The following is a 135541-nucleotide window of genomic DNA, read 5'->3' on the forward strand; positions in this document are numbered from 1 at the left end:
TGTCCTAATTTTTCTATAATAAACACAAGTATTGCTTTTTTAATAAAAAATAATAAAAGTATCATTTAACTTTTTTTTTTTTTTTGAGACAGAGTCTCACTTTGTTGCCCGGGCTAGAGTGAGTGCCGTGGTGTCAGCCTAACTCACAGCAACCTCAACCTCCTGGGCTTAAGGGATCCTACTGCCTCAGCCTCCCTAGTAGCTGGGACTACAGGCATGAGCCACCATGCCCGGCTAATTTTTTCTATATATATTTTTAGTTGGCCAGATAATTTATTTCTATTTTTAGTAGAGACGGGGTCTCGCTCAGGCTGGTCTCGAACTCCTGACCTTGAGCGATCCACCCGCCTCGGCCTCCCAGAGGGCTAGGATTACAGGCGTGAGCCACCGCGCCTGGCCTCATTTAACTTTTTGACAGGTCATCTGGGAGTGGAGAGGTGAGCCAGTTGTTGAAATCAACTTATTTTTTTTTAATTTTAAGAATAAACTAGAACTTTTTTGATATGCCTAGAATGAATATGTAATTAGAGAATGACTCATGAGATATTATTTTTACAAATCAGCAATGCAAAAGTGCAATATTACGTTCCTGAAAAAAGGTGAGGCAATAATTTCTTGTAATTTTAAGAAAAGAATCTCCACACTTATTGAAGTGAATTGCTAAATTGCCTTCTAAAATGGTTATTCTAGTAGTGAATGGAGAGTGCCTTTTTTCCACACCCTTCCCAGCACTGAATGTATCATTATTTTTTCTCTTTGGCAATTTACATAGAATCTCATTTTAATTTTTATCTCTGATTGCTAGTGAAACTGAACATTTTCTAAGGTTTTACTTATTGGCTATTTGTATTTCTTCTTTTGTGAGTTGTCTGTTTCCATGTTATATCTGTTTTTAAATTATCTTTTTTCTTGTTGATTTGTTATAACACTTTATGGGTAAGGATCTTAACCCTTTATCTGTCATATATATTGCAAATATTTCCCCCAGTTTGCCATTTGCTTTAATGGTGTCTTATGATGTCTAAAAATGTTTAATCTTTATGAAATCAAATCTATCAATCTTTTCCTTTATCATTTTTCCTTTGCTTTTATTATTAGACAGTCCTTATTCACTCCAGGAGAAGACACTATCCACCTGTATTTTCTTCTAGTTCTTTTATGGGGTCACTTTTTAATTTAATTCTTAAAGCCATCTGGAACTTATTCAGGAGTAAGATGTGAGAGCGGTAACTAACTTTTAATAACATATTTTCAAAACATTATGCATTACCACAGATTCTGTGTAAAGAAATATTTGCAATATTAAATGTGTCCAAGGAACCATCACTTAATACAATGAAATTTCCTATGGTGTAAGCATTTAAACAGTTCTTCAGAGTTCATTGAAAAAAGGAGTGGGCTATATGAAAACTTATTTTAACAGTTTTCTCTTAGAAAAAGTGTCTTTTTACTAATAAACTTCCATATTATTTGGATGTCTTACAACGGGTATGGATTGCTTTGCTATTAAAAAACTGGGATTTTTGCAGTGATCTATGATGATGCCACTGTACTCTAGCTCAGGAGACAGAGCAAGACCCTGTCTCAAAAAACAAATTGGAATTTTATTTTTAAAAAAGAAAGAAAAGCTATGCCTTTCCTTGCATGAGAAGATGATTCCACATGTCAGAGTCAGATCTTGAATTTCACCTTTTGATGACTAAAAGTGAACAACAGAATATAGTCATAAGTCGTAGGGAATGAATCATAAGTGCAATTACTGAATGATTAAGTAGAATTCAAATGCCAGGGGTGAAATGGAAATCCTACTGGGTAGAAACCAGAAACCCTAGTTTCAATGCTCCCTCTGATTCACCTACTAACCTTCCTTAGACTAATCTCTTAAAATTTCTGCACCTGTTTGTCAATGCATTAAAGATCTTATTCGATTGTTAGAAATGATGGGCTTGTGAGTTAACATATTTAAATATTAAAAGCATTTTGAACTAAAAATCTCCATGGACAGGATCAGCAATTGCCATTATCAAGCAATTCAGAAAACTTAAAATGTTTCCTCAATTAATAAGTGTCCTCTCCAAGGTGCATGCAGCTATTATTTCAGTGTGCATAAAATCTCAAAGGCCCATTGAAGGAAGTGGATTACCAGAGGTAAATGGTTTGGGAATAACAGATATGTCATTTTACTGCTAATGAGACTGAAATAATAATGTATTTTAAGAAACCTAAGTTTTTTACAATCTCTGCCATGTCTGAACAAGCTTTTTCTCTTTTAACATATTTCAGCTTTTTGTACATATATAAGCACAAAACAAAAAGATTCATAATTTACAAATTGATGTTTACTAATATTCATTCAAATATGTATAGAATAACATTAGTGTAGGTAACCATATGTTTGCTCACAAGCTCATCCTCAGGTTTATCTATAGCATATTGATGACCTGGATTAAGAGAATCAGGTAATTAGCAAATCTGGGAAGATCATTTATGACTAAGGACTTCTAAGTCCATAATGGGAAAAGAGCTCTCTCCCTAATGTAATCTAGACCCTCAGTCTCTAGAATATAAATTTCCTAGAATAGTTTGACCAAAAGAGATGAAAAGGAGCATTTATTTATTAATTCATTCAACAAGCATTAATTGAACATCTGCCAGGCCCTGTGCTAGGCAGTGAGGAAAATGATTATGTTGAACCATATGAAGTTGCTGATATTTGGCTATTTTTAACTTATAAAAGTGGAAATTTCAAATGGTTCAACCTAAGAAAATTACAGAAATTCCTTAGAGAGGGAAAGAATATAAGAAAGAGTTGAGAAGCATAAGAAAAAATTTTCAACGTAACAACTTAGGAGAAATAAGGAAGAGTGAAAAGAGGAAGAACAAGATAAAATTAGGAAATGGTAAAAAGGGAACATACAAGCAAAAATAGAACAGAATAATAAAAACATAGAATAATAAAAACTGAAAAATTCTTAATAATTTAATTCATCCAGTATTTATTGAGTGTCCAACACTATATAAACAATGTCATAGTAGATTCAATACATGCCTCAAAAGAAAGAAAAGACATCGTTCTCCCTAAAGATGAAAGAGAGACCAATAAGCCCTGTATTTTAAAATTCTAAATTCTGAGGATTAAAGAGAAAATGAAAAAAATATTGGAGCGGTGGCAGAGCTAAAACAGGGGAAAAAAGTAATAGAAATACAAGAGAGATATATAAATTCAATATTAATACAAGAAAAAGAAAGCAAATTTGGAAAAAAATAAAAAATAGAAGTTCTGATAATAAAAAGATTCTGCAGTCACATAGAGATTTCCCATCAATTTCCCACTTTATATAATTGTGGGTGAACAATTTATAAAACATACAATTTGTGTGTGTGAATTCTAAAATTTATATTTTTCTGTTATGGATTTCCTCTTTATATAATATATAAATTATATAAAAGCAAGTAATTCAAGACTATCCAGAACAGGAAAGAATAAATAGAAAATTACTTAAATAGAGCCCTCCTTACACTTCTGTTATCAAGGAAGATCAAAGAACCATAGAGTTTTAGCACAGGAAGGAATCTCAGAGTTCATTCAGACCAAAACCTCAATGTCTCAGAAGAGGCAGAGAAAGTTTAGAGAAGTGATTTGTTCAAAGTCATCTACCTAGAGAGAAGCAGACTTAGGACTAGAATTTATTTAATACTTATTCTTTCATTCACTTAACAGTTAGGAAATCCTGCCCTGTGCCAGGTGAGGTGCTAAAGCAGCAAAAATACAAAGAGGGGTGAATTTTGTTCCTGGGCTTTCAAGGAGCTGTCAGGGTGGGAATATTGAGGATGGGTAGGGACACACATAAACTTTACTAAAGCCATTAGAGAATGTCAGTAAAAGAAACAATACTTAAAAATCTACATTTTGTATTTCAAAACTACATTAACACTTCATGTGAGAGCTCCAAGCCAAGGTGGTACCTAAAATAACAAAGGAGAATCTTTCACCATAGGAGGATAAACAGGATTCTAGTTTAAAGATTTCTAACAGAACTTCCATGTAATATGTGTCTTTTATATTATAATCAGTACCAGTGACATTAAAACAGCGTTATTGTCCTTCTTAGATGCAGAATTAACAAATGATTCTCAAACACTGCTGATTGTATAGCCAGAAATACATAATTTGTTTAAACTCCCTTTTCATATGTTGTGTATGGAAACTATGGTTTTGCAGTTGATGTCAAATAAACTTGTGTATAAAAATATTTGTTTACTTAGAACGTCATGATTACCTGAATATGAGTTTACAAAAAAGAGGCCAAGAAATTGTGTGGCAATCAGAAAGTAAGACTATAATAATAAAATTAATCTGATCAGTGAATTAATTATAGTTGTAAAAATGCCAAAACCTATACACAAAGTGGCAGTTCTGTGGCCAGCTGTGACATACATCCCTGTAACGGGCCCCTTGGGGCAGCTCAGAGGCACACTGATCCAAGTTTCTATGTGCTCTGTAAGGACTATAAGGATTACTATTTTTGTAAGCATGACATGTAATTCTATTACTACCCAAAGCATGACAGGAAACCAGACGACCTCTCATACTGTTCTACTTTATTTAATTGTTTTGTTATTAACAATCATTGTTCTTAAATAATAGAATTAAATATAAGCTCTCTCAAAAACTTTCCTTAGATGGCTTTAAAAAATGTTTAATACAAAATCTTTACCTATTTGTTGAATCTGAAAATACCTGCATACAGATACATAATCAACCTTGAACAGTGGGAATCTTTTCTCCTTTTTAAGAGACAGGACAATGGGTAGGGGGGCATTTTCCCTATGTTGTCCAGGCTGGCCTAGAATTCCTGGGCTCAGGGGATCCTCCTGCCTGAGCCTCCTGAGTAACTGGGATTACAGGCGTGCACCACTGCGCCCAGCTAACAGTAGGAGTCTTTCACTTCCCACTTGCTGACTTCACTGGGATAAATGAAAACAGCAAACAATTGATATTGAAATGTGAAGGCTAAATGTCACAGAAACATCAAGTTCAGTAAAGTTATGTTTCCTGTTCCGAGTAGTCTAATGATATAATCATCAATGTGTCTTTAAGGATGTGGCTGTGACCTTACATTGCAGAGCTTCATGGCTGCAACCTTAACATTTCCTGTCACAGTCCTTGAGTCAATCCTCATGCCCACACAGTAAAGTGAGTTTTCATTTCATTCTTGAATTCACTCAGGTAAGTGGGTGGGTATGTGCTCAAACTCAGAGACGAATTATCACATTAATCTGAGTCCATTAATCTCATTGCTCTGATTTTTTTTTTATTTCCTTTGAAACCAAATAATTCTTTACCTACTGCCCTTCATTGCTTGACAATAACTCAAGAAAAAAAAAGTATTAGAAAGAGTCAAGAACCAGGGTACTACTTGGCCAATGACTATTCATTTACATCTTCATGCTTTAGTGTCCCTCTTTTTAAAATGAGAATCATAGTATCTGGCCCAACTCTATAGATAACCAGAATAAGAGAAATACTACCTGTGAGAACACTTAAAATGCTTTGGAAGAAAGGCATAAGAATATTGTCACTGTAAAAAGAAAATGGTACAAAATAAGCAAAGGAATACAGCAAGTAAATAACAGAAGAAATCAGCAATCCCGGACACTGTTGTTACTGGCTATTCTCTTTTCTCTCTTAGCCATCTAACCTCAAAACATCTTCTGCAGTGATTGAAGTTTGTGTGCATGCTGCCAAATGCTCTAACATTCTTTAGGACCCAATACTGTAGGGAAACACACAGGGATGTAATTCACCCCTGAGAAACAGACTTTCGTTTCTCTATCCACCTCTCCTCTCAGTCTGTAAACTGATATTTGATGTAAGCACAAAGCCTCACTTGTTTTGGTCCAAATATCCAGATACATGGGTGGACTCCTTCTACCAAGGAATGTCATCAAAGTTCACATCTGCTGATTCCATAGCATGAGAGACCATTTGCCTCTAACCAAAACAGGGTAAAGCAGTTTTCCCATCTGAAAATAAATTGCTTTCACCCACTGAAAACGTATTGAGCATGAACAACATAGAAGGCACACTGCTGGATACTGTGAAGGATGTAAAGATAAATAAGTTAGACCTTGCCCTTGATAAGATCTTTTATAGGCCCACATTCTCAGATATAGATTTTACCCAGATTCAGTTCTCCTCCAGAACAGAGGCTGTGGTATTTTCTCCCTGTCCCCAGGGCTTAGTGCTATAGGTTGACTGAATGAATAAACAAAAGTATGGGTGTTCTAGTGAAGATGGTTCTTGTTCTTGTGCTCAGTTACAAGAAATTACATTTCTAGCCTCTTCACAGTCTGATTCCAAATGCTTAATTAAGAGGGAGAAAGAAACAGGTTAGAGACCACAAGGTAGACAAATGGAAAGCGAAGAGGAAAAGAATGGAAGATGGGAAAAGAAAAAGTACTGTGTAGGAGTCAGTGAAAAAAAATTCTGCAGAAAACTTAGGAAGAATTCAGTTGATTCTCAATAATCAGAATAAAATAGACAATAGCCTTGATGGGAAGAAAAAAAGAATTAGTGAAAATTTAATTAATCAAAGATTAAAAAGGGGGAAAAATGTTTCCTTTGGCCTCCAGCAAATGCCAGGCCACTTTGGCCAAAGCATGGAACCTTAAATAATGTTCCAAAGAATTTTATTTGGACAAGGAAGAATGTGAACCTCACCTAGCATAGGTCTCTGTCCACCTGCTGCTTTCATTACTTGAGGAATCAGTTCTCAAACTCATTGATCTCAAGACCTCTATACATGCTTTAACATTATTGAGAGTCCTAAAGAGCTTTTACTTATGTGAATTATATCTAATGATATATACCATATAGCATATCAAAACTCAGAAATTTTCAAAATATTATTTCAAATCAAGACAACAAACTGTACTTACTTTTTGTTGTGTTTACGCATAGACTTGAGGAAAAGTTCAGGATTCCAAGTAATAATTTATTTGAGAATAATGAGGTTACAGCTATCCTGGTAGATATGAACAAAGCTAATAAAAGTACAGAAGTTTTGAGAACAAATGAATTTTATTAATCTCTATAAATTCAAATAAATCTCTCTAAAATGTACATACTGATACTTTATACCTACTACCATAGAACATACAGGCAAGTACACACAGGTATTCTTTTAATTAGCAAAGTGATGATGTCATTCATGTCAAATAGCCCCCGGAAATTTCCACTGTACACTCTTGAGAGAATGAAAGTGAAAAAAGGAAATCATTTGTTGTTATCATAATGGAAATAGTTTCGACCTCATGGACCTCTTGAAAGGATCTTGAAGACATCCCTTGGCAGACCACCATTGGAGAACCAATGTAATCGATTAAGTTTAAGGTCATTTTGCATTTCCTATTACTAATAGAAGTGCATTTTCTCTGACAAATATTTTGTTCTCGTCCCCAGACCACCCTCTGAGAACAGTTGGCCGAGGGGACCCCGAGCCTAGTGGAACCCAAAGCGAAAAGTCCCAGACGCGTCGAGGTGAGCTGAGCTCCGAGAACTGAAATGCTCCCCTGGATTCGCCGAGAACGCCGGGTCTAGCAGCAAGTCGCGAACCAGCCACCCGCGCCGCCAAGGCGGGGCCGGAACTCGCGGAAGGCGGCCGCGTTCGCCCGGGCCCGGGGCAGAGGCCGCGGCGGCCGAGAGCGCGCAGCGCGGACTCCCCGGGACGCCGGCCCACCGCCCTCCCGCCGCAGGTAGGCCGGCCCCGCGGGGAGGAGCGCGGCCAGGCGCTCCCCAGGTGGCCGCCTCCGCCCTTTCGCACAGCTCTGTCGGCGCCTTCCCGGGAGCGAAGCAGGAGCTCGCGCCCTGCGTGTCCCCCGGATTCCCGTCTGCGGACCCCTGGCTCTTCCTCGGTGTGGGCGCGGGGGCCACCCCGACCCCGAGGAGAGCCAGGCCCAGAGCGTCGCCGAGATTTGGGGGACCCCGGAGATCGAGGGCCTGGCGCCCGCAGGAACCGCTCCAAAACGGGACCCCGGCCCGGGGGCGGCTGGAACATGTGCCGGGGTATACAGGTGCAGGGCCCGGCGGCGGGGCCGTGGCGGGGAAGGGGTTACGCCGAGGGGGCCACCTGGGCGGAGGTCACCTAGGCGGACGGGGTCGCGTTAGAACGCGAAGCTGAGAGTTGACCGCGGCGACAGGTGCTCGGTCAGCCCTCGGCCGAGTCCTGCGGCGCGGCTTCTGTCCCAGGCGTTCCCAGGGGCCGCTTTCCGGGCGCGCGTCGGGCTCGGGCGACCGAAACCGCGCGCGGGGCGCTTTCGCGCGAGGCTTTGGGTACAACAGGTCGGTGATTCAGTTCCCACAGCGACTCAAGTGCCGGGCCAGGGGCTCTTCTGATTTTTTCTTTTCTTTTTTTGTTCGTTTGTTTGTTTTAGTTTGTTTGACAGTTGCCAGACTATGTTTGCACTTCTGGTTCTACTCAGCCCTCTGCCCATGGTTACGTTCGCGTTTCCTGATTGCACAAGAACTCCGGAGGATTCTAAGCATGCGGGAGAAGAAGGTAAGCAAGGCTTCAGTTTCGAAGAAAACCCTTCTGGAAACTGGAGCCACACGTTATAGATCTCAAGCGGGAAAGTGTAATATTTGAAATTGCATGCCCCCATCAATCGTAGAAGCACTAAAATATCCTTTAGTTTAATTTGTGGTTTATTTGGCAAGGTTGTGGTTTTTTATGTTCTTTTCAATTTATGCAACTTTATTTATGTGTTTCGTTTGATAAATATAAGACCTGGTTTGTGGTTAACTGGAAAAGCTATTTTGACTTCTGAAAATCAGTGAGTGACGCTTTTCTAGATCGAGCTGTGTGGTAATTATAATGGGTATAATTGTTCTTCCTGGAAAGATGGACAGGAAGTCCACGTTCTAGTCTGGACTTGCCACATAACTCTGGGCAGGGTACTTAATCCCTTTGGTCTTGAATGTCTTCGGCTGTACAGTGATGGAGGTGGGATGTAAAATGATCTCTGAGGTCCTTTTTGACTTTCACATGTCTGGTTGTCTAGATTGAGGCAGATGGTTGAGAGATTAGGTTTGGGGCTTGCTAATTTAGAATTCCACAGCTATTAAGTTCCAGGTCATAAACAGATTGGTTCCTGCCTATATTTTAAAAGCCTAACCTAGCAAAACCAGAAAAGAAAAAAAATTGCCTGTTGTTCTCAGTATCCTTCTATCTGTCTAGTCACTGTGTTTCCCCACCCTCTGCCAGCACTTTGGATCTACTTCCCCACACATTCCCATCCCTTATCTCTTCTCATCGGATGCTACCTCAGCTCATTTTCATTTGGGAAGGATCTGTTACACTAATACTCCTAGCTGACTTATTAATGATTAATACAGCTTACTCTGTGTGTATGCAGTGTGTGTGTGTTTTAAGACAGGACAGTCCTTTAACCCAAAGGAATCAAATTCTGATAACAGAATTCTAGGCAACTGTAGGCTAGCTGGTGGGATAAGGAGAGATTATGGAAGGGGATCTTGGTACCTCCCAAATTGTACCATATATATAAGTCCACCCATATATAAGATTGTACTTAAAAGGTTCATACTCAGTAGAACCAGATGCTCCTCCCCAGAATGAATATACAGTGAGTATATTCTTTCATTTACATGATAGAGGCCTAAAAGACACTCTCAAGGATATCACAAACAATGGAAGGAATTTAGAGATCATTCTTGAGTGCAGAGGGCTGGAGATGTCTGTGGGAAATGTAGATGAGGGATCCTACCCATTTGAAAAGCCAACATATTCAGTCAGTAGCCACTTTATGAACACATGCTATATGTTAGGCCCTATGCTAGGTGCTGGAGACTCAGAAATGAAAGACTGTAATCCCTGCCCTGGAGGACCTCTTCATCTGGTGGGAGAGGCAGGGTGTAAACAGATAACCTCCATAAGCTCTGTAACAGAAGTAGGTACAGGGAACTGTGAGAGCAAAGAGCGAGTACCAGTAACTGTGCCTCGGGAGAGTTGTATGGCACAGAAGGCAGCTGTTTTCCAGCTGCAAATGGAATATAATAAATGGAAATATGAAAAATAACTGGAAAAAAGGGATTTTCAGCTAAATTCTGATAAAGCCTGAGAGCGGAGTTGAAATGACTTAAAAGGAGCTTATTTAGAAAATATGGGGAGAGAGAGGAGAGGAAGAGAATGGAATATTGTGTTTGGAATATTGTATTATGAGGGAAAACCTCTCATAATAGTCTAAGGAAAAACAGAGAAGGGAAGAGAATCTAAGGAAGCAGATGCAAAGTCCAGTGCATCCTCCAGCAATGATCAAGGGGAAAATACAAGCTCTTGCTGAGAGCCAAGGGTGCTCCGCGGTCAGGGAAGTTTGCTTCTTTTCAGGATTACTTAGAATCCAGATAACGAAGGAAAATATTTCTCCTGAGATTCATAAGGGATGCAGAGAAAAATTTGATCTGGCATTGAAGGTTAAGTCTAAGGTCAGCCACTAACAGAACCAGAACTTTCATATTCAGGAAAAGGGTAAACAGCAGCCCCTGGAAGGCATGTTTAATATAGTACTAATTATACTATCATGATCAGTTATAAATATATTTATGATATCAGCATAAATATTATTTTGGGAAAAACAAAAATGTGTCTTTTAAAAAATTTCCCTGCAAGTTAAAAGTGGCTTTTTTGAATCTCATTGTGTGGGGGGATATTTTTTATAACTCAACCTATTTGAACCGAAGACTGTCAATGGGAAATTTGGCATTGTTTTTTTAGCCAATAAAATGTAAAAATCCTGAGCATATCTGAGAAGTAGCAATGCAGAGGCAGATTTCTAATTCTCCATTCTGAAATTAGATTTCATGCAGAGTTAGGCAGGCTATGGGTTGCTTCACCACTGGTTTAGTACTTTAAACCTATGCCAAGGTGAGAAACACCAGACTATATCTATGAGTTGCCTCAACTGGTAGACTTTAGGTCAACAGTTTCTTCCTAATGTTGGAAAGCTGAGTTTGTTCATTCATTCAGTAATTTTTTGAACATGTCCTATGAGCCAGGCACCAACATCCCTGATTTAATGGAGCTTCCCTTCTATTAATGGTGAGGACAACAGAGTAGTATCAAATAAATAAGTAAAGCATATAGAACACCAGATGGTGACGAGTGCTATGGAGAAAAGCAGAGTGTGGACAGGTCATGCCAGAGGTGAGTGGGTAGCGATGGGTGTTCAAGGTAACATTGAATCAAATCCTGAAGGAGGTGAGGGAGACAAACTGAAAGAAGAAGGTTTCATTGAGAGGAAATAGCAAATATAAAAGCAGGCGAGAACCGGGTGTGTTGGAAGTCAGTGTAGCTACAACAGAATATAACAGAATATAGGAGGGAAAGTGCTAGAAAATGAAGTCAGAGGGATAAGGGCTTTGGACCAGATCACCAGATCATATATGGCCTTGTAGGCCATTGTAAGGACTTTGATTTTTACTCTGCAGGAGGTGGAATTTCTATCAGGAGGTTTTAACAAAGCAAAGTAGGAAAAAGTAGGAACAAAGTCTGACTTACCTTTTTAAAAGGATCTCTTTGGCTGTTATATTAAAAGCAGATTGTAGAGGAACAAGGGAACCACTTAGAAGGCCACTACAGGAACCCCAGTGAGGGGGTGGTGGAGGCTTGGAAAATCTTTCCATCTCCATTTGGTAGTAGCATAAAATCTACAAGAAGACAAGGAGGAAAAAGAATAGAAATATTTCACCACACTGGCCCCTCTCTGCCCGCCTTTTAGAATACCTCTTAAAACAACTGTCCCATTCTAGCTTCCCCCTTGGTTTAAACAGTCTGAATCTGCTATTTATAACATAGACATCATAGAGTAGTGCTGGCCAAAAGAAATATAATGTGAACCACATAAATAATTAAAATTTGTCTAATAGCCACATTTTTAAAAGTAAAAGATGAAATTAATTTTAATGTTTTTAATCCAATATTCAAAAATCATCATTTTAAAATATAAACAGTATACATTATTGAGCTATTTCACATTGTTTTCTTTTCCCCTACTAAATCTTTGAAATCCTGTGTGTGTTTTACACTTACAGTACATCTCAATTTGGACTAGCCACATTTCAAGTTCTCAATAGCCATAGGTGGCTAGTGGCTACTGTACTGGACAAAACAGTTCTAGAAAATTCAGACCTGGCCGAGTGCAGTGGCTCACACCTGTAATCCTAGCACTCTGAGAGGCCGAGGTGGGTGGATCATTTGAGCTCAGGAGTTCGAGACCAGCCTGAGCAAGAGCGAGACCCCGTCTCTACTGAAAATAGAAAGAAATTAGCTGGACAACTAAAAATATATATGGAAAAAATTAGCCGGGCATGGTAGCGCATGCCTATAGTCCCAGCTACTCGGGAGGCTGAGGCAGTTGGATTGCTTGAGCCCAGGAGTTTGAGGTTGCTGTGAGTAAGGCCGATGCCACGGCACTCTAGCCTGGGCAACAGAGTGAGACTCTGTCTCAAAAAAAAGAAAAAAAAAGAAAGGAAAAGAAAATTCAGACTTATTTGGAAAGATAATTAATTCATAGAAAAAATATCTTGGACGAAATGTGACTTCTCAAGGGGCTAAGAATAAATGCCCAACCTAAGGTCACTTACAAATTGGTATGTATTAGCTTTCCAGACCATGGTCTCTCATAAACAGTCTTTGCATTGCCCACTTTAATATATTTTTCCTTTAGTAATGGTTAGCAGTGAGAAGTAACAAAACTTTTAAATTCTTTCAGGCATTTCAATGTAGTTCTCGGAGAATTTCTGAATTCTAGTCTTGGCAATATGATCTGGCACAAAATCACTTAAGTATTGTTTGTGTGACACCAGAGCAAGTTTAAAGTTTGTGAGTTTTGAAAATACTACCATGGTGCACTGTTTTGGATTTATATCAACCTGTGCTTAACCTTATTAAGTTTACTATTTACCTTCCCAGCAAATACAGAGGGAGTCTCACAAAACATCATGGATATATATTTGGGGTATAGGGTGGAGGGAGCTGCTCCTTTGGGAGAAGAGGCTGAATGTCTTTTAATTAATCTTATAATTAATTTATAATTTCATTAACTTAAAAGTTTAGGATTTTATAAGTTTTAGTGTAAACTTGAATACAGCAATTTTACTATAAAAGTATTAATTTATAATTTTAGAACTTAAAGAGATCTTAGTGATTATTTAGTTCAATTCCCAATTTTACAAATGAAGAAATGGCAGCTCAGAGATTATAAGCGATTTATCCCATGATACACAGCTGATAGCTTAAGCCAAATCAAACCAAAAATCTCTGTCTTCTGTGTCCAAAACTCTGTCCATTATGCCCCACTAATTTGTCTCAGTAGAGATAATAGGGAACCAATCCTGTAGAAAGAGAATAGTCTGACCTGTCATTTATTGGAAAAACAATTGGAAGGAAAAGTGATAGTCAAATAATTTTCATTTATGCTACTAATTTTGGACATAATCAACTCAAGTATTTTCTAGAATTATGCTAATATTTGTACTTCATGTTTATCAGAAATTATCTTTACTGATACTGTTTTCTTGATCAGATTTTAAAGCCGTATAAGACAGTTTGGTATAATTTAACCACATCAAGAAGACTATTCACTTTTTCCATAATTAAAATAGGAATTTTGTACCTTATTTTTATCAATGGTTGAAATCTTTTTTATTTCTTTATTAGTCTTTACATCAAAAGAAGAAGCAAACTTTTTCATACATAGACACCTCCTATATAATAGATTTGATTTGGAGCTCTTCACTCCTGGTGACCTAGAAAGAGAATGCATTGAAGAACTTTGTAATTATGAAGAAGCCAGAGAGATTTTTGTGGATGAAGATAAAACGGTAATTTGGTTGTTCATGTTGATTTCCTGGAAACTTACTAAATTGTACTTAAGAAAGTAGAACTTTCAGTTATTAGAGATTTTATGGTTTAAACAAAATCAAGGGTGTGCATCTGTTTCTACTTCCTTAAAATGCTAATTAACCTATTAGACTTGGCTTTATACTTAATTCACTGGATTTATAGTAATTAGCAAATTGTTGACTATGTTGTGATTTTGTGTGTTTAATGTTTATTATATTCAAAATAATCATGGGGCAGAGTGAATTAAACTTTAAGATATTATTTGAGTTAGTACTCTAACTCAGGCTTCAATCATTTATGACTCTGAGCAATTTCTCCTATGGGACTTTACCCTTTTTCAATTACCCATATTTATAGTTCAAGAATTGACTTACAATCTACTATGTGCCAAGTGCTCTGCTACACTGAGGATACAAAATACATAGTCCCTGTATTCAGGAGTTTATTGTTTGGTCTATTAGTGTAATATAAGGGAAACATTTTTAGAAGTTCTCCCTGAAAAGAAAATTAAATACTATCTATTAATCTTAATCTCGATAAGGTACAAAACAGAAAGCACTGTGCCTGTTATAGACTGGCGTAATCTTAAAGAATGTTAAGTGACCCAAATTCTTTACTTTAGTATTAATAGGTTAAATAACCCCAGCTCCTTTTTCCATTTTTTAAGAGTCCCATTTTACTCTTTGGTCAATAAGAACCTCTCCAGGTGTCCTTCGAATGCAGGTGTTAATGGAACCTATTTCTTGATTCTTCTGTAATTATGTCCAGCCTCCCATTCTATACAAGTATTTGCCACATCTATTAAAGAGGGAAAACAAAGTATATACTTTGTATTTGTGCCTGTTCGGATTTTATTCTATTTTTCACAAACCCATTTTCTCATTTTGTCATGGTTCCTTAAAATCACTTCTGTTCTCTCAAGTAACATTGAACTTAAATTGTCTCAGGGATGTCTTCCCAAATCAATAAATACCTTTCAATAAAATCTCCTAAGACAAACTGAGGGCTCACCTAGCATAGAATTCAGACTCCTTTCCAAATATAGCAATGGCTCCACAGCCTCAACTTCTACCTTTGGTATTTTCACCTACTCTCTAATGCAGTAATTTTCCTTTATGCCTGAGAAGGGGCTCCAGTCAGGTGAAGAAAGAATAGCAGGACACAGTAGTAGAAAGCTGGGACTCACCGTAATCCCTTGACCGGTTAGAGAGATGGCAGAGACAGTGGTGGGGGTTAGTACTTTTATTTTTTTAATTTCCTCTACAATAATTTATCTTAAGTAGTGCTTTAATTAGAGTGAGTCATGCCCTCCAGCTTGAATGAACTGCGTGTGGCACATGCCAAGAGTTTACCACCCCTAGTCTAGGTCATTGGAACCAAATGAAATGATAAAAATGGATTAATTGTGGAAATTTTACCTTCTTCTTAGACCGCATTTTGGCAGGACTATTCAATAAAAGGACCAACTACAAAATCAGGTAAAGCAAGAATTGATCAAATGTAATGTTTTTCTTGACTCCTATTGTGATACATTTTAGTTTTATTGTTTGAGTTTGGTTGTTGCCCAACATACATACCTTATAAATCCAAGAAAGATTTCTCAATTATACACTGGGCTATCTAAGACAGAGAAGGCTACGTTCATCTATTTATACACTGAAAATCAAGTTTGGTGAGATACTACAGAAATGAGATAATAGGCTTAAATCTGTTTCAAACAACTCAGCTAAGTCAAGACTTGCACAGAATAAAAGTAGTATCCTTTTACCGTTACAAGTGAATGGAATACCTACACTAGGTAAATTAAGATTGTTGAATAGAATTAAGTAACTTCTTAATTAATTAAGAGATCCTTTATCCTATCTCTATTGATCATCTCTAACTGCTTTTTAGTCAGGTGTTTATTTTTTGCCAGCTGTTCTTTCATTTCTCATAGGCAGGGCTCCCTATTGGAGACTATATTGCAGAGTTACCCCAAGTTGCTTAATAAATATATCTTTGCGGTTAATAACAGAATGTGTCTAGTTGAGCAAAGAATATATTTATCCCGCTTAGTTTTGAATATTATCCGTTTAATATGACTTATTTAAAATAAATAAAAGAATGAATAACTAATAACTAGGGCTTTTAAAAGTGTCATTTAAATTTTTTTTCAGGTAGATTCACTAGCACAGACTTTTAAAGAAATCAGTATCAATGATTAGATACTTAATAATGTGTTTAGAACCTGTTTAGACGCCATGTTAACTTTGTTGAAATCATAAATGATACTGTACAGTTATATTTATGTTATTTGTATTATGTTATATTTATGTTATTTTAATGATTTCTCCTAAGATGGTAACAGAGAGAAAATTGACGTTATGGGCCTTCTTACTGGATTAATTGCTGCTGGAGTATTTTTGGTTATTTTTGGATTACTTGGTTACTATCTTTGTATCACTAAGTGTAATAGGCAACGACATCCAGGGTAAGTACCAAGTAAAAATATTTAATTCATTATTATACATTCTATATTGTTATTTTTAAATGGATCAAGGAAATGGCTGCCTATTTTTTTAAATAAATTTTTTATTTTAGATATATATGGAAGCTGGAAAAGTGGTATAGAGAGTTCCTGTATATTCACACAGTTTCCCACATTGTTAACGTCTCACATTACCATGGAAGATTTGTTAAAACTAAGAAAATGACATGGCACATAACTGTAATGTTCACTAAACTCCAGACCTTGCTTAGATTTCATCTGTTTTCTCATTAGTGTCCTCTTTCGAGGATCCAGTCAAGACCACGTTGCATTTAGTTGTCATGTCGTCCCAGGCTCCTCTAGTCTGTGACGATTGTTTGGTTGTCTAATTTGACACTTACATAAACAACCTAATGATGCTATTTCTAAGGTTCTTCAAAAGAATACAAGAAGTTTCACATACGTCAGCTCAATTTTTCAATATTTCCTTCTTAAGCCAGAAGCAGATACCAGTGTCTGCACATTATTTCCAGAGGCAAGAAGCCCTGTAGTTTTTACTCTGAGTCACAGAGCTAGCGGATCTATGCGGCTACCCAAACAGAAACAGTGCGTCTGGCTTTTTAATTAAACTATTTTTATTGACACTTTAAATAGAAAATAATAAAATGGTTATAAAATGAGGATAATAGCACATTAATAAAGCTTCATAAAGATTGATAAAGGCCATAATTGTTTGTATAATAAAAGTTCAGTATCCTTATTGAAATAAAAGTGTTAATTATCTGCCCAGTAAGTGTGGATGAATAGGTACAGAAATAACCTTGTTCCAAAAAAAGCACCATGGGGGGGCATGGGCAATATATATAACCTGAACTTTTGTACCCCCGTAATAAGCTGAAATTAAAAAAAAAAAGCACCAGATGCTAAACAGGCTGTTAGAAATCGATGCTTGTATATTCCTAATCACACTTTCAAATTCTGTGAACTAGCTCATGATGGTGACCAAGTGTACTTTGTTGTAACTGGTCTTTTGATTTATCGTTTCAGCAAAATGGGCAGTGTTTTGGTATCCTTCCAATAGAATAGAAAGTATTGTTTATCATATATATTAAAAGATTCTTTTTTTTCTAAGTTAGGAATGGCTTTCAACTCATATCAAGTAAAATTTAAATTCCACAAAATGACTGGCTTGTACTCTTCAAAAAATGTCTGTGTCATGAACTTCAAAGGAAGAGCTAAGGAACTAACTGTTCCAAATTAAAATGGATGACATGACAGTTAATGCAGTGTGTGATCCTGGACTATATCATGGACCAGAAAAATAAATTGCTACAAAGGAAAGTTTGGGGGAAAATTTAAATATGGACTAGATGTTAAATAATATTGAACCAGTGTTAAGTTTCCGGGATTTGAAAACTATCTGAAGACCTTTCCTTTTTTTTTTTTTTTTTGAGACAGAGTCTCGCTTTGTTGCCTGGGCTAGAGTGAGTGCCGTGGCATCAGCCTAGCTCACAGCAACCTCAAACTCCTGGGCTTAAGCGATCCTCCTGCCTCAGCCTCCCGAGTAGCTGGGACTACAGGCATGCGCCACCATGCCTGGTTAATTTTTTTTTGTATATATATATTTTAGTTGGCCAGATAATTTCTTTGTATTTTTAGTAGAGACGGGGTCTTGCTCTTGCTCAGGCTGGTCTCGAACTCCTGAGCTCAGAAGATCCACCCGCCTCGGCCTCCCAGAGTGCTAGGATTACAGGTGTGAGCCACCATACCTAGCCAATTCTACTTTTCTTTTGTTTTTTTTTGTTTTTTTTTTTTGAGAAAGAGCCTTGCTCTGTCACCCAGCCTAGAGTGCAGTGGCATCATCATAGCTCACTGGAACCTCAAACTTCTGGGCTCAAGGGATCCTCCTGCCTCAGCTCTCCCGAGTAGCTGGGACTACAGACATACATGCCACCACCCTGGGCTAATTTTTCTATTTTTGTTAGAGATGGGGTCTCACGGTTGCTCAGGCTGGTCTTGAACTCCTGACCTCAAGCGATCCTCCCACCTCAGGCTCCCAGAGTGCTAGGGTTATAGGCAGTGAGCCTCCGTGTCGACACATAATCCTATTTTTCAGAAATTGCTACTATTATGAGTTTGATGTGTATAACTCCAGATTTTTTTCTATATGTAAACTAATATATTTTATGTTTTAAAAAGATGTTTGTTATATGTTCCCTTTTGCAACTTGCCTTTGGCACTGGACAATATAATTTAAATACATTTCCAGTGCAGTACTTTTTTTAAAAAATGGTAAAATATACATAAAATTTACTATCTTAACCATTTTTAAGTGTACAGTTCAGTAGTGTTAAGTACATTCACCTTGTTGTGCAACCAATCTCCAGTTTTTCCACCTTTTCATTTTGTAACAGTGAAGCTGTGTACCCATTGAACAAAGTACACTCCTCCCCTGAGGCCCTGACAATCACCATTCTATTATCTGTATCTGATTTTTTCTACTTTGGGACTTTATATAAGTGGAATCATACAGTATTAGTCTCTATTTCTAACTGGCTTATCTAATGCAATACTTTTAAATCATTAAGAGTCCTCAAAATTTTATTTATATATTCTTAGACATTTATTTATTCAATTATTATATTTGGTATAAAGTAGTTTTTTATTCTGCAATGTAGTAAGATGTGATTCCTTCCTAAAATACATTAGTCTTAGCCCAGTACTGTTTCTGGAAGAGAACAGGGTGTATTCTCTCCATCCCAGAAATACATATAGTATAAGTGGTTAACTGTGTGAGCTCTGGAGTCACACTGCCTAGGTTCAAATCCTTGGTATACAACTAACTAGCCTGACTTTAGACATGTTACTTAAATGTACACCCTGCCTCAGTTTCCCCATAAGTAAATTGAGGATAATAATTGGAACCATCACATTACATAGTTCCAGAGGGGTACCATTTACATGGACCACAGTATATTTTGTGCAATATGGTAGCCCAGATAATAATAATATGTATCTCATAGGGGAATTACGAGAACTAAATAATTTGATATAGAAAAAGTATTTAAAATAGTGCTTGGCATGTAGCAAGTACTCAGTAAATATTAGCCATTATTATTAATTTGCAAACCAAGATTCTTCTAAAAGCTTGTGTAAGAATTTTACGTCTTCCTGTCTGGTATTCATTGTTTCTTTAAAAAGAGATCAGGACTTGGAATGAGCTACAGGTTATCCAGCATTCATATAGAATTAAAAGGTATTATCAAAAGGTAATATAGGTAATCAGAGATATTATATTGCAAATAAGCTTTTTTCAAACTTAGCAGATCTATAAAAATTTTATTTGGCCTCTGAAATCTCCCTTAGCCCCATTTATAACTGTCTTCCACATCACCTGTTGTTGCTAACCATACACTGTTCACCACTTCCACACCACCTTCTCTTTTAGTGCTGTCTGTATTTTGTAGAAAGTGTATTATGGCACATGAAGGAGAAGACATGGAGTGATGACCAGTTGATTGAGGCCACTAGATAACAAAAAAGCAACTTGAATATAAACATGTAAAATGTAGAACACTCCCCCTCCTCATAAATGGCTCGGAATGTCAAGCAGGCATATGATCAGTGTGGGATACAACTAGTCACTTTGGAGGACATGAGTTCCAGAGGTAATCACTGGAAAAGGGTGTTCCAAGGAGATAGAACTGTGGGAGCAAAGATGGCTGCTACCAAGGCTCATGTAGGAGATGTTAAGCAAAATAATCTTGACTGCAGATTTAAGAGCTTTGATAAAGAGTAGTGAGTGATTGGGGAAATTGTTGGATAATTGGAATGGCAGCCACAAGTTTACATCTGAGTTGCTAGACAAGGAGGGGTGGACCACTTATGCAGAGGATTAAAAGGAAAAATGGCCTTTGAGAAAGGTTTTTGAGAATATGGATGGTAATATGCTAGGTTTTAGGAACACAGTGGAGAGTAAAACAGAGATAGTGCCTGCCCCCATGGATCTCACACTCTGGTTTCTTAATTAATTTGTACTAGAACAGGGAGAAACTGGATGCTAGCACTGTAATTCAGGTGTGAGGTCATGAGTCTAGATTTGTCTTCGGGGGAAAAAGAAGCTGTAGGACTTGATGCCTGATTAGAAAGCACTAGGGGATGTTGGAAGAATGTGACTTGAATCTAAACTTCTATCCTGAAGATATTATATATACATGGAAACTGGGAGGAAGAAAATAAAATTTGGATTTGACAGAACAAAATAGCACATATTTTAAAGATAGCTCAAGAAAGGACAACACAACAAAAAGACAACCCGATTTTTAAAACCACAAAGGACTCAAATTGACATTTCATCAAAGAAGATATACATATACATACATATACATTGCATGAAATATGATATACTCATTCAATGGAATATTATTCAACCATAAAAAGAAATAAAGTTCTGATGCATACTACAACATGGATGAACCTTGAAAACATTATATCATGTAAAAGAAGCTAGATACAGAAGAACAACTATTGTATGATTCTACTTATGTGAAATATCTAGAATAGGCAAATCCATAGGGACAGAAAGTAGATTAGAGGTTGCCTTGGCCTGGGAGGAAGGAGGTTTCTCAATCTATTTGTGCTGCTATAGCAGAATACCTGAGACTGGGTAATTTATAAAGAACAGAAATTTATTTCTCACAGTTCTGGAAGCTGGGAAGTCCAAGATCAAGGTGCCAGCACATTTGGTGTCTGGTGAGGGCTTGGTCTCTGTCTCCAAGATGGCGATTTGAATGCTGCATCCCCCAGAGGAGAGGAAAGCTGTTTCCTACATGGCAGAAGAGCAGAAGAAAGGGAACCCCTCCTGCAAGGCTTTTTTATAGTGGCATTAATCCATTCACGAGGGCAAGGTCTTCGTGACCTAAATACCTCCTAGAAGGCCCCACCTCCCAACACTGTTGCATTGAAGATTAAGTTTCAACGTGAGTTTGGGAGGGGACAAAAACATTCACACCATCCCAGGGGGAATGGAGAGTTATTGCTTCATATGTAGAGTTTCTGTTTGGGGTGATGAAAGAGTTATGGACATAGATAGTGGAGAGGGTTGTACAACATTGTCAGTGTCATTAATACCACCAAATTGTACACTTAAAAATGGTTAAAATGGCAAACTTTATGTTATATTTATATTTTTTGGTCACCAAAAAGTTTTTTTAATTGGAAAAAAGAAAAGAAAGGATAAGAGTTTAAGACAGCAGATGTGGAATTAGGATTCCCCTAGTGGAGGACAAAGTTGAAGACATGAGAGTAGGCAAGTTCTCTAAGTGTAATGAAAGCACAGAAGGGAAAGGACAGAGCCTTAAAGGATACCCACAGTCTGGGTGCAGAAAGAAGAAGAGGTGCCAACAAAGAGGGCAGAGGAAGAGGGAACATAAACAGTAATTCTAGCCGCACGACAGAATGCTTGAAAAGCTCCCTGGGGCCGTATGTCACTGATGGGCATGGACTAAAAAGTTTGTCTCTGAATCCTGTAAAAATTTGAGAAGTGAGAGAAAGTAAGGAAAAATTTGTTTAATTTTTCTTAAACCACTGTCTTTATGCTGACAGACCTCTATTAATTTCCCATATTTCAGAGAGAGGAAATGAGCAAGGCCTTTCCATTTTCTAGGACTTTTCACTAAGACATTATTCAATATGGCTCTCTCCACAAGCTGGGGGACTCCACAAGGTTAATAAAGATAGGCAAAATTTGTCTTTGGAGATTCTTCTTGCTTTTTATCTTTCCTTCTCTTCCACCTGATTCACAATGTTTTTTTGGAAAAGATAATGTATGTCCTCATGTTTAATAATTTCTCTCAAGGTCTGGGATAGCCTAGCTATTATTCAGTGCCCTCGTGCTTGACATTTCCTTCTCTCTTCTCTGCTTTTCTTCATTTTTCTACTTTCCTGCACCACTGTGTCCTTTCACCTTATGCTTTCTTATCTGTGAAACATTCCTGTCTTCTTCCCTGCACGAAGACAAAAGCAGAGTTCAAAGACACAGGAAGGGGCTGGACGCAATGGCTCATGCCTGTAATCCTGGCACTTTGGGAGGCCAAAGTGGGAGGATCACTTGAGGCCAGGAGTTTGAGGCCAGCCTGGGCAACATAATGAGACCCCATCTCCACAAAAAATTTAAAAAATTAGCCAGTCATGGTAATGCATGCCTGTAGTCCGAGATACTTGGGAGCCCAGCCTGGGTGACAGAGCGAGACCTTGTCTTTTTTTAAAAAAAAGAGAGTATAAATTGGTGCCATGATTGTGGCATGTCTTCTTGTATATTATTGTAAAATTTAAAACCTTATGATATCTCTTATTTTAAAAGTAAAATTAGTTATACTCAATGTTAGTACAATGTAATGCTGTGTAGTTCACAGATCATTTTTTACATCAGTAGTCTCACTCTGATTCTCACAGCAACTCTTTGACTTTTAGGGGAAATTTCAAACTAAGTTTACTAGACATTCTCTTAGGTTGGTGTTAACTTTTAACACTTACTAAAGTACCTTTCATTTATTATCTCAAGAAATCCTTTCAGCAGAGTTATTTGTTCTCTTTTTATATTTTGTAAGTCTGAAAGTAAGAGGAGGGGAGGGAATATTTGAGAAAGAAAAGAATAAAAAATAAGATCATTGTCAGAAAAGCTTGCCTCATTCCTCTGTAAAAACATGCCAAGAAATGGAAAACAAGATCTTTTCATTTCTTCATTTCTATATTTGTGGAGGAAAGCAGGCATAATATGATGTTGCCAGTTCTAGATGTTACTAGTACATGCGTTCTGATTTCAATGTAGGGGGTATGATGTATAAGAGAACACTGTGTGGATATTTAATAGCTGATATAATTATTACATCATTTCTATATATTAAATTTTGAAAGTCAGCATGGAAAAATATATTTGTTCAAATAAAATATCTGTCTCTACCGTTTCCTATAAGCAAATAAATAGAACTTTTGGTCGCGAGCTATTGACTGTGGGAATTGGCTGCTTACCATGAATACATTCCAGATTTCTGACAGAGGAGGAATTGTGTTGAGCCCTCTAAGTAAACTTGTGATCCTCTCAGTCACCTCTCAATGATTGACAGATTATCCAGTTCCCAGATTTACACAGACCTTTTGCTTTTCTTCTCTCTCTCTCATTTTTTCTCTGCTTGCCTCTAATTTCAAATCTCCTTATTACCTCCAAAAGAAAAAGGTGTTCTAAGGGACAAATTGGCTGATTTAGTTTGGAAAAGTTTGCAGTATTTTGGGTCTGTTAAACTGTTTTTTGATGGGGAGAATATTGTAAATATTGATTAGAGGTTGGGGATTACCTGTGAATGTTAATGATCTCGTTAGCCCTAACTATAGGAGGTTAATTTGTGTATAGATTCTTTATAGACAGCCAACTTCACAGTCTAAACACTTCGATTTCCTAATCTTTAAATTATAATTTGTAATTCACAAGTGAGAAGGAAAAACCATAGGTTTAAAACACCACACTTGTGTTGCATTTCAACTTTCATTGGCTGACAAGCTTTTGTGAAAATGGTGGGACTTGAACTAAGCCATATTTTAAAAAAAATTGTTGGTTTTAGATCAGTGCGGGCTGGCGGGCAGAGATAATATTTCAAGAAAGGGAACAATACCAGTGAAAGCACAGAGAAAGCCTAAGAATTCACTACACATACAGGGGAGTGTAAAGAAGCCGCCTTGGCAAGAGCAGAGAGCTATAAAAAATAAGGCGAGGCCAGGATAACGGAGGCTTTGAACAGAAGAAGGCATAGGAGTTAGAATTTGATTCAGTGGAAAGTAGGCTGCAGCTAGGCTTTTGAGGAGAAGAGTGACGTGAAGGAAGTACTGTTTAGGAAGGCTTGACCAGGCAGCAGGACTACAGGAGGGTACAGAGGAGGCCAGGCATCAGCTGTTGTGATTATCTCTGTGGCGTCTGTTTCCTTGGCTTGGAGTTGTGCCACCTTTCAACAAGGCTAAGATTTGGTTTCGCATCATACGTTGAGAAAGTTCTAATTCAGGAGTGGGAGAAGAGAATGCATGTGTTTTGAGTCCCTGTTGTAGCGTGCCAGACACTGCTAGAAGCTTTCCATAGAACATCTTACTCAAGCTGCACAAAACAACTCCGTTGAGGTAGTTACTGTTAACCCCATTTTAGAGAGGAGGCAACTGAGTTAGGTAACTTGCCTTTGGTCATATAGCTATGAAATGACAGGATCAGGTTTCAAACTCACGTCTGACTCCAAAGCTCTTGGTCTTTCCCCTATACCTAGACACTTTCAGAGTGTGGATAAAATAAAACTATTGTATTCATAAATTGTGTTCAAAATAGTCAGCTGGATTTTTAAATACTGCCATCTCACCCAAAAAAGGCTGCCTTTCCTAGACCTGAATGCTGTCTCTCTGTTTAGCTCTTCAGCCGTCTACGTAAGAAGGGGTAGGCACACTCCCTCCATCATTTTTAGAAGACCTGAGGAGGCTGTCTTGTCTCCATCGTCACCTTCTGTGGAAGACACAGGATTACCTTCTTATGAACAAGCAGTGGCACTGACAAGAAAACACAATGTTTCCCCACCACCACCATATCCTGGGCCAGCAAAAGGATTTCGGGTATTTAAAAAATCTATGTCTCTCCCATCTCACTAAGTCCACCTTGCCATCTTGGTATAAGAAATGCATGTTATTTAAATGGTTTGTTCTCCCTGAATGAAAAAAGACATATGTATTCAGCTCTTTGTGATAAACTACAAGGAATAAAGGAGGAATGAGCACATTCCTGGTGCTCATTCTGTGGTGTACTGCACCACAGATGTTATGTCTGCAACTTGGACCTGAACTTGATCATTATCAGCTTGATAAGAGACTTTGACTCCATATTCTTGCAGATAAGAAGAAAGCACTTTTTTATGTTTTCATGGTTCAAAAAAAAAAAAAATCTTTGTTATAGATAGCACAGTTAAAACTAGGGAACTGTTTGTATCCTTTGTACAAATAAAGGTTCTGGATTTCTTGTGTTGAATATTTTAAAAGTAAGAATTTCTAATCATTAAGATTATCCAAAATCATGGTATTAGATGTACTCTTTATTAGGATTTCTTTTTGGTTGGAAATACTTCACAGAATTCTACATTTCAATATAAATCTGTGACCTTAATATAATCATGTGGTTTTATATTTTAAATTATTGTATAGCAATCACCATATTTTACAGGTTTTGGTTCTTAACTCTTACTATCAGTCATGTTTTGTTATGGGTAGTGGGGTCAGTACTTTTCCTTTTTTTGGCGGGGGGTGGACAGAGTCTCGCTTTGTCGCCCCAAGGTAGAGTGCAGATGTGTCATCATAGCTCACTGCAACCTCAAACTCCTGGCCTCAAGTGATCCTCCTGCCTTAGCATCCTTAGTAGCTGGGACTACAGATGCACATCACTACGCCTGGCTAATTTTTTCTATTTTTGGTAGAGATGGGGGGTCTCATTCTTGCTCAGGCTGGAACTCCTAACCTTAAGCAGTCCTCCAGCCTCAGCCTCCCAGAGTGCTAGGATTACGGGTGTGAACCACTGTGCCCAGCCCAGTAGTTTTCTTTTTCTAAAAAGTACTGCTTGCTATGAAGTTAGTTCTTCAGAAGGTACAGGGTTACAATGGAAAGGATTTATAAGGGTTGTTATGCTATCAAATAAATAAATAGGCCTCAAATCTAGGAGTGACTAGAACTTGATAAAGGTGCCCGTGTTACTGATGAGTAGATATTCCCATCTTCAGTGCTAAATTTTCTACATATATATAATGTATATCTATAACTACATATGGTTATCTTGAAAATTTGTTGAACTTCATAAATAATGGTTTGAGAATCTGGAAAAAGTAATTTGCTTTTCTGCTATTAAAATAATATTGATTAAAGTTACCAGAAGCCCTTTCCATCTCTTAATATATCTAAACACCAAGGAAAAACACTGTAAGTAATCATTTTAACCCATTCTTTATCTAGTCTTATAATCATATAGAACCAGTTTTTCCTTAAGAATGTAGCAGAGTATAAGCTATAAACTTCTGGAGTATGTGTGTACAAATTTATGTGGGTGGGTATGTATATATATTTGTTTCCATATGTATATATGAATTTGTTTCCTCTTTTCAGGAGCTCAAGAAATAACATATTTCTGAAAAACAGAATAGAAAATTCTGTTCTTTATGTTTTTGCTAGGCATTTTCTTATTATTTGGGATCATTTACAAAATGATGTTTTGTTTTATAATTTTTACAGGGATAAGACTGCAAACCCACATGCATTTGATAATTCCTTCCAAATTAAATGTTAGAAAGTATAAGTTGTATCATAGCGCATGTGTGAGTGTGTGTGTCTCCATTTTAAGACAGCATGATCTTAAGGCAAATAAAAGTAAGACCTTCGTCATTACAGACTGCCAAACACCTTTCAGATTCTCTGAGTCTCTTTGGTTGCTTGTCACAAATAAATCATCTAGCAACATTGAGATTTAATTAGAAAGTCTAACTTTTCTTTTAAAAGTTACCTATATTACTATAAAAATTCTGTTAGTCCTATCTTGCTTTAAATAAGCACTTTTTCTCATGTAACTTCTCACTTTGCACTTTCTTTTAATCCTCTTTAAAAATTTATAGGCAAATTCTACTTTGCTCACTTTGTAATAATCATTCTAAGACATAGGAAAGATAACTTGCCCCCAGTCTAACAGATTGAGGACAGCTGGGTTTAGAATAAGTGAGCAGCCTGGCTAGTTCAGTTGGTAGAGCATGAGACTCTTAATCTCAGGGTCGTGGGTTTGAGCCCCACGTTGGGCACCAAAAATTAAAAAAAAAAAAAAAATAAGTGAGCATACTTTTCTAGACCCATTTTGTGCCTATAAAATTACAGTGCCTCAAATTATGAAATCCAGGGAATGGTCTAAATCGATGAGAGAAATGTATAAGAATTTCTCATATATACATACATTATTTTATATGTATACATATGTTATATATATGTTTATACATTCTCACACACATGAGAAATACTTATGCCAAATAGAAATATAAGATATGTATCTTTCGGTGAATCTTAATGTGAAATGTTCCATGAACTCGTTTATTTCTGTCGACTCCCAAAAGTCTAACTACAATGTTAGCTTCAGAACCTGTGACAACCCCACTCTGCCCCAGCAACAGCCTAGATTTGTCATCTGCCCTCATTTTGTGTAAAACAGTTCTAGCTTGAATGAATCTAGAATTCATCATTAAGATTGTGAAGTCACTGGTACTTACAGAACATCCAATGTCAAGATCATAATACTTTAAATATAAAAAGGAAAATGTGACAGAACCATTATTGGCAAATGCTTATAAAGACTGAAAGGAAAATATCTCAATATAAAATCACTGACATATATTTCTGTCTTTTTCACCTTTTTTTATTCCTGTTGTACATTTGGTGATGGATTTGTTGCTTTGTTTGATTGATTCATTTTGTTCATGTTTCTTCCTGAGGCAATTGATAAGTGTTAACCATTAAATCTATCTTTTTTTAAGGGACAGGGTCTTGCTCTGTCACCCAGGCTTGAAGAGTACAGTGGTGCAGTCATAACTCACTGTAACCTGAAACTCCTGGCCTCAAGTGATCCTCCCACCTCGGCATCACGAGTAGCTAGGAATACAGGTGCACGCCACCACGCCCACCTAATTGTTAAAAATTTTTTTTCTAGAGACAGGTCTCACTTATGTTGCCCACGTTGGTCTTGAACTCCCGTCCCCAAGCAATCCTCCTGTCTCTCCCTCCCAAAGTGCTGGGATCACAGGCATGAGCCACTGGGCCAGGCCCATTAAGTCTATTTTGACACAAGGTTTTATATATAATTAGATCAGTTTTCTACTCTGTTCCAATCAGGAAATAAATGAATATGGAAAGGAGAATTGGATCGAATATAAAAGGAGAATTGGAGCTGGGCACAGTGGTATGGATAGTCCCAGCTACTTGGGAGGCTGGGGCAGGAGGATCACTTGAGTCCATGAGTCCTGGGCTGTAGTCTCCACTATGCCAATAGGGTGTCTGCACTAAGTTCAGCATCAATATGGTGACCTCCTGGGAGGGGGGGACCACCAGATTGCCTAAGGAGAGGCAAACTGGCACAAGTCAGAAACAGAGCAGGTGAAAACTCCTGTGCTGATCAGTAGTGGGATTATGCCTGTCAGTAACCACTGCACTCCAGCCTGGGCAACACAGCAAGACCCCGTCTCTTTAAAAGAAAGGAAAATTGAAAGAGACAAATACACATTTATAAGGTTATACCTTCAGAAGGATAGAAAATTATGCATAGAATATTCTCTTTTGAAAATGAAAAAACATTAAAGAGAGCACAAATTCTGACTGTGTCAGAGTTTTGCATCTGTTAACAATGTGCCCTCTGAGTGAATACACAGAGAAGGGGGCAAACTCGGAACAATTAAAAACTGCAGAGCAACAGTGTCCTCCATGTCTTTGGTTTCCTGTTTGCCTCTACAATTCTAATCAATTTTTTTCTAGTTCTCAGATAATTTATGTGTGTGTATACTCTTCCTATATATACAAGAGAATTTTTAATGCTAAAAGATTTGTTAGAGCTTAACAAAAGCTCAATTTTAATATTATTCATATTGTTTTTGTTTTAATTAAATGTGAATTAAATCTTTATTACTTATCAGTTTGATTTGAAATGTTATATATGACACTTATTACTATTAGGGGAATGTCTAGCATTTCTAATTTTTTAAAAAATTAGATTCTTTTGTAGATACTGCCTATGTGGCCATTTTAGAACATGTATGACATATATTGATGCCTTAATTCTTTTGTATTGTGTTTCTTGCAAGTTTTTTTGCTGTTTAAAAATGTTTCCCTAACAGTTTAACAGTTTAAGGTAATCCAGTACAAATATATCAGTATTTTCATTATCTGGAAAAAGCAGCTCCCTTTTTTGAATACATATTTTTTCCTAAAACCTTATTGTGTTTTTCTTTTAATGAGTTTCCTGTTACATATACTTTTTCTACATGTAAATAAACTTTGTACTAAGTAAATATTTATTGCTTGTTCTATTTAAACACTCCTCTTTGTCATATAATGGCATATAATGACATATACCATTACATGAATTAAATCTGAAAACACATTGCATGTTTTCAAAACAATGTTTATAGCATGGTGTTACTGTATATATCTTTTACTAAGTATAGCTAGCATTCTATTTAAACAGTTTCGTTGCAGTTGAGAACTGTTATTTCGTTTAACAAGTTTTTCATATCTAATGTATTATTTGAGGCAATGATAATATATTACTCCTTAAAACTAAATTTATTTCTGTGACCTATATCTACACATAATTGAAAAACAGAAGAAAACATAGTAATGTTATACTAAATGATAAGAGTAACATAGTACTTCCAGCTTTAGAGAAACACATTAAATAATCCTAAGTATCATACACATAAATGAACATTGATTATTACTAAATATTACTTAATTCATGTTAAACATTTAAATCACCTTAAAATTTTATTGGATCAAGTGAGTTATACACGAATGTTAACATTTATACTCTTTAAAATTACTTTTATTGGCCGGGCGTGGTAGCTCATACCTGTAATCCTAGCACTCTGGGAGGCTGAGGCTGAAGGATTCCTCAAGCTCAGGAGTTCGAGACCAGCCTGAGCAAGAGTGAGACCCTGTTGCTACTAAAAAATAGAAAGAAATTTGGCTGGGCAACTAAAAAATATAAAAAAAATTAGCCAGGTATAGTGGCACACACCTGTAATCCCAGCTGCTTGGGAGGCTGAGGCAGGAGGATCTCTTGAGCCCAGGAGTTTGAGGTTGCTGTGAGCTAAGCTGACACCACGGCACTCTACGGGGCAACAGAGCAAGACTCTGTCTCAAAAAAAAAAAAAAATTAAAATTAATTAAGATTACTTTTATCAAGAGAGTAAGACACGACACAGACTGGGAAAAAATATTTGCAAAAGACACATCTGATAAAATGTGTTCAAAAACATACAAAGAGGCCGGGCCCAGTGGCTCATGCCTGTAATCCTAGCACTCTGGGAGGCTGAGGTGGGAGGATCGCTTGAGGTCAGGAGTTCGAGACCAGCCTGAGCAAGAGCGAGACCCCATCTCTACTAAAAATAGAAAGAAATGATTTGGACAGCTAAAAAATAGAGCGAGAGAAAAAATTAGCTGGGCATGGTGGCGCATGCCTGTAGTCCCAGCTACTCAGGAGGCTGAGGCAGGAGGATCACTTGAGCCCAGGAGTTTGAGGTTGCTGTGAGCTAGGGTGACACTACGGCACTCTAGCCTGGGCAACAGAGTGAGACTCTGTCTCAAAAAAAAAACCAAAAAAAAACCATACAAAGAACTCTTAAAAGTCAGCAATAAGAAAACAACCAAGCCAATTAAAAAATGGTCAAAAGATCTGAATGGACACTTGAACAAAGCAAAGACACAGGCTGGGCATGGTGGCTCACGCCTGTAATCCAAGCACCCTGGGAGACCAAGGTGGGAGAATTGTTTGAGGTCAGGAGTTCGAGACCAGCCTGAGCAGGAGTGAGACTGGGTCTCTACTAAAAAAATAGAAAGAAATGATTTGGACAGCTAAGAAATATAGAGAGAGAAAAAATTAGGCTGGGCGGGGTGGCTCACGCCTGTAATCCTAGCACTCTGGGAGGCTGAGGCGGGTGGATCACTCGAGGTCAGGAGTTCGATACCAGCCTGAGCAGGAGCAAGACCCCGTCTCTACTAAAAATAGAAAGAAATTATCTGGCCAACTAAAATATATATAAAAAAAAATTAGCCGGGCATGGTGGCGCATGCCTGTAGTCCCAGCTACTCGGGAGGCTGAGGCAGTAGGATCGCTTAAGCCCAGGAGTTTGAGGTTGCTGTGAGCTAGGCTGACACCACGGCACTCACTCTAGCCCGGGCAACAAAGCAAGACTCTGTCTCAAAAAAAAAAAAAACAAAATTAGCTGGGCATGGTGGTTGCATGCCTGTAGTCCCAGCTACTCGAGAGGCTGAGGCAGGAGGATCGCTTGAGCCCAGGAGTTTGAGGTTGCTGTGAGCTAGGCTGACACCATGGCACTCTAGCCTGGGCAACAGAGTAAGGCTCTGTTTCAAAAAAAACAAACAAAAAAACTAAGCCTACTCTTATCATATCCAACAGTCGTGCTGTTTGATATTTACAAAGGAGTTGAAAACTGTTGTCCATATAAAAACCTGCACCTGGATGTTTACAGTGGCTTTATTCATAATTGTCAAAACTTAAAAGTGGCCAAGATGTCCTTCAGTAGGTGAATGGATAAACTGTGGTGCCTCTAGACAATGGTATATTTATTATTCAGTGCTAAAAAAAACTGAGCTATCAAGCCATAAAAACACATAGAGGAACTTAAATGCATATTATAATATTAAGTGAAAGAAACCAATCTGAAAAGGCTACATATTGTGTGATTCCAACTATATTCTGGAAAAGGCAAAACTATAGAGACAGTAAGAAGATATGTGGTTGCCTGGGACTAGGGGGTAGGGAAGGGTGAATAGGCAGAACACAGAAGTTTTTAGGGCAGTGAAAGTATTCTGTATGAGCCAGGTGTGGTGGCCTGCACCTGTAAGCCCAGGCAAGAGAATTGCCTGAGCCCAGGAGTTCGAGGCTGAGCTAGGATCATGCCACTGCACTCCAGCTGGGGCTACAGAGCAAGACCCTGTCTCTAAAAAAAAAAAAACAAAAACAAAAAAACCAAAATCCAACTATTCTGTATGATACTATAATGGTAGATATGTATAATTATACATCTGTTAAAAACAACTCATAGAATGTAAAGCACTAAAAGTTAGCCCTGATATAAACTATGGACTTGTGGTGACAATGATGTGTTGATGCAGGTTTATCAGTTATAACAAATGTGCCACTCTGGTGGAGGAGGTTGATGGTGGGGAGGTTGTGGGTGTGTGGGAACAGGGGGTATATGGGAACTCTTTGTACTTTGTGCTTAATTTTGCTGTGAACCCAAAACTGCTCTAAAAATAAAATTTATTAAGAAAAAATTGCTTTTAAGACAAAAAGTTTTGTTGGGCTCAATTGAAAGGATTTTTTAATCCTTCCTTAGTTGCTGTTGAGGAGTAGGGAAAAAAGAATGGATTCTTTTAGTAATGATTTTTATGTATTATTTAACTGGGTGAAGTCTATAAAGTAAAATTTCAAGGGATTAAAAAAAATCTATCCTAGATTTTGGTTACTGTGGCAAGATAGTGAAAGAAACACACATACCAACTTTAAAAAACTAAGTGGAGTAGCCACATTTCATCTAAAGGTAGAACCTGTCCTAACAATAATTTAGTAAATATGTTCCCAACAAAGATGTCAATTTGGAGAAGAAAAAGTTTGGAGACTAGGACGGAGGTGTGGATGGTTAGAAAGGCCTTCACAAAGTTAATGCAGTACTTACTGTCTTACGTCCACTTCTGACTTTAGGCACAGGGACCAGAAGAAACGATTTAAGGACCACTGGCAAATAGGTTAGGAAACGGGGTCTAAAAGATATATATTAATATATATCTAAACTCCAGTTGAAAGTCACAAACTGGCCTAAAGAACTGGGGTTGGAACAATCCCCAAGCACTTAATATCTCAAGTTCTTCCAAACTCTGCTTCTTTGTGTTACCCACTTTCTTTCCTACGACACATAGGCTTTCTCCGTGTCCAGAGAAGGGCACAGTCACAGGCTTGCATCACACCTGCTCCAGACTGCAGAGGAAAGACATTTTCTCTCACCCAGTGCCCACATAGTACAACCCAAATAAAAAGATTCTAATTGGCCAGGCTTGGGTCACAAGACATTATATAACAAGACCAATTAGTGGGCAAGTTTGGTTCTTGTGCCTACCCTGTGGCCAGACTGCAGCATAGGATTGGAAGTTGGGGAGAAACAGTTCCCCAAAAGAAGCTGATTATGTTACTAAAGAAGGGGCAAATGGATGATTCCATGACTTTGCATATGACCTTTTATTTCCCTCTGGGAACTTTTCAAATCTTTTTATCCCTGGTGATCTCAAATGGACGATTCTGAGTCTTAATGCAAGTTTTCATTTATTGTTCGTGGTATCCAATGCCTCCTTTCGCTCTAGAGATCTGTGTCCCCCTATTCTAGGAAATTTTCTTTTAAAATGTTTTGCTACTTTCCTCGTCTCTGTTTTCTCTGCTTTTTCTGTTTCCTAACGGTCAACTATTGTGCTTCCTGGATTGATCCACTTTTCCAGTTCCTTCTCTAATCTACTTTCTGTGTAAGTTATTATACTCCAACTCTGTTAAATTTTAATTTTTTGTTATTATGTTTTTAATTTCTAAGAGCACTTTCTCTTTTCTTTAATTTTTTGGAGACAGAGTCTTGCTCTATCGCCCAGGTTAGAGTGCAGTGGGTCATCATAGCTCACCACAATCTCGAACTCCTATGCTCAAGCAACCTTCCTGCCTCAGCCTCCTGAGTAGCTGGGACTGCAGACACAGAGCACCATACCCAGTTACCTCCCAGAGTGCTGGGATTACAGGTGTGAGCCACCATTCCTGGTCCAAGAGCACTTTTATATTCTCTCACTGTTCCTTTCATAATGTGGAGGTGAGGGGAAAACTTCCTCTTTCCCCCAAAAGTTTGCTGAAAGATCAACTCACAGTTAAGATTAATAAGAGGAAGAGGTTTATTTACCCTGCTTATGGGGAGAACCACAGAGTGATGATAACCCAATATCCCAGTGAAGTCCAGACATTTTTATATCCTCCTTTTAGAGGGGAGGGGGAGATGGAGAATATAGGTAATTCTGTTTAGGGGCACTAAATGGTTGCTAGGGAGCATGAATGGATGGGTGAAACAGATTGACTTATAAATTAATGATCTGGGCCAGGTCTGGTTGCTATTCTTGAACTTCTTTCCTGCAATATATTGAGATAAGTGGGGGGAAGGGAAGTTAATTGTTCTTTTGATGTATCTGTCTGATTTATGCAGATAGAGGGAAAGCCCCTTCCAAAGCCTGTTGATTTCTAAGGTCCTTTAATTCAAAATGCTCTTTATACCAAGGAGTCATATTCTGGGGTGAAGTTTCTTGAGCTCCTTCAATACTGTTCAATACCTGTTCATTTTTTAATATTTACATTCAACTTTATTGGTGTATAATATACATGTTATAAAATGAGGCCATCTTCAATGAACAATTCCATGAGTTTTAACAAATGTAGACATCCATGTGACAATCATTCAACTGCAAGAAGTTCCATTCTGTCCTTTTATTATCAATTTCCCGACCCCCCAGCCTCAGGCTACTGATCAGCTCTCTGTCACTATAGATTAGTTTTGCCTATAGTAGAATTTTATATAAATCAAATCATATAACATGTACTCTTTAGTTTCTGGCCTCTTTTATTCAGCAGAATATTGTTGCATGTATCAGTAGTTTGTTCCTTGTTACTGTTGAATAGCATTTCATTGTATTGATATACCACAATTTGTCCATTCACCTATTGGTGAGCATTTGTGAATAAAACTACTAAAGATATTTATTAATGTATACAAGTCTTTCTGTAGACATATGTTTTTAGTTCTCTTGGGTAAATATCTAGGAGTGGAATTTCTGGTAATAGGTATGTTTAAAAGAAACTACCAAATTATTTTCCAAAGTTGTTGAACTATTTTACACTCCAAAAGGAATGTGTGTGGGTTCCAGTGGTTCTACATCCATGCCAACACTTGCTATATGCTGGCCTTTTAATGTTATCCACTCCAGTCGTTGTGTAGTGGTATCTCATTGTGGTTTTAATTTCCATGTCCCTGATGACTGATGATGTTGAGTATCTTTTTTATATGCTTATTAGCCATTAATGTGTCTTCTTTTGTCAAGTGTTTATTCAAATCCGTGACCCATTTTTTTCTTGGGTGGTTTATCTTCTAACTTTTGAGTTACAAGTGTTCTTTGTATACTCAGGATATAAGTCCTTTGTCAGGTATGAGTTTGGCATATATTTTCTCCTCGGTAATGGCTTGCTTGCCTTTTCATTTTCTTAACAGTGTCTTTCAAAGAACAGAAGTTTAACATTTTAATGGAATCCAGTTTATCAACTTTTCTTTTTATGTTCATTGTTCTCTGGGCCTTAGAAAGAAATAACTGTTTGCTCAAGGTTGTGAATTTTTTAATGTTTTCTTCTAGTCATTTCATAGTTTCAGCTTTTACATGCAAGTCTAATTTTTGTGTATATGAGGTAAAGATTGAAGTTCATTTTCTTCCATGTAACTGTGCAGTTACTTTAGCAACATTTATTTAAAAGGCTGTTCTTTTCCCACTGAACTATCTTGGCACCTTTGTTGAAAATCAATTGATCATATATATGGGGCTTTCTCTTCTGTTCCATTGATCTCTATTTATCCTTATGCCAATATCATAGGATCTTGCTGACTGTAGCTTTGTAATAAGTCTTAAAAACAAGTAGTGTGAGCCCTCAAACTTTGTTTTTTCCCAAAATTATTTTGGCCATTCAAGGCTATTTACATTTCCTTAGAAATTTTGGAATTAGCTTGTCAATTTCTAAATCAAAGACTGCTGGAAATTTGACTAGTATTGCATTTAATTTATAGAAAAATTTAGACATGTTAAATAATCCATAATATGTTTTTTTCATGTATTGAGATCTTTTAAATTTTAAATTTCTCTTAACAATGTCTATAGGTTTCAGTGTACAGGTATTGCATATATTTTGTTAAATTCCTCCTTAAATAGTTCATGTCTTCTTATTTTTTAAAATTAAAATTGAAAAATTTAATTTTCCAATTCCTAGGTATAAACCCAAGAGAATTAAAAACATATGTTCACATAAAAACTTGTACAGGAATGTTCACAGCAGCATTATTCGTAAGAGCCAAAAAGTAGAAACACCCAACTGTGCATCAATCTTTGAATAAACAAAATGTAGTATATCCATACAAGAGAATATTATTAATATTAAACTATAAAGGAATGAAATACTGATACATACTATAAGATTGGTGAACTTCTAAAACATTCCAATAAGTAAAAGAGGCCAGACAAAAAAGCCCACAAATATTGTATGATTCCATTTATATGAAATGTCCAGAATAGGAAAATCCATAAAAACAGAAAGTAAATAGTGGTTGTCGGGGATTTTAGGGAGGGGAGAATGAGGGATGACTGCCAGTAGATAAGAGGTTTCTTTTCAGGGTGATGTAAATGTTCTAGAATTAGATACTGGTGATGGTTGTACAATCTTATGAATACATTAAGAACCACAGAATTGTACATTTTAAAATGGTGAATTTTATGTTATGTTATTATACCTCAATTTTCTTAAATTTTATTTTCCAATCGTTTATTGTTAGTATATAGAAATGCAATTAATTTTGGTTATTGACCTTGTATCCTATGATCTTTCTAAATTCAATTAGTAATGTTATTGATCTCTAAGGGCCATGATTCAAAATACCAAGGAGTCATATTTTGGGGTGGAATTTCCTGAGCTCCTTCAAGAGGACCAACTGAAAAGTCCAAAGTCCAGAGTCTCATCTAAATCAGATGTGGGTGAGGCTCAAGGCACAATTCATTCGGAAGCAAATTTCCTCCAGCCATTAGCCTGTGAAAGTAAGTAAGTTCCCCTAGGTGTTGCCCTAAGGGGGACTCTCTGTGGTAGCCTTCCTCTTGAGGTTCCACTAGGCATTACCCTCATGGGGACTCTTTGCAGTGGCTCCACCCTTGTGACAAGTTTCTGCCTGGGAGGCAGGCTGTCTGCACCATCTTTGAAATGTAGGTGAAGGTTGCCATGGCTCCACAGCTTGTGTACCGTGCACATCCTCAGCACCACATCCATGGACACTGCCAAGATTTACAGCTTTTGCCTTCAGTGTGTCCCCCAAAAAGCAAAGTCATAAGGGCAAGGTATCCAGAGTGGCACCAGTGGGATATCAGTATTTGCTGACTCACCTCACATCTCTACTCCCTGAATTCCAGCACGGCACTCCTTGGCCTCCCCAGCCATGGCTCAAATGGGCCCAGGTGTGGCATGTGCCACCACTCCAGAAGGCGAAAGCAAAGAATGAAATGGACGTGTTTATTTAAAACAACAGCAATACTCATTCTAGACTTTTGACACTGCCTAGATCCAACTTGAAGCAGCTTGACTGGGAATTATTTCAAAGAGATCATGAAAAATTAGCAGACTTGGAAGCATATTTTCAGTAGTGAAGAAGACATTCTTCAGATAGTATCACCAATTGTATGAAACTTTAAAAAAATTTATTTACATATGTCAAACCATCACACTATACCCCATAAATGTATGCATTATTTGTAAATTAAAATAACAATAATAAAAGATTTAATGATGCTATTAGTAGACATGTAACATTTGGAAATACATGTACTTGTATTGATTTAGGGGAAACTAAGGAAATTTCATTTAACAAAAAAGGAACATATAGTGACACAGTAATATTATTTAAAAATACTAAAATTTTCCTTTAATATCTTTTCTGATTTCTGTGACATAAAGAAACTACATAATGGTGTGAGGGATTATAAAGGTTTTATTGCCACTTGTTTGGTATTGCCTGCACAAGTCACTCTGAGTACCAGTTGTGGGTATCTCAAACCAAGTGTCATAAAATATTTATAGCATGCCAATCCATTTCCTACACTTTTCATAGAGATAAAACTGTAGTGCTCACAAAAGTGCTTATAAATATAATAGCTGGTTGTGAAAACTTATTTAGATTCCAGATTTCCAGTCTGCAGGAAGAAAAATAAATGTTGTAATGAAGATTTATGTTACTTCTCTGCAGGATCTCAGATTATTTGGCGAATTCCTTCTCCAAAGAAAACCACTTTTCAAAGATATCCTCAGTAAATGCATTCTGTAATTAACATAAAATTGGCAAGGTCACTAGTGCCTTCACGTTTGAATTCATTTGTAAATAAGTACTACTCACTTCCTTTGCTTCCCCACCCGGGGACCAGGCTCCAAGCATCACAGGTGCAGAAAGACTTACAAAAAGGAATGAATAGGAACAAAAGGATGTAGGCGCCTGGAGAAAAACAGGATCTCCCAGAACAAAATTAATCTCGGAAGGAATAGCAGATCCAACACCAGGTATTATCGAAGTTTAAACTTTTTAAATGGTCATTGGAGATAGTGTATCAAGTTTATTAGGTCTTCCACTACGCCTGATTTGTTAAACCTTTATATTTGGCTTATCTTGAGGGATAGATTTCTGTGCTAAGCATATAAAAGATGTTAAACCAATATTGATTTTTAAAGGGAGGTGGTCATTAAGTATAAACTTTACTGTTATTTTAACTTTTAATTTATGGCTTAAGGACCAAACGATTTCTATGACCCCCTAGTTTCACAACTCATGCGTTATTAGAAGATACACAACTCTGATACGCAACAGAAGAACCTCAAATAGTCATTAAATTATTCCACACCAAACAGATTGGAGATCAGATAGGAAATGTTTGGGTAGACAGTCCTGCTGAAGTTCCAAGTCTCAATAGCGTGCATAGTGAGTTTAAACTTAAACTCATTGTAATTAAAGTCATCCAGATGGCAGTTGGATTAATCAATGGAGAGGCTGTATTTATTTTGGGATAGAAGATCCTGAAGTCTAGAGTGAGAAAATCCCCAAGGTGGGGGTGGGGACAGTTAATAAGAGCCCCTGGGAAAGGCTTTTTCAGCGAGAATTGGAAAATAATACGTTTGAATTTGAATCTCTTTGAATATGGATCTCCTCTAACAGCAGAAAAAGGGTCCTCTAGCCCAGCAAGCTTTCGGCAGGAAGGGAGTAAACGGAACTGTAAAACAGTCTGCTCAGCTTTTCTGGTTTGGAGCACAGAGAAAGAAAGCGCGATCAGGGAACTGATGGGAGTCCCTCAAAATAACCCGAAGAGTCAAATAACGAACTCCAGGCAAAGCGTTGACAAGCCTACCCTTTGCAGCACCCTACGCTGGGTTTCCGCTCAATTTCCCCTCCCCAGCGCGGGGGGGATCGGCAGGCGCGGCCCCTTCCCACCCGGCGCGCGGCGAGCGCGGACAGCTCCCCTCGGAGCTTCGGAGGGCGGGAAGTCCGCGGTCCGCGGGCTCTGGCTGGCGGGCGCCCCTCCAGGTCCCCGGAGCCAGCTAGGTTGGGCAAGCTTCGCGCCTCCTCTGCGCTGGCTGTCCCTCGTGAGGCAGCCGGCAGCGGCGGAAGCCGGGTGGCCGCCTGCCGAACCCGCGAGCGGGGAGCGCGGGGCGCCGGGGGGAGGCGGGGCGGAGGGGGCGGGAGGTGCATCCTGGGAAATCCACCAACATGGGGCGAAGCGGCGGCTGCCGCCGCCGCAAGTCCCAGCAGCGGGTGCCGCCGCTTCCCTGACGTGCAACTGGGGCCTTGCCGCCCGCCGCGGCCCGGGCTTCCGCGGCAAAGAGTCGCCAGCGCGCCCTTCTCCCGCCAGCCCGCCGGGGCCATGTGAGGGGGAAGCTCCCTCCGCCGTCGCCGCCGCCGCCGCCTCCTCCTCCTCTTCCTCCCCCCGCCCTCCCTACCCGCCCCCCTTACACAGGGCCCTAGAGGAGCCCCCACTGCTGCCCGCCCTCCCTACGCAACCCCCACGATGGACAGGAACTACGCGACCTCGGGCTTCACCGACCCGCCGCCGCCGCCCGTGCCCCCCGCGGCCCCCGCCGCCGCCAGCGCCGCCACACAGCCCCCTGCCCCCGCCTGGGCCTACGAACCCCGAGCCTCAGCCGCAGCCGCCAGTAACAGCTGCAGCAGCGGCAGCAGCCCCAGCCTCAAGGCCAGGTAGGGAGGGTGGGCGGCGGGGTCGCGACGGACCAGGAAAGGCCGGGGATGCGTTTGGGGCCTTCGCTTGGGTGCAGCGCCGCCCAGGGGTCTGGGCCAGGCGGGTAGCCCTCCGTTCGCCGTCGCCCCCCTTGGGAGAGGCGTCTGATGACTCGTGTGGGATGGGTGGGGGCGCCCAGTGCAGGATTGTGCCTGGGGCTGGCCGGGCTCGGTGGGTGAAGGGATAACTGGGCGGGAGTCGTGGGGCTCCGTCACCTCCCGGGTCCTGGGCTCTCACATGGTGAAGTTTGGGCTGTTGGCTGAACTCGGGATCAGGAAGACCCAGGACTGGCTCCGGGGGGCCGAGGAGAGCGCCGGAGAGTTTGGGGCAGTGACAATCTATTGTATTGGAACCTGGTGGCCGGCAATGCGGTCTTCGGGGCCCCCGCGCTTTGAGGGTTAGGGAGGCGGGAGAGGAAGAAACGCGGAGCCGCGTCCCTGACACTGGGGGAGCGGGAGGCTAGCTACAGAACCCCCGGGGCGTGGGGCCGGAGAGGGGGCCCTGTGGGGCGCGAACGCTGCGCGGGGGCTGGGTGACATATGTTTGCAGAGGTGGCCAAGATTAAGCTGTTTCTCTTCCACGCGTTCAAAGTTGCTCTTGGGTTTCCTCGCCTTTTAACAACAGCAGGAAGTAAGGAATCTCTCTTTCTTCTGGTGCCTTGAGGTGACTGAGAGTTGGGAAGAAATGGGGGTTGGGGGGAATCAGCGAAGGCCGTAAAGGTTGAAAGAACCGAAGCATGCCCATCTCGGCTCTCCCGGGTTCATTATGTAGCGCGGGGTTCAAGAGTTCATCTTTCCTGCAGCATGACCCAGGGAATCTAAAATGTTGACTCCTACTTGATATTTAAGCTCGCGGGAAATGTGTAGTTGTGCCACCCTGTGAAACGGTCCCATTTGAATGATAACTGGAAGGCGTGGTCTGGTTTGGAGGCTTGGTGAGCGGGGTGTTTTAAAGCCACCTCTCCTGAACAATACGGAATCTGGTAGGTGCAGCTTCTGATCACAAGGACCAGGGAATCCTGGGTTGCTAATGACTTCATCCTCGGCTTCCAACAGGAAGCTTCGTGGCTTTATGATCTCATCAGCTTTCTTCATTATTTTCACGACAGAAGTGAACTTTTTTTTACTTTGTATGTTAGTGTTCTAGGTTATCTTCTTTGTTTTTGTGAAAGTTCCACGTTCATGATTTGGAAAATATGTGCAAAGAGTAGCTGGTCTTTGTCTTAGATTGTACCTTGGGGTGATTGTGAAAGAATGAGAAAAATTTGCTTCAAAAAGGGAAATAAGCTTTCTTAGAAAATTGTAGGCCCTTTGTTTACAAGACCTGGGAATTAAAATAATGTGATCTGCCAATTTGCTGCTAAATAATTAAATGCTGAAACCTTTTAGAAATAGCCGTAATTTTGTATTATATACAAGTAAGCCATTTTAAGGAGTTTTATGAAAGATATTTGGCACTTCTCCCATTATTTCTTTTTGGTGGTAATTTGACTATCATTTTTCAAGTAGCTTTTGCATTGACTAGGATAATTTACAAATTAAAATTACTTTCTCTTCAGTGAACAGCAGTGATAGGTATTTGTGCAGCATTTTTTATGTTTTAAATGAAAGATGTTTTATGAGGTAAATGAAACTGAAATGCTACCTAGTTATTTGTTATTTCTTTTAGCAGAATACTTCTGAGGCAAGAAACTAAAATCTACTTGTCATATTTTCCAAATGTAATTGATTAAAGTAACACAGAATGACTTCCCAAACACATTTGAAAACAGTAAGTAGATTTACTTGGAGCACATAATCTAAAGGAGATTTATTTCTGTTTATTGGAAATTATTGATTCTTAAATGCTATGCCCCCCTCCAACGGCTTTTAAATTTTTTTTTTTTTAAATAGAAAATGCAGGTCTGGCCCCCCTCCCCCACCAACCTGCTTTGTTAACATCTTGTGTTAGGATCAGGCCATCTGTACAGGGCTGCACACACTTAATTGTACCTCATTTTATTCCTCAAACTGTGCAAATGTTCTCTTTGATTTCAGTTATATCAAAAATACTGAATCTGAAATAATGCCCTGTAAGTCTTTAAATATTCTCTATTTCAGAAGCTTATTCACATTTTTAAATGCTTTTTCATAATTCATTTTTCAGTTGGATGTTTTTATTCCCTTTTGTGGCAGTTTCTTCTGAAGGTGCAAATGAGTACTAGTTGTGATGATGTAGTATAGATACTTATTCATGAAGAATTAGCTTGTCTGTCACCTTGTTTCCTGTAACCTATTCAGAAGCTGACAGATGGTAATGACATTTAGTTGTTACTGACATGGGCACTAACATCCCACCTTATGCCTTTGCTTGGTCCTAAAATGCAGCATTTTCATCAGTTGATGGGAAAGTGCATGCTAAACAAATTTTCATGAGTTTGAAATGGTATTTTTTTGAATACAACAGCTCCATCAGTTATTAGGTAGTTCTGTTGTTTTAAGAGTTGAAAAATAAAGAGTGGGAAACCCCGGCATTTTTCATTAAATAGGGCTTATAGAAAGATTTCTGAATATTTCTAAAATAGTACTTTCTGGGTACTTAGAAAGTTCAGGGATAAGAACTGGTCATATAAATAAATCTGCATTGATTTAGTTTTAGGAACCAAATGAGTACATCCTTTGCTGATCACCATGCAGTTAGAAATACTTCTTGGGGGTGCAGTTTTAGATGCTGTAAATACCTTTGCATGCTTTTGGAAATAAGATGGTCATCAGAAATCTGCATACCTGCTGCCTAGTTCTCTACCTGATGTTAATATCTTGTGCAGAACAGGAAGAGGCAGGCTGTTTCATCACAGTGATGATAGATGTTGTGTTTGTATTTGAATATACACCAGAAAGTGACCAAGTGGAGATATTTTGTATTTAAATAGATTTATATTTGTTTCTTGACTTTCTTTCTTTCTTTTCTTTTTTTTTTTTGAGACAGAGTCTCGCTTTGTTGCCCGGGCTAGAGTGAGTGCCGTGGCATCAGCCTAGCTCACAGCAACCTCAAACTCCTGGGCTTCAGGGATCCTACTGCCTCAGCCTCCCGAGTAGCTGGGACTACAGGCATGTGCCACCATGCCCGGCTAATTTTATATATATATTTTTTAGTTGGCCAGATAATTTTTCTATTTTTAGTAGAGACGGGGTCTCGCTCTTGCTCAGAGCTGGTCTCGAACTCCTGAGCTCAAGCAATCCACCCGCCTCAGCCTCCCAGAGTGCTAGGATTACGGGCGTGAGCCACTGCGCCTGGCCTGTTTCTTGCCTTTCTAACTTGAAAGCCTGGGTTGTGTGTGGTGGGGTTGTTTGTTTTTGTTTTTTTTTTGCCACTAGTTTTTAGAATTCCTAATGCATAAATTTTTTTCTGATTACGGTATTAATGTGTAATGAGTGTGATAGGTACTCCAAAAAGACCAAAATAATGGTTAGCTTCTTTAAAATTGGTCAGCTTCTTGATGAAGGACATTCGTTTGAATACATTTTGGATAAATTTTAAATCTAGAGTTTCCATAAAGGTTTTTGGGAAAAGACCTTGTAGATTATAATTTATAAGGAGGGAAAGTTATTTCAAACAAACTTATGTTGTTAGAGTTCAGAAGGTTTTTTCCTATAGAAACAATGTTGTAAGTAATAGTAGCTATCATTTGCCTCATGAGCAACTCATTTGTTCTAGCTACTATTGTAAGGCACATACCCACATATTAATTAATCCTTACAACTACCCTTTGAGGTAGATATTCTTTTTATCATCCTTTTATGGATGAGGAAACTGAGACATAGAGACATTAAGTAATAAACTTACAGCCACATAGCTAGTAAGTAATGGAGCTGGGATTTAAAGCTGGACATTGTGGGTCGGAGACTACTTGTTCAAACACTGTACTGCACTGCTTCATGGTAAGATAGTGTAATGCTGAATCTGTCTACGTTATCATTAAATGAGTTTTTGTGAGCTTGCCTGGAAACCCAAGCATCATTATTATCCTTATTGCAGTGTTCTTTGTCACTGTTGACCATTTCCTAATTGAAATATAATTCCTTTTACTTCCATAGCACTGCCCTTTCCTGGTTTTCCTCCTGCCTCTCTGGCCCACTGCTTTTCCCTGTTCTTCACTAGTTTTTACTCTTCTTGTGTCTGTCTAATCTCTAATACATGTTATTATTTCCTTAAGGCTTGGGATTGATGATTTCTTGTCTGATCTGTGCTCTCTCCTGAGGACTTGCATCCAAGCCCATGTTTTTAAATACTGCCTTGATGGAGATGCCCATATATGTGTGTGCATCTCCTTGAGGAACCTTATCTGTTTTGCTAAGTGTTGTATTCGTAGTACTTAGTACTTACTCTAGTGCCTGGCATATAGTTGGTGCTTAATACATATTTATAACATGAAAGCCAGACCTCTGCTTCAGCATGGGAATTAGAAGCCCCCCTTTCTTCCTTTTGTGGCCTCTAGTGCAAATCCCTCTGCACCCTATAGTAGAGACCAAAAGGCTTTAGGGTGTTTGTGATTGTCATGGGTTAGAAGCATGTAGATAAAGGCCACTGCTTGCTTTCTACCTTTCCTTGCTATGTTCTCTGGAACAATAAGTACTAAAATATGTCTGCCAACACAGTCCAAGTTTTTTTTTTCATTCATTCATTAAACTAGTGTTTGAGTGCCTACCATATATGAGGCATTGTTGTCTTTCTGCTCAAGTATTATATTTCTACATGAAAGCTTGAGAAATCAAATAGCAAACAATGTCCTGAGCATCTGTTGAGTTTTGGTTCCTTAGGTAAGTTCTACAGGGTGCCACAAAAATGAAAAACACTGTCTTGCCTCTTGTGATCCAGAAAGGTAATGAAGTAATACATTTGCTGCTTCTCTTCTTAGCTTCTAAATATTGAAGTGCCCAGGAACTTGGAGTTCTATCCTTTTTTGCTTCTCTTTCCATTTACCCTAGGTGAAGTTGCCATATTTATGAGATGACTTTCAAATTTATTCATATCTTTGGATTCATATCTAGCATCTGACATCTCCATTTGGATATTGAATAGGTATTTCAAACATATTATGTTGAAAACATGATTATTATCTTAACCCTCAACCTGGTCCTTCTTTAATCTTCCCTACCTCAATAAATCATAGCACCATTTACTTTGTTGTTTGGGTCCAAAAGGTTGGAGCCATCTGTGATTCATTTTTGTCCTTCTTACATCTGTTCCTTCAGCACATCCTGTTGGTTTGATCTCCATATCCATAATTTCCTACATGGACTATTGTGGTTGTCTCCTGTTGCTTTCTTTGCTTCCACTTTAGGCCTTCTAAATTTTATTAAGTATGCAACAGCCAGAATTAACTTTTCAAAATATAAATCAGATGATGTCATTACCCTGCTTAAAACCTTCCAGTGTTATTTAGAGTGAAACCCAATGGCCTTATCATGGCCTACAAAGCCCTGAAGATCTGAGCCTCAGCCGGGCGTGGTGGCTCATGCCTGTAATCCTAGCACTCTGAGAGGCCGAGGTGGGCAGATCACTTGAGGTCAGGAGTTTGAGACCAGCCTGAACAAGAGCGAGAACCCATCTCTACTAAAATAGAAAAAATTAGCTGAGCGTGGTGGTGCGTGCCTGTAGTCCCAGCTACTCAGGAGGCTGAGGCAGGAGGATTGCTTGAGCCCAGGAGTTTGAGGTTGCTGTGAGCTAGGCTGATGCCATGGCATTCTAGCCTGGGCAACAGAGTGTGACTCTGTCTCAAAAAAAAAAATAAAAGATCTGAGTCTCAGCTAATTCTCCAACCTCATCTCATTCCACTCCCACCACCATCTTTCAGCCACACTGGGTTTATTTCTGTTCTGGAAACATGCTAAGATTATTTGTGTCTTAGAACTTTCATGTTGGCTAGTCTTTTTACCTGGAGTTCTCTTTTCAGGTCTTTGCTTTGTTGCTTCTGGATGTTCAGGTCTTTTCCCAGATGTTACCTCTTCAGAAAGGCCTTCTCTGATAGCCTGTCTGTAAAGTAACTTCTCATCACTATCTTATCATCGAGGTTTCTTCCCATCATAGCATTATCACTCTCTGGGAGTAATTTTGTTGTTTTACGTGCATGATTTTTTATATACCACCCTTTTCCCATGCCACTAACCACCATTAATAGAATGAATGTTCTGTGAGAGCAGGATTCTTGTCTGTCTTGTTCACAGACTGAAGATTATGTAACTAACTGCCTATAGAGGGCAGTTTAGTATAAACTCTGGAGTCAGAATGTTTGGGTTTGTATTTTGACTTCACTACTTAAAGTATGATCTTAGATAAGTTTCTTAATCTCTCTATGCCTCAGTTTCCTTATGAAAAATGAGGATACTTTTTAGAAGTCTTGAGGATTAAATGAGATAACTTAGAAAAGTGTATAGAATGATGTCCAGCATATAGGCTAGGATGTACCACAGCATGTAGAATGTTAGCTTTATTGTCGGCACTTAGAACAATATATGACACGTTGTGTTATTAAACATTCAGTGAATGAATTAATTAACTATGCTACTATTCTCTTCTGAGAGGTACAAAAATACTATGGGGACTTAGAGGAAAAAATGACATTAATATCTAGTTCAGGGGATCATGGAAGCGTTTGTCAGATGCATATAAACTGATTTGAATTATTGTTAATGTTGCATAGTGGAATAAGGGATTAGCACAAAGAAGGACCTTCCAAGGACAAGTGTTCCAAGAGGGAAGAAGTGGAATCTGCTAGGCCAGCCAGTTAAGGACTGGGACTTGAACAGGCAAAGTATCTCTTCTGCCAGTCTGTTGGTCAAAGCAGCCCTAGTCTAGTGCAGAGTCATTATGGGAGGGAAACTATACAAAGGTGTGGTTCATTGGGGAGCTCACCAGAGTATATTTGTACTAGATTTTAGAGGGCTTTTGATGTCTGGTCATGGAGTTTAGTGTCTACACTCTATAAAGGATAGGGAGCTTTGAAAGGTTTTTGAATGTAGTATGAAGCCGTGAGCAAAAGAGTGTTTTAATAAGATTAATTTGGCAGTCAAGTAGAGTGGATTAGAAATGGCAGAGGTAGAAAACAGGATACCAAATGGAAGGCAGTTTACCACACCAGACAGGAGGTGGGTGACAGGAGATTGGTAGTAATATTGATATAGAAAAGAAGGATGGATATGAGAGACATTAAAGATCAAATTACTTGGGATTTGTTGGGATTGCTTGGGATTCGTAGGGTACATGTTAAACAGTAAGAAAAAGGTAAATTTTGAGCTGGGTAACTAGAAGAATGATGCTATGAACAAAAATGGAAATTTTAAAAACATTTTTTAATTGATAAAAATAATATGTATTAATTGTGTACAACATGTTGTTTTGAAATATGTATACATTTCAAAAATAGAAATGCTAATTCATTTTGGTCAACTCAAATGCCATGCAACTCTCTAGGCACTGGAGATTCAGTGGCAATTTAAGACACCAAATCCCGGTCTTGGCCATGTGTGGTGGCTCGTACCTATAGTCTTAGTGCTTTTGGGAGGCCAAGGCAGGAAGATCGCTTGAGGCCAGGAGTTTGAGACCAGCCTGGGCAACATAGGGAGACCCTGCCTCTGAAAACAAACAAACAAACAAACAAACAAAAATTAGCCTGTAGTTCTAGCTTCTTGGGAGGCTGAGGCAGGAAGATCGCTTGAGCCCAGGAGTTCAAGGCTGCAGTGAGCTATGATCACACCACTGCACTCCAGCTTCGGTGACCGAGTGAGACCCTGTCTCTATAAAACAAAACAAAACATAAAAACAACTCTATTCTTAGGGTACTTACCTTGTTGGGCAGAGGAGTCAGGCAGGCAAATAAACAAGAAAGTTTTCTCCTTGAGGAAGTAGCATTTCCCTGAGATCTGAGGAAACAGCTTGGTTGGTTGCTGGGCCCAATTCCAGAGTTTCTGGGACCAATAGTTCTGGGGTGGAGCCTAAGAATTTGCATTTTTATAATAACAAGATCCTAGGTGATGCTAATGCTGCTTGACCAGGGACCACATTTTGAGAACCACTAACCTGGATCTTATCATTGTTGGCTTCTTGACATTCTTCTCTCTGTTTAAATATCATCTCTTCACAGAGGCCTTGCCTAGTGTAGTGGTTATCACGTTCATCTGACACAAAGGCCCTCTGTGACCACCAAATCCATCAGGTTTTCTTTATTCTAATACTTTTATTTTCTTCAAAGTATTTGTCCTTAGCTGACCAGACCAGGGAGGTGAGTTTAGGAGCCCAACTAGACATTGGCATAGAGATAATAGTGAAATTTCAGAGGTTAAGGGCTGAGAACTGAGCCTTAGCTGTTGATAGTGGTAGCACTTGTTAGATACCTACCATGTGCCAGATACTGGTCTAATAATTTTATATGTGTTATCTCGTTTAACTCCTCACAAGAACTCTAGGGAGTCTAGGAGATAGGTACGATTGTTAGCCCGTTTTACAGACAAGGAAACTCAGGCACAGTAAAGTTAATTAACTTGTCCAACATCATACTGCTAGTAAGTGGCAGAGGCAGGATTTGAACTCAGAAAGTGTGACTTCAGAGACTGCTGTTAATCACAAGCTATTCTGGGTTTCAGGGGAAAATCTTTTGGAGTTGAGGGTGTAGGATAAAGTAGAATTGGGAAATGAAAGGAAGTCAGAGGAGTTAGTGATGGAAGACTTTAAAGAAGGATGTTGGGTCTTTTGGGACTCGGCATTTATGCTGGGAGGTTATACTTTCAATTATTTTAAAAATTAGAATCATTTTTCCCAGAGCATATTTTTGCTGAAAGTTTTTGGAGAAAACTTGGGGATATGGGCTCACACCAGATTGAATGGTTGCCATAAGTAAGGTAAGGGAAATTCAGAGAGGTTTACTGAGCACCTTAGATATTCTAGACACTGTTCTGGGAGTTTGGGATACATCAGTGAGGAAAAGCAAGATCCTTGCTTTGGTGAAACTTACACTGGGGTGTATGGGGTGAGACAGATGATAAACAAATGTAACTGTACATTATCTAATATGTCGGGAGGTGATAAAAGTAGGGTAAGGAAGAATGGAATGTGAATTGGGGGAGACACTGCAGATTTACAAACAAGGTGGACTGGGCAGGCTTATTGAAATGACACGAGCAAGGGACTTGGAGGTGGTAACTTGAAATGAGAAGAGAAAAATTTACATCAAGAAACAGGGTGTTTCAATAAGTTTCTTTTGGGCTTGGCATGGTAACTAACATGGTAATCCTAGTGCTTTGGGAGGCCGAGGTGGGAGGATTGCTTGAGGCCAGTAGTTCAAGACTAGCCTGGGCAAATAGTGATACCCTGTTTCTACAAAAAATTTTAAAAATTAGCCAGGTGTGGTGTGGTGATTTGCACATATGGTCCCAGTTACTTGGGAGGCTGAAGTGGGAGGATCTCTTGAGCCCAGGAGTTTGAGGCTGCAAACTCATGCCATTGCACTCTTAACTGGGTGACAGAGTAAGACCCTGTCTCTTTAAAAAAATAAAAAAGTTTCTTTTGCCACCAATTCAAATGAAACTACAAGTTTTGTAAAAAAACAAATTGCCTGCTCCTTTGCTTAACTTGCTTACCAAAAAATCTTATTTCTTTGCTGTTGGTACTGCTAGGTGTTTTTAGCTAGGTGATTTATTTGTTACTGGGCTGTTACTAAACAGTTTACTAATTTTCACTCAGGCCAGTCTAGCTAGGGCTTTCCTTTCTAGGCCTTTCTGCACTCAATAGTAAGCACTTATTAATCGGTGTGCTGGCAGTGAATGTGAATATATATGGAGGTATTGTATAATATGAAAAGGTAAATAGGAGGATGTGGGCCTGGTTTCAGCATATCCACTCATTTTTGTTTGGGTTGTTTGGTTTTTTGCAGGAACCATGATCACAGATTTTTGCCTTTTCTTCTCTTTTGTCTTTGAATGAAACATACCATTTTTTCTCTGTGCCTTGAATGGTGGCAGGACTGCTCTTATCTCAGGATCTTTGGGTTGTTTCCTCTGCCAGGACTATACTTCCTTCAAATAATCCGCATGGCTTTCTCCCTTATGTCATTTAGTGGCCTCTCCTCAGTACCTTCAATGGAATGGTTCCTCTCCCACTATCACTATCAAGCCCTGCTTAAAGTTTCTTCGTGGTACTTATCAATTGTTGTTATTAAAATATTTCTGTTTTCTTGTTTATTGTTAGTCTCTGTCCTTTAGCTTAGGTGTTTCTTGACAGTAGAACTTCAGCTGTTCCCGCCCCCACCAACCTGGCATATAAGTGCTCAATAAATATTGATTTAATAAAGAATATACTTAATGTGCACATATTCTGCTTTGACTTGTCTAATATTTCATAGTTTGAATTTGGCTTCCATAACTTAAAGGTTCTTTAGGGATCCTTACCATGTATTATTAATAGCTTGTCCTGTGTTGCTAGGCTTATAGGCATTTATGGGGTGTAAATAAACATAAAATAATGAAATTTTCATATGACCTAATGCCATCATTCTCATTACTGTGTGATCACTGATCCTATTGAAGTAACTTGAGACCAGATTTGTCTGACCCAGTGAAGCAAACACAAAAATGTGGATAAGCTAAATAGTTTTGCTTGAATCTGCTTAAATTAGATGGCTTAACGTTTTAAAACATTTCTCATATTAAGCAAAACTGCAAGGTGAATGTTATTCTGATAAAGCAGCTGATACTATCCTCACTTAAGCAGATATTAAACTTTTTAAAGACAGAGTTTGATTTGGCCAGAGCCTCAAAAGGACTAGAAGAATGATGCCAAAATAAAAGTGCGAACGATTTGGAAGAATGGGAACTAAGTGGAATTGTGCCTGTGCAAACCACCCCTCCCCCAAAAAACCCCAAAACCTACACATGGTCTTTTGTTATTGGTTAATACCTTTGTATTACTTTTTTTTTTAACATCAAGTTTTTGGCTCAAATCTGATCCTCTTTAACATGGTAATGATTAGAATTGCTTGTAAGACCATAAGTTGTGTTTTAATATAGCATAGGAGTTGATGGTTCTAGAGTTGTTATCAAAAGCTAATCTAGTATACCAGCTAATTAACCTTGATCTACTTTGCTTCCTATTAAGAAAGTCATGTTAGCATCAGCCTCATAGATATAAAGCATACTTTTGAGTGAATATGTCTATTTGTACTTAACAGACATGTTTATTAGAGAAAATTTAAAAGATAGTAAGCTTGTGTATAATGACATTTGAGTACTATTAGGAAATCTTTTTTAGTGGATAACTCCTGTTTCAAAATATATACCCCTTCTGTAAAATTCAGTCTAATTTCTTCTGTGTTAACCTTTGTTGTGAATTAGTAATCCAGAACAAGAATTAGCCACCTAAAAGTTGATTTTCTTTACTATAAAAACAACACTTTGGGTATATTTCAAATCAAACAACTTTAGAGAGAAAGGTATTATGAACTCCTATGTATCCATTATCCAGCTTCAACAATTTTAACACATGGTCAGTCTTCTTTCCTATGTATCACTACTTACTTTCTCTCCCTATCCCCCATGTATTATTTTAAAGCAAATTTCAGGCCATATATGTATCTCTTTCAGCCATAGTATGAAACATAGCTCTAAAAGATAAAGACTTAAAACTTTTTTTAATATAACCACAATATGTAGAATATGTTAAGGCAATCCATAAATATTCTATTGTCTTTAGTACCCAAAATCAATCTTTTTATTTTTTATTATTATGGGTACATAATAGTTATGTATTTTTATAGGGTACATGTGATATTTTGATATAGGTTTGCAGTGTGAATTAAATCAATTACCCTCAAATCGGGATAATTGAGGTGTCCATCAACTCAAGCATTTATCATTTCTTTCTGTTAGGAACACTTCAATTCCACTGTTTTAGTTATTTTAAAGTGTACTCTAACTTGTTGTTATAGTCACTTTGTTGTGTTATCTAATATTACTCATTCAATCTAACTACATTTTTGTACCCATTAACCATCTCAACTTTATCACCCCCTCTCCCCTACCCTTCCCATTTTACTCTCTGTCTCTATGAGATCAATTGTTTTAATTTTTATCTCCCACATGTGAATGAGAACATGTAAGATTTTTCTGTGCTTGGCTTATTTCACTTAACATAATATTCTTCAATTCCATCGTTGTTGCAAATGGCAGGATTTCATTCTTTTTATGGTTATATAATATTCCATTGTATATATGTACCCCAGTTTCTTTATCTGTTCATCTGTTGATGGACACTTAGGTTGATTCCAAATCTTGGCTATTGTGAATAGTACTACAATAAAGATGGGACTAGAGATATCTTTTCAATATACTGATTTCTCCTCCTTGGGATATATTCCCAGGAGTGGGATTGCTGGGTCATATGGTAGCTCTATTTTCAGCTTTTTGGGGAACCTCCATGCTGTTCTCTATGGTGATTACACTAATTTACATTCCCACCAACGGTGTATTAGGGTTCCCCTTTCTCCACATCCTTGCCAGCATTTACTATTGCCTGGTTGTTTTTTTTTTTTTTTTTTTTGATAAAAGCCATTTTAACTGGGGTGAGATGATATCTCCTTGTAGTTTTGGTTTGCATTTTTATGATGACTAATGATGTTGAACATTTTTTCATATACCTGTTGGCCATATGTATGTCTTCTTTAGAGAAATGTCTACTCAGATTCTTAGCCCATTTTTTAATTGGATTATTTGATTGTTTTTCCTGTTGAATTGTTGGAGTTCTTTATATATTCTAGTTATTAGTCCTTTGTTAGATGGGTAGTTTGCAAATATTTTCTCCCATTCTGTGGGTTGTCTCTTCACTTTGTTGATTGTTTCCTTTGCTGTGCAGCAGCTTTTTAGCTTGATATGATCCCATTTGTCCAATTTTGGTTTGGTTGCCTGTGCCTTGGGGCTATTGCTCAAAAACTCCTTGCCCAGACCAATGTCCTAAAGTGTTTCTCCAATATTTTCTCTTAGTAGTTTCTTAATTTCAGGTCTTAGATTTAAGTGTTTAATCCATTTTGATTTGATTTTTTATGTATGGTGAGAGACAAGTGTCTAGTTTCAATCTTCTGCATATGGATATCTGGTTTTCCCAGCACCATTTATTGAAGAGTCTGTCCTTTCCCCACTATATGTCCTTGGCACCTTTGTTGAAGATAAGTTCACTATTGATGTACGGATTTATTTCTGGATTCTCTATTCTGTTCCATTGGTCTGTGTGTCTGTTTTTATGCCAGTACCATGCTGTACCATGTTTGGTTACTACAGCTCTGAAGTATAATTTGAAGTCAAGTAATGTGATTCCTCCAGTGAGGCCAATCTTACAACTGTATATTACAACTAAAATAGTACGAATAGTATAGTACAATTATAATTATATAAAATACTAGTGGTTTTATTTATTATCAGTCTTTGTCTAATGAACTTATAAATTTCTGGAAATTTCCTTAGGAAAACAGAAGTATCAAACCTTGGAGCTTCTAGATCAGTGGTCCCCAATCTTTTTGGCACCAGAGACCAGTTTTATGGAAGATAATTTTTTCACGGGAAGGGGGCTCTGCGGCCCTGTCCCTAACAGGCCGTGGAATCGGGGATTGGGGACTATAGTTCTAGATAATTTCAGATTACTTTTCTAAAAATTTGTAGGGAAAGAACAGTACATTGAGTATTACAATGAATAGTATAACTTTGGATTTTGACTTACCTGGAAATCTTTTTTTCTACCCTAAAAAGTCATTGAGGTTTTTTTTGTTTTGTTTTGTTTTTTGTTTGGGACAGAGTCTTGCTGTGCTGCCCTGGCTAGAGTATAGTGGCATCATCATAGCTCACCCCAACCTCAAATTTTTGGGCTCAAGCGATCCTCCTACCTCTGCCTCCTGAGTAGCTGGGACTATAGGTGAATGCCACCACACCTGGCTAATTTTTTCTTTTTCTTTTTTTTTAAAGTAGAGACAAGGTCTCACTCTTTCTCAAGCTGGTCTTGATCTCCTGACCTCAAGCGATCCCGCTTTTTGTCTTTCCAGTGTGCAAAGTGGTAGGATTATAGGCATAAGCCACTGCACCCAGTCTAAATTCTTATATTAAACCAAAGGTGTATAAATGTTTGTATATAAATCTAGTACCTATGGAAATGTGAATTATTGTGATTAATGTGTATTTTTATTTATTATTAATTTTTTTAGAAACAGGTCTTGCTGTGTTCCCCAGGCTGGCCTTGAACTCCTGGGTTCAAGCGATCCTCCTGCCTCAGCCTCCCAAGTAGCTAAGACTATAGACATGTACCACCATGCCCAGCTAATATGTATTTTTAGACAGACTTTCCTTATGTAATGCCAGAAATCTTAAACCTTGCTAATAAAAATAAATAGAATTGGCCGGGCACAGTGGCTCATGCCTCTAATCCTACCACTCTGGGAGGCCAAGGCGAAGGATCACTCGAGGTCAGGAGTTCGAGACCAGCCTGAGCAAGAGTGAGACCCCCGTCTCTACTGAAAATAGAAAGAAATTAGCTGAACAACTAAAAATATATAGAAAAAATTAGCCAGACGTGGTGGCGCAGGTCTGTAGTCCTAGCTACTCGGGAGGCTGAGGCAGAAGGATTGCTTGAGCCCAGGAGTATGAGGTTGCTGTGGGCTGGGCTGACGCCACGGCACTCTAGCCAGGACAAAAGAGTGACACTGTGTCTCCAAAAAAAATAAAATAAAATAAAATTTTGATGATGTAAAAAATGTGGCTCTACTAGTTTTCCAAAAAGGAAGAAAATTTAATTTGGTAAAAGAAAGACTAGGCCACAAACAAAATGATACATTGAAGATGCTAAAATAATATATTTCATAGCACCCATACATTTTCATCATGGAAATATTAAATCTGTTATGTGTTGGGAGAAGTGACTAGCTATATATTAGTTCATTTTTAATAATTCCTTCATATCCCAAAACAAGAGATAATCATCCAGGACCTATATGACCACTTTTGTCTATCTCTTAAATACACATGTCTGGACATTACAGGAAGTTAATACATGTAACAATTTGAGCCACAAAATATTTTGCTTTTTGACAGATATATTTCTTATAAAAGAAAAGCATTACAGAAAAATACCAATAGGGAAAGTAGGACCTGAAAATTTTGTCTTTATTCAGAGGAAAGATTGGTAATACAGGTGGTGACAGAAATAGAAAAGGAAGATGATGAAATGGAATTTTGGAATTGTGTCCAATCCAGGCCTTGGTGACTGTTATTGTGGATATAGCCAAGCATATGCCATATCCCCATCACATTTCATTATTTCCCGGTGAAACAACAGACGGACACTCTTCGCTGCCTTGACTTTGGCAGTGTTTTTCTTGGACATCTGTTGCAAATGCCAAAATCTGTCTCTTTTTATTGTGAATACTGTTTGGAACTAAGTGGTTTTTGAGTATATTCTACTGCTCCACTAGACAGGAAATTCTACACTATTCTCTACATTTCACCTTGCTTAGTGAAAACAGAAACATCTGTTTAACCAACTTTAAGTGTATAATATATGTCAATATATATACCAGATAAAATAGGATTTGGGGGGCAAAGATTATTAATGTGTATTTAACAGTTAAAAAAAATTTATATCTCTCAAGACATTATACTTGATTTAACAATAACTGGTACAAAGTACCCAGTTGTATCTCCTTTACACCAGTTATCAGTTGGGGCCCCTGCATAGGAAACATTATTTTACTCAGATGATTCCTCTGAGGCCACTTAAATGAAGGGCCCATTTTGATAGCTGCAGGCAAGGTTAAGGGAACCCAAAAGGGATATAGAGGCACTGAGAGTGTCTGCAGTAGGAAGCCTCTACTGGGCCCATGAAAGGGCAGTAGTTATTGGAGCCCAGCAAGAGCTATAGTTGTGGACATAAGCAGCATGGCCAGAACCTTGGTTGTGATGCAAGGAGGGAATGAACAAATGATACCCAGACCCCTTTCCTTCTGATCTTTTGCAGAACCCACATCTGATGGCCGGCCCCAAGAGAGACTTAGTGATGCAGTCTGTAGTAGTTCCTCTTTTCTGCCTTGGGGCAGTCTTACCGCCAAGCAAGTTAAGGCCCAAACAAGTATAAATTGTAGTGAATTCAGTGGGATTCAAATCCAGGCCTTTTTGACTCTACTGTCACTTTTTTTTTTTTTTTAACCTCCTCCTCCTGTACTTTTTTTTTTTTTTTGAGACAGAGTCTCGCTCTGTTGCCCAGGCTAGAGTGAGTGCCCTGGCGTCAGCCTAGCTCACAGCAACCTCAAACTCCTGGGCTTAAGCGATCCTACTGCCTCAGCCTCCCGGGTAGCTGGGACTACAGGCATGCGCCACCATGCCCGGCTAATTTTTTTCTATATAAATTTTTAGTTGGCCAGATAATTTCTATTTTTTAGTACAGACGGGGTCTCACTATTGCTCAGGCTGGTCTCGAACTCCTGACCTCGAGCGATCCACCCGCCTCGGGCTCCCAGAGTGCTAGGATTACAGGCGTGAGCCACCGCGCCTGGCCAGTCCTCCTGTACTTTTTAAAAATAAGAGTTTTGGCCGGGCACAGTGGATTACGCCTGTAATCCTGGCACTCTGGGAGGCCAAGGTGGGAGGATCGCTTGAGCTCTGGAGTTTGAGACCAGTCTCAGTGAGAGCGAGACCCTGTCTCTACTAAAATTATAAAAATTAGCTGGATGTCGTATGTATCTGTAATCTCAGCTACTTGGGAGGCTGAGGCAGGAGGATTGCTTAAGCCCAGGAGTTTGAGGTTGCTGTGAACTAGGCTGACGCCACAGCACTCTACTCAGGACAACAGAGTGAGACTCTGTCTCAAAAAAAAAAAAAAAAAAAAATTAAGGGTTTTAGTGAGATTTAATTTACATACCATAAAATTTTCTCATTTTAAGTATACAATTTCAATGATTTTTAGTACATTTATTTATATCAACACAGTGTCACCATTAAGAAACCTGATGCCCATTTACAGTCACTCATTCTCACCCCCAGCCCTAGGTAACCATTAATTCATTTTCTGTCTCTATAGATTTGCCTTTTCTGGACATTCTTTTAAGTGAAATTATAAAATGTGTGTTCATTTGTGTCTGGCTTTGAACATGATGTTTTTGAGATTCATCCAGCTTGTAGCATGTGTCAGTATTTTATTCTAAATACTTGTAAGTACTTATAGCCAAGTAGTATTCCATTATATGGATATAACACATTTTGTTTATCCAAGTGGTTTTGATGGACATTTGAGTTATTTTCAGTTTTTGGCAATTGTGAATAATGCTGCTATGGACATTTGCATGTAAGTCTTTATATGAACACATGTTTCATTTTTTCTGGGTGTATACCTAAGAGTGGAGTTGTTGGGTAATATGGCAATTTTATAACATTTTGAGGAATTGCCAAATTCCTCTTTTCTAAAGTAGCTGTACTGGCTGGGTGTAGTGGCTCATGCCTGTAATCCCAACACTGGGAGGCTGAGACTGGAGGATTGCTTGAGGCCAGGAGTTTGAGACCAGCCTGGGCAACATAGCAAGACCCTGTCTCTACAAAAAATAAGAAAAATTAGCTGGGTGTGGTGGCACATGCCTGTAGTCCTACCTACTCTGGAGGCTGAGGCAGGATCACTTGAGCTCAGGAGTTCCAGCCTGAGCAACAGAGCAAGACTGTCTCTTTTTAAAAAATTAAATTAAATAAAAAATAAGGTGTCTGTACCATTTTACATCCCCACCAGAAATATACGAGGGTTCTAATTTCTCCAGGCCACAATTGTGGTTGTCTTTTTTTTTTTTTTTTAACTATGCCTGTTAATTTCCTGAAAAATTTACTATGTTTGACTCATAGATCTGTCTCTTCTGTCGTGATTTTCTACAAAGTTGGGTTCAAGGGAAGGGAAGTATCTTCTATCATTAACACCTTTATTGATTTGGTATTTTCACTTTTTTTAATCTAAAAGACATTGATGTGAAATTACTCAGCAGTTGATAGCCAAGTTCATTAATCTCTAGATCCTTTAACAGACATACCTACATACCTTTATTTATTTCAGAGACGGGATATCGCTCTGTTGCCCAGTGGCACAATCATAGTTCACTGCAGCCTCAAACTCCTAGGCTCAAGCAATCCTCCTGCCTCAGACTCCCAAGTAGCTGGGGCTTACAGGTACGCACCCCATGTCTGCCTAATTTTAAAAAAAAGTATTTTTAGAGACATGGCCTCGGTGTGTTGCCCAGACTAGTCTCAAACTCCTGATCACACCTCAGCTTCCTCAGTAGCTGGGATTACAGGTCCAAGTCGACCCAGCTCTTAATGTTTATTTGAAAAGCAATTTTTAGTGAAATTTGGAGCTACTTGGAGTGTATATGGGGATGTGTGGTCAGGACATTGAAAGGTGTATTTGATTTTGTAATTCCCTTTGTATCAGTTAAGTTTGGGAACTAAGTTAAATTTTGTGACAGGTATGTTCAAAAAATGTAATTTAGTTACTCTCATGCTCAAAAATCTTTTGGTTGTTTTCCATTGCACTTGGGATGAAATCTAGATTCCTTTTGCCCACCAGGCTTTTCATGTCTGACCCCTTTTTACTGCCTCTCTGTGGGTCTTCTACCACTCACCTTTCCCTCAGTATATGCTAAGCGTGTTAGGCTTTTAGCTTCTCTATGTTTAGTGCAGGCTTTTGCTGATCATTGTGTCCTCTTTCCCCATATTCTTTTGTATTTCTTTTTTTCTTCATTCATTTGATAGAGTTTGTAATTATTAATATTTTATTACTTTGTTTCCTTTTATTTGTAACCCTACCTCATAACTAAACTCTGAGCTCTTTGAAGGCACTCATCTGCCTTTTTTTTTTTTTTTAAAAAAACTGTTGTATCCCCAGTACCTTGTTTATTTCCTCACATATAATGTTTAATATTTGTTGAATAAAGACATGAATTTGGATGGGCATGGTGGCTCACACCTGTAATCCCAGCATTTTGGGAGGCCAAGGCAGGAGGATCGCTTGAGACCAGGAGTTCGAGACCAGTCTGGGCAACATTAGCAAGGCATGTTGGCATGTGCCTGTAGTCTCAACTACTCAGAAGGCTGAGGTGGGAGGATCACTTGAGCCCAGGAGTTCAAGGCTGCATTGAGCTAAGATCATACCACTGTACACCAGCCTGGGCAACAGAGTGAGACTCTGCCTCTGAAAAGAAAAAAAAAAAAAGAAATGAATTTACCCTCTTCTGCCTATAGATTTGTTTTATTTTATTTTATAAACTAGACACTTGTATGTTTTATATGTTGTTTAATCCCCCACTGTTACATAGGTCATGATGGCAGGAACTTTATCATGTATCATGTGTTTGTCTTACACTAGTACCTTTTATGTGTATACACTCAATAAATATATACAGACTGGAGTTCACGTTTTCCCTTGAAAAAAATGTTGAGCGTGCTGAAATGGGCACATTATAATAAGAGATTTTAAACAAAAATTTTAAGATCAAAGCTAGAGTAAAAGTCAAAAAGGGCATTTTAAATACAGATCTAAATTATGATTTACATACAGTTTCTTCCCTTGTTTCCCACCCCTCCCTCATGCCATTATTATAACTGCTTTCTTCGTCCAGTTGGCCTTTTCTATTTTGATCCTAGCCTTCTGCTCTACAGAACTTCCTAGCCCTAGTGGGTGGGGCAGAAGATATTATAACGTAGTAATTATATAGGTAACATATATATAATATGTGCATTACATTCTTGATTTATGATTACTGTTTCCTCAAACAATTTCTCTTCATGTCTGATCTCACTGTAGTATTTTAGTGCTCCTTTCCTGAAACTTAGAATCCTTTGATTTTTGGAGATACCACTGTGGATTTTCCTCTCATGCTTTTAATTAAGCTTTCTAATTCTCTTTTTTGGTTTCCTCTTCCTCCATCTGTCCCTTAAATCTGCATTTCAGGTAATTGACTCTAAAAGTACCAAGTTATGGGCTGGATGTGGTAGTTTACTCCTGTAATCCCAGTGCTTTTGGAGGCTGAGGCTGGAGGATCACTTGAGACCAGGAGTTTGAGGCAACATAGTGAGACCTCATCTATACAAAAATAAAAAATAAATTATCTAGGCATGGTGGCATTCATCTACAGTCCCAGCTACTGTGGAGGCTGAGACCAGTTAGTTGATTGTTTTAGCCCAGGAGTTCGAGGTTACAGTGAGCTATGATTGTGCCACTATGTGGCAGCCTGGGTGACAAAGCAAGACCCTGTCTCCAAAAAAAAAAAAAAAAGGTACCAAGTTATAAATGATACTTCATTTTGTTAAGATAGTAGAGTTGATACCTGCAATAGTTTTACTCATGTACTTTCTTTCGTGATATCTTAAGCGAAAGCGGGAAATGTCACACTTTAGTTCAGTTTCAAGGAATTTTAAACTCTAGACAACATCTTTGAGAGGGGGAAGTTAATATCATAAGTCATATGTGCAAAGTGGTGTCCCCATAATTTCTTTCTTCAACCCACTTTTCACGTAACACACCTCTTGGGCATTTTCACCCACTTCAGTGACTTCAAAGAACACCCAATATGTAATGGTTCCCAGTTTTTTACTTCCAGCTTGGATTTCTCTTCTTAGTCTTACATAGAAATGTTCGTTAGCTCTCTTTTGATATTTCTCACAGTATCACTTAGTAACATCTTAAACTCAATGCATCCAAAATTAAACCCTTCCAGATTTGTTCAGCTTTTGTGAGTAGTTCACCATTCATGATTCCTCCATCTTCCCCCGCAATCATTGTTGGCCAAGTCTTCTCAATTGTATTTTTTCAGAGTTCTCAAACATGTAACTATTGCCACTGTTTTGCCCTTATAATTTCTTTTTTTTTTTTTTTCCCTTGAGACAGGGTCTTGCTCTGTTGCCTGGGCTAAAAGCAAAATGGCATCATCATAGCTCAAACTGGTGGGCTTAAGTGATCCTCCTGCCTTAGCTTCCCAAGTAGCTAGGGCTGTGGGTGTGTACCACCATGCCCGGCTAATTTTTAAAATTTTTATGTTGCCCAGGCTGGTCTTGAACTTCTGGCATCAAGCAATCCTCCTGCCTAGGCCTCCCACAGTGCTGGGATTACAGGAGTGAGCCACTGCACCTGGCCTAATGTGCTGTTGTATTTTTATTTCTAGATCTTTGTATATGCCATTTTATCTTCTTGGAACCTTCTTTTCTTTTTCTTTCCTTGGATAATTTCTCCTGTTCCTTTGGAAACTCAGCTGTCATTTCCTAGAGAAAGTCTTCCCATACTGTGTTGTGTTTATTTATTTTTGCCTTTTTATTTCTGCCTGGCATAACACTGGGCAGTCAGTAAATGTCAATTGTATAAATGCAGACCTCACCTTTAGGTGTAATAATAATAGCATTGACTGAGCATTCTTTGTGTGCCAAATGCAGTACTGTTCTAGATGTTGTCTACCACATATGCTTTATCATTCACTCTCAACAACCTGATGAAGGTAGGTGTTACTATTACCCATGTTTTACTGATGCAGAAACTGAGACTTAGACTATGTAGTTAGCCTCAAGTCACAGACTTTGTACAGAACTAGATTTGAGTCCTGTAGCCTATTTTGTAGAGTCTGTGCTTTTACACAGCTTACTGTATGATAGATGAAGTAAAAATATTTATCTTAACTCTGAATATTAGAACCACAAAGAACATTAAGCTTTATAAATAGGACAGCTAGTCCTGTACAAGATTACGTGCTTTGCTCAAAGTCTTGTAGCATTTATTTACAGAATTGAGACTGGAATTTGAGGCTCCCAAATTCCAATCCAGGGTTTTTGTCTTTCTCAACTTTGAAAAGTTGATATATCTAAAACAATATTTTCAAAGCTTAAAGAGAATACTGTTTTTATTCTAGTTTTTAGTGGCCAAATTCTTTAACACCAAGAAAAGAAAGTGATATGACGACTTGAGGCAAAATCATTCGTTCAGTGCTTAATTACTTATTACTTGTGTGCAAGTACTGGCTTGTTTACCTGGGACTTAACATATTTCATGGAACTTTTGCTAATTGATTTTTAAACTTGGAATGTGTTTTATTTCTTAAGCATTAGAGACATAGGCTACCCCAAGGAATAGGTTTATATGTTATTAATATTTGGATATAAACAAGATAGCATATTCTTAATGTATTGAAAAGCATTTTTCTTATGATCATATACCACATTTACTGTATGAATTGCCATTTTAGATGAGGTTTTTTTGCTTGTTTTTTTGTTTTGTTTTGTTTTGTTTTGTTTGGAGACGGAGTCTTGCTCTGTAGTCTGGGCTAGAGTGTAGTGGCTTCATTGTGGTTCACTGCAACTCAGCTAGGCTCAAGTGATCTGCCTGCCCTAGCCTCCCAAGTAGCTGGGACTACAGGCGCACACCACCATGCCTGGCTATTTTTATTATTATTATTATTACTTTTTGTAGAGGTGGAATCTGGCTATGTTGCTGGCTGGTTTTGAACTCCTAGATTCAAGTGATCCTCCTGCCTCAGCCTTCCAGAGTGCTAGGATTACAGTCTTGAGCCATTGTGCCTGGCCTTGATGAGATTTTTGCCTCGGCATTCTAATGTACCTAAAACTTAATCTTCTTTGTTATAGTGAAATTGACTAAAAAAATGTTCATACTTAAAGTAACAAGGTAGAGAGTGGTAACTGAGTAATCTTTTTTAGTTTGCTTTGATTTTTGAGGAAAAGTTCATTTTGTTTTTATTTAAGTGACAACTGAAGGAAGATGATACTTACCGTTGCAAAATTCTGACCTTCCTTATCCTCAAGATTGAGTCCATCCTCCACTCATGAGTGTGTGGGGAAAAAATGGAAGATTTAAGTTTTATGCTGGGTTGAGAATAAGAAGATTGAGATGAATCCCCTGGCTCATTCATCTTTTCTAGGACATCTTTTCTAGCTTGGGTAATATTTAGAGTATGTAGAAGGATGGTAAAAGCCCACTGTTTCTCTCCCTACCACCCCTCCAGGGTTTGGGAGCTAGGAAGGGCTATGGTGGGCCACAGTAGATCCTTAGCCTCAACAAACCAGTGGCCATCAGGTTATTACAAGAGAAGAAGGTTATTACCTTCTGAAATTAGTTTTAAAGCCATAAAGATACTACATATGTATTTAAAAAAATCATTATATGGTATGTAGAGATGAGCCAACCATAAGAGATTAAATGCGTGCACGACAGCAAGGCTTATCTATAAACCACCTGCTTGTTTGATAATGTTGCACAGTTCATAAAAATTACCAATGATCACTAAGGTTGGATGACTAAAATTTTTATTGATATAATTCATATACCATATAATTGAAGCATACAATTCAGTAGTTTTTAGAATATTCACAAAGTTGTGCAGCCATCCCCATTATCTAATTTTAAAGCATTTTCATCACTCCATAAAGAAACACATACCCATTAGCAGTCTCTTTCATTTTCCCCTGTCCCCAGTCCCTGGCAAGCACAATAATCTTTCTGTCTCTGTCGATTTGCTTATTCAGAATATTTTATATACAGTCATGCATTACTTAACGAAGGAGAAATATTCTGAGAAAGGCATCATTAGGTGATTTCTTTGAACATACTTACACAAACCTAGGTGGTATAGCCTACTACACACCTAGGCTAAATGGTACAGCATGTTACTGTACCGAATACTGTAGGTAATTATAGCACTATGGTAAGTATTTGTTTATTTAAACATATCTAAACATAGCAAAGGTACAGTAAAAGTATGGTATTATGAGTCCCCTGTGTGGGGCAAGGGCAATATACATAATCTAAACATTTGTACCCCTATAATATGCTGAAATTAAAAAAATTAAAAAAATAAGTCCCTTGTATATGTGGTCTGTCATTGACTGAAACATTGGTATGTAGGGCATGACTTTAAATGGAATTATTTGTGTATTTTTGTGTTTGACCTCTTTCACTTAGCATATTTTCTGAGTTCATCCATGTTGTAGAATGTATCAGTATTTCATGCCTCTTAATGGCTGGATAACATTCCATTGTATGACTATATCACATTTTATTTATCCGTTATCAGTTGTTGCACATTTGGATTATTTCCACCTTTGACAGTTATGAATACTGCTGCTGGGAACATTCATGTACAAGTTTTTACGTGGACACAGGTTTCCATTCCCTTGGATATATACCTAGGAATGGAATTGCTGGACCATATCATAACTATGTTTAACTTTTTAAGGAAGTTATGAGATTTTAATTGGTTTTGTTAATTCAGGGAACTGCTATTGCTTCATTCAAAGCTAATTTTATATCACATGTAATCTTCATCCCATTGTACTTATATTAAGTTGCCAAAACCCCTGTATTTTATATAATTGTGGAGAGGATATCGCTTGCTTTGTGACTAATGGTGTGAAACTCTCTTAATTTGGGCTTCAGTAATTAAAGCCATTGGATGATGGCTCATGTAGGTCTCAGCTTATATTGAAAATCCTCATATAATGTCTAACAATAAAAACCTCGGATTATTCAGTTTTGGTTTTTTTGTTTGTTTGTTTGTTTTGAGACAGAGTCTGGTTCTGTTGCCCACGCTAGAGTGCCGTGGCATCAGCCTAGCTCACAGCAACCTCAAACTTCTGGGCTCAAGCAGTCCTCCTGCCTCAGCCTCCCGAGTAGCTGGGACTACAGGTGTATGCCACCATGCCTGGCTATTTTTTTCTATGTATATTTTTAGTTGTCCAGATAATTTCTTTCTATTTTTAGTAGAAACAGGGTCTCGCTCTTGCTCAGGCTGGTCTCGAACTCCTGACCTCAAGCCATCCTCCTGCCTCAGCCTCCCAGAGTGCTAGGATTACAGGCGCAAGCCACTGCACCCTGCCTGGATTATTCAATTTTTAATTAGCATACACTGAACTGCTGGCTTAATCTTTCATTTTTGAATCTCCAGTACTTAGCATGATGCATGCCAATCAAGTACGCACTCAGTATGGTGTTTGAGAGATAACTGAGCTCAAGTTTTCTCTTCTGAAAGTGAAAATGAGTTTTAGTTATTTATGAGTACATACTGTGTGCCACATACTATTCTGGGTGCTGGGGATGTAACAGTGAATAAAGCGAAGACCCTGTCCTCATGGAGTTTGCATTTTAGTGGATAATAAGCAAGCTAGCATACCATATATAGTAAATATATAATATGTTGTGTGTTTATTAATTCGTGGAGAAAAATAAAGAAGAGGGTTAGGGAAAGTGGAGAGAGAGAGGATAGAGTAAGGCTGTTATTCTTTTTGGGCTAGTCAGGGAAGTCTTCTCTGAGGCGAAGTTTAAGCAGAGACCTAAAGGGAAATGAAGTGAACCAGCTTTGTGAATTTGAGGGATGAGCCAGGAGACCTGTGTGGCTAGAGTAAAAAATAGGAGATAAAATCAGAAGCATAAGAGGGCAGCAACTGGATTACTTAGTGTATTGAGGATCATTGTAAGAACTTTGGCTTTTACTTGTGAGATGGGAAGCCATTGGAAAGGCCTGAGCAGAGGGGTTTCATGATTTGACTTTAGTTTTTAAGAGAATGACTCAGGCTGAGGATGAAGGGCAGGAGGGGCAAGAGCAGAAGCTAGGAGTCCAGTTAAGAGATATGATAATTTCTTGCCTATTAAATGATTGGAGTTAGCATAGATTTATAAGGAACACCACCCACCCACCCCCAAAACTCCCCTGATATTGATAAATTAGATTGATCATTATTCTCACTCTTTGGAAGTTTTGTTTAGCATGGCTTACATTGTGAGTTTTTTAAAGTAGACTTTATTTTTGAGAACTGTTGTAGATTTATACAAAAATCGAGAAGATAGTTCCTGTATACCCTCTTCCCAGTTTTCTCTACATTTCTTACAATTAATAAACCAATATTGACACATTATTATTAACTAAAGTTGATAGTTTATTCAGATTTCCATAGTTCTTACTTAACATCTTTTTCTGTCTCTCCAGGGAAACCACATTACATTTATTTATCTTGTTTCCTCTTATCTGTGACAGTTTCTCAGGCTTACTTTGTCTTTGATGACCTTTACAGATTTGAGGAGTAATGGTTAGGTATTTTGTAGGATGCCCTTCTTTTGGAATTTGCTTGATGTTTTTCCTCATGATTAGACTGGTATTATGGGTTTTTGGGAGGGAGACCATAGAAGCAAAGTGTCATTTTCATCACATCATATTAAGGGTACATACTGTCAACATGATTTATCATCGTTAATAATGACCTTTATCCCCTGGTTGAGGTATTATTTGTCAGGTTTCTACACTGTAAAGTTACTCTTTTTTACCCCTTTCAATATTATACTCTTTGGAAGGACGTCACTCTGTACAGGCCAAATGTAAGGAGTGGGGAGTTATGGTTCCCCCTCCTCGAGGGTAGAGAATTGACATCTAAGTTACTTGGAATTCTTTAAGGGAGATTTGTCTCTTTCCTTCTATTTATTTATTTGTTCAGTCATTTAATTAATATCAGTACAGACTCATGGATATTTATACTTTAGGTTATAATCCAGTACTACTGTTCTGTTGCTTAAAATGTTCCAGCTGTGGTCCTTAGGACCTTTTTCAATTAGCTTGTGTTCCTTTAACATAAATAGAGAATATTTTTCCCTCTTTCTTTCTCTCTCCTCCTTCCTTTCTTTCTTCTACCACTATCTTACTTTATGGCACTGTAAGATACTTCAGGCTCATCTTGTATATTTTCTGCCCCAGTATTATAATCAGCCATTTCTCCAAGGAGCCTTTGTTCCTTTGTCTTAGAGAATAGTATTAGAAACCAAGATCTGGGCACTAGATATACTTTTTGCTGCTAGGGTATCTATCATTGTTTCTAGGCTCTGTCAGCCAGAGTAAGGACATATATTTGTGTAGATTATTTTAATATAGAGAGTGATTGCTATGATATTTGAAAAGCAGATAAAATGGTATGAGTATTTTGAAAATAACAGTTGGGCATTTCAAATTATACTTAAATGAGTGGCAAAAGAATGAATTTGGATTCCTACCTCACAGTCAAGTTAACTCAAAATGGATCAGTGGGCCTAAATGTAAAAGCTAAAGCTAAAAAAGCTCTTAGAGAAAACTTAGGCTTAAATCTTCATGACTTTGCATTAGGTAGTGATTTTCTGTTTTTTTTCTTTTCTTTTCTTTCTTTCTTTCTTTTTTTTTTTTCTTTTTTGAGACAGGATCTCACTCTGTTGTCTGGGCTGGAGTGCAGTGATATCATCATAGCTCACTGCAACCTCAATCTCCTGGGCTCAAGTGATCTTCCTGCCTCAGCCTCCTAAGTAGTACAGGTGTATGCTACCATGCCTGGTTAATTTTTCTTTTTTTTTTTTTTTTTTTTTTTTTTTTTGAGACAGAGTCTCACTTTGTTGCCCGGGCTAGAGTGAGTGCCGTGGCGTCAGCCTAGCTCACAGCAACCTCAAACTCCTGGGCTTAAGCGATCCTACTGCCTCAGCCTCCCGAGTAGCTGGGACTACAGGCATGAGCCACCATGCCCGGCTAATTTTTTCTATATATATTTTTAGTTGGCCAGATAATTTATTTCTATTTTTAGTAGAGACGGGGTCTCACTCAGGCTGGTCTCGAACTCCTGACCTGGAGCGATCCACCCGCCTCGGCCTCCCAGAGGGCTAGGATTACAGGCGTGAGCCACCGCGCCCGGCCTATCTGGTTAATTTTTCTATTTTTTGTAGAAACAGTGTCTCACTATGTTATTCAGGCTTGTTTTGAACTCCTGGCTTCAAACAGTCCTCCTCCCTTTGCCTCCCCAAGTGCTAAGAGTACAGGCATGAGCCACTGCACCTGGCCTACATAGTGATTTCTTAGATGTGCCATTAAAAGCATGAATGACAAAGGAAAAAAATAAGTTGGACTTCATCAAAATTAAAAACTTTTATTCTGCAAATGATACCATCAAGAAACTGAAAAGATGACCCACAGAATGGAAAACAATGTTTAAAAATCATATTTATCAGGGACTTGTATCTAGCATATTTAAAGAACTCTCACACTTCAATAGTAAAAAGGCAACCCAATTAAAACATGGGCAAAATGTCTGAATAGATATTTGACCATTGACAAGTGGTCTATAAGCACATGCAAAGATGTTCAACATTATTAGTCATCATTGGTTAAGTGCAAATCAAAAACCACAGTGAGATACCACTTTACCTACGAGGATATCTGTTATGTACAATAAAAAATACTAACAATAAGAAGTATTGGTGAAAATATTGAGAAATTTTAACACTTAAACTTTGCTGGTGGGAATGTAAAGTAGTACAGCCATTTTGGAAAACTGGCCATTCCTCAAAATATTAAATAAGGGGTTATCATATGACCCAGCAATTCCATTCCTGGGTATATATATACCCAGAACAAATAAAAACACCACAATTACTTGTACATGAATGTTCATAGCATCATTAGTCATAATACCCAAAAAGTAGAAATAACCCAAATGTCCATCAACTGATGAACAAACAAAATGTGGTATTTCCATACAGTAAAATATATTCAGCTCTACAAGGGAATGAGGTACAGATATGTTCATGTTGTAATATGGATGAACCTTGAAAACACATTAAGTTAAAGAAGCCAGTCACAAAAGGCCACATGTAATATGATTCATGTTTATGAAATATTTTGAATGGATAAATCCAGAGAGACAGAAAATAGATTAGTGATTGCCAGTGGCTGGGTGGGGGGTAATAAGAACTTACTTCTCATGGGTACATGTTTATTTTGGGGATGATAAAATATTCTAAAATTAAATTGTGGTAATAGTTGCACAACTCAGAATATTCTAAAAATCACCGATTAGCACACTTTAAAAGGGTAACCTTTATGGTATATGAATTGTATTTCAAAGCTGTTATTTTTACAAAAACATTTAGAACAAAATAAAAGTGAGATACTTAGGGATAAGTTTAACAAAATATATGTAAGAATTGTATACTAAACACTGTAAAAGATTGCTGAGAGCAATTAAAAACCTGAAACAAATAAATATACCATACTCACGGATTAGAAGATTCAATATTTTTTAAATGTTAGTTTTCCCCAAATTGATGTATAGATTAAATGCAATTTTTGTGTAGAAATTGACAAACTGACTCTAAAATGTATGTAGAAACCTACCATAGCCAAAACAATTTTAAAAAAGAACAAAGTTGGAAGATTTGCATTACTAAATTCAAGACTTAATATGAAGCTACAGTTACCAAGATTGTGTGTTATGAACAGACATATTGGTTAATGTAACAGAATAGTCATAAAATAGAACCCCAATTATATGGTTAGTTGATTTTTGACAGAGGTACCAAAGCAATTCAACAGGTAAAGAATAGTCTTTTCAGCTGGGCATGTGGCACACACCTGTAGTCCCAGCTACTCAAGTGGCTGAGGCAGGAGGATCGCTTGAGCCTAAGTGCCACTGGACTCTAGCCTGGGCAACGGAGCGAGGCCTTGTCCCGATTTATTTTTAAAAATTTTAAAAAATTGGAAAAAAAGAATAATCTTTTCACCATATAGTGCTGAGACAATTGCATATTCAAATGTTTTGAAAAATGAATTCAAACCCTTACTTCACACTATGTATAAAAAATTAACTCCAAATGGATCAAAGACCTAAATGGAAAAGTCAGCAGTATAAAACTTACAAGAAAAACACAAGAGAAGATCTCTGAGATCTTGCATTAGGCAAAGATATCTTAGCTACAACACTGAAAGTACAATTAATAAATGAAAAATTGATCAAAATTAAGAACTTTTCTTCTAAAGATAATATTATAAGAATGAAAGCCACGAGCTGGAAGAAAATATTTGCAAAATATATCTGGCCAAGAACTTGATTCCAGAATATAAAAGCAACTCCCAAAACTCAGTAATGGAAAACAAACAGTCCAATGAAAATGGGCAAAAGAAGACTTCTGCATGGCAGATGAGCAGTGATCCTCGGCATTGTTATTAAGAAATGCAAATTATCCCTGGTGTGGTCTAGTGGTTAGGAAAAAGAAAAAAAATGCAAATTAAAACCACAGTGAATCCTAGCACTCTGGGAGGCCAAAGTGAGAGCATTGCTTGAGCGCAGGAGTTCAAGACCAGCCTGGGCAACAGCGAGACCCAGTCTCTACTAAAAATAGAAAAATAAGCTGGGCGTGGTGGTGCATACCTGTAGTCCCAGGTACTTGGGAGGGTGAGGCAGGAGAATCCCTTGAGTTTGAGGTTGCAGTGAGCTGTGATGACGCCACTGCACTCTAGCCTGGGCAACTAAGTGAGACTCTGTCTCCAAAAAAGGGGGCGGGGGCGGGGGCAGGGGCAGGAAATACTTGTTCTGGGCTACTCTACAAATGTTTGAGCTTGAAATTTCTGGGTGAGTTATTAGGAATTAGTTTTAATTATTAATTTATTTGAATTAGCTGATATTCCACAGAATGTTAGAGAGGCTTTAGAAATTATTTTGTCTGGTTCCCTTTTCATACAGATGAGAAAATTAGTCCAACAGTAACTGAGTCATTTATTTTAAATTTTACTGTAAGCCAGAAGTAAAGCTTGGGTGATGAATTCAGCTCGCCTGTTTTACAGGATAATACTGTTTCCACTGTACCATGTTACCTCTGCTAGTAAAAAGATTCTGTTGGAGGTAAAGTTAAATTAAGGGAAATAAAATATGTATCATTTTTTTCCTAGTATATCTTCAGTGTATTTTCCCCATTGTGACAGTATCATCAGATTGTGTTTGATCTACTGATCTACTGAGGTCAGGAATTTGGCCAAAGGTTGCTACTACTTTTGATAGTTGTTCTTTGATCATGTAGTTTGAGTTGCATATTTTTAGTCATTGATTTTTAATATCCTCTAGTTTAAGCTATGAAGAAGGACATCCCTCACACTCTGAAACAGATCTTCTTCAGAGACAGACTTTTGCAGCCTCTCATCAGCTTCCTGGATATGCTCCCACACCTCAACCTACTGGTAACAATTCTCTTGTGTATATACTACAAGTCTGGGTACATTTAGTGAATGAGAAGAAAAATTAATTTTCACATGTTGGGTTATGAATGTGTAGGACATAATTATGCTGTGGGAAATGTTAAAATGAAAATGAGATTAAAAGCCTTGATGTTTACTAATAGGGAATATCTATATAATTAATAAGTAAGAGAGCTTCATAATTCTTTGGAGGTTTTAAATTATAAATACGTTTGGTGAAATTGATATTTATTTGCTATTTCAAAATAAAACCATTTAAGGCTGTAGAATTTTTTGGCCTCGTTTTTCAGAAATTCCTTTATAAAATAGAGTCAAGAATATAATTTTATATAAGTATATATTTTTACTTTGGGGTATATTTTATCTTCAAATGTAGGTCTTTCTGGAATATTTGATACTAGTGTGAACAGCGCCAGCGCTAACACTAAAGAATCTTCAGTGATGAATTTTCTCTCTGCTGTTGAATCCCGAACTGCCCAGGCTGCTTCTTCAGGAACTATTTTTTTACCACAATTCAGGGCTCCATCCTGGCAGACAGGTGATTCTTTGTTTTCAGAATTTTTAAGTCCTATAAAAATACTGATCAAAAATATACTTTTTATGGCCTTGTTATTATGGTAATATGGCTGAGTGATTGTTAATTATTGATTTTCCAGGAACTTTAAAACCTAGAATTTTTTTAACAGCTTTAAGGTGTATAAAATTTAAGAAATTGTTATTGGCAGGAATTCAGTTTTAGCACTCTGATGAAAACTAATAAGTTGGCATTGGGAGGGTAGATAATTATTAAAGATAAACCCTAATGTAAAATTTATACTGACATTTTAAGTAGTTTTTTGTCTACCTGAGAAAAGCAAAGATTAAATTTCATTTATTTTAGTGACTTTAGGCTGGGTAGTTGGTATAGTAAAAAATAATCTTGGGACTCATTTTATCATTAGTGTTACATAAAGTTATCCTTAACTGAATAGATTAAATGAGTAATAAAAGCCATTACAGCTTGCTATTATTATATTGTACCCATTTTCCAGAAATAATTACAATGTCTATAATGTGCTTTTCCATTATTTCACTTTTCTTTTTCTTTTTCTTTTCTTTTTTTTTTTTAAGACAGGGTCTATTGCTGGTGCTAGAGTGCAGTGGCATCATCATAGGTCACTGCAACCTCAAACTCCTGGGCTCAAGTGATCCTCCTGCCTCAGCCTCCTGAATAGCTGGGACTATAGGCCTGTACCACCACCCCCAGCTAATTCTTTACTTTTTAATTTTTTTGTAGAGATGGAGCCTCAGGGTTTTGCTTTTGCCCAGTCTGGTCTTGAACCCCTGGGCTCAAGCAATCCTCCCACCTTGGTCTCCTAAAATGCTGAGATTTCAGGTGTGAGCCACTATGCCCAACCTATTTCATTTTTCTTATTTCACCTTTCAACAGTTTCTCCTCAAAAATTATTTGCATATATTTCTGGGTTTTTTTGCAATACAAAGGTTTTTTTTTTTTTTTTTTTTTAGTTTTGTCTTAAAGAAGAAATGTAGCATACTTAAGAAGATATTTGAAAGAATTAGCTATAGGAAATAGTATTTTACCATTTTGACCTAAATTCTGTTAATAGAGCTTCTCGATATGCCTTAGCAACATTTTTTTCTGCTTCTAAGGGAATAATTAATGCTTTAGTGTGAAATAAAATAATATTAAAAACATAGCTTCCTTTTTTACTTCCTGAAACAATTTTATCTTTCATATATTTAGTTAGACTTTCTATCAGTTTATTAGTCCTGAAACTTAATATTAAGAATTGAAGACCGGGCGCGGTGGCTCACACCTGTAATCCTAGCACTCTGGGAGGCCAAAGCAGGAGAATTGCTTGAGCTCAGGAGTTCGAGACCAGCCTGAGCAAGAGTGAGACCCCGTCTCTACTAAAAACAGAAAGAAATTAGCCAAACAACTGAAAACAGAAAAAATTAGCCGGGCATGGTGGTGCGTGCCTGTAGTCTCAGCTGCTGGGGAGGCTAAGGCAGGAGGATTGCTTGAGCCCAGGAGTTTGAGGTTGCTGTGAGCTAGGCTGATGCCACGGCACTCTAGCCTAGGCAACAGAGTGAGACTCTGTCTCAAAAAAAAAAAAAAAAAAAATTTTTGTTCTTTAGATATGATTTGATACATGTGACATAAAACATGTTCTTGCTTCAGAATAATCATTATAATAGAATTAATTATTCATTTGTAACTTTACATTTAGTTAAATTCTTTATTGCTGTCTACTTTTTATGTTTTAACCCCCACTTCCCGCAACACACACAAGTGGAACAAGAAGAGATACCTGGTAAGGAGCAGTAGAGTAAGTTGATTGGAGTTTCATGAGTGCTACCTGACACTGAGCAAGTCACGTTACCTCCTTGGACCCCAGTTTCCCGATTGCTAGCGTGAGGGGTTAAACTAGATTTTCCCAAAAGTCCATTCTAGTTTCTGTGACTGTATTATTTTAAACATTTCCAAGTGCTATTTATTCTTTCCAGTGCCACTAGATGTTTTTTATTTTTATAGTATTATATAAAGCATTTAAACAGTAAAAAGGTGTATATAGTGGAAAATGGTAGTTCCTAACTATAGTCCTATTTTTTAGAGAAGAGTTAACAGTTTGGTATGTATTCTTCTTAGACATCTATGTATCCACTTAATGTTTATAGCAACATTATTATTAGGGTATGTCATAATTATTTGTTTGATCCTTGTTGATGGACATCTTGGTTGTTTCTGCTTGTTATAAATAATAACTATAATGAATATCTTGTACAAATATGTTTGTGTCCACTTATTTCTATAGAATAAATTTCTAAAAATAGAACTTTTTGGATCACAAGGATATACACATTTTTACTTTTGCTATATGTGTCTAGAGTGCTGTCCTGAATGGTACTTTATTAATTTCTGATCAACTTTTCATGATAAGCATGCATCTGTTCTTACTGGGAATTTGTTCATAGGAAGTCAAAACTTGAAATGCAAGAGATTTTTTAAATGAATATATTTTGGTGAAAGAAACTGTACAGCTTGGAGTTAACTCACTGGTATTTTTAGATTTATTTATCATGTTAGATGTAGGCAATTTAGTGTTGATGTTTCAATTTAAATGTTATATATTTTAGGTTGTCCATTAGTATTTTGCTTTGGGATTTCAGGGTAAATTAATCATTAGAGATTATATACATTTTTATTGGCTTCTTAATTTTCATATGGCCTTATCCAACTAATTATAAGCTCATTTATATATCAGTTATAGATGTGAATTGTAACTTTGTTTTTACTTTAAGAAAGCTAGCTATTCTGAGGCCATAATCATACCTGTAATCCTAGCAATTTGGGAAACCAAGGCGAGAGGATTGCTTGAGCCCAAGGGTTCAAGATAAGTCCAGGAAACATAGTGAGACCTCGTCTCTACAAAACATAAAAGTAAAATTAGCTGGTGTTGGTGGTGTGTGCCTGTAGTCCCAGCTATTCAGGAGGTTGAAGCAAGAGGATCTCTCTTGAGCCCAGGAGTTTGAGGTTACAGTGAGCTATGATGATGCCACTGCACTTTAGCCTTGGCAACAGAGGAAGACCCTGTCTCAAAAACACAAAATCAAAAGAAAAAAGAAAGCTAACTATTTTGAAATGCAATTTTCAAAATTTACTTGCAGAACTAATTTGTCAGGCTTTTAAGTCTTATAAACATTTTGACACGTTAGATAAGGGTTAGATAAGTCACTGCTATGGAAACATATATTTAAGTGTTTGTTCTGTGATTGCATAAAAATCTTTGTGCCTTCTCTTCATAGGCATGCATTCCTCAGCAGCAACTGAGCTGTTTGTTACTGGACCTTTGCCAAGCACTGGAACACTTCCACCATCTGCCCTCCCTGCATATCAGCATCCCACCACCTTCAGCAATAGAAACTTTGCTACCACCTCACCTTTGGTGCTTCAGGACTCAACTTTTAACACTACATCAAATGGAATTTTAAATCCTCATGACCCTTTGCTACAAATCAAGACTTCCCAGGGAACTGTTCCAACTGCGTTAGCATTCGAGCGTCTGGGCAGTTCTGCGTTAAGTAACAGCATACCACCTCAGTCTTCAACATATCGCTCAGCTCAAGAATCTGCTCCCCATCTTTTACAACCTCAGTTTAGTTTGTTGCCTTCAGCACTTGGGGGAGCCCAGCAAACTCCTCAAGCCTACAGTTCAACTCTCTTTACTAGTTCTACTGCTTCCATTGAAAGAGCTCTTCTTCGAGAATGTAGTGTTATTAAACACCATCAGCGGCCTTCAGGTACCCAGTCTATTCAGGCACAACTGACTGGTTCACATCACTCCTTACATAGTTATCTATCAAATGCAAGTGTAGTTAATTTTCAGGAAACAACCAGGCAGTCATCTTTATCCTGTAGCGCAATTGGAGATTCCACTCAGGTGAGCAATGGAGGATTGCAACAGAAGACCTCCCAGGTCTCAGTTGAGCTTGCTCAGTCTTATTCATCTGTAATTCCATCATCAGGGTATCTTCCTTCTAGTACAAAAGTAAAAAGCTGTTCTATAGAACAACCACTAACATCAACTAAGAACCCCAAACCTCAAAGTATAATTCCTCCTGTGCAAACACTAAGTTATTCAACACCTTTACATAACCAGAGTTCTGTAGTATCGGGCCAAGCACAAATTTATTCTACAGCGCAGCTACCAAGCCTTTTATCAGTTAGTCAGTCCCAAAATTATGGTTTAGTACAGCCACATAATGTGCCATCTATTGTTCATTCACAGGTTTATAGGTCCAGCAAGGTTGAGAAATTGCCATCCATATATAAAACATTGACTTTTTCTGGGTCATCTCAGACTATAACTTCTGAAAATCAGACACTTAATTATTCATCTAATCAGCAAGAAGTATTATCTTCAGTCACAAATGAGAATTTTCCTGCTCAAACAAGAGAGCTGTCTTCAGTCAGTCAGTCTCAAAGTTACTCATCAGGTCACTCTCAGGGTTTATCACCAGTTAGCCAGACACAGGTTAGTTATTCATCTCAATCACAAGTTTTGTCAGTTGTTAGTCCTTCAGAAAACTATGCTTCTGGGCAGTCCCTGACATTAACAGCCCCTTCTCTTTCTTATTCTTCTGCCTCTCGGGCTCAGAATTTGCCAGATTCTAGCCCAACCCAAAATTATATTTCTATGCATTCTTCCCAAAATGTTCAGACTCAAGAGTCATCATCTCCCCAGTCCCAGAAGTTTTTGCCTACTGTCCAGTCACCTTTTGCATCCTCTACTCATTGTCAGACGTTGCAGAGTAACATACCTTCCCCTGATCCAAAGTCTTACGCTGACAGAAAACTTGATTCAGATGTGTATACATCTTCAAAGGAAGAAGATGATTTTCCAATGCAAGAGTTACAAGTATTGCAGCCACAAGCATCTCTTGAGTCATCAACCCAGAGGCTGTCTGATGGGGAAATTAATGCTCAAGAATCAACTTACAAGGTGTCAAAAGCAGATGACAGATATTCTCAGAGTGTAATCAGAAGTAATTCCCATCTTGAAGATCAAGTTGTTGGGATTGCTCTACAAGGGTCAAAAAAAGAAGAAAGCATGGTTGGTTCAGTGACACAACTTAACCAACAAATTGGCCAAGTCAATAACGCAGCTACTGTTGATCTTAAGAAAGCAACTAATTTAATACAAACGCCACAAGTAAGGTTGAATGCTAAAGACCTAAACCAACAGCATTCTCTTATACATAAGGTGCATGAAACCAAGGTCCAGGAACAACATGATCAAATTATTAATGCCTCATCTCAAATTCAAATCCCAAATCATGCTTTAGGACACGGCCATCAAGCATCTCTTTCTAATACACAGGTCCTTTTAGATTCTGCCTGTGATTTACAAATTCTTCAGCAGTCAATATTGCAGGCAGGTTTAGGACAAGTAAAGGCATCTTTACAAGCACAGCGTGTTCAAAGTCCTCAACAAATAGCACATCCTTTCCTTCAGATGGATGGTCATATTATTCAGAGCAATGGTGATCATTCTCAGCAGCAGCTCCATCCTCAAACTCCTGAAATTATGAAAATGGACCTCTCTGAGTCTTCAAAACAATTACAACAACATCTAACAACAAAGGGCCATTTTAGTGAAACAAATCAACATGATTCAAAAAATCAGTTTGTTTCTCTTGGATCAATATGTTTCCCAGAGGCAATGCTTCTCAGTGATGAAAGAAATATTTTGTCAAACGTAGATGATATTTTAGCAGCTACAGCAGCAGCTTGTGGGGTTACGCCTTCTGATTTTTCCAAGTCAACTTCAAATGAAACTATGCAGGCTGTTGAAGATGGTGACTCTAAATCTCATTTTCAGCAGTCATTAGATGTCAGTCATGTGACTTCCGATTTTAACTCTATAACAGCTACAGTTGGAAAGTCACAGAATATAAATGATATTTCCTTAAATGGAAATCAGGTTACTGTAAACCTTTCACCAGTCCCCACCCTTCAGTCAGAAATGACTCTTGAACAACAGCACATTGAAACACCTGGTCAAAATCTACCAACTAAAGTAACTTCAGCAGTGGTTGGACCAAGTCATGAAGTCCAGGAGCAAAGTTCTGGCCCATTCAAGAAACAGTCTGCTACCAATCATGAATCTGAAGAAGACAGCGAAGTTCCTGTTGATAGTACATTAAATAATAACAGAAACCAAGAGTTTGTTTCTAGTAGTCAAAGTATAAGTGGAGAGAGTGCTACATCAGAGAATGAATTTACCTTAGGGGGTGATGACAGTGGTGTGTCAATGAACCCAGTTAGGAGCACACTTGCACTGCTGGCCATGGCCCAACCTGGGGATGCAATCAGTGTCAAGATTGAAGAAGAAAACCAAGATTTAATCCATTTTAACCTTCAAAAGAAAACAGCTAAAGGTAAAGGGCAAGTTAAAGAGGAAGACAACAGTAATCAGAAACAGCTAAAAAGACCTGTCCAAGGCAAACGCCAGAATCCAAGGGGAACAGATATATATTTACCATATACTCCTCCTTCCTCAGAAAGCTGCCATGATGGTTATCAGCATCAAGAAAAAATGAGGCAAAAGATCAAAGAAGTGGAGGAAAAACAGCCAGAAGTCAAAACAGGATTTATTGCTTCTTTCTTAGATTTTCTGAAATCTGGGCCCAAGCAGCAGTTTTCCACTCTTGCTGTACGAATGCCTAACAGGACTAGACGGCCAGGGACCCAGATGGTTCGTACATTTTGTCCCCCACCACTTCCAAAGACTTTATCTACAACACCCACACTTTTAGTGTCTGAAAGTGGGGGTAACGGTCCATCAGAAAAAGTTGATAATGAACTTAAAAATTTGGAACATTTATCTTCATTTTCTTCTGATGAAGATGATCCTGGAGTGTGCAGTCATGATATTTATAAAAGCATCTCTACTCCTTTAACTGCTTTGGATGCTACTTCTGATAAAAAGAAGAAAACAGGTAAAGTTTTAAATTTGTGATGCCCAATTATGACTTTCTACTGTTATCTTTCTAACTATAGTCTGCATTTGAAGCTTTTTTAGCTTAAAGCAGGTCTACAAATAAATCTTCAGGACAAAATACATAGGTAGGTATCTTAGGGACTTATTTTATTTTTTAATTTTCCTTGCCCGTAGGATAGGTCTGGGTTTTAGGTTGAGTAGTTCTGGTTTCTCTTGGCTTTTTGACACAGGCAGCATAATTTATGCAGTATGCTATCCAGACTTCTATAATCTAAGACATCTTGAAATAGTTTATGGATATGAGGCACTGTATTGGGGGTCCTGTTATGGTACAAACCTGGCATATTTTCTTGGTATGCCAATTTTACCTGAAGATGAACATTTTAGTGTTAAATATGGTTATGTCATATGCAATATGCATATTTTATAATTAAGATAAAATTTTAAAATTTTGTGCTGGCATCAAATTATATACCCAAATCTTTGGGTATCTGTTTCACTTTACTCTATGGTTAAGGGAACTTGAGAGGAAATGTTTAAGAAGCAGTATCTTATGTAAAATAATTGACAGGTAAGTATAAAAGTTACTTTTTTAAGAAACATGCCAAAGAGAAATTTATAACAATAATATAGCTACCAGGAACTAGTAACAGTGTTGTGAGATATGCATTGTTTCCTCTAGTACACAGATGATACAAACTGAGAGTAAATCAATTGTGTAGGTTGATACAGCTACTAAATCACAGAGCTGGAATCTGAACCCAGATTTGTCTGGTTCTAGAGCCTGTCTTCCTGCTGAGCTATTAAGTACAAATAGGGTGGTGCTTTAAGAGTTAAACTTTGTTTAGTAATGTACTTCTCATCTTCTCTCTGGATTTGAAACTACCTTTTATCTACTATGATGATATGAAACAACTGGTGTCTGATAATTTCTAAAGAATTCTCATTTTGTTACACAGGGAAATTAGCATAATGGAAAGTCAGTCTTAGATTCAAAGATATTACTATGGATGCGGCTAATCCTAGCTCCCCCCCTTTCCCCAATTCAGAGTGCTTTGCAATTTTTATTCTTTTTTTTTTTTTTTTTTTTTTTTTTTTGAGACAGAGTCTCACTCTGTTGCCTGGGCTAGAGTGAGTGCCGTGGCATCATCCTAGCTCACAGCAACCTCAAACTGGACTCAAGCAATCCTTCTGCCTCAGCCTCCCGAGTAGCTGGGACTACAGGCACGTGTCACCATGCCCGGCTAATTTTTTCTATATATTTTTTTTTTAGCTGTCCATATAATTTCTTTCTATTTTTAGTAGAGACGGGGTCTCGCTCTTGCTCAGGCTGGTCTCGAACTCCTGAGCTCAAACAATCCGCCCACCTCGGCCTCCCAGAGTGCTAGGATTCCAGGCGTGAGCCACCGCGCCTGGCCTGCAATTATTATTCTTATATTGCCTCTTACATTCCTAGAGCAAACCTTTTGTAATCTCTGTTCTAAAACATGAGTCTAAAACTACTTTCTTCTAGACATCCATTATCTCATTTTAGTTAAAATTATCACTATCAACCCAGTCCTTAACTCTTAGGTCTTTGAAGTTCTTTTTTTTACCATCCTTGTTGCCTAATCTGCAAGAACCCATCATCTCTTACTTGAACTATTGCAACAGACTACAACATTCTACTTTCATTAGAATCTTCCTCCTCATTCCATCGTCCGCATTGTCATCAGATTTATCTTTGTATAAAAGGAAAGCTGATTGTTACTTCTGCTTTGAAACACCTCTTTATGCTTCATGGGAAAAAATAAAGATAATATGTAAAAGTTTTCCTTTTTCCGTGTTTTTACTCTTTCCACTTTCCTTCTTCTGTAACTACTGATTTTCTCATTGTTTCTTGGACGTCTAACCGCCTTTCACGATTATGAGCCTTTGAACAGATTTTTCTCTACCTAGGCTGCTCTCTTCCCCATTTTTTAGTCCAGTAGATACTTAGTTATCTTTCAAAAATATTTTCAATGTCATTTTGTGGAAGCCACTCCAGGCAGAATTAGTGTTCTTATCCTTTGAATTCCCACAGCCCTTACTTGTCTATGAAAGCATTTACTTTTGTGTTTTAATTTATTCTTTTACACTTCTATATATTTCAGTAGTGTGAGTTCCTTTAGGCCAGTGAATGGTTATAGTTAAGAACTTAGGCTTTGTAGTTAAATCACGTTAGGTACAAATCCTAGCTTAATAGTGGTGTGACTTTAGGGTGTGTTCCTCATCTGTAAAATGGGACTATGACATAGTATATTGTATCCTCCTCCTAGGGTTTTTGAAAGGATTCAGAGACATGAGATTTATAAATATGGAAAGGGGAACTTTATTTCTTATGATGGGTTACAGCCTGCATGCTGAGAAGCAGAACCTCCAGTTGACACTGAAAACAAGCAGGAAGGAAGGGTGAGACAGGAGTTTTATGCTAAACAGGTTGGCTAAACATACACATTTAACAGGTTATGGGAGAAGCTGTGAAATTCATGAAAGGGGGTTGCACCCATGTGTGATAGGTAAACATATCTTACATATATCCTATGTTCACCTTGGGGGACAAGGTTAACATTAAAACTTAGGACACAAGGCACTTTGTGTGCAGCCTCCATAATCCAGCCAGAACCAGTCTAGGGTTAGTGGTCATTTATTAGGGAGGAATGCTTTGTAAGCTGGTCTGCTGTCCTGTTGAAATTGTAATAAGAGAGGGGACTCTGGCTAAGGCACTAACCTGGTTGAATTTTAAGTCAGTGGAGGAGTCTTCTGTTCTTTTTATTTTTTCAGGGATAGTTTCTGTTTAACTCTTAGGAGGAAGCATGATTGACCTCTCATCACCTCATGGCTGGGAAACTTCGTTTTTAAAGTTTTTCTGGAGTCTCCTTGGCCAAGGGAATCTGTTCAGTCAGGGGAGTTCAGGGTTTTATTTTTATTCCACAGTAGATACCCAATAAATGTTAGTTGAATATATCCTCATTCGAGGATATATAAAAGAAAAGTAGAACATTAAGGTAACCATGAGTTAAATAGTTGGGATTTGCTTTTAATTTTATGACTAGAATTCTGAGTTTTGCACATATGTTGAACAATATCAGTTTAAATGAAGTCATAGGATATGATGGGCCTGTGGTACCCCACATTTCATAATTCCATGGTAATTAAGTTAAAAGTAGGGAAGCCAATTTCTAAATACTTGAAATATTTTCTGGAACATATGGCTTGTTGCCAGTTTCTGTAGACTGCTGTAGCCATTCTGAGCATATGAAAATGTCGTTAGTTACAGCTGTTTTCTCCTGTTTGGGACTTTAAATTATTTATATGCCTAACAGGCATGTTCCTTGCTCTAAAATAATAGTGTTTTCTAGTAAAGTTTGTGATGAAATAATTGTCTATAAAATAAAAATTACTGGATTAAGAAGAAAACACAATGAAACTTTATCTGGGATGAATGTACACTAAGTGCTAGGCTTTTTTAGGAAAGATGGTGCACAGTTGTCTGACTGATTTCTGTATTTGCACTGAAAAGACCAATGGGATATAAAAAGATAACCTGTTTGAATCCCAAAACTAGAGATGGGTGCTCTTTTCACTGGTCCCTACTCCCTTCAAATTGTATTCAAGTGCAGTAAAAAACTAGTTTTTGCACTACTAAAATGTTTCTGAATCTATATCAAGTAACTTTATTATTATCAAGCCAATGGAAGCATTGGCTTAGTTATAATTTAATTTCATTGAAGGTGAGTGGCATATTTGCCTATGGATTTGCACAACTTATTCTAGGATTTTTTTTTGTAGATTTCATAGGATTTTCTGTGTAGAAATTTATGACACTTATGTCATCTGCATATAAGGACAGTTGTATTGCATCCTTTCTAATCATAAGCCTTTTTCATTCTTGTTTTAATTCACAGGTTAGGACTTCAAGTATATTTAATAAGAGTCTTGAGTATGGACATCCTAGTTATGTTCTCAATCTTTGGGGGATAGAATAAGTCTTTTACCATTAAGTATGATTTTAACTGTCACTTTTTTGTAGATACCTTTTGTCAGGATGTTCCCTGGTTTGCCTTGTTTGCTGACAGTTTTTATAATGAATACAGGTTGAATTTTGTCAATGCTTTTTCTTTGTTTAGATGATCGTGCAGTTTCCTTATTTAGTCTGTCAATATGGCAAATTGCATTGATTGATTTTCTGATTTATTTTCAGGCTTGCATTCTCTGGATAAACTCTATTGATTGTGATATATTATCTTTTTTATACATTGATGGATTCAATTGTCTAATATTTGGTGAGGATTTTTGCATCTATGTTCACAATGGTTGTTGTTCTGCAGTTTTCTTTTTGTAGTCCACTTTTCTGGTTTTGGTAAGAGGTAATTACTAACCTTATAAATGAGTTGGATAGTGTTCCCTTCTTTTCTGTGTTCTGCAAGCGATTGGGTAGTCCTATTTCTTCCAAAAGTGTTTGGTCAGATTTGCCAATGAAACCATCTGGACCTGGAGTTTTCTTTGTCAAAAAATTTTTCAATAGGAATTCAATTCCTTTGATACAGAACTATTCAATTTGTCTATTTCTTCTTGGCTGTGTTTTTTTTTGTTGTTGTTGTTGTTGTTTTTTCTGAGACACAGTCTCACTCTGTTGCCCAGGATAGAGTGCCGTGGCATCAGCCTAGCTCACAGCAACCTCAAACTCCTGGGCTCAAGCGATCCTCCTGCTTCAGCTTTCCAAGTAGCTGGGACTACAGGCATGCGCCACCATGCCCGGCTAATTTTTTCTATATATTTTTAGTTGTCCATATAATTTCTTTCTATTTTTAGTAGAGACGGGGGTCTCACCCTTGCTCAGGCTGGTCTCGAACTCCTGAGCTCAAACGATCCACCCGCCTCGGCCTCCCAGAGTGCTAGGATTACAGGCGTGAGCCACCGTGCCCAGCTCTTGGCTATGTTTTGTTAGTATCTTTGAAGGAATTTGCCCATTTCATCTAAGTTGTCAAATATATGGGTATAGAATTGCTATTAATAGTAGCATTCTCTCATTATCTTTTTAATGTCTGTAGCATCTATACTGATTTCTCCTCTTTCATTTCTGATGTCAGGAATTTGTATTTTCTCTCTGTTCATCTTGGTCAGTTTGGATAGAAGTTAATCAATTTTATTGATCTCTTTAAAAGATCAGCTTTTAGTTTCACTGCCCTTTCTCCTTTGTTGATAATTTCATTGATTTCTACTGTTCTCATTATTTAATTTTTTTTGCTTTGTTAAGGTTTATTTTGCTTTTCTTTTCCTAGTTTTTTTCTGGTAGAAACCTCTATTATTGATTTGAGACCTTTCTTTTCTACTATAAGCATTTAATATTGTAAACTTCTAAGCACTGCTTTAGGTACATGCTGCAAATTTGGATGTGATTTACTTATTTTTTTTGAGTTCCAAAATTTGAGAAATTTCCTTTGATGCTGCCTTTTTAGTCCATGAGTTATTTGGAATTACCTTGTTTAATTTTCAAGTATGTGGGGATTTTCCTGTATTGATTTCTAGTTGAAATCCACTGAGGACAGAGAATATACTTTGTGTGATAGTAATTCTTTTAAATTTATTAAAGATATGCTTTATGGCCCAGAATATGGTTGATCTTGGTGAGTATTCCATGTGCACTTTAAAAGAATGTGTATTCTGCTTTTGTTGTGTAGGTTGTCCTGTAAATGTCAGTTAAATCAAGTTGGTTTCAGTATTGTTCACCTTGCTGATTGTCTGTCTTCTTGTTCTATTAATAACTGAGAAAGGAGTGTTGAAGTATCCAAGTATACTTATGGAATTGTCCATTTCTCCTTTCAGTCCAATCAATTATTGCATCATGTATTTTGAGCTCTGTTTTCAGATTTGTACACAGTTAGGATTGTTAAGTCTTGGTGAATTGACCCTTTTGTTAGAATGCAATCTCTCTCTTTATCCCTGGTAATAATCCTCATTCTGAAGTCTACTTTGTCTGATGTCAGTGTGGCCACTCCAGGTTTCTTTTGATTAGTGTTTGCATGTTTTATCTTTTTCCATCTTTTTACTTTTAACCTTTCTGTGATGTTATATTTAACATGGACATTTTGTAGACAATATATATTTCATTTTTGTCCTTTTTAAAAAATATGATCTGAAAATTTGTGTTTCAATTGGTATGTTTAGATCATTTACATCTAATGTAATTATATGATTGGATTTAGAACGTCCATTTTACTGCTTTCAGTTTTTCACCTCTGATTTTTGTTCCTGTTTCCCTGTTTGTATCTTTTAAAAACTTCTTTGAATAACTTTTAGTTTTTCGTTTTAATTTATCTCTTTTTTTTTGGCAATATCTCTTTGTATTATTATATTTTTAGTGGTTAATCTAGGGATTACAATGTACATATCTAACTTTTCACAATCTACTTAGAGTTAATATTTTTACCATTTCAGGTAAAATGTAGAAGCCTAAAAACCACACAGTTCCCTTTATCCTCCCCTGCGTATGTGTGAGTGTGTGTGTGTGTGTGTGTGTGTATCCTATATATTAAATCTACCTATATTGAAAACCCTGATAGTTAGAATAGTAATATTTGTTGTCAACAGGTATATGTATGTGTATAAATAACAAGAGGAGAAAAATTGTCTGCTATTCTTACCAAAATATATATCATTTCTGTTCTATTATTTTTACTCCTGATGTTGCAAGTTTCCCTCTGGTATTTCCCTTCGGCTCCAAGAACTTTTCTTTTTTAAAGACTTTTTCTTTTTCTTTGTCTTTCAACAATGTAATTATGATTTCTCTGGGTATGGTTTATGCTGTTTGGACTTACTGAGCTTTCTTTATTTTGATCTTTTTTTTTTTTTTTTTTTTTTTGAGACAGAGTCTCGCTCTGTTGCCCGGGCTAGAGTGAGTGCCGTGGCATCAGCCTAGCTCACAGCAACCTCAAACTCCTGGGTTAAGCGATCTTACTGCTTCAGCCTCCTGAGTAGCTGGGACTACAGGCATGTGCCACCATGCCCGGCTAATTTTTTCTATATATATTTTTAGTTAGCCAGATAATTTCTTTCTATTTTTTAGTAGAGACAGGGTCTCACTCTTGCTCAGGCTGGTCTCGAACTCCTGATCTTGAGCGATCCACCTGCCTCAGGCTCCCTGAGTGCTAAGATTACAGGCATGAGCCACCGCGCCCGGCCGATTTACTGAGCTTTCAAATCTGTAAATGTATGTTTTTCACCAAATTTGGGAAGTTTGGCAGGGTAGGGGGGTCAAAATTTTTTAAAATATTTTTTCTGCAGCAGTCTCTTTCTCTCCTTATGCAACTCCAGTGACATGATAGTGTTCCATAGATTCTTGAATCCTGTTCATTTTTTCAATCTTTTTTAAAAGTTCTTCAGATTACATAATTTCTATGGATCTATCTTCAAGTTCACCAACTCTACAGCCTTCCCATTTTGCTGTTGAGGCTATACATTGAATTTTATACTTGATATTGTCATTTTCAATTCAAAAATTTCTATTTTGTTCTTTTTCTAGTTTTTATTTCTCTTGAGAACTTACGTATTTCCATTAATTTCAAAAACATATTCATTTTACCTCATGGAGCTTGGTTATAAGAGCTGCTTTCAAGTCTTTGATAATTCCAACCTCTGAATGATCTTGTGGATGGGACATGTTGATTATCTTTTCCCTTTGAGAATTGGTCACATTTTCCTGATCTTTGTATATTGAGTGCTTTTGAATTACATCCTGAACATTTTTAGTACTATATTGTAACACTCTGGGTTCTATTAAAATTCTCTGGAAAATGTTAATTTGTTTTGTTTTAGCAAGTAGTCAGACCATGAGTTCTGTCTCACCTGTGAATGGTGGTTCCAGTGTCAGTTCTGTTTTCAAAGCCTTTGCTTTGCTGCTTTGAATATCTTTTAGCAGCTAGTCTGGAACTTGGGTGGGTGGTAGACTATGTTGTACTTCAGATTTTAAAGACTTTCTTATGCTAGTTTGGGTTTATCCCACACGTGCATTTTAGGCATGAAAAATGGGATTTGTGTGGGATCAAACGTATTAATAGAATGAGAGGATCCTGTTATCCAGCTCTTTTTTTCCTGGATTTTCCCCATACTACCCAGATCTCCCGGTCCTCTTTCCTAATCATTTGGCTAGAAAGCAGAGATTTTTCTTAGAGATTTAGCTGCCAGTGCTTTGACACCATTCAATGCAACTGGGACTGCCCTTGGGGCAATGCCATGAGAGGAAAGAAAGAACTGGGATTTCCCTTATACCTTTACCCTAGGGGCCTTGTTTCTAGGTTCCTCTGGCCAAAAAGCCCTTGGTTCTGTTAGGGTTTTAGATGCCTCACTGCATTGCAGCTCTGTGATAGGCTTTTTCTTGGAGTTTTATTGCTTGCACACTGTATAATTCTGCTTAGGGACTATCCTGGGGTTAATGCCAGGCCATAAGAGAGGAAAGAAATCCAGGAAACATCTCCATGTAAGGATTGTTATTAATATTTAAGTTTGGGTTTTCCTCCCAACCTGCAGGCTATTACTAACTTTTCAGAGTCTTCAGGCAGTTACATTTTATATTTTATCTGGAGTTTTTATTTGTAATCATTGGGTGATAATAGACTCTAGTGGACTCTCCATTTTGGTTGGCAGCAGAAACCTTTCATGAATTTCTAAAAATTGATTGGCTTATCAATTATAGTCATTTCTGATGCTCAGATTCTGTAATGGGCCAGTTGGGGCCCCTTCAGCATTTTAGGATTTTGATTGTGATTGCATTGGATTCCTAAATTATTAAGGGAAAATTGATATCTTTATAATATTATCTTCTCCATAATTCATCCTCTTATGGAATATAATGTTTTTCTCCTTATCCAGATCTTATTTTATGTCTGTTAGTATTATACCATTGTTTCCCACATAGATATATATTTTAGTTTTAGTGGTTCTTAAAATATAATTTCCCTACACTACTTTCTAATTGGTGACTGATTATATATGGCAATTATTGATTTTCCTATCTCCATCTTACGTTTGGGATTTTTGTTGAATTCTCATTTTAATAGTTTTTCCAACTGATTCTCTTGCATTTTTAGGTAGACAATTACATCTTATAAAAACAAAGGTAGGGCTGGGGGCGGTGGCTCATGCCTATAATCCTAGCACTCTGGAAGGCCGAGGCAGGAGGATCGCTCGAGGTCAAGAGTTCGAGACCAGCCTGAGCAAGAGCGAGACCCCGTCTCTACTAAAAAATAGAAAGAAATTATCTGGCCAACTAAAATATATATACAGAAAAAGTTAGCCGGGCATGGTGGTGCATGCCTGTAGTCCCAGCTATTCGGGAGGCTGAGGCAGTAGGATCGCTTAAGCCCAGGAGTTTGAGGTTGCTGTGAGCTAGGCTGACACCATGGCACTCACTCTAGCCCGGGCAACACAGCGAGACTCTGTCTCAAAAAAAAAAAAAAAAAAAAAAAGGTAGTTTTATTGCTCTTTTTTTTTTTTTAACTTACTCGTTCTGGCCTCTACTGGGTAATAGTAGCAGAGATAGCAAGCATCCTGGTTTCCTTTTTGATATTAAGTAAAATACATAATGTTTCACTATGAAATATATTTTTTATTGGTTCCTGTTATACTATATTCCTTAAATTCAGAAAATTTCCTTCTAATTTGAGGTTCTTCTTTTTTGTATTTTCTTTTTTTTTTTTTTTGAGACAGAGTCTCGCTGTGTTGCCTGGGCTAGAGTGCCATGGCGTCAGCCTAGCTCACAGCAACTTCAAACTCCTGGGCTTAAGCGATCCTCCTGCCTCAGCCTCCCGAGTAGCTGGGACTACAGGCATGCGCCACCATGCCCGGCTAAGTTTTTCTATATATATTTTAGTTGTCCAGATAATTTCTTTCTATTTTTTAGTAGAGACGAGGTCTCGCTCTTGCTCAGGCTGGTCTCGAACTCCTGACCTCAAGCGATCCACCCTCCTTGGCCTCCCAGAGTGCTAGGATTACAGGCGTGAGCCACCGTGCCCGGCTGAGGTTCTTAAGTTTTTAAAAAATCAGTAATGGGTATTGAATTCTGTCACATGTCATTTTTGAGCTTTTCTAATAAATGCTTTTTTCGCCATATTAATGTGTTACTGTAATAAGTTATTGCTTGATTTCTTAATGCCAAACATTTTTTGAAAAAATTTCTGCCATGAACGATTTGGTCATGGGTAATTATTTTAATCCGTTTCAGGATTTAACTTGCTAGTATTTTACTTGGTATTTTTACACTTAGGTTCATAAATAAGATTAGCTTATATTTTTTGTTGTAATCTTGTTCACTTTTGTATTCAGGATTATATTGGTCTTGCAAATTAACTGGAAAAGTTATGTTTGTCTAAGCTTTGAAAGTTTGCCATGTAAAATAGGGATTTGATAGAACTTTCTAAGAATAGATCTGACTGACCATCTTTCCAAGTTTTTCCTGAGGTAGCTTGGTCTATCTAGGTCAATTTAAGAAAGTTATATTTTCTAGGAAAATTCTTCCTTTTGTTTAGATTTTTAAATTTGTTGTTATAAAGTTGTACATAGTATTACCTCATAAGTTTTTAGTTTCTGGTGCATCTGTAGTTATGGCCTCTGTCTTGCTCCAAATGATTATTTGCATCTTTTTCCTTATCAATCTATGAAAGGTTTTGCCTATTAAATGGTTCTTTTTGAAGAACCAGACTTCTTTTTTTTGGCTCTTGTTGTTTTTTACTCACTTTTTCTTAATGTCTACTTTTATCTCAATGCTTTTCCCCTGTCTTCCTTGGGTTTAATTTAATACTCTCTTTCTTCTGGCTTCTTGAGTTTAATACTTAGTTTATTTTTGTATTTTCTATCTAATGAATAGCATTTAAGCTGTAAGATTTTTTCTTTGTTCCACACTCTGGCCATATTCCACTAGTTTTAGTTTATAATGCTCTGTCTTTTCCAAATGGTTTATCATTTCAGTTTTGATTTCGTTTTTAGCCCATGGTATGAAGATTGATCAGGGGTTCTTTTTCTGTTTCCTAGTAGTGTTTTTTTTTAATTATTAATTCAGGACCCTGATTATGTTCACATTTTGAAATTTATGGATATTTTGTTAGTAAATGGTAAACTTTTATCAATATTCCATGAATGCTAAGTGCTAATAGATTTTGTTTGGTAATATTATTCAGATCCTTTATATCTTTTAATTTTTGTTTAACATAATAGATGACATTAGGCTATGTAAGGAAAATGTATGTGTATATTTTGAAGGTAAATGACATGTCTGGAATTTGCCTTAAAATACCCTAGTAAATACAAAAGGGATGAGGAATAGATGAAACAAGTATACCAAAATGTTTGTGGTAATTATGGCTGGGTTATGGTACAGGAGGGTTTATATTCTCCACTTTGGTGTATTCTTAAAATTTTATAATAATAAAAAGTTTTAAAAAATCCTCTCTGTCCTTATTTGTTTTTAGATTGCTTGATCTGTTGATTCCTGCGAAAGGTGTGTTAAAGTGTCCCAGTATGTTGTATTGTTTTTCTAATACTGTTTACTTGATGTTTTGAATCCATGTAATTAGGTGCATAAAATTTTACTACAGTTAAATTTCCTTTTACCATAATAAAATCTCTTTTTCCCATTTAATGATTTCTGGTTTTAATATTGCCATACTAATTTTGTTATTGTTAGTATTATTTTAGTATATTTCCCATATCTGTGTTTTCTTTTGGAACATTTTTTCTTAATGAAATATAACCCACATATATGGAAATGTAATGTGCATAAAGAAGAATATGTAACAAAATTTCCATAAATTTGCAAATGCAGACATCATTCAAGCCATATTCCATGGGCATAATGCAAGAATTTTATAAAATAGCAGAAAAAAAAAAAAGAAAGGAACAAAGAGTGAAAAACAACTCTGCTTAAAAAGGAAACCAAAACTGAAATGAAAAACTAATTGGAATGGACAGTGGAGCATTATATTTTGAAACTAAATGTGGCCAGAGTGTGGTGCAAAGAAGAAAATTTATGGTGTTAAATGCCATTCATTGGAAAGCAAGAAAGTATAAAAATAGAGTATTAAACCCAACCAATAACTCCTAGAGCAAACCGCTAACTGATTTGGGTGGTAATCACTTCCTTGCTTTTCTTCTATAATTTTAATACCTGTATATGCATCTCTAAAGACTATACTTTTGTTTAGCTTATTTTAAAATTTCATATAAAGAGCATGTACATACAGTATTGATATACTTTCCTTCTGTTAATTTAGAAGCTATACATTCTTTTTTAATAAAAATATTTGCTTATCTTTTGTCATGGAAATTTCCAAATATATTAAAAAGTACAGAGATTGGCCTAATGAAACCCAATTCATGCATCATCAATTTCAATAATCATTAATACTATGGTCAGTCTTGTTTCATTAGTATCTTTGTCTACCTGCCCATCCCCTGATTATTTTGATGAAATATTTCTGTTCCTTTATTGGTTATAATAGAAATTGCAACATGTATTTTCAGCTTCTTGAAATCTGTCAGTACAGATTTTTGAACACTGGAACTGTGTTTAACCTCCTCCTAACTTAAATATTATCGTTACCATGTATTTTAATTCTACATATTTTTTTAATAATCAATAAGACATCATTAATAGTGTTTTAAATAGTCAGCGTTTCTTTAGATTTACTTATATATTTACTACTTTAACCTTCATTCTTATACCTCATTTCTTCTGGGGATTATTTTGCATCTGACTAAAGCATGTCCTTTACAATTTCATTTTCTGAGGGTCTGCTGGTAGGAGTATTTCTGTTTTTGTTCACAGATGGCCATGTGATTTCTTTTGCCATATAACTTAGGAAGTATTTGCAAAATTCAGTGACATTACTATAACAAAATCCCTTTTATTCCTTCATTTTTCCATTATTTATATGAACATGGTTTCTCAGTTCTTATGTCAATAAAAATAAAAAGCAGAAATAAAATTGATTGTAAAATCTATCTCAATAAGTAATATTCACCCATGGATCCACTTACAAATAATTTTTATATGCCACATCCAACAGAAGTGTTCTTTTTACATTTAATACTTACTAAAATTTGAAAAGTTATTAATTTGGATCAACTGCAATTATTAGAATGTTAGAAATGTTTAATATTTGGAGACTTCTGGTCACGAGACAAATCAGTTTCCATTTATGTACATATTTTTATGACAGAAAAGTATGACAATATAGCTATAATATTATAGAAATATATTACTTTAGGATAAAATTCTATACTATGGGCTCCTAACATGATTAGGTTATTCATCTGTATTTCCTCAGCAGCCCTTTTCCCTTGATTGGGAAGAATCATATAAATATATGAGGGTAGCTTTAATTTGGTACAAGAACAGGCAGGCTAGCTGGTAACAATAAGGAGTGTTTTACTCCAGTTGTCAAGCACTTAGTTCACTTATTCCATTGCCAATCTTCATTGCCATTTCTTCTATGTGTCAGAGGTCTGGGTTTGCCTCAGGCTCTGCTTTGATTCTGTCTGGGCTTCACCACTATGCACAGGTAGAATTCACTTTCCTCAGGGTGCAGATTTTGCATGTTAGCCTATGGTCAAACACTCCTGCTTACAGCTGAGTATAAGCAAGGGGATCACTGGCCTTCCTGTTTTTATTTACTTATTATTATTGTATCTATGATTACTTAGTTCACCAAAATTTATTCAGAATTACCACTGGAATGCTACATGTTCATTTTATTTGTTCCTCAACCCAGAGATCCTCTGTCAGCTCTAGCCTTCATTATTTTTTTATATGTATAATCAATAAACACTTTTATTTACTCAGACCTAAATTTATATAATTAAAAATTTAGGAGAATTTGATCACAGTGAAAAATCGTCTTTTGGCCGGGCACTGTGGCTCACGGCTGTAATCCTAGCACTCTGGGAGGACGAGGCAGGTGGATCGCTCGAGGTCAGGAGTTCGAGACCAGCAAGAGCGAGACCCTGTCTCTACTAAAAATAGAAAGAAATTATCTGGCCAACTAAAATATATATATATATATATATATATATATATATATATATATATATATATATATATATATATATATATATATATATATATATATATATAAAAACTTAGCCGGGCATGGTGGCGCATGCCTGTAGTCCCAGCTATTCAGGAGGCTGAGGCAGTAGGATTGCTTAAGCCCAGGAGTGTGAGGTTGCTGTGAGCTAGGCTGACGCCACAGCACTCATTGTAGCCAGGGCAACAAAGCGACACTCTGTCTGAAAAAAGAAAAAAAAAGAAAAGAAAAATCGTCTTTTGTAATCTCATGGTTGGTCACATATTTGTAGTTTATAAAACCTCCCCCAGGTAATGCTAATAACACAGTGAGGTGGGAGATCAGTGCTCTCAAGCATATTAGTCAATGATTCTCTAATGGCAGCATTTCTCTAGTCTTTAAAGTATTTGTTTTTAAAAGCTTTATTCAATTATAATTCATATACGATGACATCCATCCATTTAAAGTGTACAATTCAGTGGTTTCATAGAGTTGTGCATCCATCACCATGGTCTAATTTTAGAACATTTTCATCATTCAGAAAGAATCCCTGTACCCATTAGCAGTCAGTCTACACACTCACACCCAGCTATAGGCAACTACTAACCTACTTTTTTTCTCTATATATTTGCCTATTTTGGATGTTTCATGTAAAAGGAGTCCTATAATATGTGACCTTTTGTGACTGGCTTCTTTCATTTAGCATGTTTTCAGGGTTTGTCCATGTTGTAGCATGTATCAGTACCAAATTCCTGTTTTTTCCACTTTTTGGCTATCTGCTGTGAACATTGACGTACAAGTTTTTGTTTTTTTTTTTTTTTTGAGACAGAGTCTCGCTCTGTTGCCTGGGCTAGAGTGCCATGGCGTCAGCCTAGCTCACAGCAACCTCAAACTCCTGGGCTTAAGCAATCCTTCTGCCTCGGCCTCCCCAGTAGCTGGGACTACAGGCATGCGCCACCATATTCGGCTAATTTTTTTTCTATATATGTTTTTAGCTGTCCAGATCATTTTTTTTCTATTTTTAGTAGAGACAGGGTCTCACTCTTGCTCAGGCTGGTCTTGAACTCCTGACCTTGAGCAATCCTCCTGTCTCGGCCTCCCAGAGTGCTAGGATTACAGGCGTGAGCCACTGCACCCAGCCATCACGTACAAGTTTTTATGTGGATGTTTTCTCTAGGGTACACATCTAGAAGTGGAATTCCTCAGTCATATAATATCTCCATGCTTAATAGAGGAATAGCCAAACTGTTTTCCAATGTCACTGTACCATTTTACCTTATACATGTGCAATGTATAAGGGTTCCATTTACTCCACATTCTTGTCAACACTTGTTACTGTCTGTGTTTTCAATTGTAGCCATTGTAGTAGGTGTAAAGTTGTCTCTCATTTTGATTTGCATTTATCTAATGACTAATGATGTTCAGCAGCCTTTATGTGCTTTCTGATCATTTTTATGTCATCTTTGGACAAATGTCTATTCAGGTCCTTTGCCCATTTTTGAAATTGGGTTATTATTGAGCTGTAAGAATTTTTAAATATATTCTGGATATAAGTCTGTGACATATATATGATTTTTTTAAACATAATTTCCCATTCTGTGGGTTATCTTTTTTTTTTTTTTTTTGAGACAGAGTGTCACTCTGTTGCCCGGGCTAGAGTGAGTGTCGTGGCGTCAGCCTAGCTCACAGCAACCTCAAACTCCTGGGCTTAAGCGATCCTACTGCCTCAGCCTCCCGAGTAGCTGGGACTACAGGCATGCGCCACCATGCCCGGCTAATTTTTTTCTATATATATTTTTAGTTGTCCAGATAATTTTTATTTCTATTTTTAGTAGAGATGGGGTCTTGCTCAGGCTGGTCTTGAACTCCTGACCTCGAGCAATCCACCCGCCTCGGGCTCCCAGAGTGCTAGGATTACAGGTGTGAGCCACCACGCCCAGCCTCTGTGGGTTATCTTTTCACTGAGTTCATGGTATCAGATGCAGCATAATATTTTTACATTTTAATGAGGTTTAATTTATTTTTTCTTTTGCCACCTATGCTTTAAGTGGCTTATCTAAAGCCATACTCTAAGAGTATTATAGTTTCAGCTTTTACATTTAGGTCTATAATGCATTTTTGATTAATTTTTGTATAAGGTGTGAGGCAGAGGGCCAGTTTCATTCCTTTGTATGCAGCTATGTGCTAGCACCATTTGCTGAAGAGACCATTCTTTCCCTATTGAATGGTTTGGGCACCTTTTTTGAAAATCATTTGGTCATAAATATAAAGTTTATTTCTGAACTTTCATTCTGCTTCACTATGTGTATATATGTCTGTGTAATTTTTCATTTCTTCTTGAGTCCTTTCTAGGAATTTGTCCATTTCATCTACGTTATTTAATTTGTTGGCATATAGTTTTTTGTAGCATTCTTTATAATCCTTTTTATTTCAGTAGCTTCTAGTGCTGTTTCAAAGTGTTTTGGGGTGTTTTCCTTTCCCATATACAATTGGATTTTTATCTTGTAGGAATTTTCACAGCTTTAGTTGGCTGACCCTTATCTTTGATCACTTTCACATCTCTATTCTCTAAAAATATCTTTGCTCTACTTTAGTAGAATTGAGGAAAATGTAGGTAGATAGATGTAGGTTGGCAATCTGCTTGTCATCCAGATTCAATTCTCACATCTTTGATTCTTGGAAATTAACAATCATTTTTTAACTTCCTGTGGTTTTGTTTCAGCCAATTTGATTGCAAAAATAATCAAGTCTTTCTTTTTAAACTGTTCAGATTTTACAGAAAACATGTAAATGTTTAAATATTTGTTGTACTAATTGGCATTTGTTTGATTTAGTTTCAGAAGCCCTACAGATGGCAACTACTAGCCCAACTGCCAATACTACTGGTACTGCTACTACTTCTTCCACCACTGTGGGTGCAGTTAATCAAGAAACTCTCCACTGTACATCATCTGCAGTAAATATCCCGGAAAATGTAAACTCTACAGAACCCCCAAAGCCCATTGAACTTGATGGTCTTCCTTCAGACCAGTTTGCAAAAGGACAAGACACTGTTGCCATAGAAGGTCATACAGATGAGGAGAACACAGAAAGTGGAGGAGAAGGCCAATACAGAGAACGTGATGAATTTGTGGTAAAGATAGAAGACATAGAGACTTTTAAGGTGATGTGAACGTTTTCTGGTGTAACAGTGATAGTTTAATTGGAGTGCCTATGATAGCCTTCATAATGACTTCAATAACATGCATCTATCTTGAATAACAAAAAAATTATATTTCTATAATTATCTTATAAGTGTTTGATAAAGTCAAATTAGTATATGTCAGATATTTTGAAAAAGAAAATCATTGAAAATAATTATAACTTTAACTTAGTTTCATATATTAATATATTTCTGACTAGTCAGTTACATTTCAGTACTGGTAATTATAGCAGTTTTGAAGTGTTAATTTTTTCCAAGGCTCCCAACTCATTATTTTATAGTAGTTTGGAGAAAATAATATTTATATGTTAATTTAAAAGTTTAAAGAAAAATAACAGGACTGTCTGGGTGCGGTGGCTCACGCCTATAATCCTAGCACTCTGGGAGGCTGAGGCAGGAGGATTGCTTGAGGTCAGTACTTCAAGACCAGCCTAAGCTAGAGCGACACCCTGCCTCTACTAAAAATAGAAAAATTACCTGGGTGTCACAATGTGTACCTGTAGTCCCACCTACTTGGGAGGCTGAGGCAGGAAGATTGCTTAAGCTCAGGAGTTTGAAGTTATAGTGAGCTATGGTAATGCCACTGCACTTTAGCCCAGGCCATAGAGCAAGACTCTGTCATAAAAAAAAAAGAAAATAACACGACTATCATGTGAAAGTGGAACTAGACTGAATTTCATAATTTCAAGTTATAGAACCATGAGTAGAATGTTACAATTTTACATAAGAATATTATAACTGTGTAAGATAACATATTTTCAGGTTTTTGTTTCCTTGCTTTTGTCTTTTTTTAAAAGATGGAGGTGGACAGGAATGGCATTAACAAGTATAATGAAAAATAACATTCAACTCATCTGTATTCCTTTCATTCACAATTAACTATCATTAATATTTTAGCATATTTGTTTCTGTTCTTTTTATTTTTATTTATTTATTTATTTATTTATTTATTTATTTATTTTGAGACAGAGTCTCACTTTGTTGCCTGGGCTAGAGTGAGTGCCGTGGCGTCAGCCTAGCTCATAGCAACCTCAAACTCCTGGGCTTAAGCGATCCCACTGCCTCAGCCTCCCTAGTAGCTGGGACTACAGGCATGCGCCACCATGCCCGGCTAATTTTTTCTATATATATTTTTAGTTGTCTAGATAATTTTTATTTCTATTTTTAGTAGAGATGGGGTCTTGCTCAGGCTGGTCTCCAACTCCTGACCTCGAGCGATCCACCCACCTCGGCCTCCCAGACTGCTAGGATTACAGGCGTGAGCCACTGCGCCCGGCCTGTTTCTGTTCTTTTTAAAAATGCACATAGTGTTATAAAATTGCATAAATAATACATGATAATGTCATTAGCAGAAAACTTTCCAATAGCTTTAGCTATACAAAAGAGTAATAGGTTACATTGTACGTTAGTGAGCTCCCTATTTCTGGGAGAATTTAAGCAGAGACTGAATAACCAAACCAGCTTATAATTTATTGCATAAATTTATGCATAAATTTATTGCATAAATTCAGGTAGAGGTAAGAAATAAAAAGTTGAGCTAGGTAAGTCTTTAAGATTCCTTTCAGCTCTAACATTCTATAAATCTAAATTATGTTGCTATTTTTTATAAGTATAATCAATTGTGCTTAATACAGGAGGCATTAAAAACAGGAAAAGAACCCCCAGCTATTTGGAAAGTACAAAAAGCTTTATTACAGAAATTTGTTCCTGAAATTCGAGATGGGCAAAGAGAATTTGCAGCTACAAATAGTGTAAGTAAAATGTGTGTTTACATTAGCCTTCCTATGTTTTGTCAGTGATCCTGGGGAAAATATAGAATAACTTAAATTTAGATATATTTTATATTGAATATTTCTGATATAAAATAGCATATTCACTTGCATATGAATATAGTGAAAAAAGACAAACAATTAAAATAGCATAAATTTTGAGCTACATGATACTCTGATTCTCTGATTTAAAAATCAAACCAATGGGTAAATACCAGCAATTTAAAATTAAATGACTTTATACTGTTGCTTAACTTTTTTGTTTTATAAAGGAAAAGAATTAGTGTTAGTATATAAAGCATTCAGATGGACTCAGGCTCTTACATTGATTATTCTATCAGTCAAATATCCTGATTTGCCAGAAGACTGGCAAAAGTTATTTTTTTGTACTTAAGTAGCTGTTCAGTAGCTTTGCATAAGTAAGCATCTGCCAAATTTGATTGTTTTTCTATATATGGGCTTGTAGTCATGAATGAGCCTAGAATCATGTTTATAGAGGGTGAAATTAGCCTGGCCAAAGGTGCATTTGGAATACTTCAAGGATGGCTATGTGATAGTCAATAAAACCAACAAATAATATTTATGTATAGATTACAATTATGTAACTCATAGTGTTTTTTTTCTTAGTACCTTGGTTATTTTGGAGATGCAAAGAGTAAATACAAAAGGATATATGTGAAGTTCATTGAAAATGCAAACAAAAAGGAGTATGTCAGAGTGTGTTCTAAAAAGCCAAGAAATAAGCCTTCACAAACTATCAGGTATTTATTTGTTTTCTTATGTAATATATTTGTGTGTGTGTGTGTGTGTGTATACACATATATAGGCTTATTATGGACGCTATCATTGTACAAAGGAGTGTAACGATCAAAGAGACTGATTTTTTTTTTCATTATATACTAGTCTGATGAAATAAGTGATTGCTTTGAAGAAATGAAAGAGGCACTGTAAAGCTCATAGCTACCTATGGTAGGTTGGGTGTCCCTGACCCTGTGGTTTGTATGAGAATATATGACCCTAGATATTCTCAATCTAGTACGAAGCAGGTCTAGTTTAATTAAGATTCCCACCTCTTGGAATCAGCTAACCTTATTTTTATGATGAAATTTTATCCACTCAAATCGCCAGACCCAGCATAGAGCAGATCTTGGGCCCCTCCAGGACAGATGCATTTGAGTTTCTATGTCAACACCTGGCACCAGCAGAGCCTATGAGTTTCTGAGGGCCAGTGCTAGATGTGGCTGTCAATGGTTTATCACTCATTACTTCCCCAAGGCCATTGATCATCTGTTGTACAGCCTCATACTCTCTGGAAAATGAGTCCATAAAAGAAGGAGAGGAATGAAGAGAGAGAGATTGGGGTTAAATTAATAGTCCCTTAATAACTGAATATTGAATGCCAGTAGTTGAATGTATTTAAAGAAAATTGTATAGAAATCACCACTGACATGTATAGGACTTGGATTTTATTTTGGAGATCTTGGGAGGGTAATTAGATAACCTTTTCCTCTCCTGTGATTTCTCTTTTTTTCTTATTTGATTTTAATTTGACAAGATTTCTGTGTTAATAAAGTTTATTTGTAATATTGCAGAACTGTTCAAGCTAAGCCAAGTAATAGCAATAAAACTTCTGATACTCCAACATCAAAATCTACAACTACAAAAGCCCCTTCCGTGAAACCCAAAGTTAAACAACTAAAAGTAAAGGCTGAGCCACCACCAAAGAAACGGAAGAAGTGGAAAGAAGAATTTTCATCATCCCAATCTGACTCATCTCCTGAAATCCATTCTAGTAGTAGTGATGAGGGTGAGTTCTCCATGAAGTGGACACTTTAATAATTTTAGATTATCAGCATGAATGGAGAGGAGCAGTGATGCTAACAATGCAGAATTCATTTTTCAGGGGATTTGTCTACCTACTAAGTTCTGGTTAGATTTGTCTTTTTTGTTTTTTTGAAACAGGGTCTCGCTTTGTTGCCCAGGCTAGAGTGCAGTGGCACGATCATAGCTCACTGCTGTCTCCAACTCCTGGGCTCAAGAAATCCTCTGGCCTCAGCCTCTCAAATAGCTGGGACTACAGGTGTGGGCCACAATGCCTGGCTAATTTTATAAATTTTTTTGTAGAGATAGGGTCTCAATATGTTGCTCAGGCTGGTCTCAAACTCCTGGCCTTAAGCAATCCTCCTGCCTTGGCCTCTCAAAGTGCTGGGATTACAGGCATGACCCACTGTACTCAGCCCTGCTTAGGCTTTTATGAAATAAGTTCACATTCCCCAAACACACCAACTGACGCACAGTTGGCCCACACATGCAGCCTTGTAAAACAGAAAAAGCAAAACTCGCCTTAATAATGCCAGTATCTCCCCTTTTTGGATAGGATGGAGGATAGATCAGGTGCCTAAGTTTAGTAAGAATCCTCTGCTTCTAAACTTCTGGGTCTATGTTTATGCTGTAAAAAAAAAAAAAAAAAAAAGAATTAAACAAGCCTAGAAAGGAGGAACTCAAACTATAATTAATACAATATAATAATGTACGTAATAATGTATAGTACTAATGTATATATTTTATATATGCATAGTACCATATACCTGCCAATAGCCAACCATGTGCCCATGACTAAGGAAGGTTATTCTCTCTGTGCCTTAGTTTTTCTTTTTTGTAAAATGAAAAAATTGAAATAGGTGAGTTATCAAACTTCCTGACCTTAGAATTATTTTACATTTTTTTTATGTGTGTGATTTGCTTTGTTTTATTAGAAAAAATACTCAAGCAAGGTCTACAGTCATTGGTCAATTAAGAATGACTTACAAGAACATGAGGCAATAAAATAAAAATACAGGTACAAACTATATATCCGAAACCCTTATATTTGGTAATTTTATAACAAATTAAATTTTACAAAGAAGAAAGGAGATTGCAGATTACTTCAAAGATACAGAATTAAGCAGTTAATAAAGTATTTAAGCAAAAGAAAACAAAAGATAGTAAGAAAACACACTACTTTTCTTTTCTTCTTAAAAATAAATTACATTTGCTACAGATCACATGGATAATACAACCATTCCAGAATGTCTGGAATTAAATGGTTGTTTAACTTATTAAACAACCATTCCAGAATGTATTATAGTAGCAGTGCTTTTATTTGCAGTTCATTTTTTTATAAGACTCATTTCAAGTATATAGCTCTTTACTCCATTGTTAATGAATAAAGCTTCTCATTATTTTTATTATTTTTTAATTTTTTAAGGCAAATGAAAAATGATTTATGCATCATGGAACCTTTCCCATTTTCAAATCAAAAGTTTAATTCTCTATGCTTGTCTAGTCTTTGTTTAAAAATTTTGGTGCAAAAACTGCTTTTTATAGCACTATTGTAAAGTGACAACTCCTCAATTAGGAGTATTTTCTGCAGTCTGACTGCATGTAACCACATACTTTACAATATGACCCTCCAACAGTAAGGAAATAATTGATTTTACAATCACTATCAAAAATGAGTACCATCATTCTACTATGGGTATAGGCCCTCCCTCAAAGACTTCCTGAAAGGATGTTTAATGTGTTTTGTTCTTACAAGTATTAACAGTAGTATGTAATCCCTTAAGTCTATAAAAGATATTTATTGTTAAAGAAGGTGTTGTATTAACAGTTCTTCTGGCAGCACTGAATTATAATATTCTTCAATATTCCACCATAATGTATACATTTAACTTCCATGCCTCTAGAAAAACACCTGTAATACATTTTCAAAATATAAAAATATATTACAAATCTGAAGCAATGTCCTATTATCTCTGTGCAACATTTGTTTGACACAATACTAACAAGTTACACATACTTCCATTTCTGTAAGTTTAAAAAAATCCATATGATTTCTTGCTTACCAAGCAAGAAAGTGATTTTAATTTCCACTTCAAAATCAACTGTGGTGTATAAAGGTTTTAGTTCAAAGACACTTTTAAAAGAATAGAATTTTTCTTAAATTAAAAAAAAACTCAAAAGGCAAATGCTTTCCTCAGGAAAAAAATTAGTCATGCTGGTTAAAAGAAAATAGGAAGATTATTCAAATAATTTGAAAGAAAGATTTTTCAAAAGCCATTAACAGATTAGCTATATAGGTAAATATTAACATACTGTACTCCATGAGAAAGCCCTAGTCCAGAAAAGGGAGCCACTGGGCAGACTGCAGCACTCTTTAACAGTAAGTTTCAGCCCTAATTCAAGTAGCTTTGATAAGTAAACTACTTTAGTTTTTAATTGGTGTCACTTTTCATTCACCAACACATCAGGCAGAATGTCTTCAGGCATCCAACAAAGCAAAAGTTTTATTTTTCTAGAATCTTCTTTTCTCTTTGCTATTACATTACTATGAAAAACTATTGAGGATCCTAAAGAGCTTGTATTTAGATAGTACCTGTTGCTATTTACCATATTAGCAGTCAAAACTGAAATAGTTATATAACACAAGAATACACCAGCACACATTCCATTAGCCATCAAAGCTTGGTATGTGATATACGCAAGAAATATCAAGCAGTTCAGTACGTTATTGCAGAGGTTGCCAAATTATGGTCTGCGTACCAAATCTTACCCTCAGCCTGTTCTTGTAAATAAAGTTTTATATTGGAACACTGCTGCACAGATTCATTTCTATATGTATACAGTTGCTTTCCCACTATGGTGACAGATTTGAGTAGTTGCTACAAGACTATATGAGAAATTCAGAGACTATTTGAGAAATTCAGAATATAATCTTGGCAGAACTTAAATGATGAATTACTTGTGGGTATGGTTGAGGTTGCTGATCAGTATCATTTCTGACTTTACAAATATCATTGCTTGAGAGATGGTCTTGGAGATTATTTGATTAGAAATAAAATCATAATAAAAATTCTTCAGTCCTGAAGTCTAAGTCTACTGTTTTTTGTTTTTATTTGTTTGTTTTGTTTTGTTTTTGAGACAGACTCACTCTATCACCCTGGCCACAGTGCAATGGTATCATCGTAGTTTACTGCAACCTCAAACTCCTGGGCTCAAGTGATCCTCCTACCTCAGCCTCCCAAGTAGCTGGGACTACAGTTCCTTGTCACCACATTTGGCTAATTCTATTTTTTTTTTTGTAGAGACATGGTCTTGCTCTTGCTTATGCTCATCTTGAATTCCTGGCCTCAAGCAGGCCTCCCAGGGCGCATTAGCCACCACACCCAGCCCCTGAAGTCTACTTTAAATGTTCTATTTTTTGACAGCTGTTTGTGGGCTAGGCATAGTGTGTGTGCTTGTAGTCCCAGCTACTTAGGAGGCTGAGGCGGGAGGACTGCTTGATGAAGAGCCCAGGAGTTTGAGACTAGTCCGGGCAACATCGTAAGACCTTCCCTCTGAAATATAAAAAAAATTCTTAAAAGGCAATTTGTGAATGGTTGTGTAGAAGTGTATACATAAGAATCTATAAGGAAGTTCAGTGCTTTGAGTATGTATTGAAGGCATTAATACGTAACTTTTACAGTTAGCAGTCCTGTCTACTAGAATAGAGAAGTTGGGGTTCTGAATTTGCACTCACTATAGTTTCCTCAAATGACAATAAAGATAAATTTTTTTTCATTGATAACTTGAGTGACCACTAGGTGTCACTAATAAGTAAGCAAACATTTTTAGTGCTTTTAAGTAGGAAATATTGATAAACAGATTGGCAGGCTGGCGATTTTCAAACTCTTGTTTCAGGAGCCCCTTTTAATCCTCAAATATATTGAGGATTCCAAATACTTTTGTTTATGTGGGCTAAAGCTATTGATGTTTACTAAATACCAATTAAAGCAGAAATTCAAAATATTTATTTAAAATGAATCCATTACTTATTAACGCAAGTTTTTTTTAACAAGTATATTTTCCAAAACAGTATTTATTAAGATGAGAGCATTTTCATATCTGTTCCTACATTGTTTGTTGTTATATGTTATTTTGGTTAAAGTATATTAGGAAAATCCGCATAGGTATAGTTAAGAAAGAGGAGAATTTAGATTGCCTTTTCATATAATTATGGTTTTTTTGTTTGTTTGTTTTTTTGAGACAGAATCTCACTCTGTTACCCTGAGTAGAGTGCCTTGGCGTTAGCCTAGCTCACAGCAACCTTAAACTTCTGGGTTCAAACAATCCTCCTGCCTCAGCCTCCCGAGTAGCTGGGACTACAGGCGTGCAACACGTTGCCCAGCTAATTTTCCTATTTTTTTTAGTAGAGACGGGGTCTCGCTCTTGCTCAGGCTGGTCTTGAACTCCTGAGTTCAAGCAACCCTCCCACCTTCGCCTCCCAAAGTACTAGGATTACAGTCGTGAGCCACCATACCTAGCCTGATATTCTTGATACTCAAAACTTGACAAGTAGTTGCTTCTTGAATTTTCATGGTCTGCTACATTAAAATCTATTGGTTTTGCTCTTTGAATATCTCTCATCCATGCATGGTTTTATAATATCATTCATTGGTCATGTGAAAACATTAGCTCAATGATACAGATTTTCCAAAATTTTATACTTTTTTCCATATTTTAATAAATTTTGGCTAAATATATGTAACAAAATTTGACATTTTAACCATTTTTAAGTGTACAATTCAGTAGCATTAATTATATTAACATTATTATACAACCCTCAACACTACTTCTAACTTTATCATGCCAAACAGAAACTTTAAGAATCATTAAGCAATAAACTCCCATTCTTCTCTTCTTCTGGCTGCTGGTAATCTCTAATCTATTCTCAGTCTATGAATTTGCCTGCTGTAAATATCTCATGTAAGTGGAATCATATTTGTCCTTTTATGTCTGGCTTCTTTCACTTAGCAAAATGTTTTCAGGGTTCATCCATGTTGTGGCATGTATCAGAACTTCCTTCCTTTTATGGCTGAATAATATTCCATTGTATGTTAATACCACATTTTATTTATCTTTTCGTCTATCGATGGACGCTTAGGTCGTTTGCATCTTTGGCTAGTTGTGAGTAATTGCTGTAATGAACATTGGCATCAAGTATCTGAGTTCCTGGTTTTCAGTTATTTGGGTAGTTGCACTATATTACTTTCTCACCAGGAAAGCATGAGGGTTCTAATTTCTCCACATCCTTGCTAACACTTGTTATTTTCTGGTTTCTTTTTGTTTTTGTTCATTAAATCCATCCTAGAAAGTTTGAAGTAGTATCTCATAATGACTAATGATGTTGAGCATTTTTTCATGTGCTTATTAGCCATTTGTATATCTTCATTGGAGAAATTTCTATTCAGATCCATTGCCTGTTTTCTAACTGGGTTGTTTGGAGGTTTTTTTGTTACATTGTGAGTTCTTTATACATTTTGGATACTAAATTCCTATCAGAGATATGAGATGAAAATCTTTCTTCTTGTTCTGTAGATTTTCTTTTTCAGTTTTTTTTTTCTTTCTTTTTTAAGGCAGAGTCTTACTCTGTTGCCCTGGCTGGAGTATAATGGCATCATTGTAGCTCACAGCAACCTCAAACTCCTGGGCTCAAATGATCCTCCTGCCTCAGCCTCCTGAGTAGCTGGGACTACAGGCATGCCATCATGCCCAGATAATTTTTCTACTTTTTTAGAGATAGGGTTTTACTCAGACTGGTCTCAAATTCCTGACCTCCATTGATCCTCCCACCTCAGCCTCCCAAAGTGCTAGGATTACAGTCGTGAGCCACTTCAACAGGCCTAATTTTTTCTGTTTTTAATAGAGATGGGGTCTCGCTCTTGCTCAGGCTGGTCTTGAATTCCTGGCCTCAAAGAGGCCTCAAGCAGGCCTCTGCCTTGGCCTCCCAGAGTACTAGGATTACAGGTATGAGCCACCTTGCCCGGCCCCCACTTAATTTTTAATAACCAAGTCTGAATGGGCATAATGTGTCTATCAGTCATTCTTTCAAATAAAAGTGGTATTCCATGGGGGGAAAAGTATCTATTAATAGTTTATCTTATAAGTAAAACAACTGTGTGGATGCTCTTCCTAGCAATAACCATCATGTAAGTGCTTTATGTGTACCTCCTATTTCATTACACAGAATATTAACAAGACATTTACTGAAGAGTAGAGATTTAATTAATAATTTTTACCGCTACATCAAGGACTATTCTTAAGTAAGACGTGTTTTATTTTTCCCTGTAAATGCATGGCAGTGATATGACAAAGTCATGGTTGAAAAGGTACATAATCTCTTCATATTATTATGAAAATAGTTTTGATATCAGAGACCACTGAAAGGGTCTTGGGAGCCTGCCAGGGGTCCATAGACCATATTCTAAGAACTATTAAAGGGTGTGATTTGGTTATATATTTGAATGCAAAAAATCAACATTGAGACAAATTTTTATTTTATTATTTATTTATTTTTTTCTTTTTTGAGACAGAGTCTTACTCTGTCACCTGGGCTGGAGTGCCGTGGTATCAGCCTAGCTGACAGCAACCTCAAACTCCTGGGCTCAAGTGATTCTCCTGCCTCAACCTCCCAAGTAGCTGTAATTACAGGCACATGGCTAATTTTTTTCTATTTTTATTAGAGATGGGGTATTGCTTTTGCTTGGGCTGGTCTCGAACTCCTGAGCTCAAGCAATCTTCCTGCCTCGGCTTCCTAGAGTGCTAGGATAACAGGCATGAGCCACCGCACCCGGCTGAGATAAACCTTTAATCTTGCTTTTCTTGCCATTGAATTCGAGCGAAATTTCCTCTGTGCACAGCTACATTTACATTAAAGTTTTTAAAAATATGCCATAGACAAGAATTTTATGGTAATTTAAGTGTAGAAATGAGAAAGAAATCTATATGTTAGTTTGTATATTAAGTGTATTCTGGTTTCTTTACTACCTAACCATAGGGAAACAATCAAGATTAGAATAGAATTACCTGGCAGCAGATGTCTGTGGTAGAGCCCAGGCAAAGAGAAATATTAATAGGTTTCTACCCAGCCTACATTTCCACATGCTGGGCTGGTATTGTGTTTTGGAATCACCCAGGAAGCTTTTTTTTAAGTATAATGTTTAAGCTTCATCTACACTACCAAAGATTCTGTTTTAGTAATTCTGGCAATCTGGTTTCTTATTTTGTTTTTTAAAAAGCTCTCCAGTGGTTGTGATGGTGCAAACCAGCTTTGACAATCTCTTACCTGGGATATTTTTACAGGTATAGTGAGAAAGCTTTGAATTTGAAGAAATTGTATCTACAGTCTTTCATCTGCTTATAGGCTCTTGTTAAAGTTGTCAGGAAGGAAAATTTAATATTTCATCTTTTCTCCTTCCCAGAATTTGATCCTCCAGCTCCCTTTGTCACTCGCTTTTTGAACACAAGAGCAATGAAGGAAACCTTTAAGAGCTACATGGAATTGCTTGTTAGCATTGCCTTGGACCCTGACACAATGCAAGCCTTAGAGAAGAGCAATGGTACAGTTTGCTAAGTAGTACTTTTTGGTAGTGCTTTCTGGATGTTTTTTAAAAAATTCTTATCTGTTATATGTTTATGTATTGCTGCTGTAATATATACTTATAAATTGTCAGGTAAATACATAATATCTTAATTCTAAAAGATGGTCATATCTTTTCATGCATTATCTGAATATTTGAATAACTTTATATTGAAAGTATTTTTATTGCTTTCTACTCATAGAAAAATTATATGGCTGCTCATCAGTTTCTTTCTGTTCTAGAATATATGTCATCCTCATAGTATTACACTAACTATCTGTATTATATGGAAGATCTGTATGTCAATATATTCTGTTTTCCAGTAATTAGAAAGATGAGTCAGATGATAATGGTGTAAAAATTAAAATTGTATATTTGTATCTTTAGTAAAGGATAAATCACAGAGAAATTATTTTTTAATCCATTAGTATTAAAATAATGTATGTATTGAATTAGAGCAATTAATATTCCTTTTACTCTTTTATTAATTTTTTCTTATTGTAACATAGGGATGAAATCAAATGAAATAAACTGGCACAATTCATAGATCTAACATTGCTCAGTAATATTTACCCTTCAGTTATAATATTATTCACCAAAGCCAAGTAAAAGAAGGAAAGGATTAATGAGCCAGTTTCCTTTAGTGTTTTTCTATCAAAATGAATTGTACAGGTATAAGATCAAAAGATAGTAACAAAGAGTAGTCAGTAACAATATACTTCAACAGTAATGCCTGATAATATAGTTATTCATCACTTAATGATGGGGATACATTCTGAGAAATGTGTCATGAGGTGATTTTTTTTGTTGTGCTAATATCATAGAATATACTTACACAAATCTAAATGGTATAGCCTACTCTGCTCCTAGGCTACAAACCTATACAGCATGTTACTGTACTAAATACTCCAGACAACTTTAACACATAGTAAATATTTATCTAACCATGTTTAAACATACAAAGGTCATAGCATTCTGGGAGGCGAAGGTGAGAGGATCGCTTGATGTCAGGAGTTCGAGACCAGCCTGAGCAAGAGTGAGACCCCTAAAAATGGAAAAAATTAGCTGGGCGTGGTGTATGCCTGTAGTCCTAGCTACTCGGGAGACTGAGACAGAAGGATCGCTTGAGCCTTGGCGTTTGAGATTGCTGTGAGCTAGGCTGACACCACGGGGCACTCTAGCCCAGGCAACAGAGCGAGACTCTGTCTCAAAAAAAAAAAAAATTGGAAAAGGTACAGGACTAATGTGGTATTACAATCTTATGGGAGCACTCATACTCGGGATCAGTTGTTGCCTGAAATGAAATGTCATTATGCAGCACATGACTATATACTGTTTTGTTATTTCCACATATTTATATACATATTATTCTATTTTAGCTTCAAATCAACGTGGCCATTTTATGGATAAAGACTGGCTCAGAGAGGCTAAGAGACTTGCTTAAGGGCTTGCAACTTGTAATTAGCAGAGGTCTGGATTAAAATCCAAAGTCTTCTAATTTCTGATCTGGTGCTTTTCTTACCATATAATCAGAGACAGTAATCTGTATCTCAATCATTTTAGAGTCATGTGGAGCTGGAAGGGACATTAGAGATTACCCAGTCGAAAACATGTATTTTGTGGACTAAAGTTCAAAAGAGATTAAGATTAGATGTATTTCTTAAAGTTAGAGAACAAGTTAAAAGTTGAAGAACCATGATTAAAACCCAGTTATCCCAGGAGCTGGGGACCACCAGGTTGCCTAAGGAGCTATGAACCAGCCCATTTTGTTTTTCTTTTTTTTCTTTTTTTTTTCCCTCCTCTCCCTTCCCTTCTCAACCAGCCCATTTTGGAAATGGAGCAGGTCAAAACTCCCATGCTGATCAGTGGTGGGATCACACCTGTGATAGCCACTGCACTACAGCTTGGGCAACATAGCGAGACCCCATCTTTTAAAAAAAAAAAAAAAAAGTTAATCCCCCAGGTCAGCGGTTTTGCTATTAAGTGTTTTCTCTCTCACTCAGAACTCCTTGCATCATAAAATATATACCTCTTTGTAATTGTCATTTCTAGGTAGTTATATTTTGAAAATTTTTGTATTGCTTATCAGTATTTTCTGATTTTTCTCCATTGAGTATAAGGGGAGGAAAGAAATTTAAAAGGTTATATTTAAATATAATTCACAAATATTTAAGACTTGTTTTTGTGACATGTAGATGTAGTGTTTGAATAGATTTAATCACTACTAGACAGATAAAATTAAACTCAGGTGTGTTGCAGCAACCTTAGAAAGTGTTCTTTTTCACTAAGGACTTTTTCTTCCATTAGAAGCATTCTTTCCCAGGTTACTGTGCTTGTATTTGTATTGCAACAGTCATTTTATTCGGCTATGAAATTTGTACCCTAGATTCTGAGGATTATATGTATTTTTTTCAGAAAAGTCATTAAAGTCAATTAGCATTATAAAATGTAAAAATTATTCTGATAAATTGAGAAATAGTCTAATAATCTAAAATATATAATGCAGCACCAAAATTTATACTCTGAAAGTGTTTTCTTAAAAGAGCTTAAATTTCAGACAGGTGAAGTAGGAAGTAAAAAGCTTCAAGTTAGGAATCTTTGTTATAATTTTACTCTCCCCTCTTCTAAGATAACTGTTTTCACTCTTACTTTTTTTTTTTTTTTTTTTGAGACAGAGTCTCGCTTTGTTGCCCGGGCTAGAGTGAGTGCCGTGGCGTCAGCCTAGCTCACAGCAACCTCAAACTCCTGGGCTTAAAGGATCCTACTGCCTCAGCCTCCCGAGTAGCTGGGACTACAGGCATGCGCCACCATGCCTGGCTAATTTTTTCTATATATATATATTTTAGTTGGCCAGATAATTTCTTTCTATTTTTAGTAGAGACGTGGTCTCGCTCTTGCTCAGGCTAGTTTCGAACTCCTGAGCTCAAACAATCTACCCGCCTCGGCCTCCCAGAGTGCTAAGATTACAGGTGTGAGCCACCACGCCCGGCCACACTCTTACATTTTTAACACTGGGTTTTGATCATTTTTCTTCCCCTACTTTTTCTTTGCTTCAAATTATAGTGAATTAAGAATATCCTTTGGTCATCATACTCAGTGTTTTATAAAATTTGATATTGGATCAGTTTGTATTTTGTAATACTCTGAGTATTCAGTTTGTTCAGATGGTAAATGAGGTCTGGACAAATTAGGCTGTTTGCCCATTGATCACATAGCTGCCATCCATCAATTCTAGTTCAGGTGAAATCCTAGTTCTAGTTCATCCGTCAGTTTCTAGTTCAGCTAAAACCCAGGACTTTTGACCCTACTACAGAGCACATTCTATCATAATACCAAGCTGTCTTTTTCTCACTTGCTATTATAAACATACTTTTCAAGTTAGCCTTTGTTCAGAAAGCTTCATGTCCAATTTTTTTGCAAGTAATACTTTACATAAGCCAATGAATTTAATGTTTTTTAATGTATATTTTGAGAAAAGTTGGATTTTTACAAGTTTTTCTGTTGACAGTTTATCTTATTAAATTATAATATTGTTTCAGATGAGCTACTTTTACCTCATATGAAAAAAATAGATGGCATGCTAAATGACAACCGAAAGAGACTTCTTTTGAATCTTCATTTGGATCAATCATTCAAGGTATTTCCTTCCATGATTTATTAGCAAAACTCAGTGGCAGTCATAGTCTTAAGTATAACAGGAAGGAAAATTTATGAAAGTCATTCTTTTACAAAATTTTTTGCCTAATAAACATTTGGTTTTTATTCATTGTGAGTCTGTTTAGCTTGTCTTTTTAGTGCTAATCATTTGCTTTTCTCTTCTTAAATTCATTTTTAAAGCACTTACGTGTATCTGTTATTCATTCTATAAAATAATTTCCAAATGCTTTCCAAAACTATCATATTCAAATCTTGTTTTTCTTTTAAATCTTTTCAAAATTTTCACATTTCATGTATGATTAAAATTAGCCTTTTCTTAGTGCAGTTATTAAAATTCCCTTTACTTACCTGGTTTATCCAATAATTAAGGAAAAATTGATTTTCTTATAATGGTAGGAGGTATATAAAATTTTGTTAATATATTTTGACAGTATAAATTGGTTTTTGTGTTATCAGAAATATACTAAAAAAGTTAATCGAAACTCAGAAAATTTATTATAGTAGCAACTTATTGATCAAAAAATTTCTAGTTTTTCTTATTCAAAGTATTACATCACCACACCTAGAATCATTTGAGTTTATCTACTTTGAGTAATTTTTTTTTTAATCACTTCTCGGCCTTTTGGCTAAGATCAAGTGTAATTAATGGTGACAATATTATAATTTGTATAGCTTTTTCGAATCTTATTTTATGTGAATTCCACATAAGAGTAAATATTGACTTCATTTAAATTAGGAGAAAATTGAGGCCAAAGTCAAATGACAGTAAATTGTACTAGTAGTCATATATTCTTCACTGCAATGCACTTGACGGTAAAATTATCAGTTTTAGCTAATCATTTTAGAAATGTCAAACCAGTTCTCCAATAACTTGTATTAAAATAAACTCACCAGTTGGAATTTAATAGGCTCAATAGATATTTAAAGCTTTTGCAATAGCTTATGATGAACAACAGAAAAATTAATTTTCATATAATTATTTTCACAGGAAAAAAGATTTCTAATTTTGTAAAGTTATTAATTCTGATAGTTTTCATATAAAACAATTTGCCTTTCAAAGCCAAATTACATAGTATTAAATGTTAGAATAATTTGAAGTAAAGTATTACAAATAGTAGATTTTTTGTTCTTTAGAAATAATCAGCATGATTTCCCCTGATGATCTTGATAATTTTAGGGGTGAGTCCTGAAGCCTTTTGAAGTTAATGATCCTCTGTCTTCTCTGAAATCCATGTACTTGAGATCATCTTAGGCATCTTGTACTTATTGGAAAAATTTAAATTTTCTCTTTTTGTCTCCACTGACCTAGGATGTTCATTGTTTCCAAATTTAGAATCCATTTTTAGTGTTTTATATTCCATTTGTTGTAAATAGTAATTCCGCATCCAAAATTTTCAAGCCTAGGCATGTAAAAAGCACAAATAATCTGAGAATGTTACGAAGCTAGAAATTGATGACACCTCACTCTAATAGGAAATGCCAGAAGTTTTACTATTTCTATCAAATGAAATTTAGTTCCCTCCTATACTCATAGTAAGAAAAAATTAGGTTATCTATTTTTTTTAAATGTGCTGTTTTCAGGCTCACAATACAGGTGCTTGGAAACAGTGTAAGAGTTTGACAAAAAGTGCCTTTAAAGGTTGTAACTGTTTATAAAACAGTTGAGCTCATCAAATGAGTATTATATTCTGAATCATAAATATGGGAGCATATCAACTCTTTTACTGTCAAGATAATAAATGATGTTAGCAGCTGAATTTAATTTTATAAAGCTACAACCAAACTAGTTAAATTTAGCTGTATGTATCATTCAGTTATTTTTTGTAACTTTTCATGTCAGGATGATTTGCCAGGTAGATAAGGGCATCAGTATGCCAGTGGTTTTTAAAGAATATAGTGGAATAGAAAAATTAGCTGGGCATAGTGACATGCACCTGTAGTCCCAGCTACTCAGAAGGCTGAGGCAGGATTTCTTGAGCCCAGGAGTTTGAGGTTGCAGTGAACTATGCTGACGCCACTGTACTCTGGCCCAGGCAGCAGAGCGAGACCCTGTCTCAAAAAAAAGAAAAGAATGGAGTGGAATTGGTTTTGCCACATGGCCACTATATTGTCAGTGCTAACTATGTTATTGTGGTGAGAAAACTCAACAAGCTGTTTTCAGACCTTATCTCACAAGTACTTCTGCAGTCAAAAGAAGCAAGAGAAGTGGTGCAGCCAGAGAAGCATTGCAGTGCTTCTTGTTCTCCTCTGTCCTCATCTTCATCCAGGGTCAGATGACTTCTTCATAGCAGGGCTCAACCATATTTCAGGGGATCAGCAGTTGCTAAAGTGATTGAGCTTTGAAGAAACTTATATATTCCCTCTTTCCCCTGCTTTGAAGCCAGAGAGGCATTACTGTTAATAGAAAGAACTCTCTGCCTTGTTCAAGATCTCTACAGTGTGGTGTGTTATTGCTTAAATAAGCAGGGTATAAGCTTAGCCCAGATTCAAGCGATGGGGAAATAGATTCCACATTCCACAGGAGTAGGTACAAATTCTGTTTAACCCCCTGACACATGTGTATGTGTGTGTGTATGTATATTTACACACATCTCATTATTACACACACACTCTGCATATATGTATTTGTGTGCGTGTTTCTAAATTTTGAATAACTGGAAGTAGTTTAAGTTAGTTTCCTTCTAGTGTCAATTATTTTGCTTCATTGTTTTAAAGAATGCTTTGGAAAGTTTTCCTGAACTAACAATAATTACTCGAGACTCTAAAGCAAAAAGCGGAGGACCTGCTATTTCTAAAATCAAAATGAATGGCAAAGCTTATAATAAGAAAACCCTAAGGACTTCTAAAACAACCACTAAATCTGCACAAGTAAGTATATGTTGATTAATGTAATACCTTTTGTTAATGCAGTTCCTACTTAAAACATTGAAACAAGCAAATATTTTACTGTGTTGTCATTAAGTGTAAAGTGTTTTCAGGTAGGAAGAAACAGTTCTGGCTTGAGGAACAGAGACTTGGTGTTGTTTATTGTTTTTCTTCACTGCCTAGCACAGTATCTGGCATATAATAAGTGGTCACAAATTTCTTAAATAGACTAATAGGAAGAAATCAAAATAGACTAATAGGAAGAAATCATCCCATGTTTGTGTTTGTATATTTGTATGTAGTTTTTTTAATTGACAAAAATTTTATTTATCATATGCAAAATGTTGTTTTGAAATGTGTATACATTGTGGAATGGCTAATTCAAGCTACTTAAGATATGCATTACCTGTATATATATTGTTGTAATTGGATTCACATGCACACAGATATGTATTGAATCCGTAAGAGGATTCAGTATTTATTTCATATCTGCAAAGTCATTGAAATTGGAGTTTGCTTATCTTCAAACATAGTGTAAATTATGGAAAACAGTTTGGCTTCATAGAAGCTCCACATCAAAAATGTATTCTGTAGAAACACATTCACAAGTATATAAAAATGTATGCCTTTGGTCACTGCAGAATTGTTTGTAAAAGCCCTCAAGTTATGTACCACCAGTATGAGGCTGGATATATAAAGAGCCACCCAGACAATGTAATACTATGTACTTTTTAAAAGATTCATTCATTCTTTCCAGAAAAATTATTTGAGTGCCTGAAGTGTGCCACGTACAGTTCTAAGTACTAAGGGTACAATAGCCAATACCAGTTAAGTCCTTACCCTCATATAATTTACGTTACAGGGTGAGGAAGGGACAGATGTATGTAATAAATGGAAAGATAGCTTTTAGTTAGGTAAAAAGCAAGTTGGAAAAAGAAGAAAAGTTGCAGGACAAGTTGTATAGTATGATTCCCTTCCCATTATAAAATTAGTGTTATTAATATGTGATACATAGGGGGAAAACATGAAAGAATATATAACATGCTGTCAGCCTTGTCTATCTCTGAAGTAAGAGATTATAGGGAGCTTTTACTTTATAAGACATCCTATATGTTTATTGTTTGAATTTGTCTATAATGTTTAATTTTTTTTCAAATAGTGCATATTTATATTCAGGAAAAAGAATTAAGATTTTAAAATGCAATTTCAATTTTTATTTTCAATAAAAATATTAATACAACTGAATACCTACCCCTGTAAGTCATTTCCAAGATTGCCATTGAGACTTTTGATCTAGTATAAAGTGTTCTTGGCTCAGATGTTCCATGAAATATATCTATAAACTTTTTTCTTTTTGTAGGAGTTTTCTGTTGATCCAGAGAAAATACAGTTGTATGCTTTGTATCATTCACTGCATCATTATAAATATCATGTTTATCTGATATGTAAGGATGAGGTAATTTCTTGTCATTTATTTAAAAGAGAAATGTATGTTTTTCTGAACTTAAAAGAGACTCCAGCTATAGTATTTTTGAATGTTTTTAAATATAATTATAAAATATGTGTGTATATATTTTGCCCATACAATACCATACAATATTTTGTAAATAGTCTAGATGATTTATTGTTCTGAGTCTCCATGCTATGTTTTGTGCTCAGATTAATCCGAGACTCACAACCGCTTGTAGGAGCTATCATTGGTAATGTTTTTAAGCTCTTAGTGCTTGCTTTACATTGCCATAATAAATGATGTTTTATTGCATTTTGTTCTCTCATAATGTATAATGATCCTGCTTTAATTCAATTCAGTCATTGTTTTCATATCTCACTGTCTTTCTTCTCACTAGAATGGCCTCATCCCACTTAATTGCAGAGAAATGGGGTTTTGTGCCTTGACATGGAAAAATGAAAGTTAAAATTTTATGTATGATAACAATGCCACCTTGTGGATGGGATATAAGGATTAATTTTCTCAGACAGGTTAAATGGTTGTAGGTAGTACTACTTTATTTGACTAGCACTATCATTTTAATTAAAAAGGATTAAGTTGGCCGGGTAAGGTGGCTCACACCTGTAATCCTAGCACTCTGGGAGGCTGAGGTGGGAGGATCGCTTGAGCTCAGGAATTCAAGACCAGCCTGAGCAAGAGTGAGACTCCGTCTTTACTAAAAAAGTAGAAAAAATTAGCCATATGTTGTGGCATGCTCCTGTAGTCCCAGCTACTTGGGAGGTGAGGCAGGAGGATTACTTGAGCCCAGGAATTTGAGGTTGCTGTGAGCTAGGCTGGCGCCATGGCACTCAGCCTGGGCAACAGAGCGAGACTCTGTCTCAAAAAAAAGAGAGGGTTAAGTTGGCCCAAAGCTATACCAAATGTGTTTGACAATAGTCTGGTATGGAAGGATGTTCATAAATCTAACTTTATGTAGCAAAGGAGAATCAAAGATGGTGATGCAAAATATGTTGACTAGCCAGGCACAGTGACTCGTGCCTGTAGTCCTAGCTGCTTGGAAGGCTGAGGTGGAGGATGGCTTGAGCCCAAAAGTTGGAGACCAGACTGGGCAAAATAGCTAGACTGCATCATTACAAAGAAAAAACAGGAAAAAATTTTTTGACTATTTTTTACTATGCTCTGAAATGCAGAATTGACCCCAAAATTTGTCATTCAGCTTTTCACACAATTGGAAGAAATTGAGAAAATCTGAAGCACTTTTTCTAGCCTTCCTTTTTGCCCTTGTGGAGCCAATGATGAGAGGAGCAGATCTCACCCAAATTTATGTGAAGTAATCATTCTCCATGGATGGGATTAAGAAAAAAATAAAAGATCAGTACTTGTAGGTGAATTAATAAATCCTCTTTTCATTCAAGATATAGAAAGAGTAAGCTCTTGTGAAGAATTTCAGTATAAAGTGATAAATATAAGCTAATGTTGCAATTTTCTTTATTTTAGATTTCTTCAGTACAGAAAAAAAATGAAGATTTAGGACAGGAGGAAATTGTTCAACTTTGTATGAAAAATGTAAAATGGGTGGAGGATCTATTTGAAAAATTTGGAGAACTTCTAAATCATGTACAGCAGAGATGTTCCTAACATTTCCACAAAAATCCCATCTTTTTTATAGCACTAATGAATAGCGGATGAGGGGTGGTCAAAGATAATCAGATGTCAAGCAGTGGTCTGGTGCAGGCCTGCCTGCTTCCATCATGGAATCTTCATCATGACCTCTGCTAAAAGACTGTGGTGCTGCCAAGGAAGCCAGTCCTCTGGAAATGGACCTGAATCCCACCACATTTTTATCCTGATGAATGATTTTTCTATTTTGTAAACCATTGAGTAACTGAGTTTTATTTTCAGAAATGTTTTTTGACAAACGATGAAGCATGCACTAAATATAATTTTTTTTTATTGCTAGAGAAATAACACTTAAGTAACTTGATTATTTTTTTCTGACTCTGGCTACACACCAGAATGAAAGAGAGGTGGCAGAAAGCATATGTTTGTATTCCTGTCTGGCCACAGAACCGAAAGTATTGTATGATACATTATGTAAACAAATCTGGTGTGATGTGACATCCCGTATGAGAATATCATCAATTTAAAATATAAAATTCTGAAGCTGCATTCTGCTTTACAGACTCCTTTTACTCTTAACATGTTCAGGAAACTGGATGTGGAATTGGTGCAATTCTATGACTGCTTTTTGTGTCAAATTATATTGCGATGAAAAAAACAATGACATACTATTTTCCCTATCTCAAAGAAAAGTATTTTCGTTTATACTGTGTTTTTTCCTTTGGAAAATTTTCAATTGTACATTTTATTTCACTAATAGTTGTATTTTTCACAAGGGAAATGTGGTTATAATTATGTTTGATGTATTTGTACTTCACTTTTCATTACTTTCAGTAAATCTTGTTTAGTTATACGTTGAATTTCTATTGTGAATTCTATCTTGAGGTAACCATTTTTGTTCATATACATTTGCTTCAGTGTTATCCAGAATATGCATTCAGTACTAGAATTAGCTTAGCTTTATAAGTGGGGCTGTGTTAAACACTGCAGTACTTTTCTAATTCATAAAATAGATTTCTTCCTAAATTAGCACTTGATCAAGTGAATTGTCAAGGTAAAAATCTAACTACATTATACATTTTTGAAGAATAAAATTGATAATTAGACTATATGCACTGTTAAACACAGCTTACTTAACTCTTAGAACTGGAAGTGGTAGAGCTCTCCTTTTGGTGCCTTTCCAACCTTTATACACACTATTGTAGCTTTCTTAAGTTTGATAGCTCACATTTCAAGTAGTTTAGCTGAGACAGTGAATGTATTAGGTTCAACATGACTTTGTGGTTTATTTGCGTTTGCCAACAGGATGCCTTATTTGTTTGAGAAAAAGATTTACTGGTATCATTTTAAACTATCTCCTTTTTTAGGATTGTAAAGAAGTGGTTAATCATCATACTTTTGTTTATTTTACCACCATTTAGTGCCTTATGTCCTATCAAGAAAGCAGTGTTACTGCTCAATTCCCAAATAAGACACACTTATGTAGATATTGCTATTGTCTTGATTCTCAGTTAACAGGCCAACTTCTTATACTTAAAACTTCAGTAAACTGGCAAAGAATTAAAGATAACATATGACTTGATTTGAGAATAAAACACTGTAGCATTGGGTGAAAAATGAGTATTTGAGTTAAGCTTACATATTTATTTCTGATGGTTATCTTATTTAAAGCAATAATCCTTAATACTGTACCTGCCATTAGACTAGGTACTCAATAATGGAAGTTTCTCTCAAGGGTTAAATGTTCCATTTCTGAAAGTTTTTTAAAACCTGTTTGGGCAGCTTATTTTAAAAACAAAAGTAACCTATTAGATTCATTTTGCCTAACTCATATGGGAGATGCAGAGATTATCAGCAGTGGGAGCATCATAAAATGAATTTTTATAAGAGTGGAGAAGAGTAGGAATCAGCCATATTTCTTTCTGATAGTATTGACTCTGGACAGAATTGGTATCTTTCATTTCCAAAATGCAGAGTAGGGAAGTATATCTCCTAATGCAGTGCTGTAAGTATGTATCTTTATGTTATTCCCCCAGCTTACTTTCCTGAATCATTGATGGTTTAAATATTTTTAAAAGCTGCCTTACATTTAGGTAGCTCTTGAAGTAAATGCTTGAATTCACTAGCCACATTTTCTTCATGATAAGCCCCATGGAAAACAAAGATGTTTCCTTAAAGTGAATCTAATGTTTCCCATAGAAAATAACGCATTTCCTTTTGAACTGCAGTTGCCCTCAAGCTGTTTGCAGTTGTAATCATTTTAGTTAGTAAAAGAAGTGTTTTCATAATATGGGAGGCCAAATCTACAATACTGCCTCAGAGAGACCCTATTATTTAGATACATCATATTCTCTCCTTTGGTCCATGTAACATAGGCGAAAACATCAACCCCAGGCCTTAGAGAAAAGTGGGAATATTATTATGAGAACCATACTTGAGTCCTCTCTTTGTATGAAGTTAAATACAGTCATGTGTCGTTTAATAACAGGGATACATTCTGAGAAATTCATCCCGAGGCAGTTTCATCGTTGTGCAAACATCATAGAAGGTAGTTAACAATCCTAGATGGTATAGCCTACTATACCCCTAGGCTAGCCTATTGCTCCTAGGTTACAGCCCTGTACAGCATGTTACTTTATTGAATACTGTAGGCAATTGTAGCACAATGGCAAGTATTTGTGTATCTAAACATAGAAAGGGCATAGTAAAAATACAGTATTATAATCTTATGGGACCACATATACAGGTCTGTCACTGAAAAGTTGTTATGCGGCGCATGACTGTAAATACTTAGTGATTAGCATTTACATGCCTTGCCAGGGAGTTTGAAATTTATAATATAGAAATAACTTTAGGTTGTAGATAGAGTTAAAGAGGTAAAGCACATGTTGCCACAACCCAGGAGAATATGTTTAAGAAAGATTGGATTTTCTTACCTATAGAGATCTGGAAGTAATTTAATGTAAGAAATCCTTCTGTGTTGGTTTGTATTACTAGTTCAGATGAGTGGTTGGAGAAGGGGCCTCCTTGTCACTTTCATTATAATCCAATTACCACTTATTTGATCTTCTAATTAAGTCATAAATTACAGTGATTTATGAATTATCACAGTAAGTCAACACTAGAAACTGTTCATTTTTCTGTTACACTATCAAATAGGAAACATTGGCAAGATTGAAAAAAATCTTATTTTAAAATGGCTTGTGAAATTTTCAGATTACTTTTAAAATTCTAAATTCTTTACATTTCTAAGACTTGAAAATATATGTGGACTTATGCATTAGGACTGTTTTCAAAGCTTTCCTCATTTTTAGTCATAATTTTCCTTCTAATATACATATTTATTTCCTTTAATGCAGCTATATTCCAACCCATGACTTCGGAGATATTCCTATAAAACCAGTATAGCAGCAGGGTTATTGAAGCAGCTTTCTCAAAAGTTGCTTCAAATGTGCAAGTTGCAAATTACATTGTAATTGTAGAATACAATTTTTGTTCTAAACTGTATTTCCATTTGTTTCTCAAAAATACTTTTCAAAAAGAGCGAAATATCCAGGATAACTACTTCTGTGTCAGTGGACTTGGCACATAACTGCACAAATGAACAATGTACACTATTGGTTGTACATTAACTTACATGTACAATTTTTGGCATCTGTGTTCACAAATGCATGTTTTTGCAAATCACCTTTATTTATAAGTGACAATTGAAGTTAAGGATATAAAGAAACCTGCATTTGTAGTCCAGAGTTTTCAATTGGTCCATAATACAATGTATGGAAATGTGAAAGACAATTTTGTATATTTGTTTGTTACTAACTCAGATCATTAAAATGAAAACAATTTTTTAAACAACAATATCACAAGTTTGGGGTTTTTTTGGTTGCTTTTGTTTTTTCCAGAATTGAAAACTGAGGTATTGTACAGCCAAATGCATCATCATGTTATAGATTCTTCACATGCCAACCTCATCTTATAACTAAACAAAGTTATAAGATATAAATGGTATAAGACTCACCCATTATTATATGAGATGATTATTTTAAGTCAGTGTTTGTGTTATCTAGTATAGCTATTGAATAAGTTAAAAAAAGTTTTTCCTGACTCGTCCTTTAATTTTCTGAATAATATTCTGCCTTTCATATAATGTTAGAAAATATTATTTCAAGTGAAGATAATATCAACATATTTGCTATCTTGTAGTTAGTTTTGATGGTAAAGGCTCTGACTTTTCATTCCTTTATTTTATACAGTTAGAAATAAATATTTAATGATCTATCAAAAAATATTTTTCACTACAGGGAAGTCTGAAAAAAAATTTTTTTTAATTCGGTAACATCACTGTTTTCTCCATCAGTTGCTGAAATTGCTTTTCATTTTAGTATTTTCCACAAAATAGTTTAGAAAATAGTCAGTATGCAAGTTATCTATATTGCAACCTAATTGATAGCACTTATACTAAACTGCTTTGTTAATATTTTGTTACTGTCTGGTTCTATTTTTTTTTTAATATATTTTGTGTGTCAGAGAAGCTCTCTAAACTCAATTATTTAACCTCTTTCTCCAGGAAGATGTGAAAAAGGATACTTCTACTCTTTTGTTTTCCAAATACAAATATTTTATTATGAGAAAAATAAGGTATTCATGTTCGTTAGAAAAGTCAAAAAGTATGGGAAAGTGTAAAGAAAAAGGTATAACCTACTCTCTACTAAGTCTTGATATTGGCCTAAAACATGCTTTCAGTTCCAAGTATGGAATGGGTTGCCCCTTTTCTGTGGCTTAGCTTTAAGTGAATTCCTCAATTCCAGAGATACCCACGATTAAATGAAATTTTAAAAGCACATTCCAAAGTAAGTCAAAATGATCTGGGTTATTGATCATTTTAGGTTATGTATATATCTGTTCTTCAGCTAGGATGAATAATTTATAGCTGACTGGTTTCAAATTAAAGGAGGATACAATTGCTAGTTGGTCTATTGTTAAACTGTATCCATTTTGTGATGTTAATCAGGAGTCAAGAAATTGCTTTACAAAAATGATTTGTGTTTTACACAAAATCTACCTGTGATGCTTGATGAGTTTATTATTTTCACTCAAAGTAAATATTTTCCTTTAACTCCTTAAAGTATTTAGAATAAGGCAACAACAAAAATCACTTAAGACATAGAAGAAAATATAAAAGACATAGCGAAAATGTTTTTCTAAAATTTACTGCAACCAAAATTATATTTCCCCTGCCCTTCTTCCCTCATTGTGGCCCATAACTTGAGGTCCATCTTTAAGTTCTTAAATACATACACTTTTTTCTTGCCTCCAATCTTTCATGTTCCCTCTGTTGAATTATTCTTCCCCACCCCTTTATTCTTCAGATTTCACTTACCATCACTCCTACTGAGTCAGATTAGGCCTTAATCCTCTGGACCATATTAGGTGCCCTTGATTCCTCCAATGTAGCATTCACCACACTTGGTTGTGGTTGCTTGATTGATGGTCTCTCTTCTGCTGGATCCTGTCATCTGATGATAGGACTCGTGTGTTTTGATCACCATTGCATTCCCAACATCTAGTGTATTACCCTGGAACATAATATGTTCTTATTAAATATTTGATGAATAACTGGATATGTGAAAGAAGTTACCGGGAATATTAAAAAGGTAAAAACAGGAAAGTATTCGTTGGATTTTGCAACAAAAGCATAAATAAGCTTATCAGCAGTAATTGCAACATCAGGAAAAAATGACTACACCAAGAATGTGTATACTATAAAAAATTGCTGGCATTTTATGAAAAAGTGAAAGTCAGTGACCATAATTTTTTTTTTGCCTTTCATCTCTATACACAGAGAAAGCACAGAGACCAGGACATAGCTTTCCTCTGTGCTTTGGGCTTGGGATTCTCTAGATGGAACAATTAGGAAGAAAGTCCTGGTAAAGATTAAGAAATGTTTCTGTTAGATGGCACTCATCATGAATAAAATACTCTGGCAAGGGGAGTTCACTTACTTGGGGAGAGTCAGGGAAGATATGGAAACAATAACGATTCAGCTGAGCCTCAGAGGTTGGGAAGACTTAACAGCTGGCTGAGGAAGAAGACGTAATAGTTTGTTTTCAGGAGAATGGTTTCTGCTTCAGTTCTGCCACTAAACAGGCTCTGTGAAAACTAATCTGAATCTGTTTTTTCATCCATGCCCTGTGAAAACTAATCTGAATCTATTTTTTCATCCTGAAAGTGAGGTAAGAGACAGGTCTTTTTCCTAGATAGACTGGAATGTTGGGAGAAATTCAAAGTGGTTCAGGTTGGCATCACCAAAAGAGTAGGGGAGCAGAATGGTAAGAATGGAAAGGTCTTCGGCTAAGTGCTTTCACTCTGAATATAACTTTCTGTTTTGGGAGCTTCTGCCTAGAGATCTGTAACTAAATAGATGGAATAAACATCACAAATGCTGATATGTAAATAAAAAATGTAAAAGTCTTACTACATTTTTTACTATCTTGGAAGACATTTCAAAAGCATTAAGCAGCTATTTTACATACACATATACCTTAGCATTTAGTTCATCTTGTGACACTAGTATAAAATTAATTAGAAACATCATGTCACCAGTTAATTATGAAGTGCTTAGGGTCTGTACCCACATAGTCTTCATCTTTATATCTCCAATGGTTCAAAGTATTTTACACCATAAGCACTTAATAGGTATGTGTTGCACTTAATAGGTATGTGTTGAATAGATTGGTGACTATATCAATGAGAGCTTATATGGAATCAATTGAAAGAATTTTTAAGCTGACCTCTTAAAATAGCCAAAATACCTAGTTGTCAGTGGTACATTTCTTGCTTTCCCTTTCTATCTTTAAAATAAAACATCTCAGCCAGGTAGGGTGGCTCACACCTGTAATCTTAGTACTTTGGGAGACTGAGGCAAGAGGATCAGTTGAGGCCAGGAGTTTGAGACTAGACTGAGCAACATAGCAAGATCCTATCTCTACAAAAAATATTAAAACTAGCTGGGTATAGTGGTGTTCACCTGTAGTCCCAGCTACTTGGGAGGCTGGGGCAGGAGGATTGCTTGAGCCCAGGAGTTTGAGGTTGCAGTGAGCTATGATCATGCCACTGCACTCTAGCCCAGGCAACAAAGTGAGATTCAGTCTCAAAAAAAGAAAAGAAAAAAAAAGAAAGAAAAAGAAAATGTCTTGAAGAGTACCCATCCTTTTCACGTATCACTCTTAGTTCTCACTGTGCTTACTTCACAGCAGACCAGAGTCTATTAATTCTTAAATTTAATTTCTATTTAAACCATCGAAGTTAGTGAGTGGGCTATCATCAGAAAGCAGGAATTTTTGAGCAGTGAAGCAAGAGAAGTCAAAACACTCGAAACAGGCTAACAGAATCTGGCTTTAGAATAAATTTTAATTAGCCCTCTTTACTTAGACTTTATCAATGGCTTAAAAACTGTGTATGGGCCACTCAGTGGAAAGTCTTTTCAATGCCAGTCCTCCATTGAGTTTACTATAAGATAATGTTATTTGACTTAAATAGAAGTCAGGAAGTTAGGGTGTTTTACAGCTGATGCTAAAGTGAATGCATTAACATTATCACAGGAGTTGGCAAACAATTCACTATCAAAAAGATTATATATTAAAGCACCATTCAAAAGCACTGCAAAGCAAAAACTTACCTTCTAAGCATGCTCATACTGCTCATGAACAAATAATCTGGCATCCACATGAGAAATATGAAAAGTCATCATTCTGACTGCTAGAGCTGAGCACCAGTATATTAGTCTGCTCAGGCTGCCATAACAAAATACCACGGCCTGGGTGGCTTAAATAACAGAAATTTATTTTCTCAGATCTGGAGGCTAAACGTCCCAGATGAAGGCCAAGAGAGTCCATTTCTGGTGAGGGCTCCTGTCCTGGCTTCCAATCAGTTGCCTTCTTACTGTGTTCTCACATGGCAGAGAGAAGTCAAGCTCCTCTGGTGTCCCTTATACGGGAACTAATCCTGTCTTATTAGAATCAGCTTCAGATTTATATGAGCTTAATTCTGGTGATATATAGAAATGTTATTCTTACATAGCTCTATTCCCTGCCCCCCTTTTTGTGGTATTATCATTATATATATTACATCTCTAGATATAACAAGCCCAACAATACATCGTTATGATTATTAATATTACTTTACAATCTCTACTCATATTCTTAGCCTAGTGTAGTTTTCCTGCCACATACCTCCTTTGTGTTGTTAATGGCAAAGATATTACATATATGTTACATTTTTGTATGGTGTAGGCCTAAGAATACATTATATACATTTTATATGATAGCTTTTTTTTTTTTTTGGTGCTCTACACATTAAGAGAAACTTCTCTAATAATGAACTATAGAAATGATTCCTGAAAGTACAGTCTTTACAACAGCTTTTTAAATCTTTTAATAGAAGAAAGGAGAAAATGCATTTATACTGTCTTTTAAAATTACATAATTAACTACCTCTACTGGTGCTCTTTATTTTTTGGTGTGAATTTGAATTATCCTTTGGAGTCACTTGCTTTCAGCCTGAAGAACTTCCTTTAGTATTTCTTGTAACGCAGATCTGCTACCAACAATTTCTCTCAGTTTTTGTTTATGTAAGAAAATTTATTTCACCTTCATTTTTGAAAGATGGCTTTTCTGGATATAGCATTCTTGGTTGCCAGTTTTTGTTTTTATTTATTATTTTTTTTCCTTGAGTACTTTCAATATGTTGTTTCACTGCCTTCAGATGGCTACTAAATTGGATCCCTTTTTGACAAACCCATCTGAAAGTGAGAAGTTTGCTTCTAAGTCAAGTAGAAGCCTAACAGAAAAGCAACAACAAAGAATTGAGAGAAATAAACAACTGGCCTTGGAAAGAAGGCAGGCAAAGCTGCTGAGTAATAGTCCCTAGGAAATGACGTGTTAATGAACACAACCAGGGCCCAGATAGCTGAACGGTTCATACTGGTGAGGATCAAAAGGAGGAGACAAATGGACTAAACAAAAACATTCTGGACTGTCCATATAATGATGCTCCTGCTAACACTTTAAAGGAAGAGGAATTTAAATGAGAGGAAACTCAACTGGACCAATCCTTTTAAAATATGCAATTGTAATTTTATGTTTCATCCAAAAATGTTACTGAGGTTAGTTAGATGGTCCTCCATTAGGAGAAAATGTATCTTTTAATTCACTACCTTGCAAAGTTGGGATTACTATGCATTTTGTCTACTTTGAGTGAAAATCCTTAGTTAGTAAAGCTTTTTGCAGATTCCTATTTGCAATCTGGTATGTATGTATTCTTTCTTTCTTTTTTGAGACAGAGTCTCACTGTTGCCCTAAGTAGAGTGTCGTGGCATCAGCCTAGCTCACAACAACCTCAAACTTCTGGGCTCAAGTGATCCTCCTGCCTCAGCCTCCTGAGTAGCTGGGACTACACGCGCACACCATGACAACGAGATAATTTTTCTATTTTTAGTAGAGATGAGGTCTCACTCTTGCTCAGGCTAGTCTCAAACTCCTGAATTCAAGCGATCCTCCCACCTCGGCCTCCCAGAGTGCTAGGATAAAATCTGGTATTTATTTATAATTATGCTTGTCACTTATTAACTTCAGTTAAGTCTATGTATTTTCTTTAATGTTTATTTTTATATAGATATGACTTCATAAAATGATTAGTAGTTAATAAACAGCTTCTGTTGCTAGTGTGCCACTGAATGCCTTGTTTTCACTAAGCTGGGAATGTTTTAAGATGTAAGTATATATTGAATATTAATGTCCATTTTTAAAAAGTAAAAATAAAAATTGTCTTACAAACTAAAAACAAATTTTTTAAAATTTTAAAAAACCCTAAAAAAATGCCTCAAATGTTAATAATGGTTGTTTCTAGATGGTGGGATTTTTCTTTATACATTTCTTTCATTTCAAATGTATTATAATGTGCAATTATTTCTGTTCTAAGCAATGAAACGTAAACTTTGCTTAAAACACAACTCCTTTCCTTTCCCAACTTGGAATCATAATGCTAGCTAAAGGTAATATATTCCAAGTCACTATTAATGGCAGAGACAGGACTAGAAGTTCCTACCTTCAAGTCCTCATACTTCTCTGGCTAGAAAGAGCAAGGTGTTTTGTCTGTGCCCGTTGCTGTTTCCAGGTCGCTGGCTTCTTCAGCTCAAAGCCTGGGATATGTGAGGTAAAAAAGAAAACGTCGCCCTGTCATTCCTGGGTTCCGAGGCCTCCAATCTGTCTGCTTTCTTTTCTCCACCTTTCCAAGTCGAGGCATGTTTGGTTTACATATAGTATCTAGGGTTTTTTATTGTACTTAGTAGAAGGAATGGGGAAATGTACTCCTATTCCCTCTTCCCAGAAAGAGAAGTCTGTACCTAATTTTGAATTTGTACTTTTGTTTCTGTTGCCACCACTGTCATTGTCATTATTATTGTCATAGCTCCCCTCCCCCACCTCCTTTCCCCCTTCTCACTTCTCTTTCTGCTCCTCCTTTTTTTAATTAATTATTTATTTGTTTGTTTGTTTATTGGAGACAGAGTCTCACTCTGTTGCCTGGGATAGAGTGCCTTGGTATCAGCCTAGCTCACAGCAACCTCAAACTCCTGGGCTCAAGTGATCCTCCTGCCTCAGCCTCCCAAGTAGCTGGGACTACAGGAGTGTGCCACCATGCCTGGCTAATTTTTTCTATTTTTAATAGAGACGGAGGTCTCACTCTTGCTCACGCCAGTCTCGAACTCCTGAGCTCAAGCGATCCTCCTGCCTCAGCCTCCCTGAGTGTTAGCATTACAAATGTGAGCCACTGTGCCCAGCCTTGCTCCTGCCTTTTTTTTTTTAAAGAGGGCCCACAAATTTGTAGTAAGTTTCAAGCCTCACAGAACCCAAATCTACCTCCGGTAGTTGGCACACTTTTTAGATTAATAAATATTTTTGAGAGGATTAATGATTGGATTCCACAATAAAGATCTCATGAAATTATGGCACTAGACATTGAATCCTAGAAAGAATGGTTCCCTTGAAACATTGGAAAATTATAAGGAAAAAAATCTAATTTGAAGCACCTCTCAAGCAGCAATGATAACAGGGTATCTCTAGTACCTTGATAATTTGGGTAATGCCTTTCAGATTTGAGGGAAAAAAAAAACTTCTAGGAAAAAAAGCAGCTAAGTGGTAACCAATTGAGGATGCTGCTGGAGGGCTCTCAGGTACACGTATTGTCAGCACAAGATTTCACCTTTCCTCTATAGCCTAAATGTAGGCCTACCGGTCACCCATTCCAGCAGTCCCCAATCTGCCTGCACACTAGGGAGCTTATTCCTAATTGCAGAAGACATGGAAAATTTTTGTACACATCCTACCAGTAATTATTAAATTATATACTTTTTGGATTTCCAAGCACCAATTTATAATTGGCCCCTGCTAAACTACAACTAAGAAGACCAAAAGAACTTATAAACAAGGTGGGGAATCTGCCTCAATAAGGAGGGTATGATCCAAATGCTCTAAACTTTAAACATGTCTCTAAACAGAGTATTGAATTAGACCAGATTGAAGAAAGACACCAGAGCTGATGTTTAACTTCTCTTCCAAAGCAAGCAGGATGTTGGTATGCTAAGTAGAGGAGATTTGGCAGACTCCAACTCTCAACTCCTTATTGAGAAGAATAAGGAGTGGCAGAAAGGATAGTCACAAGATTTTACTCACAGGAGTTGGAAGGCCTCAGGGCAAGCATGCCCACATCAAACAGCAGTCAGCAAGTGATAGGGTTCTTCCCCACCCAGGAGGAAGTTGCAATAGGAAAGACACTGAAGACAAGTACATTAAGTAGAAGCTGGAGTGCAGAAAGTTGGAATGCTTATCCTGGCACAGAAATTTCACCAAACATAAAAAAGAAACTCTCAGGATGTTAAACTGTAGACCTGGTCACGTAAACTTATACCAGTGAGCTCTCCTGCTAAAGATCCAAGAGAAGGTACTCAACAATACAGCAATATATAATGTGGAGACCCAAGGAGGATCTCTGCCCCCTGTTTTGTTTTTGTTTTTTTGAGACAGAGTCTCACTGGGCCTAGGGTGCAGTGGTGTCATCGTAGCTCACACCAACCTCAAACTCCTGGGCTCAAGCGATCCTCCTGCCTTAACCTCCCAAGTAGCTGGGACTACAGCCATGCCACCCTAACCGGCTAATTTTTTCTATTTTTAGTAGAGATGGAGTCTCACTCTTGCTCAGGCTGGTCTTGAACTCCTGAACTCAAGCAATCCTCCTGCCTTGGCCTCCCAGAGTGCTAGGAATACAAGCATGAGCCACCATCCCTGGCCTCTTTCCCATGTTTTAAAGCAAAATTAGGCTTGAATAGACTTCTCTTTCAAGAAAGAAAGAAACTGAAAAAACTCAAAACAGAACCTGTGGGACAATTCTGGAATGTAAGTAAGAAAACCTGGTAGCAAGGGTAAAATAATCTACTTTTCATTTCATATTTATCAAAGATTCATTGAGTGCCTACTGCATGCCAGGTACTGTTCTAGGTGCTTGAGATATTGTAAATGAATCTTGACCACATGGAGATTATACTGGCGGGGGGAGGTGGAAGAAGACAGACAATAAATAGATATAACTTTTTAGGTAGTCGTATTTGTATTAGAAAAGAATAAGAAATTTGGAAAAGAGAAAAAAAAATCGGGCCAAGGGGGACCTGGAGTGCTGAAGGGTAGCTTTAGGGGGTGGGATCATGACTGCAATATTTAAGTAGAATGGTTAAAGAAGTCTTTTCATTGAGAAAGTGACATTTGAACCAAGACGTGAAGAACATGAGAGAGTTAACCACGTTTATTTGGGAAAAGAGCATTTAAGGCACTGTGAACAGCTGGACAGAGGCCCTAAGGTACGAATGTGTTAACTGACAGCAGGGAAGCCAGTGTGGCTAGAATGAGACTTTGGAAGGGTAAAGTGGTAGGCAGGTTTTGAGGCAAACAGAACCGTACTCTGACTTATGTTTTCAGGACTACTCTTGCTACTTTGTTAAAAGACTAAAAAGTGTGGGGCCAAAGAAAAAAGCAAGAACACCAGTTAGGAAGCTACTGCACTAATCTAGGTAAGAGGTGATAGTGACTCAGGCCATGGTAGAAGGAGTGGGGGTAGTGGGACAAGGATGGATTCTGGCTATAAAGGAATTTGAAAACAGAGCCAACAGATTTCCTCATGAATTGGGTGTAGGGTGTGAGAGAAAGAGAGGAGTCAAGGATGATTCCAAGATTTTTGGCCTGAGCTACTGGAGTTGAAATTGCCATTAACTGAACTGGAGAAAATTTTGTGTGGAGCAGATTTAGAGGAGGAAGATCAGGAATTCAGTTTTGGACATGTTAAGTTTGGGATGCCTAATGGACATCCAAGTGGAGATGAGGAGTTGGCAGCAGGATAAATAAGGCTGAAGTTTAAAGACAGATTTAGAGTAGAAATATAATTTTGGGAGTCCTCAAATAGTTTTTAAAACCCTAAGACTGAATGAGATCACTAAGGGAATGAATAACAGAGGACAAAGGACCAAATACAGGGACACTTCAACATTACTAGGCAGGGAGAAGAGGAGATACCAGAGGAAAGGAGACCAAGGAATAACAACCAGTAAGGTAGAAGAAATATTCAGCGCCATGTTCTGGAAGCTAAGTACTCACCTTTGTGTTTTGTGGCAATCAACTAACGCTATTCTTGACTGGATATTGGCTATTTGGGTAATCTATTAACACTAATTCAAACTATTCTTTTTGTTTTCAATTATAGAAATTAAATGCTTAAGAATCTGAAAATGTTTGTAGCTTTAAATATTCAGTGGTAAATTTTTAGACTTTGCACATATTACTTCAGGAAAAAAATAAAGCTATATCCATTTTGGTTGGTTGGGGGAAAAGAAACTCATTTGTAAAAGAGAAAATGGTTGATCTAAGCCAAATTCTGGGTACCTCAATAAAATTACAATGGTCATCTAGCTCTTACTTCACATGGCAAGGGAAAAAAATTAGAACAGTCATAGTTTATGTCTATTTCTTGGTTTACCAGCCTAAAATTGTCACACGACTTTACTGCAGACATTATTATGTTGTAAATATTGGTCATCATATATGTTAGTTTTTAATTAATTGAAACTTGTATAGAACAAAAGAGTAAAACAATCCTTCAGTGTATTTCACTATTCCATGAGAAGGATCATTGTTGATTTATGATTTATATGAAAGACAATGTGGGTGGGCTATGGATAACTAGAATATTTCTACAAAATGCTTACGGTAAATATGAATCTATTTATTCTAATTCTTCCATAGCACCCCATAGCCTCTAACTAATAAGAAAACTTAAAAAGTCCTGTATTTGAAATCTCACAAAGAGCAATTCATTGTTAAGACAAATTTATTCTTCAGTCTTCTATGATTTAAATATCCAAGTAAAAATATACAGAAATTTACATTAAAATTTTTATGCTTTTAAAAAAATTTAGTATATACCATGATGTCAAGTGTACTAGGTACAGTATAAAGAAAATTATATATTTGGAATGTATTTTTTACTGAGACTTATTGTATCCAAAATAAACACTTTATTTATTCAGGCATTCATAAAAATTATTGAGAAGCAAATATGAACGAGATTCTGAACTAAGTGCTAAGGATATAGCAGTGAAGAGAAAGACAAAAATCCCTGCCATCGTGGAACTTACATTCTGTGAAAAAAGGTCTTATTCAAAAGGAAACTTGATGAGGTATTAGGAGTATTTTTCAAAATGTGGTTCTCTGACATTCTTCAGTGTAATCTGCGGTGTAGATTAAAAATGATGGAGATTTGTGTATTTTACCACACTGAAAAAAAAATGATGCAGATTCTCAGGGATTCCACCCCAGCAGTAGTAAATCAGAACGTGGGGTAGGGGACAGGAACCTTCATTTTTAATGGTTTCTACACACACACTATCATTAGAAAACTTTTTTTTGGTAGAAATGGGGTCGACTTTATGTTGCCCAGGTTGGCCTTGAACTCTTGGCCTCAAGCAATCCTCTCGCCTCAGCCTCCCAAAGTGCTGGGATTACAGGCATGAGCCACTATGCCTGGCCCTAGGAAACTTATTTAAATGTGTCTTTTAGAGTATTTTTAAAATCCTCACAGACCTAGTGTCTTTGAGTTCTTCTAAAAGGTCATTATGAGGACATGCAAATCTAAATTATATCTTCTAAATTGTGAGCAGATGGATTTAAACCTGTTGATATACACTCATTTGGACAGACATTAATCTATATCAAATAGTGCAAACTATCTCTGAGAAAAATCTTTCTTAAGGGACAATGGGGGCATTTTCGATGTTGTATATATTTAATCTTCAAGCTTTCAAGACTTTGTAATAGCCTAAATAAATTACAAGTCTAATTTTTTCTATAATAACCAATCATCATTTTAAAAAGTCAGCCTCAAGGCTGTCTAATATCAAGGCTTCTCTTGTCTTCTCAAATACGTCCCTCATGTAATGTACTATTGCTCAAAATTTCTTTAATAGAGGGCAATCTTGCTATACTCTATAAAAATTAAGATTAAAATTGAAAGAACCCTGGGAAAGGTAACTAATTTCTGTTCACATCAAAGTTATACATTATGTATCAGATCTTTTCCAGAAAACAGGTTTTTTTTTTTATTTTTTGAGACAGAGTCTCACTCTATTTACCGGGCTAGAGTGTCTTGGGGTCAGCCTAGCTCACAGCAACCTCAAACTCCCGGGCTCAAGCCATACTCCTGCTTCAGCCTCCCGAGTAGCTGGGACTACAGGCACATGCCACTGCACCCAGCTAATTTTTTCTGTTTTTGGTAGAGACGGGGGTCTCAGTCTTGCTCAGACTGGTCTCGAACTCCTGACCTCAAGCAATCCTCCCGCCTCGGCCTCCCAAAGTGCTAGGATTACAGGCGTGAGCCACCACGCCTGACCCAGAAAACAGGTTTTAATTCCCTTCTGTTTTCAGTGCCCTCCTGCTCCGCCATTTGGCACCAAAATGACACTCGTATATGAGAGGAATAAGTTTCCTAAACACACATAGTCTACTATGGCAATTTTTTATAAGGTGACCCTTGATTAGGGTATGAGCCTGCAATTTGAGTTAGCAAAAACTCGCAGTAGAATTTCGAAGATTACACTTTCAGTGTTTTAAAATTGAAAAGAGGCCCTCTTAATAACAAAGTTTTAAAAAACTACAAAATTCTCAGATTCTCAGGTGAGAAGTGATTTGGCAAAAAAAAAAAACAAAACAAAACTATGAAACATTTTTTTACTCATTGTTTTACATTGCTATAGAAACCGGAAGTGGGTTGGGTTTTTTGGTGCTGTTTTTTTTTGTTGTTGTTGTTCTACAATTGCACGAGAACAGATTAGTGAATCATAAACTTTCTGCTCCATTTCTTACCTCTAGACTGGCTTAGACAAGTTTGATCTTAGACAAGTCTAGATCAAGTGAAGTTTTTTCATATGCTAAACATACTACTGACTTGACATTTGTTTGAGAAATAATCAATAAAAGAGATTTTAAAAGCACTCCATAAGTGAAAAAAAAAACAAACCACTGTGCAAAAATTGCAACCTGGGTGTATGCTGTTGGTAGTTTTATGGTACAAAAAAAAAAAAGAAAAGAAAAGAAAAAAGGCCAAAGGCTGTGCAGCTGTGTGCACTCATTAATCAGAAAAGGATGAAAGAAATTTCCTTTTATGTCATAAACTGTCTGATTGTGATACTTGCTAGTTATGAGAGGGATTTTCTTTTATAATTTTTTTGGAGGTTCCTAAACATTAAATTTAAAAAAGTATGAAGCTGATGTTTTCTAGAAGTCTGTATTTGGATGAGGACAATCAAAGCATCTATGTGCCCAACACTGCACAGATGCTGAAAGAAATTTGAGAGATTTAAAATATGCTCCCTGCTCTGGACAATTTTCCAATTCTGTTGGTAATCCAGATGTGTGTATGCTGCAATAATTAGTATGAATACAATCAGTGGCTAAATAGTAATGCATTTGGTAAGTGCCATAGGTACTCAGAGAAGGAATATATCAGGGTAACCTGGAAAAATCTGTCTCGTGAAGAAAGTGGGAAATGGGTTAGGCATTTCCTAATACAGGGTGCATATAATAAAATGTAGATAGAGAAGAACATTCCAGCACTGCAGATGGGGCAGACAAATATAGCACAAGCTGGTGAAAAATTCTTTGAAATGTTATATAAAGTATCAAAATGGTCTGTGAGGTCACCTGTCTTTTTCAAAGACCCAATATTAGTGTTTGTCAAGATTTTTTTTTTCTGAAATAGGACGAGCTTTTTTCCCCTCATAAGTAGAGAGGGGGGTGGGTGCACTTGTGAGTTCATTCATTTACGCCGCAGGGAACAGACTAAAGTTAACTGTTGTACTGAGTGCTTGAAACTGGCCCTGAGTTGTATCTTATCTCTGTGACTCGTAGCCAATTGAGAGATTACAAAGAAAATTGCTTAAACTGAAGTGAGGCCGGGTTTTACTACCACTAGGGGGAGAGAGTACATACAAAAAGAGCCAACCAGGCCAGGCGCAGTGGCTCACGCCTGTAATCCTAGCACTCTGCGAGGCCAAGCCCGGAGGATCGCTGGAGCTCAGAGTTCGAGACCAGCCTGAGCAAGAGTGCGGCCCCTCCCCCCGCCCCCGCTCCTCCCTACTAAAAATAGTAAAAATTAGCCGGGAGTGGTGGAACACCCCTGTAGTCCCAGCTACTCGGGAGGCTGAGGCAGGAGGATCGCTTGAGCCCAGGAGTTTGAGGTTGCTATGAGCTAGGCTGAGGCCATGGCACTGTAGCCCCGGAAACAGAGCGAGACTCTGTCTCGGAAAAAAAACGGGGGTGGGGGGGCAACCAGTTGGCAACCTTCTCTAACTCTTAGGAGCAGCAATTGCCCTTCTCCCCACCGCCCGCGTCCTATCTTAGTGTGCATCCTCTGAAACAACTCCATGTAGGAGCTTTATCCAGTAAGCTAAATAACGAACTCTCACTTAAACACCATTCTAATTTATAACCGGATCACACAATCATCCTCTTTCTAAGAAGACATTTATCATATACACCAAAAGTTGAGAATGATTGCAAAATTTCCAAACTTGAAAACAAAAAAAAGAACAAGTATCTGGCAATTGGATTATTGGTCTCTTAGATCGCTCATCGTTTCAGAGGTACCCCAGCGGACCCCTGGATTCCCTGGCTGTAACTCCCAAGTAATTAAGATGTTTCTCATTAATAGCCCTCCCTCCCTTCTCCCCCGCCTTCACTCCTACCCTCCTCTTTCGGCTGCAACCTCTGTCCCTACCCACCTGCCCAGGGTTACTTCGGAGGCAGCACAGATTTTCTTAGCAGCCAGCCAGCCCCATGGGCTTTTGCAGCTGCGCCCCTGTGACCTCTGGACATTGCTCTCCCGCGCCAGATAAGGATTTGTTCTTTCCGGGAAGGGGTGCATTTATTACCATGACATAATTTTAAGCACTTATTCCAGACCCAATTACTAAATGTTGAACACTTAAATAC

General features: G+C 37.0%; 2 protein-coding genes, 1 non-coding gene and 2 pseudogenes across 5 annotated transcripts; 4 read left to right on the plus strand and 1 right to left on the minus strand.

The window, feature by feature from the left end:
* The first annotated feature begins 7687 nt into the window (after window positions 1-7687).
* Window positions 7688-25384, plus strand: PRRG4 (proline rich and Gla domain 4). 3 transcript variants are annotated; one of them, XM_045557746.1, is made up of 6 exons: window positions 7688-7758; window positions 8437-8561; window positions 13737-13900; window positions 15352-15400; window positions 16260-16392; window positions 24831-25384. In XM_045557746.1, exons 2-6 carry the CDS (start codon window positions 8459-8461, stop codon window positions 25063-25065), a joined length of 684 nt encoding a protein of 227 aa, XP_045413702.1. In that variant the 5' UTR covers window positions 7688-7758; window positions 8437-8458; the 3' UTR covers window positions 25066-25384. The 3 variants fall into 3 exon arrangements, with proteins under 3 accessions (XP_045413702.1, XP_045413701.1, XP_045413703.1); XM_045557745.1 differs by lacking the exon at window positions 7688-7758 and adding an exon at window positions 7834-8076; XM_045557747.1 differs by lacking the exon at window positions 7688-7758 and adding an exon at window positions 7834-8068.
* Window positions 25385-27169: 1785 nt separating this feature from the next.
* Window positions 27170-27242, plus strand: TRNAK-CUU. The gene has a single exon. It is a non-coding gene; the product is annotated as a tRNA-Lys (tRNA).
* A 12900-nt stretch (window positions 27243-40142) lies between these two features.
* On the plus strand, window positions 40143-115628 carry QSER1 (glutamine and serine rich 1). The gene is given in 13 exon segments (XM_045557748.1): window positions 40143-40277; window positions 71244-71356; window positions 71751-71912; window positions 75182-78877; window positions 95792-96120; window positions 97794-97910; window positions 98556-98689; window positions 99521-99735; window positions 107207-107344; window positions 110905-111002; window positions 113738-113890; window positions 115248-115436; window positions 115438-115628. Coding segments are annotated over 11 exon segments (5223 nt in total). The 5' UTR covers window positions 40143-40277; window positions 71244-71356; window positions 71751-71815; the 3' UTR covers window positions 115495-115628.
* Window positions 111629-111743, plus strand: LOC123643005 (annotated as a pseudogene).
* Window positions 115629-125281: 9653 nt separating the features above from the next.
* LOC123643008 lies at window positions 125282-125368 on the minus strand (annotated as a pseudogene).
* Between the last annotated feature and the right edge of the window lie 10173 nt (window positions 125369-135541).

This window comes from Lemur catta, chromosome 7 (genome assembly GCF_020740605.2).
Source record: "Lemur catta isolate mLemCat1 chromosome 7, mLemCat1.pri, whole genome shotgun sequence".
Lineage (NCBI taxonomy): Eukaryota > Metazoa > Chordata > Mammalia > Primates > Lemuridae > Lemur > Lemur catta.

Bases quoted from the DNA above. Each gene is read 5' to 3' on its own strand.
- PRRG4 (XM_045557746.1), top strand. From the start codon at position 8,459: ATGTTTGCACTTCTGGTTCTACTCAGCCCTCTGCCCATGGTTACGTTC. The intron at 15,401-16,259 runs GTAAAGCAAGAA...ATTTCTCCTAAG, and splicing joins AGGACCAACTACAAAATCAG to ATGGTAACAGAGAGAAAATT. The intron at 16,393-24,830 runs GTAAGTACCAAG...CTCTCTGTTTAG, and splicing joins AATAGGCAACGACATCCAGG to CTCTTCAGCCGTCTACGTAA.